The sequence below is a fragment of the Rhipicephalus sanguineus genome, chromosome 5 (assembly GCF_013339695.2).
Source record: "Rhipicephalus sanguineus isolate Rsan-2018 chromosome 5, BIME_Rsan_1.4, whole genome shotgun sequence".
Taxonomy (NCBI): domain Eukaryota; kingdom Metazoa; phylum Arthropoda; class Arachnida; order Ixodida; family Ixodidae; genus Rhipicephalus; species Rhipicephalus sanguineus.
The window spans coordinates 69,053,948-69,198,126 of NC_051180.1; the positions used below are offsets into that span (position 1 = coordinate 69,053,948).

The 144,179-nt window shown below is 45.9% G+C and overlaps 1 protein-coding gene across 1 annotated transcript; it reads left to right on the forward strand.

Moving 5' to 3' along the window:
* The first annotated feature begins 58,646 nt into the window (after window positions 1–58,646).
* Window positions 58,647–120,288, forward strand: LOC119394703 (uncharacterized). The gene is made up of 5 exons (XM_037662015.2): window positions 58,647–58,655; window positions 60,017–60,170; window positions 108,847–109,052; window positions 113,640–113,775; window positions 119,661–120,288. The coding sequence occupies exons 1-5, from the start codon at window positions 58,647–58,649 to the stop codon at window positions 119,753–119,755; spliced, it is 600 nt and encodes a 199-aa protein (XP_037517943.1). The 3' UTR covers window positions 119,756–120,288.
* Window positions 120,289–144,179: the final 23,891 nt, after the last annotated feature.

Consider the following 144,179-nt stretch of genomic DNA (forward strand, 5'->3'; position numbering starts at 1 on the left):
TAACCTCCGTGCCTTTTTTTGCCTTTCTCTCTCTCTCTCTCGCTGTTCCATGCGCAATTAACAACATCATTCCTTCCTATCGTCAGGGTCTCTCGATACTTTTCTTCTGGTCATAAAACCCGCCGAAGTTTCATACGGGGACAAAAGCGGACGCCAGTGGTGCCGCCGTGAGCAGGGTTGCGAGGTTTGGCTACTTTGCGCCAATTTAACTACTTTTGGGGCTGGTGGCGGTAAGAAAAACGTCTTGGTTACACTGCTATTACTTAGCTCAAGCCATTATTCGTTAGCAATGGTTCGTCCAAGGCTGCCCATCAAGGTATGCAGTTTCGCTTGTGCTCATACCGACACTTAGGTTTCTTGAACCCGGTGTATTAGTTACACTCAAGCGTAACTTATCCAAATGACCTACAAATTAACATCGATTGCGCAAGAAGTTATGGGTAACCCAAGGAGGTTTAAAAAGAATTTCTGACCCCCTTGGATGGACCCTATCGCGCGTTGGCAGTCCGCAGTGCTCATTCTTCTGCTAATTCATCATTTATTCTTGAGCTGCCGATGAGAACTTCAGTGCAATACAAGCAAGTACAAGCAGCTGTTAACTGCGCGTGCTAGATCTAGGCAGTGTTTACGATTCCCGAGGGGCAGATCATGCATTTACGCATACAATATTATAACACTGAGGAGTCCCAGCTACGAATTTTTTTTGTTCATTCACATTGAGTGTCAAAGCGGCCATCCGCTCACGGTCGGCGTTCCGGAAGCATATCCGATATCAAGACGTCTGTCGCACGTTCGAGAGTACTTCGTTTTAAAGAGCGTGCGGGATTGATTCGCGGCCACTGCGGCCGCACTTTGATAGTGTCGAAATGCAAAGAACACCCATGGATTTAGATTTATACTCTGCCTCACAAGATGGTTGCTGCAGGGCGGAAGCTACGGGGTGTGTGCAAACCCCATGCTCTCGCAGCAACACCATGTTCTGTTTGTAATTGCATTAAAACTGGAGCAGACGATAACCACTGCGTTTGTTTCACACGTCCTACGCCGCAGCCATACTAGATGCGCTAATCACGATTCCCACGCACGTCATAAGCATTTCATTAGTGTGTCGATAACTGCCGGTAATCGCGATGCCAAACCAACTTGGCAGCGCACGTGCAGACGCGATCGCCCGCCTCGATCCGAACTGCGCTTGCTACTTGCCCACTGTCCTGACAGCAATAAATAAACGGTGGATTCTGCTATGGCTTTCTGTCATCTCACGCTTAGGACAAAGTGTGAGATACGTTTTGTGCTTATTATTGACATCAGCTGTTTGTCTAAAAAGACAGGGCGAGCAAACACAGACACAAGAAAGAAGTCAGGACACCACAAACGCCGACTAACATTTGAAGAGACGCACAACGGCGGAAAAGAAAGAAAGCGCGAAAACTTATCTGTGCATGTCCATGCAAGAGGCAAACCTATCAACCCGGGACGCGTGGGGATCTACGTGAAAGATCTTTCACGTACCACAGCTGGTGCGTGTTATTCGTTCTTCCACCCACCACCTAACTAGCCATTGGTAAGCATCACTCTGTGCTCTCGGATGGCTCTGGTCACAGTGATGGTGTTTGGGGCCCTAATATACACAGGCGTGCGCACGGAGGGAGGGGGGGCAGGAGACCCCGCCCCCCTATTCCTCTAAGAGAGGGGCGCAAAGTCCGCACCACACATTGATATAATAGGGAGGGTGGCGCTGCTAGAGCGCAATGTCAGCGCCATACATTGGCATAATTGGGATGGGGAACATTCCCCCCCCCCCCTCTGAAGGGGAACCCTGTGCATGCCTATGCTTATATATTAAAGCGAAAGCTGTTATGAGACCACATCAAGAGCCGATTTTGGCACCGTAGTTGACCGCACCGCCGCCGCCTGTGTCCGCAACCGCTGTCGCGCGAAATAAGAAAAATTGAAATAAGAAAGAAAAATTCTAGTAAAAGATGGGATTTGAAACCGGGCCCTATGCGTGGCAGTACAGTCGAGTATTCTACCACAGAGCCGCGCAGGTGCTTCAAACTCCTTCGCAAAAATATCCTATACAAGTGTCATGCCGGACACAGACTCGTGTTAACATATGTATTATAGCGTCGTAGAAGAGTAAAATAACAACTTGAAATACGTGGCGCAAGGTTATAACTGCGAAGAAACACGAAGAGACAGAAAGAACGCCACCAATGAACCTGGCACGGCAAGAAGCAAAAGCGATCAAGCTCCCGTAGTCGTGAGCCTGAGTAGAAGGTAAAACATACTGGAAAGTGCCCCTTGTAGAAGAAATGAAGCTTAACAGTACGTTATGTTGGGCTAGTTGGTGCATCGTTACTTGAAATACGTGGCGCAAGGTTGTAACTGCGAAGAAACAAGAAGAGTGTTCTTTCTGTCTCTTCTTGTTTCTTCGCAGTTACAACCTCGCGCCACGTATTTCAAGTAACGATACACCAACTAGCCCAACGTAACGTACTGTTAAAATAACAGCTAGGCGCCAAACAATGTGAATTGTGCAATGAGTGGGTCGTTCAATGTTTCCAACCCATTACAAAAGACTCAGCTATGATTCTCATCCTCATCAGCCACAGCACAGAGTGCACATAACGCCTGACAGACATGTAGCGGGTACCACATTTCTCCGCAGAATGATGAATAATGCCACACTGGGTGCTTCCCTACTTCTCGAAAGTTGCTATGATTTATGGCGTAGTGGGTACCTTGCATGTGTACTTGTATAGTTGCTGCGAAAGAGGCTACAACGGGCTCTAGGAAAGCCGCTCTTCCAGCTTTCTTTGTGACTGTGCTGCGTGTTCCGCGAAGGCCTGGCGATTTTTAGATGCGAAGTACCTTATGGCGGAGTTCAATCCGGTTGTGGTGGTGGTGGTGGTGGTGTGCGGCGTGACCGCCCTTACTGCGCATGCGCATACCCTCTCCAATACCCTCTCCCCTCCCCCTCTCCACTTTCCCTCTCCCCTTCCCCCTTTCCACTCTTCCTCTGAAACGCGGGCTGGACATGCCGAAATTCTCTCCTGCGCAACGCCGCGATGAGCACCAGCGCATGCGCGTCCCCTCCCCCTCTCTCTCCTCTCCTACGCTGCCCCCCTCTCGCACGCCTGCCGACTGCGTTCCGCGCTCGCCCTGTGAGAATTAACGGCCAGGCTAAGGGAAGACAAAACGCGCGTAGTGTTTCTCTTCGCACTCCACGACGCGAGGTCGGTAGCATGCCCAAAGAACGCCAACGGAACGCGATCGCGCAAGTGCTCCGGCTTCGCATCGCCTCATGGTCCCCTTTAGCGGGAAATGGTGTAATTTTTTTTTCCGCGCTGTCATTGCTGCCCAACGCTAAGAGCGTTTTTTTCTATTGGGTGTTGGCTATAGTGTAGCAGAATACTGTTCGAATTAACTTTAGTGTTGGCTCTACTCGTCCAACGCGTGAGCGCCGACGCTTTGGGGACGCCGACCAGACGACGCGGCGCGGATGAATACATCATGAGGGGTGTTCGCTCTTCCTGTTGGCTAAGCAGCCCCGTAGCTTCCACTGTGTTGCAACCAGGTTGTGAGATGGACTAAAGGTGCATGTTAAAGAACCCAAGGTGGCCGCTTTCAATGAGCTCATTCAATTAATTTTCATTAAGTATCCTTACAATTAGTTGGCTCTTATCATAGATAAACTCATGCTATGATATCATGTGTATCCTATAGGCAAACTGCGCCTCTAACTGGATGGTTGAATGGATGCTATGAGTGTCCCCTTTATAACGGGGCGGTGACAAGTGTGCCACCACGCTGGACAAATAAAAAAAACTTTTTATTTTCTGTAATGGTGGCCTGATGCCTCTACTTCGATTAAATCTATCTTACTATACAGAAAAACAAAAACGTAAATTCTCAGCCCAGTTCTCTTCCCTTTACCGCAGAATGTCCTTATTTTTCCCAATATTTATTGTTGTTCTTTCTCTCTAACTTTCTGCCACCAATACTCTAACCGTCTCCTACTTATTTATGTCGCGGGTGTATGCAGCTTTCCATTGTTGTCCCTAAAACCCAAGGTTTCATGTAGGTTCGTGCCCAAACGTACACCTGGGTGGATATTTCCACATCCAATCCTTCTGGTTAACCTCCCTGTCTGTCCTTTCTCTCTCTTCTCTCTCTCTCAATCAGAACATGCTCCGCCGTTTGCTTGTCTTCCCCACAGCATGTGCATTGTTCTTCTTCTTTGCTGAAACTCGTTTTATAACTGCGCGTTGCAACCCGATCTCGCTTCAAGCAGTAAAGCGCTTCCCCTTGAATTATCGTAAAATGCCTCTCTCCTTATTTTGTTTTCGCCCTTTTGGTAGTTGCTCAGAACCGGTTTTTTCTCTATAGCTGCTGTCCAGTAAATGCTTTCCGCCTCTTTGACTTTTCGCTTAACGCTCTTGTTGCCATATCGCTTACACTACCAGCCGTATATTTACTAGTGAGCCTCCCAGTTATTTTTCTCCACTGTGTGCCCACGTTCTACCCATACAGATAACGGAACACCTTCTCTGCCCATCTACTTTCCTTCATATTACTTAGCCTCTCTTTGAACCTTGTTGTGCTCTAAGCCACACTCGCCTTAAAACTTGCCCATCCCATATCGCCCTTTATTGCCTCTTTATAGTTCATCCCGTGAGAGCGCAATGAGAGGCGTCCCATAGTCATTTGATTTACACCCATTACTGATTGCACCTCTGACCTCATGCACACCACTGAGTTCCCAAAGCAAGCCCCAGAACCGTTACACCTTTCCACAGACATCGAAGCACCTCGTATCTATTGTGTCCTCAGAATGCTCTGTGCTTGATTATTGCAGCATTGCTCTTTCCTTTTGCTGCCGAGGCTCTTTCCTGTACCTTCATGTACCTACACTCTCATTTACCCGTACTCCGAGGTATATGCTAACCCTCGGTATTTCTTGGCCTTGTATTGACACCGCCTGATCACAGGGATCATTGAATACCATCAATCCACATTTTGTTACACTAAATCCTAGTCCAAGCGCTTCACCTTCTCTTCCGCATATATCCGCCAGCCGTTGTATATCATCTCGACTGTCCGCAAATAAGACAATATCGTCCACATAAAAAAAAAGCTAGCGGTTGTTCCGTGTACGAATATAACCGATGAGCGAAGCTCCTTAGAAATGAGACGCAAAACGACTATGCGCCTCATCTCGCTGCTGGCTTTCATGAAGGCGGCAGGGTGGGGAGCGGGTGCGGAGAGCGTATGCTGCGTTCGGTGGCGGGAACGACTGTGCGAGTGAGTGTACGGCGCGCGCAGCGCAGGCAGAGGGAGACAGGTGGGAGAGGGGTGCGAGCGGTGATGCGGCGGAGAGATTCGACCGCAGCGACGGAACGCCGCGCGCGGCGTTCGGCGTTCCGTCGTTGTAAAATATAAAGACCAACAGATAGCAAAGAAAAAAAAATGAGAAGAAAAAGTTCCATCACCGGGAGTCGAACTTACGAGCCCTCGCTCTCCGCAACGCGCGGCGCGAAACGATTAGGCCACAGACGGCACGCTCTTCGCCACGCTAACAGCGATCTATTTATATACACCATTTGCCGGTGGCGGCATTCAGAGATCGGTGGTACATAAGCGTGTTTTCGTTATCACTAGAGAGATGGCGCGAAAGCCTCGAAGAGTGCGCTTTAAAGATCGACGCCCACGCATCGCGATGACTGCGCGCCTCTACAGGGCGTGGTCGCTCGTGCGCGCGCTTATCTAGTGATGGCGGTGATTTGTACGTCTTGTGCTCTCACCGCAAGTTTGCGTTGAGAGCACGATTGTCACTTCGCTCACTGCAGCCGCCGCGTTTGCGAAAGCGCGCTGCTCACACATAAATAAGTTACAACTGTGACAGTTCGCGCCCATCTTGTGTATGTTCGTTCCGTGGCCATTTCTGCTTGAGCAGTGCGTTGCAAGTTTCGAGCTGCCTGCCGTTCTTCGCGTGACATTACAATTGGTTGCTATAGCATTCATTCCTTCGCCGTTGGGGCGAAAGAATGCCTAACAAACGCTCAACTACGTCTGTGAAGACACGTTTCACATTCGTGTTATACCGATTCCTATGACAGAACGATCAGCCATGTTTTTTTTTTTTTTTTCACATGAGCTGAAAGTCGTTATCGGACCAGTCCTCGCTGCTGAACGAGTAGACACTGGTTTCGTCGCTGTCCGTAGCAGGAGCCCAGTGCGCTTCCTGGAGGCCGCCGGCGCTGTCGCCGCCATTCCCGGCCGGGCCCGGGGACGTGTATACTTGCATCGGCGCCAGAAACGAGGCGGAGATCCAGCGGCGAAGGCAGAAATATTAAGAAAGTAGCAGATCGTTTGAAGCCGCAAGGCGCGAGAGTCAACACACGAAAAAACGTTCTGGCTGCCGACGTTGCACATGAGACTGCACTGAGCCCATGAGCAAAATTACGGAACTCGATGGCAGAAAAGTTCGCCCGTACATCCCACTGGCCAGTGATACCACGACTGGTGTCATCTACGATTTGGACGTCTCTGTTTCTCGCACAGACTTGACCGTTCTTGTGTGAAGCAGTAGCAAGCGTCGACATAACACACATGTCGCGCATGTGCACATCTCGCTATATAAAACTAACATTCAAGGGTGAATCTCTGGCCTCGGATGTCAAGGTAGGCCCCTTTCGGCATCCTGTGCGACCGTTCATTCCAAGGCCACTCCAATGCCACAAATGTATGAGGTTTGGACACGTCAGCGCCGTGTGTCACAGCACAATAATTTGCTACCGCTGCGCCGAACCACACGCTGCAGACTCCTGCGATGCCACGGTCCTCAAGTGCCGCAATTGACTCGGGTCCCATGACGCTTCGTCAAATGAGTGCCCCAAGAAACAGAAGGAAAACGAGATCCTAAAGCAGATGGTGCGAGACCATTCGTCTCGTCGGGAAGCTGTTGCTGTCGTCAGAAAGCGACGCTCGCGACGCCGTAGAGGTTCAAGGAACTCTGTGAAGCGCAGTTCACAGGTGACACCTCCTGACAGGTTCACAGGTGACACCCCCAGAAATCAACTCGGGCATGTCTTCCTAGACCAGACACGCCCGAGTCGATTTCTGGGGACAAAACCGCACCAGAGCACATAGACACTGAAGCATGGCCGGCATTACCAAAGCTGCAGCCAAAGCTGTATGCCTCCGGGATCTAGCAATGCTTCAATGGAGCTTGCTGAATAATAGGAATACAAACGTGTTTATTAGACTGTTATAAAAGCGGAGCCAACACTGGAATTACAGACGTTAATCTGATATGACGCCTGTATCGTAGGAGTACACACTGTAGGAGCATCGTGTAGTGCTTATTGCTTTCTTGTAAAACTAGATAGCCAGCATCACAACCACAATTGACGTTGCACCAACATTACGCCTGCGTAGGCTGTTTTTCCAAACCAGTTTATAGACCTGACGTGGCTCAGTGGTAGAATACCTGATTGCCACGCAGAATGCTTGGGTTCGATTCCTGCTGGGATCCTATTTTCATTCTTTTCATTCGTTGAGTCAACGCTGCCGATGTTGGTTTTTCCTTAACGCTTTAGCATTTAAGTTACCAATGTCTGTTCTCGCCGTTCCTGGTAGATATAAACTGTCAATCACCGGTGGCGCATACCCGTACACCGCGGCCCGTGGTAAACGGGTATGTGCCACACGTGTTTAGTGGAAAGGGTTTGACGCCGTACGCGACAAGATTTTGACGTTATTCATGTCACGACCCGACAGTCATATTCGTCAATTCTCTTACCCTCCCATGCCAATTTTGGTCTACACCAAGTTAAGAGGCGATAATGAGAGCACCCAGACGTAGGCGGCTAGATAGATAGATAGATACGTAGATAGAAACGCTCAAAGTGCCAGAGGTTCGCTAAGAAATGCTTCGCATTTAATAAACATAGGTAAAGGCATCAAACTTTTAGCTGCATAGTGCTACGACTGTATTGTGCAGTTTTTAGAGACCTCCTGTGAGGTGAATGTTCACACACTTTCTCACGCACATTATTACCTTTCTGTCTCGTCCGATTTTTGTCAACGGCTAGCCAGCCGTTACAAGTGAGCGAGTGCCATAAATGTCCTGTTTGGTTATCACCTGCTGTATCGCCAAAATATTGCTATGAAGATTTAATATCACACAAGGGCGGCGCAGCAGATTTCGTGCGTGTTATGTGTATGTGCATTCTGGGACGTACTGTTACTCTGGAATAATAATGAGTAGTATTGACCGCCGACCCATTCGAACCGGTAGTGACGATTGCGACGGACTGACGAATGTACTATCGTGCGCCATATGCTCTGAACATCGAATCATGTTTATTTGATTACTTGCGATCCCACCTATATGGATTTTGAGCACCTAAATTGCCAGAGCTACTTTCCGCTTAAACTTAGTGCCATGAACATCTTGCTCTTGCCAACTGCGTTCAGCCGCTCTCAGCGTTCAGTTCACACTGCTCACGACTATGCATATTGACCACAATCATTCAATAGTTGTGCTTCGAGTGTCACTTTTTTCCTGCGCATGTTTAAAAGGCGAAGTTTCTTTTGTGCTTTGAAAACAAAGCTGGTGAGAGCAGAAGATGGTCGTCGACAACTCTGCCCAATATCTAGCGTAGGGAGTTGCAGATTTGGCGCTGCCTTTTTTGTCACTGTCTCTCTTAACGGGCTATGAAATGAGACGAGATGCTCAATCACGAAATGTTGCTACTTCAAGCCGCGTTGCTATAAAAGAATTGTCTTGTCGCGCTTTCTACATGCGGAGATGTTCACTTTGTGTTTATTTTTATACAATAAACACAGGGGTGTTTTATTAATGCCTCTGGCAGTATACCGACAAGCCAGAGGCCGTGCTCGAAAATTGTTAGATAACTCGGTTCTCCACAACTTACATGAATGATTTGCATCACTGACAACACAAATTTATGCATGCATTGAATACAAGTTTACAACGTGTTAAACAAATAATAAAAATAGCTACTATATGGACGGTCTGCTGAAATGAAGTATGTTGACTGACAGATCACTGCTTGTCACTACCGTCAAGCATGTTCGGTTTTCATCAGAAACACCCCCCCCCCCCCCCCCGCTGCCACAGCAAAAATGGACACTTGAGGGCGTGTCGGTGTCAGCGCGGCAGCCAGTCACCCCTTTTCTATCAACCAATCTTAAATAAACATACCTCATCGTACAGTCTTGGTGGAGGTGCGGTATACGATAACGCGCTCCCGACGAACGACGCGCCGACCGCAGAGGCGCAATACGTGAAGCTTCGTCGAAGTGGATTAATTGCTGTTCGCCACAAGCAATGGGTTCCGACAATGACAACGACACTCGGACACCTTCTTCCAGTCTCCCATAATAACCCTACATCGACCCACGAACCTTCGCAGGGGCTGGGGGATGTGGACGCATGGCTCAGATTCTACCGACGGGCAAGTCTTAATGGCTAGAATGCCACCGGCCAGCTTAGCAATGTCAGCCTTTTCTTTAGATGAACCGCGTCTTTTGTATGAAAACGAACACAGCTTGACAACGGTGCAGAAGTTCGTAGACGAAATCAGGACTGCTTCGGGACCCGGCAGCTAAAGAAGCGCGCCGAGCAAACTATCATGCAATGAGCTCAAGTTTCCCGGAGAAACCTGCACGACGTACATCGTCGAAATGCTCAAGTTCTGCAAGGCCCTGGACCCCATGATGGCAGAAGAGAACAAAGTTGGTTATCTTCTAAAAGGGCTCGACGAGGGCGTGTACCAGTTCCTAACCAAAAAAGGCAGTCTGTAGTCCGTAAGTGACGTCATTATGTACTGCCGTACACTTGAAGCCCTCAAAGGCAGGCGTATTACACCAAAGTTCGACCGCCTGGCCAACGTAACTATATGTCGCCAGTGTCGACGTGATTGCAGGCCCATCCGACCTCGCGTCGGTAATTCGGCAAGTGGTGCGCGAAGGGCTTGACCAACGTGAGGCCGCTTCTTCCGACTTTTAAGGTTCGAGAGCCCTTTCCTGCCTCCGACTTTGCTTTCCCTGCGACTCCCTGCGACTTTCCTCCCTGCGAGAGCCCTTTCCTCCCTGCCACGTTATTACATAAATTAACCCAGTGGACACGTATTTTTCTCTTCGCTGAAATGCTCTGAACTCGCGAAATTCGGTTCTGCAGTTTCGGGACCGCTTGTCCAAAAGTAATTTTAAGAATCTCCGCGGCATTCTCTCTGCTGTTTCTCTCTTTACCCCAAAGAAGCGAACTCAGGAAAGGCCATGGCGCTCTCGACTACACGAAAACTTTAAGGTTCATTTAAAACAGGCGCAGGTATGAGCCTTCAGAATTTCTCTACCGACCATTACTTTCATGCCATAAATGTCACTTGCGTTCTCCAGCTTCCCCCATAGACCTAGAAGTTCGAGCACAATGACTGTGCACAGCCAGTATACCTTACACTGCTTTCCCAGTCATGCTCCTTTGTTGCATAAGCACAAGCAAGCACGCCGCGATATATAGGATACTCACGTTATTAGTTTCGTAAAACTACCGCCGAGAATAACGCAACCGTGGCGTGCTCCTAGCAAGCGTATGGATATGATTGAAATAACGGAGGTAAGGACCCCGCCTAACGAAAAATAATTCATAGTTATTATGGCTTTATGAACCAAAAGCACAATATGATTATGCGAGACGCCGTAGTGGAGGGCTCCGCAAATTTCGACACCCTGGGATACTTTTACGTGCATCTAAATCTAAGCACACGAGCCTCCGCCTAAACATTCAAATTACGCTTGTAGCCATAGAGCACAAACCATTGCGCCCCAAGTTAGACCGATATATCAACCTCCGTGAGTATGGCCTATGCGGTCCTCAGTGATTGGGCCTCATTTAACCGGTGCCTGTTTTTTGCGATGCAAGCTAAACTTGTTGAATATCGTAGGTACAGCGCAACAACAGTAAGAAGAAAAACACAGGCAGGAAACAGCGCTGACTTTCAATGAATTTATTGAAGGTACTTCGGCCGTTTTTACACAAGGTGCAAGATCCGTGCGCATGCGCGACAATACATATGTATTATGCATGACATTGTTAAATGAGGAAAGAAGACTCTCTGTCAGATAGGTGAAGTGATGGGTGCTGATGCATCGATCCACTGAGCACCTTCAATAAGTCAGTTGAAAGTCAGTGCTATTTCCTGTCTCTGTTTTTCCTTCCCCACTGTTGTGGCGATGTACCTACCATATTCAGCATGAAACAACCTTGCCATAATCCAGCTCTTGTCACTGAAACTTCATTCTTGGATTTCTAAGAGAACCGTGGAGAACCACAGCGGCGAATATTAACCTTTTCTAAAGTCCTCTGAATGGAAGCTACATGCTCAAGTTTGGAAGCGAAATTGTGAAGATGAAAATGAGGTGGCTAATGTTTCTTTCTGTTGTTGACTCTGCGCTAATGAATGAAGCAGGGGACCTATCAAATAGTGCAACATAAAAAAAACAGGTGCCAAGGGATGCGTGCGCGTTATCGATCGCTTTTGGCAGCATTATGTGATGAACAGCGTGTAGTACGCGAAATCGCAGAGCGTTAACAATGTGGGGCTGTTTTTTTGTCTCCGCTTGTATCGATCACCACTTTTTTCTCCTTAGAATGCAGAAGAAAAATGGGCGAGGGAAATAATAAACAAAGAAAATATACTATTTCACAACCTATCAATCGTTTCTTTTCACACTATATGACAAGTAAACATTTTTTTTTTCAATGCACTATCTACTTAACATAACCATGGTTTGATGGATGGCCGGCCAGCTCAAGCTCACACAAGGTAGCCCAACTGACGCCGGCACGCGGAAAGCATCGCGTCGTGTTGTGCCTGCGAGTGATACAATTCACTACTCTTTACCTTGTTCTTGCTACGTGATGGATGATACAAGAATCATTGAATTCTTATTTTTGGGAGGTAGAATTGATTTGCGGGAAAGAGGAAGTAGGGCGGGCATTCGTATTCTTTTGCTGCGCTCTGTATTGACAATTATAAGCAAACACGTCGCGCCATATTGATTACAGTAAGCTGTGCTGTTGAAGTTGAACTCCGCCCGACTCGATGAAGATCCCGGGTCATTGACCTACGCACTCTTGCATGCACAAGGCCACAAAATTCCTATTGTGCTACCTAAAGTCAACTGCATGGACTTCACGAGAGCTTGTGGACTGTTAGCGCGTGTTCCGTGCGCCCATCACTAACTTCCCCTTTGATATTTTTCCTACTTTTCTTTCTTTTCTCTTCTACTTATTACTGCTTCCATTGTTCTTCCCCAAGAGTAGGGTAGACAGCTCGGAACGTGGCTTGTTTACCTGCCAAGCCTTCCTCATTGCTCTGTGTATGTGTGTGTATCTGAGGCGGGGGGCTGGGACCGCCACAGTGGCTACATGGTTGAGCGTCCGCTTCCAATGCCGGAGGTACCGGGTTCGATTCCCAGTGCCGACCAGGAACCCACCGGTTTTTCTTAATGGGTAGAGGTGTACACCGACCTGGCGCTCTGTTGTTTCTGGGTACTCATCTCGAGAAAGGGGGCCCCGTTCTGTAAAGGCCCCTGGGCGCACCTTAACCCACCACAGCCTTGGTGAAATAGTCGAGCATCCGCCGCTGCCGTGGGAGGCAGAGAATTGCTGCGGCCGGGTGCCTACCGGTAAAATAGGTACAAGCGCACTTCCGGCCTGGTGCTCGGCAGAACGAAGGTCATAGTCGCTTGGGAGGGCACCCACCCTGTAGGAAATTGGCGGCATGGGACCGCCAGACCTAAAAATAACGCCATCCTTTTTTTAAAAACCGCCGCGGTGGCTACATGGTTGAGCATCCGCTTCCAATGCGGGTGGTACCGGCTTCGATTCCCAATGACGACCGGCTACCCATCGGTCTTTCCTTAGAGGAGTACACCGACCTGGCGCTCGGTTGTTACTGGGTACTCATCTCGAAAGGTGGCCCCATAAGCTTCAGTAAACGACCCTGGGCGCGCCTTAACCCACCACAGCCTTGGTGAACATCCGCCGCTGCTGTGGGAGGCATAGAATTGCTGCCGCCGGGTACCTACCGGGAAAATAAGTGCAAGCGCACTTCCGGCCTGGTGCTCGGTAGAACGAAGTTCATAGTCGCTTGGGAGGGCACCCACCCTGGGAAAATTTGCAGCATGGGACCGCCAGAGTCCAGACCTAAAAATAAGGTCATGCTTTTTTTTTTCTCTTTTCTTTTCTACTTATTATGCGTCCATTTTCCCTTCCCAAGAGTAGGGCATCCACCTAGGAACGGAACTTGATTACCCGCCTCAGCCTTCCTCATTGCTCTGTGTATGTGTGTGTATGTAAGGGCGGGGACGGGGGACTAGGAGAGGGCAGAGTTCTGCAGGTACGATGTACCTACGCACATAAAAGACACCACCGCTAAGACATGTCAGCAAGTTGCACACTCATCGAAAGCAGTTTCAAAAGTTAAGGTGCGGCAGCAAATCTGATGCTTCGTAAGATATTTGAGAAAATCAAGCGTCCTTTATGGCTGCGCTCAGGTACACATCTTCAGTAAGAGGAACCCGCCGCGGTGATCTAGTGGCTATTGAGCTTGACTGATGGCCCGAAGGCCGCGGGATCGAGCCCCGGCCGCAGCGGCTGCACTTTGATGGAGGCGATATGCTGAAGTCCCGTGTGCTTAGACATAGGTACACATCGCTGAGGTTAGATTAGGTTCACTGACATCCACCACTTCTACCCTCCCAAAAAGGGGCACACCCCAGGCAGCTCTCCTATCGCCACTCTTACTCAATGTAGCCATGGCCCCATTGGCCAAAGAACGTGCAGATACACCTAAATTACAGCACGCATTTTATGCTGATGATATGACTTTGTGGGTGTGCGAAGGCTCCACTGGGGAGGCACAGGATGTCCTACAACCCGCTATCAACGTCATCTACTAGCATATTAGCACAATGGAACTCCACTGTTCACCAGAAAAGTCGGAGTTAATATAATTAAACCCCACACGTGCTAACCAAGCATTCACCTGTTCGTACACGTTCAACATGTGCCAAAAGTGCATAAAGTTAGGATCTTTCCACCTGTACCAAAGTGTCAACCTGTACCATAGTGCATAAAATTAGGACACATTCAGTCCAACTTAGACGCAAACTTCACCTTTGACCTTCTGGATAAGCGAATAAAGCACATTTCAGGACTGATTTGGCGGATTGCGTCGCGCACTCACGGTCTCTCTGAAAAAGAGACAATGCAATTGGTTGAAGCCTTGGTGGTAAGTAGCCTCGCTTATCACCTTCCATATCACCACCTCACTCAAAAGCAAATAGAACGATCTAATAGTCAAATCAGGCGGGCGGTTAAGACCGCACTGAGGTTGCTGATGCGCGCTAGCACTACCCGCCTCCTACAGACCGATCTGTATAATACAGTCCAGGAAATTATAGAGGCACAGATGGCACAGGTGAGCAATCAATTCATACGCCTCTCTCGGATGCCCACAGAGCGGAACCTGCTCAGAACCCTGGTGTTCGAGCCAAGCGGCATTATCTGTAACGAAGAGGCATGGTCCCGTATCCCAATAAGGGTCGCGGATCACATGCAACTCAAACCATTTCCGCGCAACAAGAATTCACAACGCCACCCAAGCCGACGCAAGGCACGCGCTGATTATTACATCTGTCGGTACAAAAATCGCGAAGACGTTCCTTATGTTGACGCCGCGGTAGGCCCACTCCAACTAACGTCCACGGTTGCTGCCATGGCGGAGTACGGACGCATTAGCGTCTCCGCGTCGAATAAAACGGCTCGCCCCGACGTGGCTGAGGGGATCGCGCTAGTCCTAGCAGTGGCGCATGCGGCCGTGGATACTACCATTACAATAATCTGCACCGATTCCCAAAGCGTATATCGATACGTCCGTCAAGGCATAGCACGAAGCACGGTTTCACACATTTTGCGAAACGTCCGGTGAATATCACGTGGGTGCCTGGGCATGAGTGTCCCCGGGAATGAGCGTGTTAATGCGCATGTCTGATGTCTTTTCAACCGGACCCTGGAGGACAGCTCACCCAAACCAATGGAAAAAAACCAGACGAGGGAATTGGCAGCTACCATCAGATTACGTCATATTACAGGAATGGGAGACGAGATTGGCCAGATTGGCCTGCCCCTCACTACTCCCTTACCCCTCACCAGAGCTCGGTCTGGCGCCAGCTCCAGACAAAAACATTTATTTCCCCCTATCTGGCACATATATTTTATCCCGCTCTCCAACAACCACATTGCACCACCTGCGGGGCGCCCCGGGCGGATCTTTTCCACTGTTTCTGGAGTTGCCCCAAGCCTCTCGCGGTAGACCATATCCCCAATCCTTCGCTTTTCCTCATGGGAGGTAGCTCATCGGGTCACTGGCTCGGATGACCAGTTGTGTCTGGTGGATCGCGCCTGCCTAGAGATGCCAACCAGGGGGCTCCCGGACGCCTATAGGGCCCAACCACATTTACTGAGATTGTTTTAAATAAAGTTGTATCCATCCATCCATCTTAAAGAAGCCCAGGTGTTCGAAATTTCCAGAGCCCTCCACTACAGGCTGTCTCATTATCATATCGCAGTTTTAATAGGTAAAATCCTAACAATTATATGATGCAGCAAGAGAAATTACTTGAGTACTTGATTTTACTATAAGGCAAAGCAGCCATATTCGCTTTTTCTCAAGGTAGTAAAGGACGTGTTTGCTTTATCATCATTTGCCTTGTCCTTAACGATTCTGTACCGGAAATGTAAGAGGAAATGCTTCGTCCCATGTACTCGATTTCGACTTCTCAAGTCTCCCCGCGCTTCATCTACACCAGTCGTCCTAACAAGCTAGTGTCTCCGAAACGCTCTTGCTAACACACGCCTGAGCTACCGAGCGCAAGCTGGCGACAGTCAAAGCCGCGTTTTTCTGGCATTGAAACAACGATCTTTCCTTTCCGGCCCTGGAGGCGGAGAGTGGTTCGCGAAACACGAGCTGGAGGAGGCCGTGATCCCCTCATTTCGTGGCGTGTGTTTGAAAGCCATTAAAGCGACGACAGCGTCAACAAAAGACAGATGAAAAATAAGACGATCTTTTCTTTATTTTCTCTCTTTCTCTCTCTCCTCTCTCTGCCTCCCTGTGTTTCTTTCGAAACCTCGCTACGTATTTTACCACTTGCTCTCGGCTCGCACTCCTAATGACTTTTTTCCGCGAGTTAGGGAGGGAGCTCTTTGCTCGTGCTACGTTTTATAGGGAAGGTAAAGAAAAGAGGAAAGGGAGAGTACGGAACTGCGCGAGTAGGTTTTAAAGGCTTCGCAGTGTGCTGCGGCTCTCTCATTCGCCTCTTTTCGACGCTGTTATCGCCACCGCTTGCAAGCGCCGTGTTCCCGGTGGGCCGTCTTTTTCAATGGCCCTCCGAGTTTGCGCTCAAATTGCATTTCTCTGAATTGATGAAGAATGAATGGTTTTCTTTTTTCTTGTGACACCCTTCACGTTTTGTGCTTTTCCTCCCGTTTTAATTCGTTTGACGCAGTCTTACCCGCTCAGCCGTACGGTGTTGTGTGTGCTTTTATACTCGCCGCCAGTACTTTGAAGGCAAAGAACGCTTTTGCAATGTCACTGCCGCCGTACAGCTACTTTCGTAAGCGCGCACTTATATATGCTTAGCGATAGTAGCACGATGGCGAAGACAGGAACATATAAAAAAAAAGAAAATGTGGAGCCAGTCAAGCCAGAGGATGGCGCGTCAAAGGTGGCTTAAAAAGCTTCCCTTTAGCCTATTGATTTACGGCTTCAAACGTCTCGGCACCGTTCAATCAGATTATGTGTCGCTTCGTTTCTTGAGCCTCCGACCTCACTTTTCCTACTTTGAGCGCTCTCTTTTTCTTCTTTTTTGCTTTCGTCAGGATATTTGCACGTGCGCGTGCTCGTTCTCTTTACAGTTTTTTTTTTCTTTCCCCGGTCGGCTTAGTGACGCCTTTTTTATCGGCGCCTGTTAACAGAATGAGAGCTTATTTTGTCGAGCGCATGTGCCCGGAGGAATAGAGGCTGCGCTCTTTTGACATCAAATTAGTAGAGGGCTTTTTCGCCATTTCACCCGAAACATAAGTGAAAATTTTTCATTCTCTCTGGCGTGTCGTAAATAATAAATGCGTCGAATTGTGGCGTCGCTTCTGTGTCGCGTCGATAGTTTAAGTAGAAGGAAATTTTATTTATTATTTTAGGGCCTGAGTTCTTTCTCATTTGTTATTCCCGCGGTTCGTTTACCAGTTCCTTGCGCGCTTTGTTTACTTGACGCTTTTGGTGCAATATCGTTATGTTTTGCGCCAACGTTATTAGTTCGACATTCCGAAAGCATCAAAAAACGAACTCGCAATATTGGGCTGTTTGGCGGCGATCAGCACGGCTTCCTGCAGGACGAGCTCTTCGTTACGCGGTGTACTTGATACAATCAAATCATTCTCGTATAGTGACCGCTACTGCCGGATGGTTTCGTGCGCTATTAGATGCGGAACTCTAGGGAATTATTTCTGATTTTATTGGAAACTTAGTGCTCAACGTGGGGGCTCACGTTAGCGAGGGCCTTCCTCGCAGTGTATTAGCCTACCAACGCGCAATCAAAATACTCTCCTCGGAAAGAAGCTGAGGGGAAACCGAAAGTCAAATTTTACAATGGTGCAGTGTAAGTAGAATCCGAGTTTGGGCCTGTATGTGGATGGTCGGCAAGCGTGCTCAACGTTTTCGCAGTCACTGGCTTCACAGTATACTTAATTATTAAGGAGAAACCCTTAGATGTCTCATCAAACGCGAAAATTGACCGACTGAGAAGCAAAATGATATGATGATGGCTTTCACCTTCGAGTCGTATTATGCGAATGCATAAGAGACCATGTGACTGTTTGTTGTAAGAGCTTGTCAGCATAATTTTTGGTCCCCAGGCACTTTCTTATTATACTTGTCTGCTCGATTCCGTACGTCCGCAACAGATGCGCTTTGGTTTGCTTCACTGCAGTACGGCCTTGTGTTGCGTTGAAAATACATAGCATATCAAACTGAAACTTTAACAGGCGTGCAGAAACCGGAGGAGGGCATCTGTGGTTATAATAATATGGAAGGTGCGGGGTCGTCGGGGAACTATGGGGGCAGTTGACCCTAGGAGAAACCTGGCACGTGGCAGAGGTCACGCTGAGACACCAACCAAAGGATTGATCCGAGTTCAACGTTTCTGTGTCCGTTTTTCTCTTGGTGTCTTGGAGTCTACGCCAAAGTCTACTAAATAGTTAAACGCTTTTTACACTCAGTTCTAGCGCCAATTCTTACGCGCCTTCAACAAAAGACATTATGTTGGTTGGTAACAACTTCATTGATAGTCCTGCCTAGCTTTCGCCGACCGGGCCTTAGGTCTCCCACATGGGGACGTCCAGGCCTTGCCTCACCGCCGCCTCGCGGGCCTGCTGGACAGCCCAAAGTTGGTCGCCGAGGCTGGGGCTGCGCAAGGCAGCGGCCCACCGTGGCGGAAGGGTTCCGGAGTTAGCACCTTCCGGGTTTCTGTAACAGTCCCAGAGCATGTGAGTTAATGTGGCGACCTCAGTGTGGCAGACCTTGCATATATTTGTCGGGTGTGTACTCGGGTAGAGTCTGTTACACTGTGCAGGGTATGCTTCAGCTTTTTCTTTGAAGCTGTAGTAGAATGCACATTGGGTCATTCATAATCATATTGTTGCTACCACTGCTCTTGCGCGTTGTAGGTAGAAGCAAGAAGAGCATTTGTTTATGTTGTAGGCGTCTGTATTGTTTATGCGCCTCGTATAATGCAACACGACGAATACACACGGCAGGCATACCCTTTACGAAACCGAATAATATTTGTCATTGCGAAAGAGCGTACGATGAGCAATTCCCGCAGCATTTATTATTGCCGCAAGTCTTGCGATGTGTTCCGTCAAATGAAGTCGATTTTGCTGGGTATTTTGAGCAAACAAGTGTTATATTACGCCTTGTTTTGAAGTTTGGTATTATCATCAAAGAACCAAAGTGGAAGAGACGATTGGAAAGCAGAGTTGTGCGGCTTACGAATCGAGAACGCAATCTTACTGAGACGCTAAGTCAGCAGCCCTCTCTATAGCATTAGAATGCTTATCCAGAAAGGTACACTCCATCATATTAAACGCCGCTGCACAGTAGACACTTTGCCCACCATAAGACCTTATATTTACTCTATACCCACCGTTCTAACTTAGATGCGACGGAGCACACACGACTGCATAGACTGGACCCGTGTCGTCGACTTCGGCCTCCGTCCGGACTCTCTCGACTCGAGGCAACGGTGCTTTGTCGACTGTGGCTTGGTGTTGCTTTCACCAAATCTTTTGCCTTCCGAATCGGCATGGCAGAGAGTGCTACTTGCAGCCAGTGTGACAGCGAAGAAACGATAGAACACGTTCTTTGTCGCTGCCCTCGCTACAGCTCGCACAGACTGTCGCTAGATGCTGTGTTGGCCCGCCTTGACGACAGACCCCTGTCGGAACAGTCAGTGCTGGAATGCCGACCTGAACTGTCTGCACAGCGAAAATCGTTTAAGGCCTTACTGAACTTTTTGCGTGCCAGTGGCCTATTGAATAGGCTTTAGTACTGCCGATCTACAGCTTCCTTTTGTTTATATCTTTTTTTTTTATCGCGCGCCTGCTCTTCTCTCCGCTGTCCTTTCCATCTTTCTTTCCCTTTCCCCCTCCCCTTAGTGTAGGGTAGCAAACCGGATGCTACAATTCTGGTTAACCTCCCTGCCTTTCTCTCGTTTTATTATCTCTCTCTCTCTCTCTCTAGATGCGACGGTGTTTCTCTGCTAAGCTCATGGACTCAGGTTCTATTCCCGGCCACGGTCACCGCATTTTGATGGGAACAAAATGCAAATACACATGCTTACTTAGACCTAGGTGGGCGTTAAGGAATCCCAGGTGGTACAAATTATTACGAAGTCCCTCCACTACAGCATTCCTCATAGCAATCTACTAGCTGAACCCTTCCTCTTCTTCTCTCGTGGCTCATACCATGACCCGGCTTATACTGTAGCAATATTGTGGTCTTGGCACGTAGAACACCCGAATTTTTTCACCTGTACCCAACCCCAAAATACTTCGACTCGCGAACCTGTAGTGACCACTGTATTTATGGTTCTTTCCAGGACGTAATGATGATGTTCAAGGCTTACAGAAGTCACGGACAAATACAGGCTATGACAAGGTTGTTCGAATCTTGCAACATGGCGACTTTTTCTTGCCTTTAGAAAAGACACTGCATACGTGATCACTGCTGTAGCTGCATTGTCCTTTATGTGCTCGCATTCACACCTCTCCAGATTTGTGGCATTGTGAACTCGCGCATGCGCGGCCATTTAAGCGTGTCGCACTGGAAACTCTTGCGCGTGGCCTCAGTTGGTGTCAACCAGTCACGGCCGCTTGCACACTGCCGAGAACCCACAACCAGAGCAAGAAAAGAGACGGTATTGTTATCTTCGCCGCAAGCATAGAACGTCTTTCTTGTTTTTTTGCTTTATTTCCCCGGGCTTTTTTCCTCTTTGTTCTTTTATTTATCGCGCTTCTTCTTTCGCCTTCGTCCTCGACGAGCCAAAATTAGAACGGCTGGTCTTCCCGCGGAATCCAGTTGCGACGCATGTGTCCGTCGCGGCGAAGCGAATCCTCGGATCTCCGCAGTCACATATTGCTGTCCGAGAAGCGACGAGCGCTCACACCGACGACACGTCGTTCGCGGGCGCAGTACTACAACGTTGAAAGCAGAGCAAGAGAGGGAAAAAAAAAAAGATTTCTCGGCTTAGGCGCAAAGAAGGAGAAGGACTAAGATTCTGCAAGGGCCGATAGATTGGAGCTAAACGCGTTGCGGAGGAAAGCAGAAAGAAAGAGAGCTCGAAGATGAGCATGGAGAAAAGGTAGGGCAGAGTGGGAGAGGGCGAGGAGAGGCAAAATCGGGCCGCGCCGCTGGTTGACGGTTGGAAAGGAGCCGTGGCTGGCCGTCGTCCTACATATACGGCGTGGCGTTCTCAATAAGCGTTTTTGCTGATCCTGCTTGCCGCCTCCGGCACGGGCCCGTCTGCCGCCAATCGGTTAGGGAGAAGGGGAACGAGGAGGGGATGCGCCGTTTGTTACCGGGACACCCGTGGGAAATCACGCTGAAAGCGCGGGATTACTGGGCGTCCAATTAACCCGAACCAGTGTTCACTCGGTCACCCCCCCTTCATTTCGCCCCTTGCTTCATCGCGCCTCCTTCTTAGTCCATCCCATATCTCTTCTCCTTCCAATATGAATTCTCTACCCGATGTATAACATTGCGTTCCAAGAAGAAAATAGCGGGATCTAAGGACAAAGAGAGGGACAAATAGAGATGTGACTGGGAGGCAAGACGGTGTTTTGAACTTGGGGCAGAGATTTTTTTTTAATATTCCACCTTGCGCGAGACAAATAATTCAACGGGAAAAAAATTGCTACTTGTTTTCATACCTCCCTCCCTCGTTGCGCTTGCCAATGTTCATCAACCAGGCTCATAAACCAGGCTTCATCCGCCTCCCGTAATGCTTTCAATTACGGCTTGTGTCACAGCGATGCGAAAAACCAAATCCAGTACGGCGTCTCCCATAGCCCGAATCGCTCTGGGACACTAAGTACCATAAACCGACCAACCAACCAATCGAGCAAGACTTTGATTTGGGCGAGTTGGTACATGCTTAGCTGGGGAAAAACAGCGCAATAAAGGACGACCAACCAATGCTCTCCGGTTACTCGCGATCATCCCGGCAGCAATTACACCGAGAAAGTATAGAAAGATAGCTAAAGTTAGTAACCTATTAAGCGAAAACAAAAAGAAAGCAATTGAAGTGTCTTACTCGAACTGTACTCTCATAAGTCGAGCTCACGAAGTAATATTCAAATAAAATAGCGAAATTGTACGTTTATGCGAACAAGCGCACTTCAGTTCAGTGGTACCGTTTTGGCTGCTCGGTTCTACTTAAAAAAGAGTAATTCGTTGCTTGCAGGTAATGACACTGTTGTGGGACTTACGCCTTATATCTGCTGCTTTGTGTTCTATGCCGCAAAGAAACGACGCCCTGTTTCTTTTACAGCTAAAGGCCGTGGGGTCCAAAACAGCGTTGAAGGCACGCCCTTTGCTGCATATCACCATAGTAGCCTCCCCCCTTCATAGAAGTGGCCGCCAAGTGCGGACATTCTATCACGCACCCTGTAGCTATGTGTTGTATGTAGGTATATCCTGTACGTAGCTGCATCCTGTAGTAGAGGCAACCTATTACCACATTTCACAGATATCGGCTCATTAATTTTGTCTAGTCGACAGTGCACGCCTGGGCGTTGCTCGCAGGAAGCCCCCTGGCGTTTCGCATGCCTACGACGCGCTCTCTCGCAAATAGACAGACCGCGAATCTCGCTCGCGTACACGTTGATTCACTCAAGTAGAACACGCACGGGGGCGCGCGCACGTGTGCGCATGCCGCTTTGTTTGTCCCGTTTCTTCTCTCGAGCGGGCACGAGCTCAATCACCACCACTGCAAAGGCAGCGTTGGTTGCCGCGGAAGATGCCCCGTATTCGACGACAGCGAGCGGTAACACGCGCCGGTTGCCGGAAATACCGCGTTTTACTCGCTTCTAACTTCTTCCGCTCACGAAAAGAGGCTTTTCCCCCCTTTGTTAGCGAACGTCAGTGTGGAAAGCTCCTTCGGAGCTTCCCGCACTGATGATGTCGCGCACGCACCCTTCAGAGAGAGAACAGGAGACTCATTGCCTAAACAGTTTTCTGCCTCCTAAAAACCTGCTGCACAGGGGGCTTTTTTTTTATTTCGCGGCGTATAGAGTTGATTTAGCCCGGAATCTAGCGGCCCGCGTAGCGTCTATCAGGGACTCGAAGCAAAATCTCACCGACACGAACGCCGCGTTTCGCGCGCTCCAGTACGAAGCCGCGCTATCCCGCGCCAAACAGACCGTGAGCGGAAAGGCGCTGCGAGGTTTTCTGAGCACGTAAGCGGTGCGATTAGTGGGGAGTCGCGTAGTTAACGCGTGTCGGGCGAGATACTAACGCGTGTGCCTCGCGAGCGTTGCATGCTTGGATGAGTGAGCGAGGACCTGTTTTCATCCGAAAGGGGGGGGGAGGGTACAAATCGGAGAACGAGTGAGGCCAATTTGTCATCCAGATTGCGTAAGTATATCGAATAAATGGCCCATGCTGACTTTGAAAGATGCTCTGAGCTGGTTAAAGCACTAACTAGTATATTATCGCAGATCATTTTCTTGTTCTTCTTTTCGTCTTGAGGAGCGCAATATTATTGCAAAGCTCCATTTTCTAAAGCTTTATGTCACACGGCCCTATCACGCACAGAAATTTCTATCTGCTTGCCTTTCAATACGTTACATATAAATGTTTCTAATACATCATACATTATGCCGGAAGTATATGCTCTTCAACGAGAATCTTACTTGGTGCAATGAGAAAAATCGCTATTTCACGGTATCTATACTGCAAACACGCCTTAACATTTTTATGTGCCGAACATTGATTTTTTATGGGCTTAAACGTAAATAATTATGATGTAAACAAGCAAACATTAGGCTTATACAGGCAGAAAAAGTAGTCCAGCAATTGTCGCCTAAGAGAGGCAAAATGGCCAACCGCTTGAAGAGGAAGAAACACCACGATGCCTTCATATCACACAGCTTAAGAGCACTGTGGTCGGGAGGGAAGTCTCATATAGACAATAATTGCAGCTTTGTGAGCTTCGTACGGAGCTCATGCTCGAACAACCCTTCGAAAATAGGAATTCAGTGAGAAAGATATTGTCTCCGAAACTTGTTAAGCAGTATGAAGCGACAAGTTTTTTAACTTCCGTACTCCAAATGCATGTGCTCACGCTCTTCGCTGTTATGTCGACAAACGGGGAACCAGAAGCTCGGTACATGATCCTGCCGGCGAATGTGAAATGCTGCATTTAAGCGCGGGGCTTGTGAGGCGTGCTCATGTCGTTCCAGTGGTTATATTAAGGAGTGGTTCATTGGTGGCCAGTGTTCGATTTGCTACAACCATGCAGACGAAAAAAAAAAGCTTGGCTTGAGCTTTGCTTTCAAGAGTAGAACGCGATAGCGTAATCGGGCCCCGTGTGTCTCGCCTTCTCAACTGCTAGCCTATAGCTTCGGTTCTCAGTGCATGCGTCAACCGTTTGCGTCAACGAACGTCTTCGCACGCAACATTGGCCGTTTCAAGCTATCTGAGAATGCTACTGCAAGTACAGTCGGGAAGTGCCCACTGCGCCATAATTCTTCATTTCAGTGGCTGCCAAGTCACTGCGGCCTGATAGGCGATGAACACGCCGACAATGCTGCTCGATCAGCTCTTCAAGGTGACAGGCTCGAGACAATACCCCTGTCAAGGACCGATGCTGCTAGCCAACTTCGACTGGCCACACAAGAAATGACTTCCTCACAAGTAATACAGCAAGCAGACTACACAACCACCACCGCCACTGCCCGACCACTTTACGTCTTCAGACACCTACGGGACGACGCCGAAATGATGCCACTCTGCTTTGCCGTTTATGGCTAAGAGTGGCTTTCACAAAGACATTCTCCTTTCGAATTGAAATGGCTGACAACCCCTTTTTGTAACAACTGTGGTAGCGAGGAGACACTACAGCACATCTTCTTCGACTGTCCTGGCTACAATTCACAGAGGAAATCACTCGCAGTCGTTCTTGCTCGCATGGATACCAGACCGATGACGGCAGAAACCATTCTGGAATGTCGTCCTGAGAGGTCATCGCGGGTGAAGGCGACGAAGGCAGTGCTCAACTTCTTCAAGGCATCAGACTTGCACCGGCGGTTATAGATTACGACGTTAGCGTGACTGTGAGATGTGCGTGACTTTTTGTGCGTGCGTGCTCTCCTTCTCTCTCTCCCTATCTTTATATCTCCCCCATCCCTTCCCCTAGCGTAGGGTAACATACCGGTCCTTCTAGACTGGTTAACATCCCTGCCTTTCCTTTCTTTCCTGTTCCTTCCTTTCTTCCTTCATTTTGCGAATCAGCGAAGGGCCCACAACGCGTCCGTAAGGCAACACATGAACCTGCGCAGCTGCTCACTTTGTTGATGCTTTTGATGATGATGATGACTAAATAGGTCGGAGCGCTTTGTAATGTGTAGGCCTTTAAAACACCCACTCGTTGCGCAATTCACAATGTTTTGACAGATGGTGCAATTCTACGCTTCTGTCGCGCAATATTACATGCGTTAGGGTGGCTAGAATGGGGAGGTGTGATGACCGGTCTCCGGAGGCTGGCCCAAAAGCGCGTTCCTGCCGCGCGGTGGCGCTGCCGGCGGGGGCGCTGTGCTCTTCTCGCGTCGTCTGCTTGCCTCTGGGCGGGCAAATGATTCGACCGCGCTCAGTTTTACCGCTGTAGTGTTTTCAATGATGTTGAGGTCGAGAAACTTTATGAAATGGTTCAGCGCTATCATTTCACGTGTAATCTACAATCGCCGACCACGTAGCCGATACAGAGTGCGGGTTTGGCGGCCACTTCTTGCGAGGTCGGTGCGCTTGCCACGCGAATAGTAGTTTAGAGGAATCCCTCCCGCAGACCAGCAGGTGGTAACAACCCTGCGTGTGTCGCTCGCAGATTTGTTATACATTTTCTATTGTAAGAGTACTTTAAAGAGCGGAAGTCAATGCAATTTTTATGCAGTGCGGTAGAAGAATGCAATAAAGTACAAAACTACAAGACTGATGGCTCGATACAAGTTTACTGGAAACAGTACATTAAAACATTACATAACACAGGGCGCCTCACTTTTCTGCTCTTCAAACATCGCTGAGGCATATGGGCCGGCATACCTGGGAGAAACACCAAAATGGGCGACATGTGAAGTATATGAAATAATCTTGCATAGGTGTGATACCCAAGAGGTATGTCCCAAAACACAACATACCTCGTGACACAGATCCATCACACACAACGGAGAACAGGCCATTTGCTGACAATGTTGTGCAGTCAGACACATCTAATCGCTTAAACTCGCTGGTCTTTCCAACTCCACAAAACACAGAGAGTTTATCTGCATATATCAGAAACTCTTGGGCCTCTTCCTCAGAAGTAAAGTGGCAAATTGGGTTAGTTGGAACGTACTCGCACTGTGTCGTGCACTTCCTTGTGTTTCGTGTTCCTTTTTTTTTTTGCGCTGAACATGGCGACTCTTCCTCAGACTTAACGGTGCGCTGACAGTGAAGGTGGCCAGCCAGGAAAATTGTTGGTTTGGAAAGTCTGATGTGACCAATACCCCGATGGTAGTCGAAGACCAAAAATGAAGTGTTTCCGAGGTACTTGATCGTTGACTATGTCCAGTTCGTCATGGGGAGTGAGCTGAACCGATTCGCGTGCTGAATCGTCGATGTCATCGCGGCTCTTTGCAGGCAGTGAAGAGCACTGCCCGTTCTCCTCTTCCTCTCTTTTGGCAGTGTTCTCGTCATGTACTTTGGAAGGTTCGCGAAAATCTGGCATAGCACTCTCCCTAAGGGCAAGCACATCGCGTGGTATGTGGACCTCCTTTCCATTCACAATGTGCACGTAGTGTCTCTTGATAAACCTGCAAAAACATAATAAAAAGTGAGCGCAGCCTCTGTAATGAAGACATTTCGGATTTCCAAGCAACGAAACAATATGTGCAAGTGCTGCAACGTTAGGTGACACACATCGAGCCGCGGGTCGATGGAGGCGGAACGCAAAATGAGCCCACGCGGAGCAAGATGCCAATGTGAGATCAAGAACAACCGATCATCTGAATTAGTCTGGCTCTTTCCACTGCAGTTCTGCTGCTCATGACCCGTGTGTCACACCGGGCCGTTAAACACGCCAATGTGTTAACTTGCAGAAACCTCAAGTTTTCTATATGCTTAAACATGTACGAATTCCATACGTACCTTGGGTCAAAATGCGTTTCGCAAGCTCCAGAATTCTCTTACAGTGGCTTGTCGGCCCTTGGTATGGCACGTGCCCACTTCTCAAATTCATCCTTACGGGCAGGTGCACGAAAGAGAGAAAGTCTTTCACCGCAGGACTTGTAGCCGCCGTCGCAACCTGGCACAAAACACCACCTCTGCGTCTTTTTTTTTTTTCCCCCGTCGACGCCATTAATCAGAGCGGTTCAAAAATCGACGACATCCGCTGACACAATCTCCTTCAAGAAATCGGGAAGCGATAGAAAAACAGGCCGTACTTCACGAAGAGCGACAGCTAACTTAATGTGCTGCCAGTGCTGCTCCGTTACCTACGAGACACGAGCAACACATGTCACAGTCGGCACATGCCAACGGCGCCCTAAACGGCGCCCCAGACTGACGCGCCAAATTTCCCCCAGCGGCGAGAACGCGCAGTGGGGCCTCGCTAGGCAAGAGGCCGCCGCCGCGGTCATCACACCTCCCCATTCTAGCCACCCTACATGCGTTAAAGTGACTCCTTCCACTACATAACATTCAGATAGTGTTTTTGTTTTTCGAACCTGTGTCAAGTAATGCCGTGACTAGCAGGTAGAACACCTGCTTGCCACGCAGAAGGCCTGGGTTTGATTCTCACTCGAGCCGAAGATTTTGATTATTTATTTTATTTGCATCTTTCTCCATTTCTCGGTCACGGACAATGCTGATTTTTCGCTCACAGCCAACGAAGCCGACATCGACGCCGACACCAACACCGACACTGATTCCGGAATTTCTACGAAACAAGCTCTTTAAAGCCATCGCGTTAAAATTACTTGTACAGCAATTACGTACAGCATTCACGCGAAATGCTCTCCTTGAATAGTTGACATGAAAAGTGAAAACAGTGCACATAAACGTAGTGTTTCGCATACCAGCAGCTGCTATTGATTCTCAGAGAGGACGTGTTTTCCTTCAAAACGAAATTTCTTGGAGATACCACTATGTCTGGCTATTGGCGACGCTTATCAATCCTTTCTCCCAGTCACCAATCGCTTGATGCAGGGAGATTAGACTTTGTCAAGGGAAAACATCCCACATTTATCCCTCTCTGTACTTGTTGCTACCCCTTAGCAGCATCAGCGATAAAATTGTTTCCAAGCCTCATTTACCACAGCTGTACTAAAACCACACTAGTTAAATTGATACGCACTGGTGGAACAATTGTTGGTACGCCTTCGAAGGGCTTGGTGTACCTTTAGTTAGCCAAACCTTCTCATCGCCTTCACATTTATTTGTATGAACGTTAATGCCAATATGACAGTTCTACGTCGCTCTTTATAAGCATTTTGGAGTTGAAGAATCTGCCTAAGACAAAGCCGTTAAAGAGGTGGGTGGTTGCTGAAATGGCTACAACAGCAGTTGCCTTGCTTCCTGAAATACGAATTCGTGACAGTATCTACTTAACTTTCGTTTTCTTCCCTCGGACGAAATTTCATGGGCATTTTCACAAATTCACGGAAGAGAACTCCAAGCCTGTATACTCCGAGCCTCCAAATACTTGTCTGATGCGTCCATAGCAATTAAAAAAAAAAAAAACGAACTACCACCTTACCTGGCATGTACTTTTCTATCTTTATCTTTCGCTACAGTTAATTTCGTGGACTGCGCGTACTGGGTGCAATTTTCTCATCTCCGTCTGATAGGCCTCGGAGGCGAATCGAACAACCCGTCACGAAGCTCGTAAAATCGCTCCGTGAAGCCCGCCGTCGACGTGTTTCGCTACTTTTCGAATCGTCGACTATGGCTCCTTTATTTTACATTTACGCAAAGCTCCTTTACGTCTCGTGATTTGAACACAGCATCAGGAGAGTGTGCGTCAGTTTATGCGCCTCCGTGACGCTTCCAAAGTCAGTGCTGCGTCGCGTTCGGAGCGATTCAAGTGAGCCGTTCTCTTTCCCTCTTTTTATGCCGGAGGGGACAGCGGGGCGAAAGATAGAAATGTAAATAAAAAAATTAAGCGAGAGAAGCGCGGCTTAAACGACGTAACAAAATGTACATTCCTGTCCATCTGCAACGCAGCCACCAATGAATTAAAAAAGAACAGACGTGACTTTCGGCAAAATAAATTTAATTCGCTTCTTCCCATTCCGTGCTATTTGACTGTATCGAACTGAGAAGAATCTGCGATGGGAAATAAAGGACCGGAACAACGCGGGAAATGGTAATATACGAGCTCATAACTCTTCTACGCATTCTCCTATGGCCGTCTACGCGGAGCTCATTTTATCTCGTCGTTGACAAGACGTTTAAAAAAAAGCTAGCGAGAAAATTACAGCGGGAACGTTGAAGCTCACATGGTACATCGCCGAAATTGGGTTATAAAACCGAGCTTTCGATTAAGCGAAGTAGACTCGCAGCACAGTCGATGTATGACGCCCACCCACCAAGCTATTTTTAGACCCCGTATACGGTACAAAAGGAACGTTGAAAACAGATAACGAAGCCATCTGCACGTGTCTTTTGATTCGCATCTGATAACACGCGCGCTTGCCGAATTAGCATATTGCAGAGGCTTGAGTGCAGCGACGGAAGTATCTGCTGCGCGATAAAATGGCTTGCTTGATCTCTTTTTCTTTCCTTTTGATTATTTTTGTTTCTGAACACAGTGCGGGTTTCAAATTTGCGAATTTTACGGAGTTGATTAGCCAGTCTAATAAAGTAGGCAGTCATACATACATGCATACGTACGTACGTACGTACGTACGTACTACATCCTACATACATACATACATACATACATACATACATACATACATACATACTACATACATACATACATACATACCATACATACATACATACATACATACAACGTACGTACGTACGTACGTACGTACGTACGTACGTACATACATACATACATACATACATACATACATACTCAACATACATACATACACATACATACTACATACATACATACATACCTACATACATACATACATACATACATACATACATACATACATCACATCATACATAACATACATACATACATACATACCTACATACTAACATACATACATACAACATACATACCATCCATCATACATACATACATACGTACATACATACATACATACATACATACATACATCTTTTGTAACAATACAACAGGGCAACAGTTTTAGTTACGATAAAAAGGACTACACATTTGAGGCAACGAAAAAAGGCTCACGACTATGTAAAAGAAAGGTGATATTTAGTTATATTGACGCTAGTTGTGAAGCAAGCAATTCGTTATCAATTATGATAGCAAACTTGTTTTATGATGATTCGTTAGTCATAGTGGATCGTTAGTTGTAGTGGGCTTCATATAGGTTCCGGATTTCATTACTAGAGGCAAAAATTATGCGAACGTTTCACTTGGTAAACTCGGAATACGTGCAAATGTATAGGTGCTGTTCCCTCTTTGTGTAGAGCGCGTGAAATGTCTTAGGCCCGTATTCACAAACGAAACTTATCCTTAACTTATGACTTAAGTAACCGATCGGCAATTAACGCGTTTCACAGACCAATCTTGTACTTAAGTGAAACTTAAATCGCCACTTAAGTACCGGAAAGTAGAGTACAGCTACTTGCTACCTTAAAAAGTTATCCTCAACTTATGACTTAAGTAACCAATCGGCACTTAACGCGTTTCACAGACCAATCTTGTACTTAAGGTAAACTTAAATCAGCACTTAAGTACCGGAAAGTAAAGTACAGCTACTGGCTACCTTAAGTGCTACTTTAGCTGTTTTTTCGTCAAAACAACATGGCCGACCACTACGGCTGTGTCGCCTACATCACCGATTATGCTGGCCGTGTGGAAGAAATTACGCAGGATGAAGCATATCGTTACGCGCCGCCGTTACGCCAAGTTCTCAGGGATCGGCACAATCCCATCGAGGTGTCTAACGACGCGGGATTCATGTCGCAATCGCTTTTCCAGGCTGGTGGTGCTACACCTGTTACAAATGCTACCGCTGGGCATAAAGGACAACGAACGCGGTCAATCGGTTCCGCCACTGCATGCTGATGACATACGTGAAATATATTTGAGAGCTGAGGTTGTTTCGCTTGCTTCATCAAACAGTTTTAGCCAGGCGTCCGCAGCAGCTTGGCAGACGCGGGCTTTGATGGCGGCTCGCGTCCGTAGAGCTGCTGCGGTCGCCCAACCACATACATTGGCAGCTTGCGTCTGCAGAACAGCTGTGGACGCCCGAATAAACTGTGTAACGGAGCAAGTGAAAGACCTCACCTGTTATTTTTTTAATTATTGGTTCCTGTCACATGAAAACACTCCCGTTATTAAGAAAGAAGGGAACGCTCGCGGGCGCTCTGAAAATAAAAGAAGTTAGAGAAGAACGCCAAACGCCGAAAAGCAGAAAAAGAATCCAAGGAGCGAAACGCACGTATGGTCACAAAAGAACCCCTCGTATTGCATGCGATATCTCAGCACAGTAAACAAACTTGTAGACGACAAAATAAGCGCGAGTTGTGATGACCACTTTATAGCGAAGGCCGCTGAGTGGCGGCTGCTTGTTGTGTCTAGCCGAAGGCTTAAAACCGACAAAACCGACAAAAGCGAGAAATAATTTATTCCGCCTGTTACGAAAAGTACCTTTATAAAGACTAGAACATTTACGGGCAGTGTTCCGCGAAAGTTACAGTAATTTATTGGTGCTTTATTTAATGAAACAAGTGTGAAAACTTCTGTAGCCTCGTTCCCAGGAGCCATACTTACCCAGAACAGTGGTACTTTCATAAGTGCTCTTCCTTAAGTGTGGTTTTTTAAAACTTTCCCCGCACTTAACTCAAACTATATCTTTCCTCATACTTTCATAAGTGTAACTTATCGCGCAATTTTCGCTGGTTTTCTGATCAAACAAAATGGCTGACTATTCTAACAGTCTCGCCGACTTCGTGGATTTTGCTGGCCGGTTGGAGGAAACTATACACAATGAAGCGTATCGCTACGCGCCGCCGTTATGGCCAGTTCTCAGGGATCGGCGAATCCTATAGAGGCATACAACGACGCGGAATTCCTGTCACGTTACCGCTTTTCCAAGCGAGCAGTGATACGCCTGCTGGAAATGCTGCCGCTGCACCCAAAGGACAACGAACGTGGTCACCCCGTGCCGCCACTGTTCCAGCTGCTCATCACGCTGCGATTCTACGGCGCCGGAACCTTTCAAGTTGTTACCGGAGACCTTGTTAATGTCTCAGGCAAGCGTGTCACGCATCAACGCACGCATATCAAGAATGATAGCCGACGCATTGTTCCCGCAGCTTGTGAGGTTGCCCAATGCCAGTGAAGCAGCCGTGGTAATGGAGGAATTTTATGCCATGGCACGTTTCCCTGGTGTGAGCAGCTGCATAGACTGCACTCATGTGCCCATGAAAAATCCCTGTGGAGAAGACGCGGAGGTCTTTCGGAATCGCAAGGGCTACTTCTCAATCAATGTCCAGGTATGTTTATGGCCCGTCCCACCTCCACCACAAAGCCAGGTCATTCATGACAGCAGTTCACCGGCTACCATCTCATCTGCTCCGCCACCACCAGCAGCCATGCCACTTGTGCCAGACACAGCAGGAGGATTCAGGATGAGGGAGCGCATAGTCGCGCAGTATTTCACTTAAACGAAATGAAACAACATAACAGGGCTGTGACTTTATTCATACTGTTTTTTAATAATGTCTAGCTGAAGCTTTAGCATTTGTGCCTTGGCCTTCTGATTCGCTATCTTTGACCGAAAAAGCTTCATTGTCTCACTGTGTTGCGCTCTTTTTTGTTTGTGTTTGATCCGCATGAACTTCAACCTCAATAAATGCTCTCGTTTCTTTTGCTCGCGGTCCTCTTTGATGGCATCCAGGCGGGCACCCAGTTCGATTGAGACAGCCGTTTGCCTCTGGCTGCCGCTGGTTGAAGTGCGTTTCGTGCCAGCTGGCACAGCGGCGCTGGCAGTTGCAGCTGAAGCGGCTCCGGAAGTTGTTGTGGCTGCTCCATCTGCAGCCTCTGATAAGCTTGCACCACCGCCATAGCACGGTTTGCTCATTGCAGCATCCTGTACTTGGCCATGGGGACGTGAATGAATTGGTGATGACTCTTCCAGCGGACTGCTAGACTCTTCCCATGAATAGGAGTCTGTTGCCCCGTCGTACATGTCTTGACAACCTGCAGAAACAGTTCATATGGTCACACTGCTTGCCGATTCCTGCATAGCTACACCAAAGGTGTCGCATTGTTCTGAACACCATGCTGTGTATGTACACTCTACAGCCATGTAGTACCTAAAGTGCCCATTGTAACCATTTTATTTTTAAAAATGTCACGTGGTGCAATCTACCTATATCTTCAAGGTTTGATGTTGCTTTGTTCATTCGTCACATTGAGATGCTCAATTACATGAGCCAGTAGAGGGTGGCAGCACCGAAGCCTGACGAACACAACGTTCAGAAAACGGCTAAAATACTGGACTCTGAAAATGCGTACGTGACAGTTTCAGTGTAATAAACGAAACACATTTGTGTTACAAAAAAGTGAACTTAACAGACCTAAAACATGGGCAATGAAAAAAATACGAAGGAGCCATACCACCGGACTCTTCGAGAGGCGTGTCTTGGGTCTGCGACAGAAGTGCAGCGACAGAAGGTGTGCACAACTGGTTCGAGGGCTGCGATCCCCCAGGCATAGCATCATGCCGGCTGCGGTCGCTGTCGCAGGGGTTGGGCAGACGAACAGCCATGTGTGAAGCGATGTCTCCTACGCGCTGCAGCTCGTCGGTCATTTCGCTTGACGGTGGTGTTCCGCCACCTGAAATGCAAAATATCAAAGAATCGAATTGAGTGAGACTTCAAAAGAAAGTTTTTTTTAAATGCGAAGCATTTCTTAGCGAACTTCGGCGACTTTGAGCGTATCTATCTATCTATCTATCTATCTATCTATCTATCTATCTATCTATCTATCTATCTATCTATCTATCTATCTATCTATCTATCTATCTATCTATCTATCTATCTGGCCGCCTACGACTTTGCGCTCTCCTGGCCGTATCTTTAATGGGATTTATACCAAAATTGTTATGGCATAACATGACTGTATGAAAAACCTGAATGACTGGTCATATCATGAAAATCATGACTAACTTGTTATGAAAACCATGATTTACACGCCATGGCCATAGTGCTCCTAAGGCCGTTTTCTTAACTTGATATATTCAAAAATTGCTACGATGAGACATTTCTCTATGACCAACACAAATGACAGGTGGTAATATTTAAATCATAACCTGTATGTCATGTAGAACATGTCATGTAGAACATGTGAATGATGACATGCATATTATATACAGCATTATTTGCTTCTTGCTGACTGCTTCGCATTACATCGATTCCCACAGTGCGTGGGAGCTGCCGGTTTTTTTCAAGCACAGCATAATGAGCAAACGTTAAACGAACGCACAAGACGCACGAAAGGAATGTGCAAACGCAGCGATGCATATAGTGCTCTGCGGATTTACTACCGCAACTTGCACTCTTCCATGTACCTAGCACAAGTGTAAGAAAACGCAACCATGATTGCAGACGCTGTGACAAAAGTAAGGAGCGCGAGCGCTGCCTATTTTCGCGAGTTCAGCCGAGACCGGACTTCAGAGACGCGCTGGCGTTCCTTCTTATTACCTAAAGACAAGGAATGCTACCTAAAGAGAAGGAGTGCGTCTCTAAAGTCAAGCTGCGCTTCAAGTCATCGCGGTAAATTTCCGAACGCTGCACAATGCCCTAATGCAGGATATGTTACTAGTAATATCGTAATATCAATCAGACCAATGCTTACCTGTCGCAAACCGTTCCCGCATGTCTTCAGCGTTCGTCCTTCGCCACTTGTCTTTCATGTTTTCCCAACATTTCTTGAGTTGGGTCCATTTGCGTGGCGTGACGTTGTGGCGGCTGTTAAACTCATCTTCAATCTTTTTCCAGCAGTCACGCTTCCGACTCGCGGACGCCGCGTCGGTCCTCTTGTTTTCCACGACGCTGCGGTGGCGTGAGAGCAGGTCCAACAACACAGCGCGTTCTTCCTCGGAGAAGTTGATTTTTTTCTTCTCCATCGTCAAGACAAAGAAAAAATATTGCACACACACACCGTGAAGAAATGCTTAACGTCCCCGAAGCACAGCGAAACTGTAAGCCACCGTACGCAGCGAACACAACATAACTGTTGCGACGGGAAGAGGTATCTGACTGGGGTATCACTGGGCTATAACTGGGGGTCACTATAGGCCATTGTGGCCAGATAAGTCCGAAAAAAAGCGCAAAAATATAAATACCTGTTTTCTTTACTCACCACTGCGTGCATGTTATCACTGAATCTTTTCTTTCCACATTACTTCGATGCAAAAGGTAATAATTTGCAAATAAATAGATCGTACACGTCAATAATTGACGTAGCCTCAACACCATGCGACATACTTGTCCCGAAAAGTGCTACTTCGGAAAGTAATACTTAAGTGTCGTTCAAGAAACACTTTTCTGAAACTTTCCTTATACTTGCACTTTTCTTACACTTACTGTACCTCCACTTAAGTATCGTTTGTGAATACGGCCCTTAGAAATGCCTTCATTGCGTGGAAGTGGAGCGGTTCTTTGGCCTACAACGTTCTTCGGGAATATCCCGCCAAGCCCACGACCTTTGCCGATTGTGTTTAGCTCTATCTCAGCGACGACTTCGGTGTCGGTCGACTCGCACTTGACCAGCCGCTACTTGCACTGCTGCTCTGTCATTCTCACATGACACTCGGCCTCTCGATCTCCACATGGAACCAGTACTACATCCAAGTCGCACACAACGTCCATAGCAACTGCCAGACGAGCACAACCCGGCGTGCCTCCGCCATGGCCGGACTAGAGGGGAAATGCGACGCGTGCACTTTCACATACACGGCATCAATCCTACAATATAATATTTGTTGGGGTTTTACGTCCCAAAACCACGGTACGATTATGAGGGACGTCATAGTGAACAGCTCCGTAAATTTTCACCATAAGAAGCTCTTTAATGAGCACCAAATCTAAGTACACGGGCCTCTAGCACTTCACCTCCATCGAAATGTGGCTGCCGCGGCTGGGATTCGATCCCGTGACCTTCGGGTCCGCATTCGGGCATAGGGTTACCAACCGTCCCGGATTTTGTGGGACTGTCCCGACTTTTCGTACAACGTGCCGAGTTCCAAGCCGTCCCTGTCGGGACAGCTATATGTCCCGGATTTGTTCCGAGCTGTCCAGTTAGAAACTTTTATGTGGTCTATGCACGTTTAACTTGCCCAGGCAGAGCTGCTGGTAAAGCTGAACATCCGCGTGAAGTGCGACAACGTTTACGAGTACATTCTCCAGCGAGAGGAATTGTTGAGGGCTGCACATAGCCAGCTGAAGTACCACTGCGAGAGGCCGCAATAATAAATAAACAATGAATTTGTCTGGAAGATACCGGAATAAAGAAGACTGATTTCGCTGGATTACTATGTAAGTAAACCCCCACCGTCTCGACTTTCTTCAGTGAAGAGTTGGTACCCTGGTCGGGCACCGTAATCACAATACCTCACTGGCGAGGCACGGAATCAATCGTTGAGCGTAAGAGGGTCAAAGTGCCTGTTTGGTTACTTTACAGCGATTGCGAAAACAAAACGTCGGGGTGAAAGTAGTGCTTTTAATCAAAAGCTACGCAAGGTGCACCCCGACAGACAGGAAAACAATTGCCCTTGGTGTGAAAACGCAGTAACACTCCAGTACATCACATACGAACGCCAGGGGCGTCCAGCAAATGCCGTCTCGCCGCTAGTCACGAACTCACTCGCAAACTGCACGCCCTGTCTTTTTAGAATGAATACTTACCAACTAGCTCAGCTCTCTGTTATTTTGGTCGTGGGAGGCGCGACTGACCGAACTGGACTTGGGAAGCCAGCTGGCAACCCTCGACCAGGCCCAGTGAGCCGCTGAAACCAGTGGGGCCGTGGAATAGGGGTTCCATGTCCATGCGCCAGTCACCATGTATGCATCAATAATGTTGTTCTTCAATTATTCGAGCAACGACGCAGTTAATTCGGCTGCATTCCTACTAATGGGCAAAATCGAAAGCGTTGGCCAAAGCGCGATCCTCCTTCCCGGTTACTCTATTACAAACTGCGGTTTCATCTCCTGTGCATTTCTATTCAGTTTCTTCCCCAGTGACATTATACGGCCGTGAAAGAGAACGCCCAATGATATTGTGGATCCTCTCCAACGCCATTTCTCTAAACACCGCGAAGGCAAGGTGACACTGATGGATCTAACCCACCCCGCTGCCAAATATGAGGGAGTATGGCGGGTCCCCGGCACCCAGCTCACCACCTAATAGGTTTGGGCTGGGCCCTAGTAATGGTCGACACCCCAAGGCCCGCGATTCCTACACTGGACTGCATCTTCCCAACAAAAAGCCAGACCTGTGTGATTGGCTCCCGTCTCTTAGCCAATTCGAGTGAGAAAATGGGTGCCTTCTGAGAGATAAGCTGTGAGGCGGACTATTCTAAGCGTCACTTACGGTTCTTTTTTTTTCTCTGTTCGTTGCCTAGGATGAACCAGATGGATTCGCTCTGCCTTTTTGTCAAACGCGACCGAGTCCAGTCGGTACCAAGCTGACTTCTTTTCGATGTGACTAATGTACTCCCTCCCCCCTCCTTTTATTCCGTGTATGTACCGGCCCTAAAGCGTCTGGATATTTTCTGGTCATTTCTAAACGAACGACATGGTGCTGCTCCTAAATATGGAAAGAAGGTGTAGAAAAAAACAAAACAATGATATTAAGGACATGAAGAGAGGAAAGGCAGGGATGATAACCAGAAGCAAGTCTTCGGCTTGCTGCCCTGCAAGTGTATTAATTGGGGCCAGAAAGAAGGAAGGAAGGAAGTAAAATTTAGGTAGAAAGTAGGAGGCACTACAGGAGTTTGGCTGGACTCTAGTGGATTGCGAAGAGAACAACATTGCGTTAAGAGGTGTTCTTACGAAGCACAGAGGTATGCCTATATTGGTGCACTGTCTTCTGACAATGTATACTATAGATTATGGGTGAAGCTACATAATTATCAAATAGTATACTCTATACAATTAGGTATTCCCGTAGGAAAAATCAGTGTTTTTTTTTCAATTAATTTTTGTTTTTATATTTGGAATCCAGAGTTTCTTGCTCCTTCAAGTTGAATTAGTCGTTTAACTTCTGCTGAGGAAAATGTACGAGAAACGCTGGCGCAGAGATAGATAATCGTGCTTGCTATAAACTGAGTGTTTATTGACACGCGAGGCTACGTATATACTACAACGTATACGTATACTGAAAAACGCGGCCAAATTACATCTTTCACGTCCTTTTTTACTGTGTTTTTTTATTCTATGGTGTTTTGCGCATTGTTTCTTATTCCCATCAGAAGGCAGCAACTGCTCCTGTCATACAATGCCATGGTTTCATACGCAGCCGAAGTTACTGCCCCACCACGGAATATAACACATTTGTTTATTAAAAGCAAATTAGTAAAGCGGCCTCCCGCCTTTTCAGCTTGTTAGAGGAAACGAAGCGGTGCTCTCTGTAGATAGGCGCTATTGTACATGCTTGTATACAGTGTACCGAGGGCCCGAGGCTTCGCTCGTTTAGCAATCTTGTAGAAGCAGGCTATTAAGTAACTAGACAAACTCAACTAGACAGAGTATTTGATTGTGCACAATCTAAACCCGGTTCAGGACTCAGGCATTCTACGCACTTTACACAAGAACAATAACTATGTCTTCTTATGTGTGTGTGTGCGCGCGCTCTCTCTCTCCTTCTATATTCTTCCTTTAAACTCCCCCATCCCTTTCCCCTGTGCGCAGTGGCGTAGCCAGGAGGGAGGGGCTAACCGGGCCCATGCTCCCCCCCCCCCCCCGAAATTTTTTTTGCCATGGCATGCAGAGCACAACATGACAGCACTCAATCATATCTGCCTGCCCGACCCCCACTTCAGATAAAGGAGGTGCCCCCCCTCCCCCGAAAAAAACTCGTGGCTACACCCCTGCCTGTGCGGGGTAGAATACCAGTTATTCTAACCTGTTTAAGAACCCTGCATTTGCTCTATTTCCTGTTTTCTTTTATTTGCCGCTGAGTACCCCTTGCATCAAATACTACGTATTTCTTTACTCTCCATGGGTTACATATCATACGTGTGACTATACTGCGTTTCATACATCAGGTGCAACGCTGTGGAGGCTAGCGATACTTCTTACAGTAGATACGTTCTCACCACAAGATAGTCTAATGCCTTTACCACCCGTGATATGATTTCTTTTCATCTACTCGTTTAAGATCGAGATGGCCGGCAATGCCGAGTGCAACGACTCTTCCGTAGATGAAACTATTGAGCAGCTTTTGTGTTACTGCCCGACATACGCTAAGTAGAGGCTTCACCTCTACACTGCGCTAAATCAACTGGACGGAAGCGCTTTCACTGTCCAGAAGGTAATGGGACCATGGGGCTGCCCATCACAGTTCTGAAAGGCAACGTAAGCGCTGTTGCGATTTCTCAACGATACCGGACTGATCCGCCGTTTGTGATGTCAAACGCGGAACAGTTACGTAGGCTGAAACAGTGACTTTTTCTCTCCTCCTCTACAATTTTCCTCTCCCTCTCCCCTTCCCCAGTGCAGGGTAGCCTACAGGGCTCAGCCGTGGTTAACCTTTCTTCTATTCTTATTCTCTCTCTCTCTTTAGGCTGAGTAAAACTCACAGAGTCCCTCATGCATTCACATAAGATGACTCGGAGGCGAAAGCCATGTTCTAATTTTTCTTCTTATTCGGTGTATTGATCCTCTCTCGCCCCCCTCGCTTTCTTCACCTCACGTGGTTTTGCATTGCCTCCACGATCGGCTCACCTTTGACCAAGCGGCGATGTCACGCGATGGTGGCGCCCTATGTGACGTCGTGACGACGTCACAAAATTCTGCGATCTGTGACGTCATTATTACGTGATATGGTGAAGTCATCAATGTGATTATGTCTTGCATCACCCGTGTTGACGCCGCCGACGCCGACGGTCAATTTTCGCGTTTTATGAGGCATCTAAAGCTTTCGCCTTAAAAGTGAAGATGCTTTGTGCCTCAGATATAAACAAAACCCGTTATACAGTTGTCGGTAACTTGCTCTGGATCGCTTACCGTCTCTTTGTTTTTGATTTTCTGTGCTTCGTTTGCAGCCCGCCACGATGCCGTACGCGCGCTCGGCTCGCACGAGCGTTTACAAGTGCGAAAGCCAAGCGCGAGACGGGCGGACTTGCACATTTTGCTGACCGAACTTCTTGCATAGCTTCCACAACGCTGCACCTGTTGTATGAAACGGGGTATAGTCTCAGAGACAGTCTCTACGTTTGAAACTAACGCATGCGCGCTATTGAAGGTTGGCTTCCCCACAAAATGCTACACTACGAAAAGAAGCCGTCTTCTCTGTAACTTCTGTGAAGCTTGCTAAGCGCTGTACGCTCGAAATAACTATGCATTCGTGCAAGTGAGAACCTCACTACGGCAACGGCCATTCATACTTTGAGCGTCTTTGGTGAAGAGCATTCAGAATACATACACGAATGTAAAACTGCAGCTTTTCCTCGCTCAGCAGGTGTGGTCAATCAAAACTGATGACACATTACGTTGCGGTGCACGGTAAGATGTTGTAATGCTTGACGATGTGACTTGCTATTCACACGTCACATGTGTAGCTTGTTTTTAATATACCCAAAATTCAGAAATTAAAGCCAGGCTCAGTTTTTTTTTCCTTTCTATGTGGTGTGTACAACATCGAATCGCAGCAATCGTAGCGGCCGGAACATTATCAGCGAATGTGCGAACAGTGCAGCGTAAGAAACAAACATTCTGTTCGAATAAAGGACGAGCAAGATACATAACCAGTTCCAATAAATGCGCGTCTAACTCTTAGCAATACGTTTTGTTGGGCTAGTTGGTTCATGACTTCTGAAGGAAAAAAGTTGTAGCGCAAAGCAACACACGGACAGACAGAGAGGACGGGACTGGCGCTAACTTCCAACTGTGTTTATTCAAGAAACGTACGTACATATATAAGGAACACAAGAACACATGCGTGCAACCGCCAGTCATGGAGCTTTCTTGTTATCCAATGTTCGCCAAAAAAGTGGTTTCCTGCTGACAATGCCTATAGATATGATCCCCCCTTAGATTTGTGCCTGATTATTGCGAGTTTCATGCCCTTGCTGTTCTTGTGTTCCTTATATATGTACGTACGTTTCTTGAATAAACACAGTTGGAAGTTAGCGCCAGTCCCGTCCTCTCTGTCTGTCCGTGTGTTGCTTTGCGCTACAACTTTTTTCCTTCAGGCGTCTAACTCAGTGAGCCAGAAAAACTTCCTATGAGATGTTACGTGTGCGAATTAATCATACGCCGGGCAGGCTGGTCTGCCGCTCAAATGCTGCTGTCCGGTTCGATAACTTTTTTTGTTGTTTTTCATGCATTGGTGCGATGTAGGAAGATAGCCGCACAATGGTAGGCGAACAGTCACGTCCACAGATCCTGGAAGCAAACTACAAGCGACGTAGTGAATGGGTTGCAATGATATGTTCGGCGCAGCACAGCCGAAAAACGTTTTGGGGTGTAGTAGTCGAGTCTCGAATGTTTGTGAAGACTTTTGAAGATGCGGCTTGTGATTCTTCAACAAGTGCACAAGCTCTTTTTATTTATTTATTTTTTGCGCGATCACTTCTTTCGGGCAAAAATATTGATTTAGCTGTCCACGTTGCGACCTCTTGGTTCAAGATTACCACGCATTGTATGTCTTGTAGATAGAGCGTCTGCAAAAGCTTCCTGTGCCCTCAGTTTGCCAAGATCGCTTATTTGACTCTGATCAATCCACATGTCATAGGATTGTCCCAAAAAACCCGTCGAAGTAAGCGCCCTTAATAAGGAGCAGTGGGAGGTATACTGCTCGCCTGCTCGGACCCAGGGGAGCAGCTGGCCCTCACTCGACTGGCACTGTGATCTCCGACTGCATCGACTCCAACTTTTTAAAATAAAAGTATATGAGGAGACTTTGGTGCCAGTGTTTGGTGCCGGCTACTCCTCTTGCGTAACAGTTGCAGTCGCAAAGTAGTGGGAAAGCACAAAAGTGTACAAATAGGCCTACGTACGGATACTGACGCACTTAGTCGCAGTTCTTCAATGCAAACAATTGTCCATCAGAAATAATTTCGCTTCTTTTGAAATGAATGAATGAATGAATGAATGAATGAATGAATGAATGAATGAATGAATGAATGAATGAATGAATGAATGAATGAATGAATGAACGAACGAACGACTACACCCCTTTTAAAGACACAAAATTGTCCTTCTAAATATTCGGCACAGGCAGTAGTCATACTGCGAGAAGCATTGATGTTAAAATCGTATTACACAGAACGTGTTTTTATGAATCTAATTTGTATTCTTCGCGAACTTCACGAGTCTTTATTGTGTTCGCCCATGCCCAACCACCTTCACTCCAACTTACTTCATATTATCTGCTGAGCAGAGCATCGGCCTTCTATGCTCAGAAAACCATTTTCGAAACAACCTGTCCGAAAAGCTTGGGAAAATGTGTATGGATGATAGTATGTGACATACATCAGTGACAAATAACCACTCTAGATGTTCTTTGGGACTCGGCGGAATCTAACCCGCATGATACAGTCGGAAAACCAAGACAACTTCAACTGGTTACGGCGAATCAGTTCTGTGGAAGGCCGCAAGGTTCAGTAGAATGTCTCATTCCGGAAAGGTGCTGTTCCCGGATTTGAATCGCGAAGCAGGGTGAAGTTTTCGGAAACTGAGGAGCTTCTTTTTCTCTGAGAAATATGTATGAATTTCTTTTGTTTTGTTTTTATTGTTTTTGTTTTTGTTTGTGCTTAGTGCTACAAAGGAGTTAGGCTATGATGATGAACAAACTGTACTTGATTGGCAGGTGGATCCCCCCTCGCCCTTTCAGAGGAGGGGAAGGGGAACCCAACCTAGACGTTGGCCATGATCCCATGGGCCCTGGCGGCGTCGTCGGCCTGTCATATTAAGCCTGCTTGTACTTGAGGGTCGGAGCTGAGGAGCGCGGCCTTCCACCCACGCCCATCGCTTGTCCGAATAAAGTTGCGGTGCGCAGTGGTTCATCGTTATCGGACTAGGTAACGCCTGTGTCTGAATTAGGCGCCACGCCACCGCCTGTCTTTTAGTCCGGTGACGCGTGTGCTGGAGGATAAATTATCCTGCTTCGCGTGTAATGCTGCGTGATCTCTCTGTAAGTGGCCATCCTTTCAAATCTCTCATCTTCCTCCCAGCTCGACCAGGGCAATCCAGAGGCTCGGTCTATGAGTTCTCGACATTTTTTTTTTCTTTTTCTACCAGAAACGTTGTCTGAATGTGTATGATGGCTCTCGGAGTACAGCAAGCCTACGGCTTTTCGTACTGGCTCCTCTTGTCAAAAGTTGATTGATTGACTGATTGAATAGTTGATCTATCGGGCAATCGATTAAATATTTAGCTAGTTAATTAGGTATTGATTGATTGATTGATTGATTGATTGATTGATTGATTGATTGATTGATTGATTGATTGATTGATTGATTGACTGATTGATTGATTGATTGATTGATTGATCGATCGATCAGGTTCATACCACGCGCGAACTTCTTGGTTGCTCCGCTGCATAGAACGATACATAAATCAAAGGTCAAGTGCGAGTGAGGAGCCCGGCGACAGTACCCGCTTCCCATGGGGCATTTGACACAGTAATGTCTCACTATATTTTAATCGAAATAAAGTAGATACTTATCCTCAGATTTTTTATGGCAGAATTGTATCCTAAAAGGTGGCAGAACAGTTCTTATTTTTCATTTTCTTTCTATATTGCTGATTAAGTTACTGCTTTCCTTATGCACAGAATCACTTTCAGGCAGCCGGCTTTTCAGAGGCGCATCTCTTTATAATGTAGCAGTTATTCTTCAGCAAGTAATATTCTCTACGTGTCGCCATCAATCGATGCAATAGATTACTGCATATAACTGAACTGCGCCGTGCTTCACCATAAACGTTCTTCAGAAACGAAATAATAGGTGGTTTCTAATATGTGGAACTTAGTTGAGCTTACGTCCAGACAAAGCATTAATCGGAGCTATACAGCCCTACTCACCAGCAATAACTGCTTTTTTGAAGGAATTGAGCGCGCTGCCTCAATGGCAATCGCTGCTATATTAAGACAGCAGTGATCCATGAAGGCTACGAGGCACTGCTGGGCAGTATCGAAGATACATGTATCTTAGATACTATCTTAGATACTCTATGGGTATCTTGTATCTGTATCGCGATACTCCTCGAAAGACGAGTATCTGTATCTGTATTTTCGACACATTCGATAATGTATCGTGTATCTTAAGATACAAGATACTTCTATCGCAACACAACCGTGCGAAACAATAATCGCTGGCCAAGCTCCGCTTCTCAAGCTGGTACTGGTGCCACTAAGCCATCTGAATAAGTCTTAGGGCAGTGACGCAATTTTATTTTTCCGCCAGAGTACCCCAGTGAGGGCAGAAGATGAGGAAGACAAGCGCGCGGACGTGTACACCCAGCCCACGTACCTTTTGTTTGTTCGATTTCTTTTCTTTTCAGTTGCGCCAATACCGCGACACTTGCTCTTAGCCACTGTCCTGCGCCGCGTCTATCGCGCAAATTCTGATGCTGCTGCTACAGTGCCGTTATTCAAGATCCTCTTGCGTCTTGTGTCTTGCTCCGTAACGAAATGTGATGCGTGCAAGAATGGGGTTTCTTTGCGTCGCGTGGATTTTACATATCAGCGATTTAAAGGATCTTGTGGATGTAAGTTTGACTTGCATGCCATGAATTAACTTATATGCAAATAAGAATCTAACAACGTTATCACCACTGGTACTGATGCTAGATCTAAAAGAGCAAGCGTTTACCTAACAGAAAATATCTTGGCGTACCGTATCTTTCACTTCTTGCTACATTTATTCAAACAATTTATGAAATCATAATTTGATTATTAGCACAAGTGCTTTCTTAGCTGTCATTTTTCATCCCTTACATTACGTAAGTCTCTGCACTGTTTTTCCGGTCTGGTCACTGCAGTATGTCTTTGTAACAGCGCTCCCAAAATAAGATCTCTGCTTTATTCTTCTGTCTACTTTATTTCCACTACTGTGTACACATTTACACGTTGCCAAGGCGATTTTGAACACAAATATATAAATATGCGGGCGTACCTTGAGTAAACAGTACAAAACATTCTGCTTACCGCTTAGGAAAATAGCGAAATTGAGTTTGCGTTATAATAATAGAAATCATTAGGAGCCATCTTAAAGATGTTAGGAAGGGGATTCGAGAAACTGTTTCACTGAATGCTCTGTTTTGCTCATCAGCGTCCCAACGAGCCGTTTCAGGCAATTTTCCATAGGCACTGAATTTTCTATTGTCTCAACAAATAAGTTGACAATACTTCATGCTCATAGCTTTTAAGGGCACCGTCTGTATTGTGTTTCTGTACTCATTCAACGTGACTGTTTGATACACAACCACCTCTCTATTTTACTTATATTTGTTTTCCTGTTTCAGGCTTTCTTATATTTTTCGGATTACTAATCGCCACGTAATGGGAGCTATAAGTGGCAATAGCGCGAATAGCGGCGGTGTCCTGCGAAGCTTTATGGAACTATACAATACGTCTGAGACGTTTCTGTGTTCCACATGTTCTCTCGTTGAAGAATAATTCCAAAAAAGGTTGCACGTTAGTTAGTATATCAACAAAGAATCCTTTACGCCAGAATATAAGTAGAATTTACGTCATCTACGTATACATCAGGGGTCTCAAACGGAGCTTATAGCCAGCGGGGCGCAGTCGCGAATTTTAGTTGCAAGGGCCGGGACAGAGTGAAGGTGGTGGGAGAGAGTTTGAACACAATGACGTTTGAAATGAAGTCTTTCCCATATCTCATATATAGGTCATTTCTGAAGGCGATTTGGAGTCAGGATTCGAGAAACATCGATAACGATGTACAGAGTGACTGATATCTGGACGCGGATTTTGAAATATAGAGTTTTTGTTCCACGGTTATGTTTTAGCACATGGTGACCACATGTTCCTCACGAAAGGAATGCTTGAGACCACTCATGTCTCTGCAGCTCACGAACATCTTATTTAGAAAATAAAAACAAACGAGACGAGGACGGTCATGTGTGCGGGCCGGGCCGCTAGCGAAATGGCTCAAACCCATAGTATACACAATGCGTCCCCCCCCCCCCACCAAAAAAAAACTAAGAATAAAAATGTCGCTACCAGCGTTGTTGCTGCTATACGCCTGTCCGGGTATACGGTATTGTGCAAGCTCTCTTTTACGGACAAGGTAAAAGTCCACACCGGTATTTGCGCCGTCGTAAGAAGGCTTCTTATTAAAGTTATTGTGATTATATGGCAACCTACTAGATGGTCGGCAAGCTGTACAAAGCAAGTGCCGCTGTCAGTGAAATGTACATAGAGTTGTCTTGTGAAGAAACTAAAACAAACCCCAATAAGTTATTTTGGAAGGAAACTAATGTACTTTGAGCAAGAAGGGCGAAACTTTTGAGATGCTAACAGACATTTCATTCAAGTGAAACAAAATAGGTCACAGTTAGGAAATTTTGAAGAAGACAGTTTCGTGCATAGGCGCTTGCTGCTACATTATATGGATCTATAATAACAAACTTGAGAATGTATCGAAGTATCTTAAGATACAATTGGCAAGTATCGTATCGGACACAATTTTTGCGGCAGTATCTTGTATGTGTATCTCCAATACTTCTTGCCTGAGTATCTTGTATCGTATCGCGATACAATTTCAAAGTATCTTTGCCCAGCCCTGCTACGAGGAATTGAGTATTGGCTTCGTACATGCATGCTCAACGCTGGGTCGTTCGAGCATTCATTTTTTCATTAGGAAATCTGCTAAGCCTGAGACCACGTGAGATTTTCCTGATACTATCGTTTCATCAAATCATCGATAATAACTCTAAGGTAATTCACACTATGCGTAATAATCATGAGTCTTAATGATCCTTGGAAACATCGGCATCCGTATTAACAGTAAAAATAATTACTGGTACGATTTATATATCTTTCAAAGAATATGGTTAGCTAGTGGGTGCCCTACAGGGTCCAGATAACGCCTGTGGCGCGCTGTAATTGTTATTGCTGCTTCACGTTTCATCAATTGTGCAGCGCACATTATTTTGGGCAGCTTTTACATCGCATACGCTTGATTTTTGTTTGCTATTTTCTGAAAAAGCATTTGCTTGTTTTGTCTTTGTTGTCCTAGCGCTAATAGCTAAGTAGTTTTTTTTTTACATTTACTTATTTATTTATGTATTTATTAGGTTTTTGGTTAGATAGTTAATTAGTTTGTCATTTAGTTTATTGTCACGGGCAAACGCATTGTCCATAAATTTATATTCATGAGCTGTACAGTCGAACCCGCATATATCCAACTCGCAAAAAACGGCAATTAGTTCGATACATTATATAATTCCACATGAAGGTTTTAAAGAATTCCGTATTTTCGGCGCGAATTTTGGTGCGCAAGTTGGCTTCGAGGCTATGCTACAACATAACGCAAGAAGGCATCGATTTTTTCCTTTTTCTTTTTTTCACTTTCTGCGCTTTGTAATTGGGGGTGCGGATTATAGTGAGAAGCGGGTTATACGCGAGAAATTACGGTAACGATGTAAAGAGCGCCTCAGCATCTTTTAGGCAGCTGTGCGTACTCGCAGGGCGCCAAGAGCCTCTAGTCACCCTTCGCCATGATGTTGGTCTTGTTTTTCGGTATCATACTCAGCGTGATTCCTGGCATGCTCTACGCAGCGGCGCTGTCAGACTTCTCTCTGCGTTGGACTGCGTTGACTATTACCAGCCTTGCGCAGAGCAGCCAGGTTCCTCCGTTTTACGGCAGCCACTGCGTTAACAAAGGCAGAGGAGAAGCGAACGGTGACCCCGCAGGAAAGCCCTACGGGCGCGACGGCCAGCAATCATGGGAGATAGCTCGCGATGGCAAGAGGTAGTCTGTATTCGCTCTGCGCGGCGCCTTCCTAAGCACACCACTCACTCTCCCAAATACATGCGGGAAATTCCTGTTCTGCGAGGAAGAGCCAACTTCTTGAGTCATTTCGTTCTGCACGATGTTCGATATGTGAATGTGTCAAGTGTTCCGGCTATTTTTGTTCGATGTAGCCGTAAACTTTCCTATGCATTGACGTTAAAGCACTGTCGTGTTTGAAAATAGTTCTGAATAAAGGATAACTCTATTTAAACGTGTTTGATATAGTCGGGATAGACTGTACTTGCTTTTCAAAATAGTTAACAAGTACAAGGAGAAGAAATAAAGATGGCAGCAATTGCCCACCCTCTTTATGAACGTTTCTTTTTTTTTGTACGCCATAAAAGCACCTTGAGCAGCTAATTTGTGACAGTGCTGGGCAGTATCGAAGATTCATGTATATTAGATACTATCATACATACTCTATGGGTATCGTGTATCTGTATCCCGATATGTCTCGCAAGACGTGTATCAGTATCTGTATTTCCGATACATTGAAGAATGTATCGTGTATCTTAAGATATGAGATACTGAGATCGCAGCAGCACCACTGTGCGAAACAAAAACGGGGAAACTATACCCTTATCAAGCTGACACTGCTGCCACTAAGTCACCAAAATAAAACCAATGGCAGTGACTATATCTTATCTTTCTGCCAGATTTTTCCCGCGAGGATAGGTGGAGAGCTCTGAGCGCCCCTATTGGTGGAGCAGAGTCACGTGGTCATGATCGCGTCGTCTCGACAGAGAAGCGTGCGAACGTCTACGCTCAGCCGACCTTTTATTTTCTCGTTTTTTTTTTCTTTTTAGTTGTGTCAGTGCCATGACACTTGGCATTTAATCACTGTCCTGTGCCACGTACTCCAATGCATGCGGCATCTTTGCACAATTTCTGATGCCGCTGTAGGGGCGTTATCGAAGTTTCTCTTGCGTGGTGCTTCGTTACGAAGTCTGAAGAATACAAGAATGGGAGGTTGCTTTGCGTCTCGTGGTTTTCACACAACGGCGATTTGGGGGATCTCGTGGATGCATGTTTGACTTACATGCAATGAGGTTGACTTATATGCAAATAAGATTCTAACAGCTATAGCACCAAGGTACCGATGCTGGATCTAACAGAACAAGCATTCACCTAACAGACTCTGTCTTGGCGTATGTCTCTTTTTTTTTTCTTTTATCCAAAGAGTTTTTAAGGTCATAATTTGATTGTTAGCACAAGTTCTTTCTTAGCTGTTTTTTCTCACGAGCTTCCCAACGAGTCGTTTCATGCTATTTTCCATAGACACTGAATTTAACTGTCATGTCTATTAGGGGTCTACCGGTCGCGGTCGTCTAGTTGTTAACGTGCTTGACTGCTGACCCGAAGGTCGCGGCGGCCGCACTTCGATGGTGAGAAAATGTTGGAGGCCCGTGTGCTTATATTTAGGCTTTAGAACCCCAGGTGGTCGAAATTTCCGGAGCCCTCGATTGCAACGTCTCTTAGAATCATATTATGGTTTTGGGACGTAAAACGCAACAATTACTCATAGCTTTTAAACGTGCCGCCTGTATCGTATTTTTATATTTATTCGCTGTATTTTATACAGAACGGTTTTTCTATGTTACTTATATATAGCTATTTTCCTTGTTTAGGCTTCCCTAAATTCTTTTACTGTTACTAATCACCAGGTAATCGGAGCTATAAGTGGGAATAGTGTAAATAGCGGCGGTGTCCTGCGGCACCTTGTGCAACTGTGCAATACATCTAGGAACGTCTCTGGGCTGCACATGTCCTTGGTGACGTAGACATCTCCGATGATCCGTTGTTGCGAAAACCGTAATACGCTTACGGGCAAGTTAGAACTCCAGAGCGGCATTTGCATCATCGTGCGGAGACTTATTATTGAAGTTCTTGTGATTAGATGGCAACCTGCTAGCTGGTCGGCAAGCAGAGTAACGACTCCCCTCACTTACAAAAGTGACAAGCAAAAACCGTTATCATCGATGTGTATAAAGAGCTGTCATGTTAAGCAGATGAAGCAACGCCATGAAGTTGTTTCGGAATGAAACTAAAATACCTTGAGCAAGAAATGCAAAGCTTTTGACACTAACTTACATTTCATTCAAATGAAGCAAAATTGGTCCCGTTAATACATTTTCAAATCAACACTTTTGTGCGTAGGCGTTTAGTGCTACATTATTTATTTATATAATATCAAATTTGAAAATGTATCGAAGTATCTTAAGATACAATTCGAATTTATCGTATTGGATACAATCAATGTTGTAGTATCTTGTAACTGTATCTCAAATACTTCTTACCTGAGTATCTTGAATCGTATCGCGATGCAGTTTCAAGGTATCTTTGCCCAGCCCTGACTTGTGAAAACATTGGTTCTCTTTAGAGCGTTTCGTGCCTATTAGACCAAATTTTCGCCAGTATACCGGATTTCGCAAATGGTCGTCAATTTATCATATTTAATGCGAAAACCTGCTCACCTTCGACTACAAGTGTCGACGCCCTGTCTCTTTGGGCGGAAACAAGAAACTGTTCATCACTTCGAAGCAAACACAGAAAGAATAAGAAACAGAAAAAAAAGGAGAAAAGTTTATGCAAGGTGTCGTCGTTTCGAGCCCGTGCGCACGGTGCTTGAGATGATGAATTCTTGAAACGAGGGCTGTCTGCGTGTAAGTAGTACTAGAAAAAAAAAATAATAGAGAGAGTGCTTAGACGGGAATGATGGTGGTGGAGGGGTTAGGGGCAACGCGGGGGTCCCGAAAATGTGTCTCGTTCCGCAAGGTTTACCCCGAGCCGTCGTCAGAAGGAACGGTGCATTTTGTTCTGGGGCGATTGTCCGTGCTTCGTTCGACCTTGGCTTCGTCGTCTCTCTCTCCCACTAGAGTGCCGCTCAGTGTCTAGGATCGGCCTGAGCTCCCTACGGGACGACTCGTGTGGACGGGGCAAGATAACCCGCCGCAGCCGCCGCCGTGCAATGCTGTACGCAGCCCACCCCCGAACACGGGGTTCTTTTCACAGCGGGCTCGCTACACACCACTCCTACCCGCTGCCGCTGGTTCTTCTCCAGTCTCACTCCGGTGCGCTGTTCTCTATAGTCTGTCTTCTGTGCCTTGTAGGAAGAGTGCGGGTGTAGCTTTTATTCGGCGCTGGAGTGACTAGCGGTGGAAACGCGTTGCTCGTCTATTCATCGGACGAGCGCCTTTCTTCATGCCACCGCTTGCCTCCTGGGACGATGAACTGTTGGGGTGTTCTGTTTCACCGTCTCCCTGTCGCCGGCTTCCGAGGAGCGAATGCGGAATAGTGAAGCCGTGACGGCTACGGTGCACTGTTTTAGCCGTGGCGTATGCCGGGGAAGGCAATTCTGTGTATCCGTTGCGACATGACTGCGGCTTCGGCCAAGCGTGGTAGTACTTAGCATTTTGGTACGGCATGTACAACCTGCGGGTTTCGAAGAACCAGGATCTAATGACTCTTTAGGGCGTTTTAAACTGCTGTGATGATGGCAAAATGTGGCCCAATATGACATTGTTGTATTGTAGTGTAGCATTGTACATCTTCGCTGAAATGACTTACGGAAGTCGAAAAGAAGTAGACGCCCTCCCGTCCTGCACTAGCGTATTCCTTGCAATTCCAACAATGTGGTACTGACATTGAAACTTAGAACAAAAAGCTGGATTGGATTTAATTTCTGATGCCTGATGCACTTACAGCGCTTCAAAACTGAAAACAAAATGTGAAAGAGAAAAAAACAAACAAAGAAGACAGCAGGATTGTCAGATGACCTTTTTTTTTTACCTTTGTGCGTGCGTGCGTGCGTGCGTGCGTGCGTGCGTGCGTGCGTGCGTGCGTGTGCGTGTTGTGTGGGTACGTGAGTTGGCGATCTGCGATACACGAAGCTTAGAATACACGTCCTTTAAGTTTGCAGAACGCCTTGCCTGTATTATGGTATTATGTCATTCCAAAAGACGTCCAAGGTGGCGCCGTCTAAAGCCCCTCCATGCGTTTTCCGCCGGCTGTAGACGCGATGGAGCCGGCTGAAAACGCCGCCAGGGGCCTAGGGCTACTGGCCGCCGTTTAGGCGGGGACCTGGTTCCCAAATCGCCGGACTTTAGATGCCGCATTGGTTTGATGATAGGAAGGCGCTTATTTTTACACGGTGCAAGGTCGTTGGGCGGAGGTGGAAGGGAATAAAGAGGTCACTTTCTCGAGATGTTAGTAACTGCGCTAGAGGGCGCGAAGCCACCATGCTCTCTGCCCACTAGAAAAACCGGTGAGTGCCCGGCGGCACTGGGGATCGAACACAGTGCCTCCAGCATTAGAGGTGTACTTTCAACCACCGCTGCGTCAGTATATACACTGCACCATGCCTGCTAATATTATTAACGCATGCCCAAACTCTTCCCCTCTTTCTCTCTCTCTCTCTCTCTATAGCGCACGCTCGTTTTAGCGATTGAATGCGACGTCTCGTGTTAAAGAATTGTGACCCTGTCGCAGAAAGTAAGATTTATATTCTTTAAGTGTAGGTACAGCGCAACGAATACCGTCCCCAGCACTTGCAGATGACGTCTCTTTGCGCCGCCTTTAAACAGACCAAATAGCGTGCTGATTGTAGCGTGGTTACTGGCCCTTTAGCGACACGGGCCAACGACTGACACTGCCAAATAGCGACGTTTATGCAACGCTAGGCAGAACATTGCTCCTTTCATTCAAACTTTACAGCAGTCGGTATGCCGCCGTACTTTACGTTTCCGCTCAGGTCACGCGACTCTCGTTCATGTGACGGCGACCGGAAGTTCCACTATTGCGCTCTCTGGAATTCGGAGACACTCTGAACATGCAGCGCGATATTCAAGCGAAAATAAGAACTTAAGCAAACAGTCTCGTCTCGATGCAGCCGGCAGATGGCCCACTCGCTTATCACGCACGGAACCGGCACTAATCTTTAAAACAATAATTTATAGCTTTTTACGGGTAAAAACCACGATTTTATACATGGCTTGCACCTACGTCACTTGACGTCACTGCTCGGAGCTAGTCGGCCATATTCGCGAACAGCCAGTGCTGGGCAGTATCGAAGATACATGTATTTTCGATACTATCTTAGATACTCTTTGGGTATCTTGTATCTGTATCGCGATACGTCTTGAAAAATGAGTATCTGTATCTGTATTTCCGATACATTTAATAATGTATCGTGTATCTTAAGATACAAGATACTGCTATAGAAACACCGCCGTGCGAAACAGTAAACGTCGACCGGAATTCCGGTTCTCAAGCTGATATTGCTGCCATAGAGTTTCATATAGATACACTAGAGGGAACTCTGGCGCTAGTGTCTATGGGAGCTGCAACGCATGGCGCTTCAGCCAGCATGGGAATCAGGGGCGTAGCCAAGGGGGGGGGGGGTTGGGGGGGTTCGACCCCCCCCCCCCCCGAAATTTTTCAGTTTTGCTTGCGTATATATACACGCACACATACAAACGCACGCACGAACATACATGAAGTATGGTTGAACCCCCCCCCCCCCGAAAAAAATTTCTGGCTACGCCCCTGATGGGAATGGTGGGTAGTACACGGATTTATCTAGACTTCCTTCTTTCGGCTCCGTTTGGCTCCGCGCCGCCTGCATCCGCTTTGTCGCAAAACGAAGTTCAGCAAAATTCAGCTGTTCCGCTTCACCACTTTAACTTTTTTAGGCTCACCAATTCAAATCTGGTCACGAAGTTCACAACGATCCATTCTTTCATCCGAAAGAAAACCAAAACACAGCAGTGATGCTTCGTTGCAATGTCCCAAGAATACAAGAATGGGGCTGCTTTGCGTGTCGCGCCTTTCACACATTAACGATTTGAAAGATCTTGTCGATGCAAACTTGACTTATACAGTACGATCAGATCGACTTACATGCAAAGGGGATTCTAACAACCGTCCCACTATCGGTGCTGACGTTAGATGCAATAGAACCGGCATTTACGTAACAGGAAATATTTTGACGTACTGTATCTTTATTCTTCCAGCTAATTTATTCGAGAAATTCTTTTAATGATCATTTGATTGTTAGCACAAGCGCTTTCTTTGCCGTCTTCCGTTTGCATCCCATTACCCAGTCCTCTGCGTAGTTTTTCGCCCGTCTGTTTATTGTAATATGTCTTTTGTAACCTGCTGCTAAAATACGTTCTGTGCTTTATTCTTATTTTTTAACTGTCTGCGAACGTGGTTTTATTTCATATTTCACGGGCTTTCCCTAAAAGCCCGAAAATATTCACCACGCAGCATGTACGCTGCCAAAAAAAAAAAAAATTAGGTCGGCCGTTTTTAAATTCGCTCTAAGACGTGTCGAAGCGCAGTTGGCCCTAAAGTGAATATTAAAAAGGTCGCAACGTCGCATAATTGACCTTATTTAATTAACCAGTTAAGCTTAGTACAAAACATACCATAACGAGTGCCACATGACGGCAAACCAAATACCTTTGGATTTATTCAGCGGCGGTTAACCACTTGTTTTTTTTTTTAATATTGGGTTCTACTTACGTGAAACACCCTGTATTCTTATTCACTTTGATTGTTTAATACGGAACCACCTTGCTATTTGACTTAAATATATACGTTTTCCTTTTTTTAGGTCACCTTAAGGTATTCCTATTGTTACAAATCCGCATGTAAGCAGAGCTAGAAGTGGCAATAGTGTGAATAGCAGTGATAACCTGCGGCGTTTTGTGCAGCTAGAATACGTCTGAGACGTTTAATGGCGGCTCAGGTTCTCTCGGAGAACAAGTGGCAAAAGATTGCACGTTAGTGAATATGTTGCTAACGAACGCTTTAGGCCAGCAGATAAGTAAAATATGAAAAATCACTGCAGTTTTATGTCCTCAATTAATTGTGAGCGCCGACTATGTAGTTCATCGTCTTTACACGACGCGTCACAAACAATATCGCTACCAACGTTGTTGGTGCTGTACACCTGTCGGTGGAGGCGGTATTACGAAAACAATGCGCTTGCGGACAAGGTATGACTGCACAGTGGTATTTGCGCCATCATGTGGAGGCACTTGCAAGTAGATGGTAACCAGCTAGGTGGTCGCCAAGTAGGGCAGCGACACCAATAAACTACAGAAGTGTCAAGCAAGAACGACTAACAGCGCAGCAGTTAAAGAGCTCTCATGTCAAGCAGCCAAACAAATCCCAATAAGTCGTTTAGAAATGAAACTAATACGCCTTGAGCAAGAAAGTTTGTATCTTGTGATACAAACAGGTATTTTGTTAAAATTAAACAAAGCTGGTCGCAGTTAAGAAATTTTCAAGTAAACACATTTCTACATAGGCCTCTGCTGCTTCATTATATATATCTATAACAGCAAATTTGCAAATGTATCGAAGTATCTTAAGATACAATTGGGAAGTATCGTATCGGATACAATTATTCCGCGAGTATCTTGTATCTGTATCTCAAATACTTCTTGCCCGAGTTATCTTGTATCGTATCGCGATACAATTTCAAAGTATCTTTGCCCAGCCCTGCGAACAGCGCTTAGACCTTGTTCAGCGCTGCCTCGCCGCACCGGTGAGTTTCTCCCTCGACTATGGTTATATGCACAGTTGTGGGCTTCTATAATCGTAGCGACAGCTGCGGAAGAAAGAATCAGCCCACTAGAATGAGCTTCTTTCGAATATCAAAGGTTATTGAAGGCCAGTGCGAGCGTACGAAAATGCTCAGCGCCAACCATCGGAGGACCTGGCTGGCGCAAATAAGGCGTGCAAATTTCGACGAAGAAAACCCGTTCGTGTGTGTGTTGAGAGCACTTTGTAGATAGGCGAGCGAAAAAGAGAGGCGATATGAAGACACTAATTAACGCGGGTGCTCTTGTGTTCGTAGGAAAGCCGTCCGCGTCGTTCGACGAGGCATACCCAGGCTGGGCGCAGTCTCTACGACTCGGCTACAGCTTCAAGCATACAGGCGCTGCGCGACATGAGCGCGTGGAAAACAGCGTCACGAAAAGTGGCACGTGGAGGCGAAACGGCGCCGAGCACAGGCCGATGCATGTTGACGAAGCCGAATGCGGCTCGCTCTCGGTGACGGTTCGCATGCAGTGACAAAACCATCAGCACTACGTTCACAGACACGTACAGTACGGTCCACTGTTTCATTTTGCTGGCCCTCTAGCAGCAAGTGGACAGGGAAACGTTGTTTTTGCACTGCACGAGTCTGTCAAAAAGAGGCTGAACTGTCAACAACCAGTATTCTTAGTGAAGATCTAAGGCACTATGTTTTTGCAAGAGAGCGAAATCCATGCATGTCCTGCACGCAAGTGTTCCTTTTAACAGTGGACCCGTCCGTACACACATTCCTCTATGTTTATGACAAAACGGACAACAAATGGGACGCACGATCGAAAATCGCGCTGCCTGCGTGAGCACCTCGCTGCGCTCGCATGAGAGCTAAGCGCAAACATCAGCATTTGTTGATTAGCAGCGTTCGTGCATCGCTATTTCGTAACTCGGAGCTGGCGAATGGGTCAATTTGATGAGCCATTCAACTTACCTCTGCAAGCACGATCAAATTTACGGTCGCAAAGCTCCTTTGCAGACAGGCTCTTTACCCAGCCGCTGGTAACGTAGTTGTGCGATTCCATTGACTTTTACGCCTTTATTTCGCCCAGAGTAACAAGGTTAGTGCCGAAAACCAAATAGTTTACGATATCGCCATGCGACACTTCTCGGAAGGCGGAGATGTTCGAAGTCGTGTCCGTTCGGGGCCGAAGCGTGTAGGGGTCCACTCCGTCGCACAACCGCACCTTTTCCTCATAGCGAGAACACGCTTGTCTTATCAGTTCTGAACAGTATGCCGCATTTACCGGCTGCCTTGTGCCAAGGCGGCATGATGCTCAATAACGGCTCGCGAAAAAGAAAGTGACCGTGGCAACGCGGCTCCGTCAGCTCCATCGTACTGAACACTGTAGTCGTGAAGTTGGTACGTACGGCTCGTGTGTGCGGCTGTTCATCCAATATGGCCGCCGCAGTAGGACCGTAGCAATGGTGGCGTCACGTGCAAGCCAGTCTATACATGTTCAGATATGCACAGCGCCGAAGCGACGCTGTGCATTTCTGGTCAAGAAGTATCGTTTCGTCTTGCGGACTCACCCCATTTCTGGTGTACACCAGCAACCCGACTACGTGATTTTGAGGTGAACGATCAAGGCGTATGTGGCCTTCGGTTGTGGACGAAAGTAAAAGAAAGCGCAGGAGCGCAGGCATTGTGAAGTCATCGTCATCGTGCCGTCGTCTTAGCGCAGTCATGATTCCTTTGTTGTCTTATCATATTGATCGTGCTGGTGTTGTGACATCGCCGGCATCGAATTTCTCGTTATTATTAACGTCTTCATTTCCTCATTGCGATCACCGCCATAATGATGCACATACCGTCGGCCAAAGCTTATCGATTACATCAATACCGTTATCGATTTATTTTGTAAGGACGCTATTCGGAACACTTCCGAATAGCTCGCGAGTCATCGCGACTGTGTCCCATTTGTGATCTTTGGAGAACCTAGGCTATGCGCATAACTTGAGAACCACTTTCTAATATTTATGCAACAATTAGTTCGATGCAACGCACAGTGTGCACATAGAGCATACAGCTCGTGCACAGCGCGGTCTGCTGCCTCAGGAAATGCCGGGACTGCGCGATGCTCTTTACAAAGCATGTGTTTCAAGGTTACGGCGTGACGCGCTCTGGCACCAGCGCAGTACAGACATCTCGTAGCACATGCGTGGTTTGAGGTATATCAAGAACTTCACGCACGACTCGAAGTGTTGAAAAAATTCTCCTTCACGGGGTGTCACCGGAGGCAACGTTTCGACAAGTGGTCTTGTCTTCTTCAAGGCTGCAACTTGTCGAAACGTCGCCTCCGGCGACACGCGGTGATAGAGAAGTTTTCATCTCTTCAAGCCTCCGTCTTCCACCGAACTTCTCTCTTATTTGCACGTACGACGTGAACTGTAAAAATTACAGAACGGCTAATAAAGCTGTAACGCTCGCATTTCACTTACTATACTGTTCTACGTAAAGCCAGTGATGTGTGGACGCAATCTAAGCAACAGTAAGATCTTACAAAGATATCCTGGGGCTTTAGACGAAACCCTTACCAGTATTGCTCGGACTCGATAGAGCCATAAATAGCGAAGCGTTTTCCTTTAAATCTTGGTTAAAGACGAGCATACTATATGGTACTTATGTAGTTATGATCACTGTGTCGAATAGAAAAAATGACTATTTTTTGCCCAAAGCAGCTTGGGCTTGTTGGTACGAAACGTGTTTGGGATTGCGCACACTTAGACAGGGGCGGAGTAAGCAGAGAAATATTTATCTACAGAAATGGATGAGGTGAGTGGGCACTGTCGCATAAACCATTTTAGATAGTTTACGGTCATGCATGTGGGACCTAGTGCACTCACCTCACTGAGTTCTGGGCATAAGTCTGTCTCGGCTGTTTCAAATAAACATTTGGGGGTTGATAACGCTTGTATCGTGTTGCTTACTCCGTCCCTGTCTAAGTGTGCGCTGTCCCACTCATATTTTATGCCACTTCAAGGGAACAGGTGCTATAAAATTGGAAGAACACCAACTCCCTAACTATATATTACTGGTCCCTCGTTACTATGTAACTTGTGTTTTAATAGGAAGCATTCTGCAGCGTATGACCTCCCGCTGGTCTCGCGAAGGGACCGACGGGAAACAGTGACCGCTGCTAGTGAGGGAAGTCAGTTTCTCGCGATTACAAAGTGCAGCCCCAGCGAATCATTTCTCAAGAACGCTACATCTGAATGCAATATGTAACCATCCCTGTCACTGTCATTTCTTCGAGACGCATTGCGTGATTAAAAAAAGGGTATCGTTTCTTTGTCTAAAGCAATGCAAGAGCCGACGTATAATCCCAAAATCAGCCCACACATGCGAATTACTGCTGTCATTACGTTGTCTGGGCTTCTTCCGTGAACAGCTTCTCTCTCGCTAGTCGCGTCGCTGCTGTGACTCAGCTATATCACCCATCACGGGACGAACAGTGCTCCTTTCCTTGCACGAGAGAAAGAAACACCAAAAATAAAGCGAGTCTGCAAATGATTTTGCGCCAGTTATTTCGAATAGATTACTGCGCTCTACACTCTAAAAAAGAGGGCGAGGAAAGAGGGTGTCTTTTTCTCCCACAGGAATAATTGTCATCTATCATGCATGCCTTTTCTTGCCTTATCGCCGCGCGCCCGGCACTACCAGGTCACGAGCCACATGCGCGTTATCAGCGTGGCATAGCATCCTTGATAGGAAAGGGGTGAGCGCAGAGTTTTCGAGAAACGCAATCAGGACAGGCGACGATTATTGTTGCGGGGCAAAAACACGCCCGTTTTACTAGATCTACCGGCGGTTGAAGTTAAACGGAGCGAGTCCCGAAGCTAGCAGCGGGACGAAACCGCCCCGTCACTCCGAAGGCTGTCTGTCCGAATGACGAGGCATCTTGCGGGGTGCCTCAATGTGAAGACGCCTCTTGTTCGAATAGCGTCCGTTCCGTACAAAGTATCGATCTGGGTGGATATAAAAAGTCTAGAGACCCTACCACCAGGTGCGCTGTCAGATACCGAGTGCGGCGAGCGCTCTCCTCCTCCCCTCTTAGACGCTGGGCGAGAGGGGCGAGGAACAAGTGAAGGGGAGGAGGAGAGGGGGGCGCGACGGAAGCGAAGTTGCCCCGTCAGTTCCGCCGCTCCAATCTGCTCACCACGCGAGGTTCGCGCGCGCCGCGCCACTTTCGGAGCTCCAGGATACGGACACTTGTTCATCGCGCGCGCCCGAAAGCTTCATGTTGCCAGGTCGCGTTGTTCTATGTTGTCTGGGCTGTGCTCGAGTCGGGTGAGTGGGCTTTTCCTTCCTCAAGATTTTGACGACTCTCTTCTACGCGCCTGACCGCAAAACTTTTCGTAGCACGGGGTTCAGGAAACAAAACCATTTAGTCGCGACTTCTCTGCGCTACTTGATATTTGGGCGAACATTTGTTGTAAGAGGATTCACTGCACCCATGGAAGCGAGAGCGGATGCGTTCGCTGCGAAAGATGCCTCTTACTTCAGGGTCCCGTGTCGGTAAAACTTTTGCGGTTAGATTATATTCACTGGTGAAGCCGTAATGTGGTCAACTACTGACTGCCGTCATCGCAATCTTGAATGTAAGGCAAGAAATCTTATGTAAAATGTTTCCTCAGTGGTCTGAAAGCGATGGTGAAGAACTTATCCTAGAGTTTAATTGTGTCGTTTGTCTATGTGACGACAACTGCGGAGTCCTTGTGCTAGCGTGGTAGAGGATTTCGCGCGACTTTATCCTTTTGTGGTCTATAAATAAGTTTCGACTATTATCGTTCATCGGCAATTTCGCACGTTCATTTTGAGGCTGTTCTTTTAAACATAAAACACTATTTATTGCCCTTTTGATTTTGTCACATACAATGGTTCCACTAGTTTCATCACTCGTACTTAATTTGGAACCTTAATCGGGTGCCTTTGGAAACTCTAAAGAGTAATTTTTTTTTCAAGTACGCTCTTAAAACTTACCGCAGCTTTCGTGTGTGTTATTGGAAGATTGAACTTCACCATTAGCTCAACGGCTTCAGTTATTGCTTTAAAGGCATTGACCTCCTAAAAATTATTTAATCTACACATCTGACCTACCAGCACACCACAAAACATTTTCACGCTATCAAGCCCACTAATTAGATTGCCGACATGTTTTGAATAAATGAGCTGCAATTATGTGCTATGGCAGTTGACGTCCATCGATCTTGTTTAACAAGTCAATGAGTTAGAGGACCTGGTCAGGTGAATGCATTGAATGGAAGTTTAAAAACACAAAAACAGTGATATGTGGTGATGTTGTCTTTGCCATGGTGTTCGCTTGCTTATTTAATGGTACTCGTAATAGCATGACTTTCGCGCAATAATTGTTTATTTGGTTAATTAAGACTTATTGTTTTAAAAAACCATGCGGCGCCATTTTGTTATTCTTACCAAGATAACTTTCCGAGGTAGTATTAGCAAATCGTTCGCAAGTGCTCAAATCTTGGCGCGTCTGTAAGTATGCACCGCACCGGATTAAGTCATCTGTAATGACGGGCTATAGTCACAAACGAAAAAACTAAGATAGCTTAGTGAAGCAATTTATGTGATTTTTTTTTTGTTCTTCTGGAGTCTTTCAAGGTCACAGCATGTCTCGGACGGTGATTTGTCGTCCATCAACGCAGAGATGTTACGTTTATTTATTGGTTATTCACGCGAGCGTTCCTTTAAAGCTTTGACTATTTCCTTTCTTTTTTTTTTGTGACGGGAAATAGTTGAGTACTCCTTGCCTAAGCCCATAACCATAATGAAATTTCCAGAGCATGAGGCATATTACTATCCCCATCACCAGTGATTTGTAGCCGCAAACGATAAGCGTTCGAGCGTATAAAATTTTCCGAAACTTCTTGAAATTTATTCTAGCTCACTTAGGCAACGTCAAACCAGCCGAATATTGTGTCCGTAGCACTTATGAATTAAAATTATGAGTAACTGCAGCTCATGCTGTTCCACGACTACAAAAGCGACAGTGTTGCTACACCAATGCACTTTCGCCAATCACCAAGTGGAAGGATGGTGTCAGTTACCCTGACTGATTACCGTGGTTAACAGGGCGACTGTTCTGCCGTGGCGTTTTGCGACGTCGTGCTTTATTCCCAGGACATTTGTTTTCGTTGTGTTTTGCATACGCGGGTTTGCATTTCTTTTTCTCTTTCCTTCGATGCTGCAACGCTACGTTCCGACGAATTTTAATTAAAGCCTCAGTGAAAGGAAGGGGTAAAGGTACACGAAGCACGCTTCCACGCCATATATGCGAGCAACGCAACCAGAGGCACACCGCGTCTTCGAATATGTTACAATACACGTCTTTGAGAAGCGCTCGCGCTCTATAATTCGGAATACGAGCTTTTAAGGCGGCTGTAGAAGACGAGCTGCTCAAAGTTACCGGAGTGTACTTCATTGGCGCACGTATACATACGTACACGCACAATGTTGGCGCTTGCAGCACATTCCGCCTCTGTGATGTCCGAATTGAAATGCACTGTATACTGAAAACGAAAAGTTTAGGCGTTGCATAAGCAGCGAGCTTGGGGCCCATTATAACGAGGATGCTCGAACTTTTTTGTTTCTGCATGTTGAGTATCCCACTAGAATTGCGTGAAGCGGAGTAGGAAAGCAGCGCTACCGCCATAACAGTCTACTCCTGCGCTGGAAATGCAATACTGCGTCGCGGGGCACGATATCGCCTTCACGAAGAAACAACCTACATCTAGACTTTAAAGCGCCCGAATGCAGAAGCTCGAGCCACCGGGAATGCGGAGAAATTTAAATTGGGCTCGAAGGCCAATCTAACCGGCACAGCTTTCTGCGGCGTTGTAGGCTTCCCCAAACGCCGTTGTGATCGGCAGCAAGTGTTACGACAGGCGACTGCTCTTCAATTGGTACCCTTTAGTTACGCGAGAAAGAAAGTAAAAGGACAGTAAAGCGCCCCAATTCCCTATTTAAAGTCAGCGGTATACCGTTCACTCGCTCTCCCCACACTCGCGGAATAGACTACACGAAATAGACATGCCATATAGAAAGCACTTCTCCCAGCCAAAGAGCAAATAAGGCATCCTCTCAAACATCTGGAGCCGTTGCTGGTTCCCGCGTGTTGCGAAGCGTTCTAAAGAAAAGCGGACACGACGGAAACGGAATAGCCCTAGCAAGAAAGTGAGCCGGAAATGCTTTCCTAAGATGGCCACGTTTGTTTCTTGGGCCTCTGGCCCGTATTTGTCCCAGCGGAGCGCGGCGGGCTGTTTTCAAATTCTAATCATTTGCCGGGAACCCCCTCCCTCTTTCCGCCCCCCCTCCCCTCTGTGCTTCCCTCCTTCTCAAGAGTAGCAGAGGGAGCACGTCTCTGTGGGACCTAACAAGATTGGGATAAAATATTCACTCGAGGCGACCTCCCTCAGAGGCCATCCCCTGTGACCTTACTGCTTTGGCCGATTGTATTGCTCCCGCGTAAACCACACTCTCTCTTGCTCTTTATCCGCGATTTCCTTTCGTCCCTTCACTCTCCTTTTTTTTTGCCTTAGCCTTCTCGTTTCTCTTCCCCGCTTCGTATATGCGTGCGTGCGGTATACGCGGATATGGTGGCCGCCCGTACCACATTCCTCCTTCGACCGTTGCTTGCCGGAGTCGCCCGCCGCGGCCGCCGCATCGTTGCCTTGTTTTTCTTTGCCTACAGTTTTCTTATCGAATTAGACTCATCGAGTGGCCGGCCGCATCTCACATTGCTGCCTGCGGGAAAAGCGCGGCGCTGAGCAGGAAGCTCGTTGGGGTATCACCGCCGGTCTTTTACCGGACCTTGAGAGCGTTTACCGTGTAGTACACCGAGGCACGCAACGAGTGGCGTAAGCGCTGAAGCGTGAACAGAGTCCGAGAATCGCTTCGAGCTTCTCTTTTTTCGTGTGTGTGTGTGTGTGTGTCGGCAAGCCTCATTGCAAGGTTTCAGGGAGGTGCAAGCAAGGGCAAGAAGCGTAGCTCCTCGGCTTCTTTTACGGGACCACATCTGCGCCTGCCGTCAAAAGAACAAAGTGTTGCTAACATCGCGAGAGATGATCTTCGAAGGGCATGATGGCACGAACTGGTAAAAAATTACGTGCGAGTTTTTCTCTGATGAGCAAATTTTAGTGATGGGCGCATAATTGTCGCACAGCCACATATCTCGCGATGTTAACTGAGCTTGTTTTTGTTGTTTGTTTTTTTCAAGCAAAGCTTGTTATAACTCGCATATTTCGGTGGCGGCGTCGTACGCGAAATACCGGGCGCCGGCAATCGTACAGAAACGCAGCCCTTGAAGGTACGCCGGTCACTTGCGCATTTATACGATTCGTTTTCCAATAACTGATGCTCTCTCGATCGTGGGCTTGTCAGTGATTAGCCGTTTCTGACATGGCAATCTGATCTTTTATCGAAGAGGCTTGTCATTTCACGTTGCCGCATTTCATTGTTGCCCGGATATAAGAGCATGAACGTCGTTGTTGCCTGTAGCAACTGAAGGAAAGAAGATGGCTTTTAAGGACTCGTTTTTTGTTTGTTAGACACAATAATAATGAGAACTAATAGACAATAATGCCAAGGAAAGTATACGCGATGTTATTTGTAATAATTGGGATATAAATGTGAAGCAAGTAAAGTGGACGAAAAGATAACTTGCTGCCGGCAGGGACCGAACCTGCGACCTTCGAATAACGCGTCAGATGCTCTACCACTGAGCTACGGCGGCGGTCATGCCCCAGTCCACTTTATAGAGTATATATGTGCATTTAAACTATGTGTGCATCTAAACCGTGACGCCAAAAGGCAGAAAAAAGAGTGTTCCACACTCGCCGCCATGGCTGCGATCGGCGCTGACTAACGCTCCTAGGTCTAAATGCACATATATACCCCATAAAGTGGACGAGAGGATGACCGCCGAAGTAGCTCAGTGGTAGAGCATCGTACGCGTTATTCGAAGGTCGCAGGTTCGGTCCCTGCCGGCGGCAAGTTATATTTTCGTCCACTTTACTTTATTCACATTTGTATCCCAATTATTACAAATAACATCTCCCATACTTTCCTTGGCATTATTGTCTGTTAGTTCTCATTAATACTGTAGCAACTGAAGTGTTCAGCTGCTAAGCACGTGTATCAAGGTCGAATACCCGGCATGGGGGAAGGAAACAGTTATGAGAGAGCATTGCGCAATTCGATAAAAAGAAAGAAAGAAAGAAAGTGAGGCATGCAGGAGCCAAGCTTCGCTTGCCCCCATTTTTCCGATAGGGCAAAGGCTGCTGAATTGTTGTGTTTCTTTTCTTTTAACGTGGTCAAGAAATTGAAGATATCTCCGCGAGTGGCACTGTGTCCTGTCATGTTCAAATATAATGCTCATGCGGCACGCACGGCGTTTCCAAGGTGATAGAAGTGGAGAGCACTTGCGTCATTTCCCGGAGGATTTGGCAACTCCTTGTAGGACCCTCTACTGACTGCATAAATATTTGCTTTTACACGCATACAGTAACGTTTTTTTTTTTTACTTAAATAAAGAATAAATGAAGGAGCTGTTGTCGCCATTGCTACCCATTTCAAGTGGTTGTTAGAATAGAAGAAAAATTAAGAAAGAGTAATAATACATACATACAGTACTACATTTGGTAAGCTCAAAAGTTCTCGTTTGAACAGAGCCCACACACAGCCGCGGTGCACACTTTCAATGTAGTCAGCTCAATACTCATCACTAGTGTTAGTGTCATAAAAAAACGTTGGAGCACTTTCATTGCTTTTCGATTTATCCGAGATGGCCATGGGCCTTGTATTTTCGCCAACGAGAACGTTCGCTCCGAGTCCAGCGAGTGGAGTTCCTGTTCAAGTCGCTGTCTATGTGTCATGTGCTTGGGACAGTCGAGCAACAATGGACGCCCTCGTCGTCTAGGCCGCGCGAACGTGTTGACGATGGCGCGCGCTAAATGCGGAATAAAAAAGTCCTTTGTGTAAGCAGTTCCGAGTCTTAGGCGATTAATGAGTGTCCATACATCGTGGGAGGTCTAATTTGCACTCATGCTTAGGGTCAACAGCGTACAAGATTGATTCATGCTGCCTGAGAACCAGGTGGACAAACATAGTTCAACGTTTTACCCTTCGTAATGTGCGGTGTATGTCACATTGTGACATATGAATGAGGCGGGTTTGTGTATAATGATGAGCGGTTTTTGCCAACTCATCTGCCAAGTGATATTGTTATCTTCTTATTTATTTATGACACAAGAATACACGAACGACGTATCTGTCGTCTTTCTTGGTCGCCATGTTTTCAGCGCTATGGCTTCATTGAATGTACCGAACCCACTAGCCCAAAAACGTGTGCACTTTTACGACCGTCCTTTCATTCACAGTAAAACATTTCAATAGCGATACTATGAATGCAACGGTTATTAACGCCATAAACGTTGAAACATGGTATTCACGGCGCATCCACTGTGCCACCGCGTCATTACGAGGTGTTTCGTCATTCGTTTCTTCTTTTTTCCCCCAGAGAGTACCCACTTGCTAGACCTTAAGCCTTACATAACTTTTTCGTATTACGGCCCTAACACCTAATGGACTGTTGCATTAACCCAGCCTCAAAAAGCGCTCAACTTTCATTAAAATAACCTGGTCGAATGGCATTGCACAGGTTTCCCATGCGTGAAGAATAGGTCGCCTGACGTCGTATTAGAGATATTGGCGTAAATTTAGAACCTTGGAAATAACGTGGTCCCCGCCATATTGAGAGCGGATCCTCGTTCGCAAAGATATATATATATATATATATAGGAAGGAAAGCAGTGTCAATTTCAAGGGCTCGTTTTCTTTGTTATACACAATATTAATGAGAACTAACAGACAATAATGCCAAGGAAAGTATAGGGGATGTTTTTAGTAATAAATGTAAGGTAATTGTGAAGAAAGAAAAGTGGACGAAAAGATAGCTTGCCGTGGGCAGGGACCGAACCTGCGACCTTCGAATAACGCGTCCGATGCTCTACCAACTGAACTACCGCGGCGGCCATCCCCCCGTGCACTTTATTGGGTATATGTGTGCATTTAAACGTGGGAGCGTCAGTCAGCGCCGCCAGTAGCCATATATATATATATATATATATATATATATATATATATATATATATATATATATATATATATATATATATATATATATATATATATATATATATAGTTGAACAATATCGCTGTGTGCGCCATGCTCTTTTGTTCATTAAGGTGTGTACGAGCGAGTCTTCTCTCTCTCTCTTTATGTTTCTTTTATTTTTGATCCGGAAGCGCCAACAAATGAAAGAGTAAAGTGCCTCAGCTGAATGAAAAGACAGCGTGTGCAGTAAGATTACGCTGGCTTGCTTTAGAAACCATTTCTTTATTTTTCTTTTCTGTCCATTTCCATTTAGTGATTCTTCTTTTTTTCTTTTTCTTTTTTGTCGACTTCATATGAAACGCGAGGGATGTGGGGTGCAGGATTAAAGGTTTTACTCTAATCCTCTTTGGGCAGATTGATGAAAACTATAGGCACCTCGGCAAGGGTAGTCGGAGGGATGGACTACCTATATCCAGATGCCAAATCTTGTGCGCCAGTCAGGGGCACATTTACTTTAGCGAGGGCGGCTGACGCGCACGGGAAGACACGAAGAGTGAAGTGTCAATAGGCTTCTTCTTCACTTCATTCGTAATCGTTTCTTGTTTCTTTCTTCTCTTTACGTGGTACTTTTTTCATTTTTTTCTCTTAAATTTTTACGAAGTCTTTCTTCGTCCTGTTGCCCGTGCGTCGTCTGATAACAGGATCAATGTTGAACAACGGCTTACAATGTTCGTCAAAGCTTAGCAGAAGCGGGAGAAGAGAAGGGCTAGCGTTTATAAGCTAGAAGCGTCAGCTGTGCAAGCCAACGGTCTGAGATTGCAATGGAATAGCGCTCGGCACGGCAAGTGCATTTCGTTACAGTACTAAATAGGTAAAGCGACATATATTATGGCGTACAAATGAACGCTTATTTTTTTTAACTCCGATGCATGCAGATTAACCCCAAATAGAGGCATTATAAAACACGTGCAATATCCGGTTGGCCAAGGGGACACAATGTTCGAAGATTGAAATTATAGTGCTTGTAAACCCGTTCATTACGTTTGCTACTTTATAAGATTTCTTAGGCCGGTCACCCATGGGCGCTATTCTTTGCAGCGTATCTTTCCCACACATGGCTCTGTACTAATCAATTGAAATGCTCTGCGCAATGTCGTAGGTGCTGTCGCCTTAGATGTCGTGACATGTGATGTCCTGAATGGCAGTGTTATTTACCTTGTCGGCATAGCCGCACAACCACTAGAATCAGCCGCTGTAGTCGAGCTATCGGTGTAGATGTTGACGTGGCTGTTGTAGTTCTCGTACAAGAGAAGTATGACCAGTTGCTTTTGGGAAGGTCGTGGTATATATCTCACGTTTTCCTGAAGTCCTGTAATCGTTAGTTGCACTTGAGGACGGCTCAAACACCGCGGAGAAAACAGTTGCCCAGCTGCAGCTGCGTACCCAGTTGTAAACGAGGAGCGTTGCGCACACGCAGAGCATTTCTGAGGGTTTCAAAAGCGAGTGCTTAAGCAATGCTCAGCGATGATTAAAACAGAGATGACACAGCAAGTCCTCACTATAGTGCTTATACATGGAGTATACTTGTATGCAATGTCAATTACGAAAGGTAAAGCCGCGCGCTTTTCTATTGTCGTATGGAGTCAGTTTACGAGGCATTTTGTCATTACAGTTTAAGAAATGTGACTTTCTGTGGCGAACTTTCTGTCCAGAGAAATGACTACCTTTTGCCTCCACGGTTGCAGTTCCTTGTTTTGCAACCATACATACTTATTTACTCGTTCACGTATAAAATGTTATTGCCTGTGGTCCGAAGACGTTGTATATGTAAGAACGGAGAAACATTCAGAAATATGATTAAGTGAATGACAAATATCTATCATTTCAGTTCTCTCTCTCTCTCTCTCGCCCTTTCTCTCTCTCATTACTTTTTTTCTGCGTGCATGGCGATAACGTTTATAGTCGTGCAGCTCTGTCTCGGTATAGCAGTTCAAAGACTCGGAGTCTGCTTCTATAACGTCTCAGACGAATGTTTTTCTTTTTTTCAACCTCTCACAGAACAAACTTTTAATGGTTTCCGCCAGGTGAGACTGCCACTGTGTAGAGGCGGGACACCGCACGTTACCCTCATTAGCCATCTCTCTCTCTCTCCCTTCTCGGCACATCTGTCGAAACGGAGCGCCTTGTTTTCATTCTCTTTGTTCCTTGCCTTTCAAGAAACGCTTAATCGACGCAAATTAAACTTAGCTTTCGGGTTGTCCCCTTGTTGCTTCTAATGAAACAAAATGCGCGGCTGCTTGGTTGGTAGCTTTCTTTTTTTATTTTTTCGCGTTGTTCTATTCTTCCAGGTATGCTCGCAGGAACCACGCTTTTCGAAACACCTCGAAGTAGAAGCTTGCAAATCCTGTTTGAATAACGGCCTTGTCACTCTGAGGGCCTGTAACCTTGTCCTCCAGCAGACGCTTCTAATTAAAAAGAAAAGACGCTGTGTTTGTTCGCTAGAGATAACAGCCAGTGTTTTCTTTATTTCTGTCTTCATGCGACATGTATTGCAGCCGAAACCGTGTTTTTCAGTTTACGAATAAGAAAGAATACCTAAGAGTATTTACTGTATTTCGTTTAATGATAATAAAGTTCAAAGTTCAAAGTTCAAAGAGTGTTGCCCCAGCCGTGTAAAGTCGTTGCATCATAGCGTGGGAGTTACGTGAACAGCTGTTTTGCCCCACACTTTGCACTCGTTCAAATGCATCAAATGAAAACCAAAATTGAGTGCTGAGCTTGTGACACACTACCAACGCGCGCGTGTGTGTGTGTGTGTGTGTGTGTGTGTGTGTGTGTGTGTGTGTGTGTGTGTGTGTGTGTGTGTGTGTGTGTGTGTGTGTGTGTGTGTGTGTGTGTGTGTGTGTTGCGTGCGTGTGCGTGCGTGCCGGTGTGCGTTCAAGCGATTACCTTACACAGATTAACCACTGCTTCATGCATAGAAAAATTTAGCATCTCTACTGACTTCGAGAACAAGAGATAAGCAGCTCCACAGCATATGTAATACAACAATGTAAAAGAGAAAGACAGCAGGCTCCAATGAGAGTCACTTTGTCTTGCCTATATTTTTAAGTAGATCTTGAAAATACGACCATTCGCTTCCAAGGATTTCAATTACCAGTTAAGTTTAAAATGTGTGTTATTTAGTTGATGCTAAATATCTATTTCTTGCGCACGCAGACGTCCATATATTTGAGTAATTGAATTAAATAACCAGATTAATACCATTTGCCACTGGCAGTGTATTTAAAAATTGTGTGCTCTAAAACGATATACGCGCTTTATGTGTACAAAACGAAACGTGATAGAAGCAGAGAATGGACAGAAAACCAAATAAATTTACCGCAAATCTACAAATTCCGTCGAAGTACAGCGTGTATTTTTATGGCTAACATTTTAATTACATGTGGCATATAGCTAAAATCTACTCAAAGATCAAAATTATTCGAAGAGGCATCCCTCACTTGCTCAAGTAATAAGTAACTGACTATAATTCAAAATACAGTAATGAACATTGTGCTTAATTTCATGAATATAATGCAATCCGCTAATTGAAGCCAGTGATATAACAATGACCATCCAGTTAGAAATAATCTTGAAATGAGCTTCGCTATTGAGACATGCGCTGTCAAGCCTGCGCTGAAAGTGCGCTGGTGTATCGCCAGGTCTGGGCAAAGATAGTTCGAAATTGTATCACGGTACGATACAGGATACTCAGTCAAGAAGTATTTGAGATACATATACAATATACTGCAGCACTGATTGTATCCGATACGGTACATTCGGAAATTTGTTGTTATATATCTATACAGTGTAACACTAAACGTCTATGCTCTAGAATGTTCGCTTGAATATTTAATAACTGCGACCAGTTTCGTTTCATTCGAATGAAATGTTCGTTAGCATCCCAAAAGTTTTGTACTTCTGGCTCAAGGTAATTAGTTTCATTTCGGAACAACCTATTGGCGTCGCTTTAGCTGCTTAACATGACAGCTCATTCTCTACACGCTTCGCTGACAGCGGTTATTGCTTGTCGCTTTAGTAAGTGATAGGAGTTGCTGCTCTGCTTACCGGCCAGATAGAAGGTTGTCATCTAGTCACAAAAACGTCAGTAAGAAGTCTCCGCATGATGGTGCAAATACCACTGTGGAGTTCTACCTTGCCCGTACACGTATTGCGGTTTTCGCAATAACGGATCACCGGCCATGTGTATACGTCACCTAGAACATGTGCAGCCTATAAGCGTTTCGGTCGTATTCTACAGTTGCACAAAGCGCCGCAGGACACCACCACTATTCACACTATTGCCACTTATAGCTCCAATTACCTGATGATTAGTAATAGTAAAAGAATTTAGGGAGGCCTAAACAAGGACAACAAATATATCTAAGTAAAATAGAAAAGCACTTCCGTATCAAACACAGCTAAGAAGTATAACAACACGATACAGGTGGCACCCCCAAGAGCTAATAAGAATTGTTGCGTTTGACGTCCCAAAATCACGATATGATTATCTAGAGACGCTGTAATGGAGGGCTCCGGAAATTTCGAGCACCTAGGTTTCTAAAGCTTAAATATAAGCACACGGGCCTCTGGCATTTTCCCACCACCGAAATGCGGCCGCCGCGACCTTCGGGTCAGCAGTCAAGCCCCGTATCCACTAGACCACCGTAGCGGTAACCCCTGATAGCTATGACAGTTGAATTCAGTGACAATGAAATATAGCGTAATATTAGGCAACCAAATTTTTTTTTTTTTCCTTTTGTCGAGTCTGGTGGCGCTCGTCACCACCCCATTATAAAGAGCACACTAATAGCATCCATTCATCCATATATCCACCTGCAAACACACTGCAGGTTACAGCTGTAAAATGAAGTATATGCCATAAAATGTGAAGTAATTAGCCTATAAAAAAGCCTTCAGGGACAAGAAGAGAGCAGAGTGGGCCAGGGAACAAACAGGTGTTAAGGACATTTTAGTCCAAGTCAGGAAGAAGAAATGGACATGGGCAGGACATGTAGCACTAGGCAAGATCACCGCCGGTCATTAAGAGTAACTGACTGGATTCCCATGTTCCGCCAATCAACCCGGTCCTGTGCTTTCTGTTGCCACGTTATACCTGCAAACTTCTTAATCTCATCTACCCACCTAATTTTCTGTCTTCCCCTCACGCGTTTGCCCTCTCTTGGAATCCAGAGGCCTTTGCCCTGCAGTGGGCGTAGACAGGCTGATGATGATGATGATGATGATGATGATGATGATGACTGGATTCCTAGCGAAGACAAACGCGTGAGGGGGAGACAGAAAGTTAGGTGGGCAGATGGGATTGAGAAGTTTTCGGGTGTAACGGGGCCGCAGCAAGCGCAGGACTAGGTTGATTGGTCAAACATGAGAGAGGCATCTGCAGTGGGCGCAGTCAGGATGATGATGATTATGATGATGATGAGGAGGAGGAGGAAGAGGAGGATGAAGTTAGCAAGTCTTTGCTAATATAGCTAGTGTGCATATTGAGTTCGCATGCACATAATGTCCACTATTTTATAGCGCTGCATATTGCTCGGGTCAATGTTTTTTTTTCTTTAGTATCCTGTTTTGATAGGCAAAAAGCTCAGATGTTTATCCTTAGATACCTCCATATTTCCTTACACTGGGCATCACAGTAACGAATCTGTTGTTTTGCTGCACACACTGAGCGTTCGGGTTTCACAACCACGAGAAATATCTGTTTAACTCATTCTCTACACATGCAGGTTGATCGCATCTTATCTAGCTAACGGGCTTTAGGCCACGAGGAATCGGATTCGTTTTTCCTCAAGTCGACACAAGTATACAGGGATGTCAAAACATGCGTACGTCACGTAACAAAGAAAACCTTCATTCGTTTGCTCAGCAGCAACTTATCGGAGGCTCCCATAGCGTGGAATACCAGCGGTACAAGTGAGTCTCTATTTGGGCGCTATCGATTTTTCCCAGCTGAATGAGCTCTGCTCCCTGTAACTTATTACCTGTTGGCACAGCGAGCATTCGTTTTCGGCGCTGCCTTTTCAGTGTAAAGCTAAGGGAATGTGAATGGAAAAGAAAGAGAATCAAAACGGTTGCTTTCTGCGAATGTCGAACACGCCATCCGAGCTTTTAATCTTTCCAGTGGCCGCACAACAGCATTGACCGAGTGGTACTCTTATCGGAGCCATCTTGCAACTCTTTCTGTGCTTTGAAGCTTCTAACCGTACATTTCGAATCCATGATGTATAAAAAGGTGTTTGAGGTACAGAAACACTTTGAAAAGATGTTTGCTCCAGCGGTGTTCAAGATGGTCCCTTTATCAATAGCATATTACTGCGCTAGAGCCACCAAGCGCTCGAGGAAGGACGCGATACTATATTTCAATGGTTGCCGAGCCAATTCGGAATTGTCGGAAATGACCGCGCCGACAAAGTTGCCCGATCGGCTCATATGAACAAGACCAGCGGAGGCTCATACCACTCTCGAGAACGGACGCTGCGCGGCAACAGCAATCACGTGCTCGCCGCGTCACACTTTTACAATGGAATACACAGGGTTTCTCCAATTCGCGCTTCTATTCTACTGACCCTAATTTGCGACTTCGTTTGCCATACGAACTCTCCCGACGCGATGCAACTTTGCTTCGTCGCATGTGGTTAGGTGTGGCATTTACGAATGCCCATTGTTATCTCGTTCGAATGGCCAAAAGTGCGGCATGAAACTTCTGCGGCTCTGAGGAGACGACTGAGCACATTCTAAGCCACTGCCCATCCTACCAGACTCAAATATGTGTTCTAGGAAACAAACACCATCGTTTTGATGCAGGACCACCGTCAGAAAAGAAGATCCTGGGACCTTGGCCCACGTTTTCGTGCATGCGCCAGGCCACGAAAGCCCTATTCAGATACTTGACGACGACTGAACTTCACGAGCGTCTGTGAACTACCAGTGCGAGTTCTTGTGTCTGTTTTCTCACTGGCTGTTCATTTCCTTTTTTCTTCTCACTCTTGTTCTTTCTCCTGTATCTTATCTATCATTCCCCCTTTCCACCACGCCACGTGTAGGGTAGCCATCTGAGCCTAAACTTGGTTAACCTGCCTATACTTCCTCTTCGTTTCTCTCTCTCTGTCTTTACCGTAGTCTATTTTGCTGTTTGTGAGCGGGACTTTTGTATCTTTGGGCTCTTCACACAAAATACGAAACGTTTTTAAGTGCACCATGATGAACTGCATTACGACAAAAATGAGTTCAGTTCAACTGCAGTGTTGATGCACCCATGACTATCACGACTCGTTGAACGGATATTTATCATACCCTGGTAGTGCAAAGACGAAATTTGTTTGACCCCTTGCGCATACACTATTGATCCCACAAGTGCGGCACATCAAACTTTTACTTCACAGTCCTAACTAGTTTCCTAAGGTTTATCTTTAAATAGTCGAACAGTACTCTGTTTTTTTTCTACTGCGAAGCATTACTTGGTTCACTCTAGGTACGTTGCGTTGCATAAGTAGGTAGGATACTGTCGAGTTTGATCGTGGGCCTCTTCTCAAAGCAAATGATCGCCTCCTTAACTTGGTGTAGACCAAAATTGGTCTGGGAGGTTAAGAGGGTTTTACGAATATGACTGTCTGGTCATGACATGAATAACGTGAGAATCCTGTCGCGTACGTCGTCAAACCCTTTCCTCCAGACACGGGTGGCACATACCCGTATACCACGTGCCGCGGTATACGGGTATGCGCCACAGGTGATTGACAGTTTATATCTACCCGGGAACGGCGAGAACAGACTGGTAATTTAATTGCGAGAGTTAAAAAAAACGATATGTGCAGCGTTGACCCGACGAATGCAAATAATAAGAATTAGGATCCCAGTAGGAATCACACCCAAGCATTCAGCGTGGTAGTCAGGTATTCTACCACAGAGCCGCGCCGGGTGTGGAAACTGCTTTGGAAAAAGACCCTATGCAGGTGTAATGTCGGTTCAATGTCAATTGTGGCTGCTATGCTTGCTATCTAATTTTATAACAAAGCCATAAACACTACATATGTACTGTTATGATACAGTCCTCAACATGTATTGTGGTTGCAGTGTTGGCTCCGCTTTTATAGTAGTCTAATAAACATTACATTTGTATTCCTATGATTCAACAAACTATATTGAAGCGTTGCCCGACCCCGGAGGAATGCGCTAACGAAAGTTAGGTATGATATTCACATGACTGCACCGTAAGGTGCACTTCGCGTCGATAATACTGGTGTTTGTGCTTTAACGTGAGTGCTGACGTTACTTCAGATCATGTAACCCTCAAAACGCCAGTTTCGTTGACGTGCCTGGTATGCGCACGATGTGCAAACAACTACTCCATTGACAAAAACACGTCGGTCCACCTGGTAACGCTTGGCTCAAAGTAAAAAAAAAATGCAGCACACAACCACTCTCTGACAGCTTCGCATAAAGCCTATTCCCACACGACGGGGGATCTGACGAATTTTTCTTGTGCTCGGATGCTGAACCGAAGTTCTCAGGTTCGATCCCGGTGGTCGCGTTTTGACGTTGGCACGTGTACTATGCGATGCCGGTGCACGTTAAAGAACACCAGATAGACGAAAATTCCGGAGCCGCCTATTACGGCGTGCCTCATAACCACATCGCAGTTTTGGCACATAAATACAGCAGATAACCGAGGCGCCTTGACCCAACTAGCTCTATGCTTGACATAGTAGCGTCGTAGAGTTTCCTACAATATTTGCTAGGGAGAACTGTGGCGCTTCGATCTTTCAGCCACCATGGGAATGATGGATAGTACACGGATTTTCCTAGACCTCGGGTCGTTGGCTTCGAACGCACTTGTATCTTTGTTTATTCCATTGTTTTGGCTTCTGTTTCGGATAGAAGAATGTCTACCTCCGAACCTCGTAAGCTGTTTTGAGTTGGCGAGCCTAAAAGGGTCAAGGTGGTGGATTGGGACGGCTGAACTTACGCTGAACTTCGTCTTGCGACAAAGCGGCTGCAGGCCACACGGAGCCAGAGGGAACCGAATGAACGAGGCTTAGACACATGTATGCACTATCCATCATTCCCATGATGGCTGAAGCGTCATCCGTAGCAGCTCCCATAGACACAAGCAGTGGCGTAGGCAGAAGTTGGTTCGTGTGTGTGTGGGGGGGGGGGGGTCAGGTGTGCCACCCCTGGCTACGACCCTGGACGCGGAGGACAGATGTACTCTAGTGTACTATTACGAAGCTCTATGGTAGCAGCAGTGAGCATCCAGAAAGAGGGGAGAACAGTCAAACAAAGGTTCAGTTTAAAAAAAAAACGTTTTGTTTCCAATGGCGCGATCAACCTTTGATCACTCAGCACAACTCCACCTGCTGTAATCTGTATCAGAATTTTTTTCATTTATTCTATGTTCGAGTATTTGCTATACACACGTAGCAAGTTAGAAAATCTACGCTGTCGACGCTGTAAGTCAACTCAGTGTCTTATATTTCGGGCAAGCCAGGTTTTCGGTATCGCAAAAACAGAAGTACCATTATAAAACAAGATATTTTTGTAGTGTTCGGTGCACTCCACGTAGTAAATAAACGCGCTCTTTGCTAACATTTTCACACGAAAGTGTTTTATGCTCGGGTTCACTAAGACTTCAGTAACGTATTACGCTTACACGGGTATTGTTATATGCTTTGTTTTTGTAAATATTCTTTTTGTACCGTGTGTTATATATCTTGTACATTTGGTGCAAATATTTTCACCTGTCACTTGTTGCCATGTAATTGGTCTTCTGGGCCCTAGTCAAGCTGTTTCATTACAGCTTTTAGCCCAGGAGACCATCCAGAATGTAATGTTTTTGTTTTATTCTGGAAAATAAAGGGAATGAATGAATGAATGAATGAATGAATGAATGAATGAATGAATAAATGAATGAATGAATGTGACGTTGATAAATTAGACGCTAACAGATGAGAAAGAAAAAACTATAAGAAAAAAGGGGACCATGAGGCGATGCGAAGCTGGAGCACTTGCACGATCGCGTTCCGTTGGCATTCGTTGGGCATGCTACCGACCTCGCGTAGTGGAACGCGAAGAGAAACGCTACGCGCGTCTTGTCTTCCCTCTAGCCTGGCCGTCAATTCTCACAGTGCGAGCGGGGAACGCGGTCGACAGGCACCAACGCCACCTAGACGAACTTGTCTAGGTGGCGTTGCAGGCACGCGAGAGGGCGGCAGCGTAGGAGAGGAGAGAGAGGGGGAGGGGACGCGCATGCGCAGGTGCTCATCGCGGCGTTGCACAGGAGAGAATTTCGGCATGTCTAGCCCGCGTTTGAGAGGAAGTGTGGAAAGGGGGAAGGGAGAAGGGAAGTGGAGAGGGGTATGGGAGAGGGGGGAAGGGGAGAGGGGAGGGGATTGGAGTAATGGTGAGGGGGAGTGGAGAGGGTATGCGCATGCGCAGTAAAGGTGGTCACGCCGCACACCACCACCACCACCGGATTGAACTCCGCCATAAGATACTTCGCATCTAAAAGTTCCGCCACCGGGAATTGAATCTACAACCTGTCAGTCCGCGACGATAAGCGCACCGCGCTCTACCGACTAAGCTACTGAGGCAGATGTACGACCCTCCCCAAACGCGCCTTATATCTCCCGCGCATTCTCTCTCGCACGGTGCTCTCTGATGGCGGGGATGGGTGGGGCGGTGCCGCCGCCTGTGAGCGGCAAGGTAAAGTAATGCGGCGTGACACTTACTCGCTCCTATAGGAAACGATTCGGCAACGGCGCAGTTAAAGGGATACTAAAGAGAAACAATGAATTGGTTTAGACTGGTAAATTGTACTTTGAGAACTATAATGTCGTTAATTTCACCATCATAGGTGTATTAATAAAACTGAAAATGAAGTACAAAGTTTCATTTTTAAATTTCGCGCTAAAGTCTCCACGCATGACGTCACGCATTGCAAAGTGTATTTATCGTATTTTGGCGCCATTGGTTGAACAAAATTTCCTCAAACTTGGTATGTTAACTCTATGGCCCTCTCAGAGGACAGTGTACTTCCTTTTTACCGTTAAGGAACTACGTAGGCCCTAGTAGGCGCCGTCAAAATATGTGACGTCATGGCGAATGGTGCGGAAAATTCAAGGTGGCGTCGCCACCCACATTTTCTTTTTGCGCGATTTCTCGCTTACTAAGCGTCTTCCCGCAACAAGCGTGGTGTTTCTGGTATCGTGAAATAGTAGTTTATTAATACTAGAAACATCGTTTTGCTCTTTAGTGTCCCTTTAAAGCATGGCCTCCGAGATTGCGCGCCGGCAGGCTTCCCGTCATACGCTAACACGAAACGAAAAGCACAGGGTGGTGGTAAAAACATTTATTAGAAAAAAAAGAAAACAAGGGAGGTATGCCAGGCACTACCCTTTAAGGGGACGGCGCCTACAAACAGTTGGTGGGGCTCCCTAGTACGGGACCCCATTGGCGTCGGCTGCTGCCTGGGCTCGTCGGACCAAGGCCTTTTGGGCCTGAAGGTCAGAACAGCCAAGCAGGGTCGCCTCCGACTCCTCCCGGGTTGGGCTGGGGATAGGGGGTATACCAGGATTGGAGGGGCAGGCCCAAACCATGTGATAGATGTCCGAAGACCTCCCCACAGTGCGAGCAACTGCCGGAAAAGGCGGGGTCGAAGTGTTTTAGTGCTGCCGGGCACAGCATAGTGTTTGTGTACAGACGGAGTAAAAGCCGCTCCTCCGCTTTACTTAAGCCTTTACACGGGCTTGGATAAAGGCTGTGGTAAGATTGGTAATGCTGCACAATTTCGCGGAAAGAATAGACAGGATTAAATTCGAGGTCTTCCTGATCGCGGGAGGCGAGTGGGAATGCCCGGTAAGAGAGCGCGTGGGCGGCGGCGTCGGCTGCCTCATTCCCTTCTAATCCCATGTGAGCAGGAGCCCAGACTATACGGCGGGGTGCGGGGATTCCCTGATAGTCACAACGTTTCAATAGTCGATAGGCTAGGTCCGGGACACAGCCGTTTTCGATGTTCCGACAGGCCCCTCGCGAGTCGGAGATGATGGTTTGCGATGCGGGGTGACAAGCTGCCAATGCAATGGCGACTTCCTCCGCGTGTATTATGTCCCGGGCTCGGAAAGTGAGCCCGTTAACTGTTCGGTTCTCGTGGACGACAGCGGCCGTATACCATCCCCCATGGTGCGGGCCGGAGGCGTCCACGTAGAACACGCCGGGTTTCGATCCATAATGGCGGGCCAGGGCTTCCGCCCGCGCCAGGCGCCAGCCATTGTGGTCTTCTTTTGTCATGTTGCTTGGAAGAGGGCGTACGTGGAGGGCGCATCTCCACTCGAATGGGAGTTGAACGCGATCTTCCGTGATGTTGGTGTGTTGGATCAGCGCCTTGGCGCTGGTTGGATATGTAAGCGGGCTAACAGGCGGCGACCCGCTACCGTCTTTGAGAGTCGAGTGTACTGATTTGTGAGGTGAGCCTCTCGAAGCTCCCGAAACGTGTTCGCCATGCCCAGGCCTAGAAGGCGCTGGTTCGAGGTATTCACGGGGAGGTCGAGGGCCCGCTTAACTATTTTGCGAAGGATGACTTCAAGTGCATCCTCGTCTTGCTTCCGCAGGTGGAGGTATGGGGTAGAACATAAAATTCTACTGGTTACAAATGCATGTGCCAGCCGCAAGGCATCTCTGCACCGTAGCCCCCCGCGTTTGTTAGAGACCCGGCGGACCCTGCGGCCCACCTGGTCTCCCACCTTACGGAGTTTGGCCAATCTGCTGTCTGACCGTCTGTTTTGATTAATAAAGAGCCCCAGTACCCGGACTTCTTTTTGTTCAGAGATTGGACCTGTCTCCAGCGAGAGTTCAATTTTGGCCGTGCACTTTGGCGAGGGGCGTATGTGCACGGATTCTGATTTGGAGGGTGAGCATTGAAGGCCGCACTGGCGGGCATAGCGGTCGACTATGCTCGCGGCTTGTTGCAGGTTCGCCTCAATGTCTCCGAGTGAGCCCTGAGTGGCCCAGATGGTGATGTCATCAGCATACAACGCATGTTGTATACCAGGGACATCAGCCAGCTGAGCCGGCAGGTGCATCATGGCCAGATTGAATACGAAAAGCAAAGAGCGTAACCGCGTCTAGGGCGACCTCCGATGCTACCGGGGCCAGTGTTTTTCTCTGGTATCGAGACTCTTTAACCATGGCCTCCAAGAATGCGCTGAGCCCTTGCAGCAGGAAACCAGCCGGCACCTCGGCTGGTTTTCCACTGCCTCCGTGATCGGCCCACCTTTGACCAAAGAAGAATGTCATGTGATGACGTCACCATATGACGTCACTATGACCTCATATGATGACACCATCACGCCATGATTTTTTGCACCGCTCTTGTTGACGCCGCAGACGGGGGACGCCGACGAGGGACGCCGGTCAGTTGTCGCGTTTGATGGGGCATCTAAGTCTTTCGCCTTAAAAAGAACGAGAAGGAATGAGAAAGAGAGGAGCCACGAGTGACAGGAAGGTTAACCAGGTGCATCTGCGGTTCGCTACCCTGCCCTGGAAGAAAAAGATAAAGGGACGAAGAGAGAAACGGAAGGGAAGAGATAGAGCACTAGCGTCACGCGCAGTTGGATGAGACCACCAACGGCGGGAAGAACCGAAAAGAAGCTATCCCTATAATAGCTCGCACGGAAAGGGCAGCTTGAACTCTGTGCATGGGACGTGCAAGCAGGCTTAACTGATATGTCCCCATTTTGCGCGTGAATTCACTGTCTTCGAGTCACATCACAACAAAGTGGTCAACCTGTTTAGCCTTTCGATCACACACGCAGGGCCTTAGATTTCAAAGAGCTGTCCAACCCACGCGCCCATTTTACACACAAGGAACAAGAATAGTGTGTGAGAGCGTTTAGTGTTAACGTTTAATGATAATAACTGCTTCAGTCAAGGCACTTATATTTTTTTAGCATTTGTTTTTCTTCAAATTGCCGAAGGAGAAAACAACACTGAGCGCAGTTTACGAGCCGAAGAAACGCCGCAGCCGGCGCCAATACGGCGTATTTTATGAGCATATGGGAAACAATTTCGCACGAACCTCGGGCAACAACCGTTCGGAGTTTGTTTCTGTTTTGTTAGAGAAGATGAAGGTGAGGGCATCTGAGGGCTGTGTACGCCGTATATCTATTGCCATCTCCTCGTTCTTTTTTTTATTTCTTCTCTTTCTCGCTGATCAAAAAGAAAGCCACTTCCGGACACATAGTTAGCGAATGAAAATTGCATTATGGGTCAGTTCCTGCTCCCTGGCGCCGCAAAATGAACAAGAAAATTGGGGCCGTATAAATCTCTACCGAAGGGGAAAGCCGGAATCTTGCTGCGTAGTCTCAGGGTTTGATCTCTTTCGGTTCTGCGCGTGCGCTGTGTGGGCTGCTTAACGAAGGCATTTGTTTACACAAATAGCATCTAGACTCGTTTCGCAAATGGCCCAGTATTTCTTTTGCGGTGCCTTAGCTCCTGACAGTCGATTATTGCTGCGCACCGCCTCGGGGAGCGCTCATTCTCGTAGCGGCGGTCAGGTGTAGGAAAGTGAAGCGCGCAAGTAAAATAGAGCCGCCCTCAGTTAAGGAATTGTGTGTGCCCAAAAAATAAAGAAGTAAGCAAAATAAATCTAAGTCGCGCTCACCACCAGCCGATGAAGAAAGGCCGCTCTCGCACTTTCTCAAATTTGCAAGGTGCGCTAGCTTTCCTTAAACAAGCTTTCTTAAATCAGGTTAGATGGTTGGAGTGCTTCCTATAAGTTCAGTTTTGGTTACTGCCGAAGGAAAAAAAGGGGGATTGATTATTAGAAAAACGGTGAGTATCATAGATCACAACTTCAGCACCACTTGTTCAATGGAGTGGAGTAATTTAGCCAGCCAGTAGAGCAGACGCAAAATAAAATACGAGCAGTCGCCTCTATTCCGTACCCTTATCATATATAAATTTTATGTTCAGTGCCCAGCTTAACGAAATGTATGGCATCAGTATCTCTAAGACAACATCTTAGGTATTTTTTCTGTCGTAACGGGCCACGTGGGTCTAACAATACTGACGGAACACTACCACGTTCGCGCGTAGTGGTTTTGGTGAGCACACTGAAATAAGGCGTTCCAAGTGGTGAGAAGTGAACCGGGAACCTTATGCTGCAGTGTCTCAGGGGGTGATTTCCACCACTGGAAAAAACTGGCGCTGCCGTCTGCGTGACGTCTCATGAGGGGTCACGTGAGCACAGCGGGCACGTCACCTTCTTCAACACTGCAGGGAAGCAGGCTGAGATCGAAAGCTTAAGCAACACCCGGCAAGCCTTGCATGGTTCGCAGCTCACCTCTGATAGATGACGAGACACCGGAGAAAGAATTAGGTAAAACAAAGAAACAAACATATAAAAAGATTGAATGCTTACAAAGGGAAGAGAGAGAACGGTGAAGGAAATCGAGGAGGTTAACCAGATATCTACAGTTGGCTATTCTGTACGTTGGAAGGGAAAATGGGTATGAAAATGTGAAAGAGCCGAAGTGTCAATGACGACACCACGACATCAGAATCGCATAGCGAAGGAATCTTCAAGCAGCTGCGTATGAATTCGCACAATGACATTTGTTTTCGTTCTCTCAGATCCTCATATGCTGATGCATGTAAAGCCTATTCTGACGAGGAAATCGGTGTCTTTGGTACAAGTATTCCACGTTCGTGAAAAAAAGAAAAGTCATAGTTGTGCTGCATGGGCGAAACAGTCAACGCGATAGCAACAAATTGGAAGGTTACACGAAGTAAGGCTAGCAGCTTGCTCCTGTAACATCCAGTCTGGCGTTACTCAAGAAAACGCCGGCGTAAGAAGACGTGGCGGCTACAGCGAGCGAAACGACCTTTGTGCTGTCTATCGCTTCATCGCCAACCGAGCGTTGGGACCAGAGTGTAGAAAAGTATAAGCCGCCTGCTGATCCCCGTAAATCGTGTAACAGAGCGCGCGACCTCGCCAGACGAGCAAAGTGCGGAGTTCCTGCCGGAGCTATACAGCCCGCTAGATGAGTGTTAGATCATTCCCAGGATTTGGAGACACTAAAGTCCCTGAAACTTCGTAAAGTAGCGACATACGTGCATAAAAGCGCGCCTCCTCTCTTTTCTCCCTCCTCTGTCCTCTCCGAGGCAGACGACGCGCCGGCATTGGCCAACTGCCGTCACGTGGGACAGCGCGCAGCGTTCGTTTGTTCACAGTCGCTCGCGACTGCCATCTTTGCTCTCAAAGTGCGGGCTCGCTGGTTCTCAGCGCATGTGTTCTATGGATACGCACTTTCCATTTCGCGTGCGTTGTGCTCTGATATACCTCGCACAAAATACCGTCGTTAGGGTTGGTTGCCATGGGCTTCTGCTGCGCTTTCGGATGCCGAAACAAATCAAGCGAAGGCAAAAACCGTCCGGGAAGCGCAACGAGTTGCGAAGGAAGGCTTGGTTACACCGTATCGGAAGATAGAACTTTCGGCCGACGCTTTCGACGCGACCATGCGATGTAAGTTGCTATCCTCTCACTATAAGCACTCGTCGAGGTTCACGTAAATCGCTGCGTGCTATAACGCCGTAGACACATCTCAGTTAATTGTGCAGTACGTCGCTATTCCTCACACGTTTTATTGCTGCTTCTGCGGGGTCTGTACTCAGTGTCATTTATTTTTCAAGAATATATGGTTAGGTTAGTTAGGTTTTCTTCTTGACGTGATGCGCCTACTGGTTTGAGTTCTCGGTATTGGTTTGTGCGCCTAGCGTGGCACAGCGGCTACGGAGGCACGCCGACTGACGATCGAACATGTGATTGCGAAATTTCAGAGATTCGGCGCAGTTCTTTTGAAGAAACAAAGCTGCAGTGTGAAAGCTCACGTTAGGAGTGGTACTCTCTGTTTGTTTTTGTTGCTTGCTCGGTTTTTGTTTTTGTTGCTTTTTTTTTTTCTTGGAGCAAATAGCTTTCTCTGGCTCATTTACGTCGACGTATCCGCCGGTGGACTTGCGATAGAAGGTAGGTAGGCAAAGCGTGCGTGCCGAACTGAGTCGCTGGGTGCGTTCATCGTTTAGGAACCTCACGTACACGTGTTATTTAACGCGAAGGTTTACGTGCCATTTCGTGTGGAGGTTTACATCCGCGAGTGGCTTTTCGCCGCGGTGGAGCAGAGGTTATGGTGCTCGGCTGCTGACCCGAAGGTCGCGACCGACCGCGGCGGTCACATTTCGATGGAGGCGAATAGCTTGAGACCCGTGTGCCGTCTGATGTCAATGCTCGTTAAAGAGCATCAGATAGTCAAAATTTCCCGAGCCCTCCACTACGGCGTCTCTCATAATCATATCGTGGTATTGGGACGTAAAACCCCAGATGATATTATTATCCGCGAGTGGAGCTCTCGCGAAGGAAACGTTTACGGTGGCAGGCTAGTTTATTCGTTCGCTTGCTCGTTCATTGAGCAGCGAGTATATTTCATATGTCAAGTACGTCTACGAGGCGCACTTGCGCACTATGGTTGGTGCGTCTAATCTCTTAACTAATCAACCAACGCTGTCTAAATGTATCGACTGGAAATGATGTACGCCTTCTGGCGCATTCTTCTTTCAATGAAGCTCCGAGCTGCTGCTTGCACTGACAGTCATTTTCTAAATAAATAATAGTCGCCACTCTTTAACTAGCATAATACCGCCAACACCCATTGCCCACGTGTTTCTTGCACTCTAAAAACTGTCCGCCCCCTTTGTGGAGTCTTCTTGCCCCTCACTAATAACCGCCCTCTGGCTAGTTTGCGCTTCCTTTCTTGAAATCTCGGCGCTCGCCACTTTCACATCAAGGAGCTTTTATTGCGATAGCAATTATATGGACAGTCTCGGCTGGATTTTGCTGTCGCCGTCGCCGCCGTCATGCACCGTATATGTATAACTATGTATATATATCTAAAAGACCCAAAGAAAAAAAAAATCACAGCATATCCACGGGGTGAATGATGATGAGTGGGGCGAAGCTACGGAGGGAATCATCTGTAAACCGTGAAACTCTTCCGTGAAATGCGCCCAGTACATAATATAAAGAGTGTGAAACATCGTGTATATATTAAACATCAAACTTTTATTGTACTGTTGGTTTACGTGGTCCCTTCATTATCACTTGTGATCGGTGAAATGCAAGGAAGAAGTCCGCTCCCGAGCGAAAGAGCGCCAAGAGCGACCGCATTCCCCGCTCGCCCTGTGCGAATTAAAGGCAAGGCTAGAGGGAAGACAGGACGCGCGTTCCACGACGCGAGGTCGGTAGCATGCCCAACGAAAGCCAACGGAACGCGATCGTGCAAGTGCTCCGGCTTCGCATCGCCTCATGGTTCCATTTAGCGTCCCAAAACCAAACATATTGCTCAAGGTGTGCCTTGCGTTTCTCGTAGAAATAATTTCTTTATCATGTACATTAAGACGAAAAGTTGAAAGCTCACTAGAGTGTATCGCCCGCAAAGTATGTCTTTTAGTGTGTTTTAACTCTCGTACGGCAGGGTCTTCGCGCCGTTGCCGGTCCACCTCGCCCGTTGACGATCGGGCGAGGTGGCTACATATAACTACTACTACCACACTTTAAGAAAAACATCTGGCGTTCTTTCGTTCTGCTTTTACAAAACATCTGGCGTCTTTCGTTGGTTTATTTCATCAATCAACGGCGTTTTGAACAAAATTTTTATTGTTTAATCACGCACAGGAGAAATCTCACCAGGCACTACCTTGGAGGTAAACAATGGCTGCTAATGGCAATGAGAGACAGAAGAAGTCGGCTTTTAGCTAACACTTACACTAACGTTTCCTACTGGAACATGCCAATGGCTGCTAATGGGGAATGAGAGACAGAAGAATTCGGCTTTTAGTTAACGCGCACGCTGCGAATTTTTTATTGTTCAACAATGCACAGGAGAAATCTCCCACCGGCACTACCTTGGAGGTCAAAGCGTAAGACTTGTTACTCACTACTACGACCACGACGACTACGAGGGACGAACGGGTGCCGCCTTAAGGAGCTTCGCCCTTAATAATCCAGAAAAATGCTTCCGAAGCGCGGTTCGAACCAGAGACCTCTTGTGCCGCAGCGAGTGGCGCTACCCACTACGCCACGAAACGCCGATCCTTCACGTAGCTAACGGCGAGCGTTATATACGCACCCGTTACCGCTGGACGGACTCAGAGACGGCTGCACTTATAAGCGTTTCTTCATTACCGGCGAGATGGCGTTAGGAGCGCGGCGGGCGCATTTAAAAGTCGTCGGCGAGCTCGCTCGCTTCTTCTTATACTTGCGCAGGGAGAACCTTGCCCTTCCGCTGTCTGCTCGCGCGGTTTTCTCGTGCTGAGGGGAAGAGGGTTGTTTCACGCTTTCACCGTGATGTCCGCGCTCATGTTACGGAGCGTACGACAGCCACTCGCGCTCAAGGGACGCCGCTAAACGAACAAACAGAAGATGAGCGCGAACTATCAAGTGTCACAGCTCGACACTTGAAGCACGCTAGTTTCCTTTGCTGCTCGGGCCGCCTTTGCAACACGAGCGCTGTTCAAACAGAGTATCCATTGGCAAGCCTCACTTCGTATAGCATTAATTTTTAATAACACGCACGCCATTCATGATCTCGAAGTACGGCGCGCCCGGCGATAATGCAAGGATAGGCACGCGAGATTGATGGTTATTGTTTCGGGACAGGAATACGCCTCATAGCACGCCCTTTTTGTGAGGTTGCTAAACAGTTAACAGGAAATAGCGAGCACAGAGATTTGGTGAAAAAAAAAAAAAAACAAGCGCGCCAGATGCTAGATATCGTTTTGTGGGAAAGAGATGCCTCAAATACGCCCTTTTGTATTGCAGTGTACAGTGCTACATAATACAGGAACGTATAGCGGCGTTAACTATATTTACCCAACCGATACTTCGGAACGGCTACCTCTAGTGCGTACTGGCAGCCTCAGTGCGTCATTGGTATGCACGGCGAATTCGCCTCGCCAGGACGACGTGTACAATGTATAAGCTTCAGAAGGCTTCATGTAGAGCGGGACATCAACGTTCAACATCACACATGTCCTTTACAAACGTGTCCTAACGTTTCCTAACATCTCCTTAACATCATATAATTAAAAAAAGGGATACCAAGAGCTAGACGGCTAGTGCGAATGCTTAAAGCGCGTCGCCTGGCAAGCGCGCGCTTTCTTTGCGAAGCGTCGTCTGCTACGCCGGAGCAAGGTAGGTGGCGCCATGCTCGAAAAGAGAGTGCGAAGGAGAGGAGAACGAGGAGGAACGCGAGCGGAGGAGGAAAGCGTCGCTACTTTACGAAGTTTCAGGGGTTTTAGGGGCCCACTCCTGGTCTTCGGGGGCCTCGCTGAGAAGGGCGGTTCGCTATCGCTCAGCAAGGCGCTCCGCTTCAGAGGGTCTTTCAGTTGTCCTCGTCCTTCCTCGTACTCTATCTTCATTTATTTCGCATTCCCAAAGTACATGGGCCATATCGGTCCATTCTGTGCTCGCACCACGGGCAGCCAGGCGACGGGTGCAGCGCGGGCCACAGGTGGTGCAGAGGGTAGGGGCGGGTGAAAGTACCCGCCTGCAGCCTCCTCAGGTCCAACGCCTGCGACATGTCCACACGCACGTGGGGTTCCGGATATATCTTTCCGTCTTTCCTATAGTGCCCAAGCACCTCGTGGTACGTGGCCGGGAATTCTTCGTCATAGCAGTCGGCGTACATCAGGTTCCTTGCTCCTCGTGATATCCAGGAATTCCCGTCCCTGTATTATTGAAGCCAACAACAAATTTTCTCTCTCTCTAGCAATTTTCTCTTAATTTCACCCTTGGGAATCGCCTTTCTCGTCCGTGTGTCAAGAGGAAATTAAAATTTATATGTCGTGATAATATGATAAATAGCTTTTTGATTACTCAACATCGTTATCGATTATGCCGCTAGTCTTAGACTTTTTGTATTTTATTATATCAACAGCTTATTTTTTTTGCAACGCTGCCGCTATGGCACAGTGGTTACGGTGCTCGGCTGCTTACCTGAGAGACGCAGCTTCGATCCCGGCCCCGGCGTTCGCGTTTCGATGTCGGCGATATGCTAGACGCCCATATAAAGTGCGGTGTCAGTGCGCGTTAAAGGACACCACGTGGTCTGTGTCGCATTGGAATGTTAAACGCAGTAAGTGAATCTGTTTGTTGCAACGTTTTGTTCGTAAACAAAGAGCTGCATACGTCGCCTTGTTTGTCCTTGAGCCAAATGAAATCATTCATGCCATGGAATCTAGTCCACCATATATCACATGTTTGCCATGCACGCATGCATGCACAATCTATAGTGTACACCATGCCAATGAAACGCATATTCTGGTATATAAATGCATGACCTGTCGTTTATGTTCATCACGCACTCGTGTCATGCCACACCAATTTTGGTATATATCACGTTAAGAAAACGGCCGGAAGCGCACCATGACAGTGGCATGTAAATCATACCGTACATGACATGCATAACATGATTCGCATGTTAAGACCTCCCATTTATGTTCGTCATACAGTCACATCGCGCAATACCAATATTGGTGTATATCAAAGGAGCGAAATGGCCGCGAATGCACCATGAGCGTGGCATGTAAGTCATGACGTACATGGCATGCATGCCATATTTTTCATGTTACCACTTGGTATTAATGTTCTTCATACAGTCACATCGCGCAATACCAATTTTGGTGCATATCAATCTAGCGAAACGGCCACGACTGCGCCATGAGCATGGCATGTAAGTCATCTCGTACATTTCATGCATGTCATGATTTATTTATTTATTTATTTACGCAATACTCACAGCGCCATCAGAGGCATTACAGTGAGGGGGTGCACACATTATAAGCGGTTTCATACAACATCACATGTAAACACTAGAAAACAAACACTAGCCACAATAATAAATAAATTACATACACAGCAAGTATGTAGAGAAAGGCAAAATGGGAACTAATAAAAAACACTAAGTCAACAAGGAACAAAACGTATCATTTGATATTTCATTAACTACAGCAGCAGGTAATCTATTCCACTCCCATATTGTTTTTGGGAAAAACGACATTCTGAAGGATTCAGTATGGCAAAACATTTCACGCACTTTATGGGGATGATCGCTCCGTGTAGATACATAATGAGGTTCTAGTATATATTGTTGCCGATCAATGCCGATTTTTGAGTGAAAAATCTTATGAAAAAGCTTTAGACGAAGTTTTTTTCTGCGATTTTCTAGCAACTCCCATTTAAGACCCACCTTCGCTTGGGTAGCGCTAAAGGTAAATGTATAATTTCCAGTCACAAACCTTGCAGCTAAATTTTGCACTTTTTCTATACGTTCCCTGTCACCTACCATCGGTGGGTCCCACACCTCACATGCATATTCTAAAATCGATCTGACAAACGTCTTGAAAAGCAGTTCTTTAGTAGCCATACTAAAACATTTTGCATTACGCCGTAGAAACCCTAATGACTTGCCAGCACTTGCGACTACATGATCAACATGACGATGCCATTTTAAGTCAGGGGTAAAGTAAACACCAAGATATTTATATTCATGCACTTGTGACAATAGAATATTATCTAAAGTATACTGAAATGAAGGTGAGTTCTTTTTCTTGGTAAATGACATGAGAACAGTCTTATCTAGATTTAAAGTCATATTCCACTTGCGACACCACTGACCAATGAGGTTTAAATCACACTGCAAAGCACGACAGTCATCTTCACTAGTAATAGGCCTATATAACACACAGTCATCAGCATACAATCTCATACGTGACAGAACACCTTCACCAATGTCATTTATAAATAAAAGAAACAAAAGCGGACCCAGAACGGAGCCCTGAGGGACACCAGAAGTGACGTCTCTTCTTGACGACTCAAAACCATTAACAACTACGTATTGTTTACGCATTCTTAGGTATTCGACAATCCAGGTGATAACTTGCGTATGGATTTTGTAGGTATGCAATTTTTCAATTAACAGAGAATGAGACACAGTGTCGAACGCCTTCCTAAAATCCAAAAAGATACAGTCTATAGATAGTCGCTTGTCAAGAGTACTGCTGATATCATGTGTGAATTCAATTAACTGTGTTATACAAGAAAAATTCTTTCTAAAACCATGTTGGCCTGGATTAAATAAGGAATGCTCATTCATATGTGCTACAATACTTGAATATAAAATGTGCTCTAACACTTTGCATGCTACACACGTTAAAGAAATTGGACGGTAGTTACCCACGTAACTTCGCGGACCAGCTTTATGAATGGGAACAACTGCACCAATCTTCCAATCACTGGGCAGGGAAGATTCCGCCAGAGATTTTTCAAAAAGTATTTTTAAAAAACGAGCTAAAGGTCATGCGCAAATTTTAAAAAAGTAAGTTGACAAGCCGTCAGGTCCTCCGCCTTTACCAGCATTTAGTTTCAGAAGCAACAATTCTATGCCACGTGTACTGATAACTACGTCATCCATGTCACCTATCGTCGCTATCTGATCTCGCGGGGTAGTCCTGCCGTAATCACTATTTGGCATGTCAGTCGAAAAGACAGAAGCAAAATACTGATTAAAATATTCCGCCTTAGCTTTGTCTTCGGAAACGACACTATCTTTCGTTGTGATTGAGGGAATGGCTGTTATCTCTTTGCCATTTCTTTTCACATGTTTCCAGAATTGCTTGGGATCATCCTTAATTCTCAGCTGTATAGATTCACTAAAAGCATTCTTGGCTACGCGAATTTCCTTTTTCATTTCAATCGTAACTTCCTTTAGTTTTTTGGAATTATCACTTGATGGAACACGAAGAAAGTTGTGGTAAAGTCTTTGCCTTTTTTGTGTAAGCCTACGCAATGCTCTCGAAAACCAAGGCTTACTTCTATTTTGTCTTTCATTAAGTAATCTTGATGGTATAAAACGTTGACGTAAGTCTAGCAGTTTGTTTTTCAAGCAATCCCATAATTCATTTGTATTTTTATACTCTGCTTCTGTTGCAAAAACGTCATAATACCTATTCAAGCACTCATTTAGGCCATCTAGCTGAGCCTTCGAATAGTCATACACACGTCTCGGTACACTACTAGCACATTTTACATGCTTAATTTGCATTACAGATATTACAACACTGTGGTCACTAATGCCAGGAGCCACTACGGTGGAACTCACTAAATGAGGTTGGTTTGTGAACAGCAGATCTAGTACATGATCTCCTCTTGTTGGTTCAGACACCATTTGAGACAACGCAAATAAATTGACCATATTCTTCATTTCCTGGCACAAGTGACCGTCATATGAAATTAACGATCCCTGATCATTCCATACGGCAGTTGGGAGGTTAAAGTCACCGCCTATCACCAGATTATCTGCTTTTATCATTTCAACTGCAGATCTGAACTGACGTAATATATTAACCGGTGAGTCAGGTGGCCTATAAAAACTAGATACAGTCAGAGTACATTTGTTAGAAAGCGTTATTTGACAGAAGATAGCCTCGCATTCCCCGATTTGAACAGACAACTGGACAGACGAGATGCTCTTTTCTACTAGTATGAAAACTCCACCACCTCGAGAATTTCGATCTTTTCTGTAACACGTGTATCGCCTGGAAATACCTCATTATCTGCTATATCATCACTTAACCATGATTCGGTTCCTAATATTACTGTTGGCTTAATCAAGTCAATATGTGCGCTAAATTCGTCAGCTTTATTCTTTATACTTCGGCAGTTTATCACGAGAAACGAAACATTGCCATTGTTACACTGATGACGTCACTTCAGGGAAACAATCTGTTTTATCTCTTCATTATAAACATACTTTGTGCCATTGAACAGCAAAGTGTCATAGCGAAGGCTGACTTTGTCGCCATCCTTCCTGTGAGATTTCGCAAAGTCCCACAGCTGCTTTCTTTTGGAACGTACAACGTCTGAAAAGTCTTCAGATATTGCAACCTGGCTGTTCTTCAACTTTTTAGCGTTAGCTAACACCAACTGTTTTTCCTTGTACGAGGAAAAGCTCGCTATCAAGGGACGATTTTTTCCAGGTTGAAACCTGCCAAGGCGATGCGCACGTTCAATTGACAAGTTGCGTAGACCCAACATAGAATCACATAGTTCATGTATTTTACGCTCGGAGTCTGCGCTCTTTTCAGCGATATCAGTTTCTGTGATGCCATAGAACACCAGATTGCAGCGACGGCTTCGATTTTCAAGATCATCTACTTTTGCCATCAATGACGTGATGAGGCTACGCTGGTCGTCACATGCATTTTTACACTCTTTCACTGTTACAGAAAGCTGATCAAAGTTAGATAACATGGCTTCCATTGATGTAATGCGTCTACCTAGGTCATCTATGGCGTTCTTATTTTCTGTTTGTGTTTCCTCAATGGCTGCAAGCTTTAACTTAATATCTGCTTGTCCGTCAAGAAGCAGTTGCAACTTTTCCTGGCCAGAGGGACCCGGGTTCATTTCTACGTCTCCGCACAAGAAAAGCAAAAGAAAGTAGAAAGCGTAGCATCGTAAAAGACGGAAACGACATTTAGGCCGGCGTCTGAGTCTGCAATACCTTTTCTCATAAAAATTCGTGTGGGGTGGAACCGGCAGAACACAGACTACTGTTAAATGCAATGGTTTTGGTTCACTAACCTGAAAGAACAGCAGAAATAGCGTGAGCGGCATCGTCGCTGCCGTGCCGGTTCCACGCCCCAACGATGCAGTGCAGGCGCCTTCCTTATATAGCTCAGCGATAAGCTCGCAGCAGTTCCAATGTTCGTAGACCGGTGGCACAGCGCACCAACCAAGTTCATCGGAACTGCACCCAGTCACAGTGTCCGAGGTTTGATCCGTTTCGTTCCAAGCCCCGTCGGTTCCAACAGCTCCTGAAGACCAAGTAATGTTCCAGCGATGATCGGCAAAGGCTTCACACCGGTGAAGGGGACACCACTGGTGAAGAAAACCGCTGGCCTGAAAGAACAGCAGAAATAGCGTCAGCGGCATCGTCGCTGCCGTGCCAGTTCCACGCCCATATTGTCATATTATCACCTTTCATTTACGTTCGTCATACAGTGGCGTCGCGCAATACCAATTTTGGTGTATACCAAGCTAGCGAAACGGCCGGGAATGCACAATGAGCGCGGCATGTAAATCATGACATACATAACCTGCATGTCATGATTTCCATGTTACCACCTCTCATTTACGTTCGTCATGCAGCCGCGTCGCGCAATACCAATTTTGGTGTATGTCAAGCAAGCGAAACGGCACGAGTGCGTCATGAGCATGACATGTAAATCATGTCGTGCATGTCATGCATGCCATGATTTTCATGTTACCACGTCTCATTTACCTTCGTCATAAAGTCGCTTCGCGCAATACCAATTTTGGTGTACATCGAGCTAGCGAAGCGGCCGCGAATGCATCATGAGCGTGGCAATTAAATCATGACATACATGACATGCATGTCATGGTTTTCATCTTACCAACTGGCATTCATGTTCTTCATACAGTCACATCGCGCAATACCAATTTTGGTGTATATCAATCTACTGAAACTGCCGCTAGCGCATCATGAGCGTGGCATGTAAAATCAGGTCGTACATGGCTTGCATCTCATGATTTTCATGCTACCACGTCGCACTTACGTTCGTCATACTGTCGTGTCGCGTAACACCAATTTTGGTGTATATCACGCAAGCGAAACGGACGCGAATGCACCATGAGCGTGGCATGTAAATCATGACATACATGTCATGGATGTCATGGTTTTCACGCTACCACCTGTTATTCATGTTCTTCATAAAGGCACATCGCACAATACCAATTTTGGTGTATATCAATCTGTAAATCATGTCATACATGACATGCATATCATGATTTTCATGTTACCACGTGTCAGTTATGTTCGTCATACAGAAATGTCTCGTCATACCAGTTTTCTTATGTATCTCTTCATTTAAACGGCCGCGAACGCCCCGAGACCATGTCATGTAAATCATGCTGCACATGACATGCGCGTCATGATTTGCATGTTAGGACCTGTCATTATGTTCGTCATGAACTCTTGTCACGCCGAACCAATTTTGGTATATATGAAATTAACGGAACGGCCGCAAGAGCCCAAAGGCCGTTGAATGTAAATCATGCTGTTCATGACATGCGTGCCATGATTTTCATGATAGGACCTGTCATTTATGTTCGTGATAAGACCATGTTACGACACACCAATTTTGGTACACATCCGATTAACGGAACGGCCAGGGAGCCCGAAGGCCGTGGAATGTAAATCATGCTGTTCATGACATGCGTGTCATGATTTTCATGATATGACTTGTCATTTATGTTCGTAATAAGGCCATGTTATGACACACCAGTCTTGGTATACATCCGATTAACGAAACGGCCAGGAGAGCACAAAGTCGTAGGCTGCTAGATAGATAGATAGATAGATAGATAGATAGATAGATAGATAGATAGATAGATAGATAGATAGATAGATAGATAGATAGATAGATAGATAGATAGATAGATAGATAGATAGATAGATAGATAGATAGATAGATAGATAGATAGATAGATAGATAGATAGATAGATAGATAGATAGATAGATAGATAGATAGATAGATAGATAGATAGATAGATAGATAGATAGATAGATAGATAGATAGATAGATACGCTCAAAGTCGCAGAAGTTCGCTAAGAAATGCTTCGCATTTAATAATGCCGTTTTCTCAGCGTGCGCCCACGGTGCGAAGGGGAGCGCCATAACCACTAGGTAACTGGTGAAGCAAGGGCAGGATGACAAGGGAAAAGCGCGCACGCACGCACGCACGCACGCACCCCACCCCCCCCCCCCCCCCCCCCTACATCCCCCCCCCCCCACACACAAGCACACACACACACGCTCCGCACCAGGACCCGACGCTTTCACACATACTAAAAGATCCGCATTTGAAATAAACACACACGCTCGCACACACGCACACCAAACACTGAACCATAGTCCTTCAATAGCTTTGAAGGACTATGACTGAACTTAGCCAGGGAAATACAACACCGATGCATTTTGACGTGATCCTTCCAAAAATGAGAACTTAATCGGCCTATTGCTTGAAATGGCGGAGCACACTCATCAGTATTTTTTCTTGACGTTTTTTTTTTCTAAACAACTTGTTTTTTTTTATTGGTCATAACTTTGGGGATATTTTCCTTATTTAGTTTTATTAATTGCTTTGAGCCCGTCGTACCTCCTGGTGGTGCGGACTACGCCCATTGTCATTTTAGTTATTTTTATACATAGGGGGACAAAAAGCACACACACAAACTCACACACTCACTCACTCACGCACACACACGCATACGCGTATACATACGCACGAATGCACGCACACACGCTCACTCACAAGCTCGAGCGCGCGCGCGTGTGTGTGTGTGCCTTTTCTTTGTCCGTGTTTTTCCTGAGCTTTTACCTTTCTTTAAAATTTAAGATGGAACACCAGCATGCCCCGACTGCAGGTGACAGGATGACAATAAGTTTGGGTTAAGATCGCGTAAATTCATCGCGGGATAAATGCGCAACGCGTAGTGAAGTGTAAGAAATCAGTCTTAAACACCCGATGTCCCGTAGCCTATTTCTAAATCTAGCTGTGCTGTCTTTCATTATTTTTTTACGTTTGATTTCTTAAATACAGCTGTCACGGCTACAATCTGAACCCTCGACGCACTACCTACAGTAAAACGCCGTATTCTTGGAACTATACCGTGGCGGCTGGTGCGAACATGACCGTTATACCGATGCGCCGGTCTCTTTCTTCCTGCAGCGTAGGGCACTTCGTATTTCCGAGCATCGTTCGCGACTTCGCTCTCTCCGCTCTAAATGGGACGCAATAACGGCGTTGCTCGGTCCATAAGGTCCGATTTAGCGCTTATTCTCCCACCGCCAAATCTATATAGCCGCTTAGGCTTTGACTTGTACCACGGAATTTGCTATTTCGTTATACAGCCAGAAGGTACGCTGACAGTGAGGAAGAGATCATTTGTGGCGGAGGAGCTTGTGTGTGTGTGTAAGGGGGAGGGTGGAGGGCGGGGGAGGTGTAATGCGTTTTGCCTTGCGAAAGCGGAGGTGGTGGGTTGGAAGCTGGAAAGGAGAGTTGGGCTTTCGGTAAGCTTCACTCAGATACATCTCAGCACGATTTCAGCTGCTGTTTCGGCTTTGCTATCGATCTACGTTTTTGCTTTTCTGTTTCATGCCCGTCCTGTCGCTTGATTATCTTCTGCGTCTTGTGACATTTGGAAAGAAGAAGAAGCGATTAGGCGGGGTCCGTGAACGATACAGATCGTCAAACGTTAGCGGACGAAGTGTTGCGGAGGTGTCTCGTGTGTGAAATAATACTGGCGGCCCCGTCCGTATAGCGACTACTGAACTGTTATTCAATAAAGGAAGACAAAGAACGACAAAAATAATACCACCTTCAAGATGGCGTTTCCTGGCAACGGGAGAGTAAGCCCGCGAGCGCTTTTTGTCACGCGAACGAGTTCACATCATTTTCGTCGGGGTCTTATCCTCCGACAGCGCGAATCGCGCCACGCCTTGTGCTGAGCGATGTCCGGTGACTTTTTTTTTTTGTGCCGATAAGAAATGACGCCGCGCGAAGAAAGCTTTCGTAAGCGAGCAAAGTTCATTACACCCTTACTTGTTTAGGGACATTCAATTTGAAGGGCACGCAGTGGTGGCTCACTGACAGTGGCGTTTTGCTGCTGTCAGTGAGCCACCACTGCGTGCCCGGGTTCGAGAAAGATGCCCACGTTCGAGAAAGGTCACGGGTTCGAGAAAGAAGAAAGCCAGTGATAGGAAGCAATAAAAAAAAACGCCAGGCCTGCGCGGAAAGCGCAGCACAGTCACAGCGAAAGCTGGAAGAGCGGAATTTCTAGAGCCCGTTGTAAACTCTCTTGGGGCTACTAATGCAAGTACACTAGTGGGTACCCGAGTGGGTACCCGAAGTACGTAGTGCGTACCCGAAGTAGTTACCCGTAGTGGGTACCCGAAAGCGTACCGACTACGCCATATATCATCATTTTTGTGAAGTTGGGAAGCACCCACTACGCCATTATTCATCATTCTGCGGAAAAGCGCGGTACCAGCTAAACATCTGTGAGTCATAATGTGCACTTTGTTAATGCGACGGCTGATGACGATGAAGAATTACGGCTGAGCCCTTTGTAATGGGTTGGAAGCATAGGTCGGCCAACTCATGAGTCTACTCACTCAGGCTCACTCAGACTCATATCGAACCGTGAGTCTGAGTGAGTACGGGTGAGTAATTTTTGTTGAGTTTGAATCAGAGCGAGTACGGTTCAGAAAAGTGTTACTGAGTCTGAGTCCGATTGCGTTCAGTTGAAGTTTGAAATTTGAAGTTTATTTCATTATTTTTGTGGTACATGTATTTACACTTTTAGGGACCCAACAAAATTGTTAAAGGGTCCCTAACGGCATTATGACATCAAAACTCTAAATGACAACAGCATGAGAAGGGAATATTTAGTCATCAAAAACACAAGAAAACTTATCAAGACAGAATGTGGTTTCATGGGCAATGGTCACCGTTACTAAACAATAAAAACATGACTGGCACGATAATGCGATGTAATTAAAGCAACAGGAATTCATTCTGCAATATGTATATTTCTGGAAACAAATAGCGCGATAAAACGTGGGCCTAGTAGAAGAAAGCAACAGGACAAGCGCATTAACAGCAGGAATGCGCTTGTCCTGTTGCTTTCTTCTACTAGTCCCACGTTTTTTCGCGCTATTTGTTTCTAGAATGAATTACCAACTCGCCCAACAGTCTATCATTCTGAATATGTATAAGTTGTATGTATATGTACGAAAAACTTGGTGTGTCTGAGTCCGAGTGAGCCCTAAGCGCAGAACATATTTCATGAGTGAGTCTGAGTGAGTTACACTATTTTTTTTTTGCCGCCCTATGGTGATTACTGCTCAACTTCAGCATTATGATAAACCTTATGTCGGCTTCCGTTTATGCTCACATCTACTCACATCATACTTCAACGCATACTTTAACTAGAGTTCATACACCAGCTCAATATTTATTGATCAGAAGGTCGAATTACGGGTGGGAGGAGGTGATGCTTTGAGCGCACCACCCGCCGCAAACTCTTTCGTGGGAAGTTCTTAATAAAATATCTCGTGTGAGTCATATCTTTCAATAAAAATGTTCTTACTGAATTGCAACCGCTGATAACTCGTATTTCACGGTACGAAATCAAAATACGTATCGTAGAGCACCTACTGCGAGATATTGGCATTAAAATGCATTGACACCTTGGTAGAAAAAGCAAACTATACGCTAACGGACTCATGAGTCGACTCACTCAGACTCACTCATGCACAGATCGAGCCGTGATTCTGAGTGAGTGAGTTCGAGTGAGTAATATTTTAGTGAGTTGAGTCTCAGCGAGTCCGGTTGAGAAAAATCACAGCATATCCACGGAGTGAATGATGATGAGTGGGCGAAGCTGCGGAGGTTCATCGGTAAACCGTGAATCTTCCGTGAATTCTGCCCAGTACATCATCACCGACGTGAGATCGGGCGCGTTTATACTAAAGGTTCGATGAGTTATGACGACTTGCAGCTCACTTTAATTTTACATGTACGCTGTGAATTTTCATTGTTTAGAAAACCATTGCTTTAGAAAACATCGCGTCGTTCGTTAAGCAGCTGGCGTCTTTTCGTTTTGCTTTAGAAACATCTGGCGTTCTTTCGTGTTGCTTTTACAAAACATCTGGCGTCTTTCGTTGGTTTATTTCATCAATCAACGGCGTTTTGAACAAAATTTTTATTGTTTAATCACGGACAGGAGAAATCTCACCAGGCACTACCTTGAGATTGACGTTTTGCTGGGCGAGTTGGTAATATTCCATTATTAAACTTATTATTAAACTCGCCCAGCAAAACGTCCTTCTGTATGTTACCACTTCACTTTGTCCGTGTTATTTTGCGCTAAGTTTAATAATGGCACTACCTTGGAGGTAAACAATGGCTGCTAATGGGAATGAGAGACAGAAGAAGTCTGCTTTTAGCTAACACTTACACTTCTACTTCTACTAACGTTTCCTACTGGAACATGCCAATGGCTGCTAATGGGGAATGAGAGACAGAAGAATTCGGCTTTTAGTTAACGCTCACGCTGCGAATTTTTATTGTTCAACAACGCACAGGAAAAATCTCCCACCGGCACCACCTTGGAGGTCAAAGCGTAAGACTTGTTACGCACTACGACTACTACTACGAGGGACGAACGGGTGCCGCCTTAAGGAGCTTCGCCCCTAAAATTTTAGTCAGTCTGAGTCCGTGTGAGTCCGGTTGAGGAATATTTTGGTGAATCTGAGTCCAAGTGAGCTCTAGGGGTAAAATGTATTTCATGAGTGATTCTGAGTGAGCTCCACACTTTTTGCCGACCTATGGTTGGAAGCCTTAAACGACGAACTAGTTACGTAATTCGCATTGTGTGACTCCGGCTCGTTATTTCACTCTCCCACCGCGCAATATAACATACATTAACGTGAGAAAGAGAGAGAGAGGGGGGGGGGGGAAGAACTTTATTCAGACCTTGAGGAAATGATCATGGGGGCCTTATGGGCTTCCTTGGTAACCAATACAAGCGCCTAATGGAGAACCCTGCGCACGCCTATGGTTAAGGATATGGGTCGGAACAAAAGATCGTGCACGAAATTTTGCACTCTGTCACGACGACTGCCTTCCAGAGAGGTCTGAATGCAAGATTACTCGTGGGCTGTTCTTTGGCGCACGTTGAGTGACACTACGTCTTACTACGGCAAAGAAGAGCAAAAAGAAATCAATCGCTTGCTGTTTTCCCGTACTCACGTCGTGTCCAATCTGTTTCGTTCGCGCTGCAGTTTTGTAAAGTCCTGAAACATCATCCATGTGGATGCAACAAATAATAGTCTGATTATTCTCACTTTCCTTTTTTCATGCTGGTGTTCCCCTTTCCAAGTAACGGGTAACACACCAGGTGCGGCCTCGCTAACCTTCCTGTCATTCCTTGTCTTTTTCTGTCTTTTTTAACTCAATCCTGAACGTATATAAAGTACATTTGGCAAGAGCTTGTGGGCGGTAATTTCCTGAGCTGATAACTGAATCGCAGCGCTGATCGAGTGGTTAGAGCGTTCGTCTCGAAAGAGGGAAATACTGGGTTGGATTCCCAGTGCCGTCGGGCACTCACCGGTTTTTCTAATGGGACGACAGGTACCGCGGCCTGGCGCTCGGTGTTGTGCGCATAGAGTTTTCTACAATGTTTACTAGAGCAAACTGTGGCGCTGTGATTGTTTAGCCACCACAAATGTGCCTATTCGTGCTAGCGGCTTCGAATGCATTTGTGGCTTTGCTTATCGATGTGCTTTGGCTTTTGTTTTCGTTTCGTTTCGGACAAAGGAGTGGCTCGTTGTGGGCCTCGTGAGCCGATTTGAGTTGGTGAGCGTAAAAGGGTCAAGGTGGTGAAGTGGGACGGCTGAACCCTCTTATTAATTACCGGTCGTAAAAGCCAACAAGTTGCATGGAGGCAAAAGAGCGAAGCTTAGGCAAGTTCATGGACTGAAGGGCCATGCGTTGCATTCTGACTGAAGGGCCTTGCGTTGCAGTTCCCATACACTAGCGCCACATTTCCCTCTATAGTCGGCGACAACTCTTACTGGCAGTACTGTGGAAGCTACAGAACCGCTTGCCTGCGCGTGCGCCATGAAATAATACCTATTTTTACTTTCCAATCTTCAGAGCTACCTAATATGAATAAATAAAGCTTTCTTTCTTGTAAATATAAAACAAGTACGGGACGCCGCTGGCAGGAAAGAATTATTGTACACTTTAAATTTTTTTTTGTTTCTTCATTTCTTGGACAGTACCACGTTTTCCGCACGCCTGTCTCGCCGTAAACATGGCGTCCCCCATGTCGCCTGGACCATGTGTTGCCGCCAACTCGCCGTTCAGTTCTCCGATAAAGATATACTCGAAATGTGACAGAAAGGGGCTCTCAAAACAGACCAAGCAAGTTATCCGCAACGTCTATGCTGGAATAAGGTGCAGTCAGCCTGAATTGTCGACGAATGCCTGTCCTCCCTCCTCCCGAAAGAGTAGGCAGGCGTTGTGCCCCTCTAGGTGGCAGATTCCAGCTTGCTCACTCCCTCTTTTCTGTGTCCTTGTGTATCTATGTATTCGAATCAAATAAATAGATGAATAAATGGGAGCAAGCAGAACCGAAACTGGAACTGAAATCGCCTGCAAGATGCCGGACTGCTGGCGTAGTAATACAAATGTGCGGATGCCCTGCCTCCGTATTATTCGCTCCACTGACAAGATAAGATGTCGCCGAGCATAGCGTAATATTATAAAGATCTATGGCTGTGGGTGCTTACTTATCGAACAGGTGACCCCTCCTTTGCATTCTCTACTTTCAGCTCCTTTTCGCTGTGCCTTGCTCATTTACGAGTTGTAGAAATAAGCGTATTTCCTCAACTCAAAGCACTAATACTACTGACAAGTGACGTGGGAGATAATCCTTTGAAACTACATGAATCAAAAACTGCACTTTAGCAAGAACCACCGCAGTAGAATGATAATCATATCTTTCCGCTAGTTACCACAAGCCTAATTATAGTTAGCACTCGGGCATTGATATTTCCCTTAAATAATCGTCCGCTATATGTACCAGATAATACGGTTCTTACTTCGCTCACACTCCCCTTAGTGTAAGCGCGAAAATAACATCGATACGGGTGTCAGACACTGTGCTGATCCTACCTGGAGCGAACGAACGCCCTTCTCCGTGCCCCTTCATTATCAATTATGCCAAAGCTCCCCTCCCGCTACAAGCGGTTCATTCGTTATTCTTTTCTATTCTTATTCTACCTGAAGCGCCGGGAGGCGATCGAAGCGCCATTGACGCTCGGCAGCCGCCCACCCCTTTGACCGAGCTTTCTTTTTTTCTTCGGTGCTCCATGGCGACCAAAAATATATGCGGGTGGTGGGATCCGCGTTATTATTGTAAACGTATGCTAGAATACATCGCGACATAATACATGAGTCACATTCACATCCAATATTGATTTATAGATTGTCCGTCATACTGGGCGCGACTGTTCCATTTGCTACTATTGCACAAGCTTCAAGAGCTGTAGGAATTCGCCCGCTTTTCGATGCACTCGAGAGGCGCGATTAAATATTGCCCAATAAAAACACAGCGTCTGACGGTTCTTTAAGATTTCTCTCCTGCACGTCCCATTGTGCGTCTTTCTGACTAGAATTTCAACACGATAGGAGGACGATTCAGCAGCAGAAATACATTAAGGCACCAAGCGCAATCCAACAATGAGGGACGATGTTCCGTCTTACGAAGGCTTTTGCATCTTCTTTTTAATTGAACATCGTAGCGATGTTTACACCGAAGAATGTTGAATACCATGAAAGATTTTATGAACGCATGAGAAAAGGAACCACGTGCCGTGAGATAATGAACGTTGAATTAATCACGGTGTAAGGAGGGCACCTTGTGGAAGTTTAACCGCCGTATATTCGATTGCTGTTTTTCTCTTCTTTTTTTTCGTATTCGGCTTAACCAGGAGATATCTTGACCGTAAATGAATGCGTGTTACAAAGTTTGAAAAAGTGTTAATACAACCGAAAATAGATAACTTTATTGTACACCGAGGGAGGAGAGCCGGGTTTTACCCCGACGCCCCTGCGGGCCGCTCCCACGTTGGAACAGGCAGGGAGTACCTGCCTGCGGCATCGTGGGCCCCTTGGATTGCCCGAAGCTGACGGTGACGATCCGTACTTTTGATGGCGGAATAAAACCCTTGTCTTGGGATGATTTGCGCCTTGAGTTCCTTGGGTATGTGGGGGCAGTCCCACATCATGTGCTCAGATGTACACACACACCCACAGTCCGGGCAGTCAGGAGATATATCCATGTAAATAGATACATTAGCTGGGCAAGGGTAAACCCCTGTCTGAACCAAAAAATCAACATTAAATAATTCTGCTAATGGCGCACGCGTTATTTTAGCGCTCCTCTGCCAAACTTTCGCACTTTATTCTAATTTCACATAAGGCTTGAATTGTTGAAATGGTATTCGACGGAGGGCAACTCCTTTATGCAGCGATAGATACTGAAGTCTCTAGTATAAGGGCTTTATTCGCGCTGACTGATGTCAAAATTTCTTCTCACAAGTTTTGGGAAGTGGGAATGAAGCAATACCTGCATTGCACAACATTTAACCCCATTAAACGCTATTGCGGACTACTGCTGCTTTTCTTACGCGTGTGCAGAGGAAGTTAGTAGGTTAGTAGGTAGTTAGTAGGTTAGTAGTTAGTGCTTTTAAAGCGAATTCAAAGGAACTCGTAAGCTAGGTTGCACGAAAGATTAAGCTTCTGTATTAACAAATTCGTCGTCCGTCGTGAGAACAGAGGTTTTGTGAGCAAGAATATGAAGAATGTGGGAAATGGAAGCGGTGCCACCGATGTTGAACAATTGAACTTCACACATAACGGCAGCATTGTCAGATTTTCAGGGAAGGGTTGGCAGCGACAAGGGGAAAGGCCACGTGGAACTCGTCCGCTTTAGCGCTTGTAATTCAAGTTGAGGAACATCAGTTTAGATAGATATTCTATGGCAATTTTAATGCATTGAAATCGTATAATGGCACAAAAACGAATAATAAAAGTGAAAAAAAAAAAAACAGTATAATAGCCTAACTGAGTTTAAAATTTTCTTTTCCGTGTTTTGTTTGGGTGATTTCCGTGGTTTTGTTACATCTTTAGCTGTGAAATATATGGCAATTCCTAATAAAGAAGGTCAACGCCCGAATGACTGCAGAACAGCCTGAGTAATACCATTTCATAAAAGCGATTCCAAACAGCGCATAAAGAACTACCGACCGATATCTTTAACCTCTAACAGCTGCAAATTATTAGAGAACATAATACATAAATATACCGTGGATTTTTTTAGGTACACACAACATATTAAAAGAATGTCAGCATGGATTTCGGAAAGGATACTCAACTTGTACACAGCTAGTTGCTACCATCCATCATTTTGCCGTATCAGTAAATAACGTTAAACACATTGATGCAATTGTTATGCACTTTTCGAAGGCTTTCAACAAATTATCACATAGTCAATTATTATTTAAATTACATAGTCTGCTTAGAAAGTCTCAACTCGTTAATTCGACTTCAGCGTACTTGAACAATCGCCACCAGTTTCTTGCATTTAAAGGCCATAAACTACCAGTACAATCAGGTGTCCCGCAGTGTTCGGTCCTAGGGCCCCTCCTTTTTCTTATTTATATAAACGACATAGAAAAAGACATCTCTGTCAAAAAAAAAAAACTGCACGCAGGCGATTGTGTTCTCTATACGGAGGTGAATGATCATTCGGAGCAGGAATTGTTAAACAATGATTTTCAGTGTGTTGCTTCATGGTGTAAGCGGTGGCAGATGTGTATAAACTTTGACAAGACTGTTTTTTATGCGGATAATTGGAAGGAAAAGGCCCTTTGTGTTTACGTGTAATTTTAACAACGTGCAATGACTGAGGTGTCCGAATGCAAATATCTTGGGCTATGAATATAAAACAATCTCTGATGGAATAAACATATTAGTTACGTTACAGCTAATGTTTATATGAAATTATTCTTTTTAAGGAGAACGCTAACTCTGGCTAACCCTACTGCAAGAATATTAGCTTACAAATCCATTGTACTCCCAGTCTTAGATTACGCTGCTATAATATGGGACCGCTGCACAAAAGGTAATATTCTGAAACTAGAGAATGTCGGCAAAAGAGCCATACACATCATTTATAACGATTTTCGACGGAGCTCAGTGACTGAACTACAATCTCGCGCTAACCTAACCCCGTTATCCGAAAAAAAATACCGCTCATCACGTCTAAAATTAGTTAGGGAACACTATAACGTCGACGTTAGCGAATGGATTTAATTTTCTTCCTGTTATTCAACGCGCCAAAAGCATGAACTAACAATAACACCTTTTCTTTCTCAGAATGACTCTTCCAAGTATTTTTTTTTTCAACGATCAGTCAGAGACTAACCTTAGCAGCTACATCGTTCAAGCAGATTCTTTATAAGCATTTTCATCCCTTCTTGATGGCTGAAACATAATTGGTTATTTTCATAGTGACTGTCTGTATGATATCTGCGTTGCCTGTTCCTCTGTTTTATTTGCTCAACTGATTATTGCTTTGTTTAATAACTGTACCTAAATTTGTTGTTTCTCTATAGCATTTTTTTTACTGTAACCTCTGCATGCACATATATTTCGGGTACCATAATATTGTATTTTCTTTCAGGTATTGTATCCCACCCTGCTAAAACCTCGGTAGGAATTGCAGTACCAATAAATAAATAATAAAATAAATAAATAAAAAGGGCGTCAACGTCAACAGGTGTAAAGAACCTCCCCAGTCATTGGCCAATAGGTGCTCATCATAAATGAGCTCTGGCTGCTCTTTGAAAAGTGTAAAGAGATTATTCGTTAAGAAGTGAATGTACATTCTTGCCTGGTGAAAATAGCGTTTTATGTACCTTCAGTGAAAGCTGCCTAGGTGCGGTAATATACATTGCTCTCTTGTAACATTCATTGTATATGCACTGTATCTCTAGTGTTTGTGTAATTTTAATCTGCAGTTCTCTATGATGAAATCTTGTTTCGAGGACTTGTTCAGGTCGTCCACTTATGGCGTGTTTTTTTTTTCTTCAATGTAATTGTGTGCAGTATATTGTTATGCTACTCATGTGAAGAGAATGAGAAGACTCCATCAACTGATACCGACATCTCGGCATATCTCCATGTTAGCTTTAATAATTAGTAGGCAACTCACTCATTGAATTAAGATCGAAGACAGTGTTGCAGTTATAACAGCGGATAGCCAACACCAGCAAACATTTGCCAAAGCCAACATTATGCAGTGCTAGCAGTATAGGCGTAAACATGGTAGTGGGCTAGTGGCATTCGGTCAGAAGTTGTCGACAACCTAGGCGACGTACCCTGTTACATAATATGCATGGGAGATTCAAAAGGGCACTTTTGCCCGCAGGCCCAAGCAGAGACAGTCAGGGCAAGGCTCAGCGTTGCGCTCGAGTTCTTCGGATTGCGTTCTACCCGGAGTTCATCGATTATGTCACATGAGAAACTCAATGCGAAACCCGGACATGGATGGATGGGTTAAAACTGCATTGTGGTTCTTTAGGTGCTACAGACGTCTCAACATAGGCCAATGTAGCGTTTTTACCACGTTCAGCATTTTATTTTAGAGCCTATATGCGCCGCACACATGCAAGACAAAAATTTTAGGAGATGGAAAGTTTAATGAAGTGCTCTATAAAAGTAATTTATGTATTTGATCTATAATTGTCATTTCTTAAAGGGACAATAAAGAGCAAAATGATTTTCCTCATATTATTGCCGGTGACGACAAATCCGTTTTTTCTGGACGCCAGGTACTGTAATGTAACTAACTGTAACTGTAACTGTAATGTAATGTAATATAATGTAACTGTAACTGTAACTGTAATGTAATGTAATGTAATGTAACTGTAATGTAATGTAATGTAATGTAATGTAACTTAAGCAGCTCACTTTACTTCTCTTGTACGAAAAGTACCAAGACTCCATCCACATCTACACTGACGGATCCGTGCTGCCGAACAGCTCAACCGGAGCAGTCGTGATATCAAGGTTGGTTACGACAATTAAATTCAAGACATCTCACGCAACAACATCGACGGCAGCAGAACTGGCAGCCCTTAATAAAGCGTTACAATTCGTCAATGACCAACCGATGCACAAGTGGACTATTTTCTGCGACTCGAAGGCGGCACTACAGTCTCTACTGTCAGCTTTACGCCGCGGGCCGCACGAACAGCTGGTGCTAGAGATAGCAGAGATTATCCACCGCCTAACTGAGAAAGGACATCAAATCACTTTTCAGTGGTTACCAAGTCACTGCGGAATCATCCGCAATGAACGGGCCGATCAAGCTGCCCGCTCAGCCCACGCAGAAGACCATGAACTACTACTACCGCTTTCTAGGACCGACGCTGCACGGAAGCTTCGTTTGCATGCTCGCCAACGCACGACGTCACAATGGAATGAGCCACACTTCAAACATGATTGACTGCACTCATTTGACCATACATTAAGTCTTCAAGTCCCATCAAGGCTTCGCCGAGCAGACGCGACCCTTTTGCGTAGGCTGTGTTTGGGTGTTGCGTTTACCAACGCCTATGCTTTCCGCATTGGGATGGCCGACACCGCAGCCTGTGACCACTGTGGAAACGCAGAAACAATTAGACATATTTTTGCGACTGCCCACTGTACAGTGCACAGCGACTATCTCTTTGCAACGCGCTGAACAAGTTGGACGACCGACCTTTGTCGGAGGAAAGAATTCTATGCCATCGACAAGACGCAACGTCACAGAAGAAGGCCATGCAAGCGCTACTGCGCTTCTTGCGATCGACCGGCCTTTTTGAACGATTGTAAGAAGAACTTCGCCCCTGTGTGTGTTGTTTTTTTATCTTGTGTGTGTACGTGCGTTTTTTTCCTCCTCTTTTTTCCCCCTCTCTCTCTAGACCCCCTTTCTTGCCCCTATTTCCCCTTCCCAGTGCTGGGTAGCAAACCAGATGCTAATATCTGGTTAACCTCCCGGCCTTCCTTTTTTGATTCTCTCTCTCTTTCTCATATTAGTGAAGCACTCTTTCACGATACTAAAAACACCACACTTGCGGCGAGAAGACGCTTAGTAAGCGAGAAAACGCGCAAAAACAAAATGTGGGTGGCGACGCCGCCTTGAAGTTTCCGCACCATTCGCCGTGACGTCACATGTTTTGACGGCGCCTACTATGGACTACGTAGTTCCTAATCGGTAAAAATGAAGTACATTGTCCTCCGACGGGGCCGTAGACTTAACATACCAAGTTTGGGGTAATTTTGTTGAGCCAATGGCGCTAAAATATCATAAATACACTTTGAAATCCGTGACGTCAAGCGGGGACATTTCAGTGCGAAATTTAAAAATGAAACTTTGAACTTGAATTTCTCTTGTATAAATAAACCTATGATTGCGAAATTAACGACATTAGAGTTCTCAGAGCAGAGTTTATCGGTCTAAATCGATTCATTGTTCCTCTTTAGTGTCCCTTTAAAAAAAAATTCCCGAAAACGCTACAATTTACTCAACATTACATACGCGCTAAGGAGTAAAAAATATATAGCTACTACGAGGCACTGTCCAATAAAATTACGATGCTCGAAAAAGACAAAAAAAAAAAGCAAGTGTTAGAAGAATGCTTGGAACGGCCGATTTATAGCGATTTTCTTTCGTACCTGGTTTTCCAACATTTTGTGAAGTTCAAATGGCGCTCACGTACCCAAAAGATTTTTGCCGCTCAAATTATTGCGCGAAAATACTGCGGAAGTAATGTCTATATGTGTGTAATTTTCACAGATGTTTTTAGAAAAACTGATTTTTGTCGAGCGCCACGATTTGTACAGTTGGCGTGGAATGACCCTTAATTATGTGCCTTAGTTACGGCGCGAGCCTCGGAATTTGTGTACGTAGATGTGTTATTTGGAGACATGTTGTGTTCGTTTTCGTTTTTGGCAGGAGTGCGGTGTATCCGGATCCTATCGCTGGAGGTGCCCCAGACGGTGGTTGTGGGCACGGAGGCCCGGCTGAGGTGCGCCTACGACCTCGAAGGAGACGTCCTTTACTCGGTCAAGTGGTACCGCGACGACGTCGAGTTCTTCCGATTCGTGCCTTCCGATCGGCCGCCCGGGCAGTTCTTTCCTGTAGACGGCATCAGGGTCGACGTGAGTATATTCAGATTCTAATGGACTCCCAAAAACTATGTAAAAGTCTCCACAGCACACACGGCGTGGGAGTCACTTTTACTAATAGCTGTTAATGATATATGACACTGCCGGTGCCCTATACAGGTATTAAAGATGTGTCGAAAGTGTTCAAGCTGCGTGTGGCCGCTGCGTGAATCACGGGATGTTTATAAGAGGTCTTATGCGTAATCTCAAATCATCCAGTGCTCTGCAGTATAAAAAATTCGGCAGATCCCACGCGTTGTGGGAATCGGTTTCATGCGAAGTAGTCAGCGAGTACCTCTATGCTATATTTTATGGCTTTGAGCCAAGCGTTACGAGGCGGATAGACGTGTCTTTGTAAGTGTAGTAGCTGTTTGCACATCGTAGGCTTACCAGGCACATCGACAACACTGGCGTTTATAGGGTAACTCATGGTGCGACGTAACGTCAGCCCTCATGTTAGAGCACATACGTCAGTATATCGAAACTAAGTGCACTTTATGGTGCACTCAAGTGAATATTATACATAACTTGCGTTAATGTATTCGTCCGAGGTCGAGCAATGTTTCAATATAGCTTTGATGAATCATGGGGATACAAATGTAATGTTTATTGCACTGCTATAAAAGTGGAGCCCACACTGACACCACAGACGTTAATCTGATATGACGCCTGTATCGTAGGAGTACATATGTAGCGTTTATTCTTTCTGGTAAAATTAGATAACCAGCACCACAACCACAATTGACGTTGCACCGACATTACGCCTCCATAGGCTGTTTTTCCAAAACAGTTTAGAGACCTGGCGTGGCTATGCGGTAGAGTACCTGATTTTCATGCAAAATGCTTGGGTTCGATTCTTGCTGGGATCTTAATCTTTATTCTTTCCATTCGTCTGGTGCACGTTGCCGGTGTCGTTTTTTGTTAACGCACTAGCATTTAAATTACCAATGTCTGTTCTCGCCGTTCCTGTAGATATAAACTGTCAATCACATGTGGCGCATACCCGTACACCGCGGCCCGTGGTAAACGGGTATATGCAACACGTGTCTGGAGGAAATCGTTTGACGACTTACGCGATAGGATTTTCGCATTATTCATGTCATGACCCGACAGTAATATTCGTGAAATTCTCTTACCCTCCCATGCCGATTTTGGTCGACAACAAGTTAAGGATGCGATCATGAGAGCACCCGGACGTAGGCGGCTAGATAGATAGATAGATAGATAGATAGATAGATAGATAGATAGATAGATAGATAGATAGATAGATAGATAGATAGATAGATAGATAGATAGATAGATAGATAGATAGATAGATAGATAGATAGATAGATAGATAGATAGATAGATAGATAGATAGATAGATAGATAGATAGATAGATAGATAGATAGATAGATAGATAGATAGATAGATAGATAGATAGATAGATAGATAGATAGATAGATAGATAGATAGATAGATAGATAGATAGATAGATAGATAGATAGATAGAACGCTCTAAATGCCAGAGGATCCACATTACAATTTATTGCTATCGCATTAATCGCTTCGCCCTTGCGGTGAAACTGTGACTTCTTTTTTCTTAGAGCCTTTTTTTTGTCTGTTATTCATTCTGACATAAATTGATATTCGATGAAGCATTATATTTTTCTTTTCTGCTTTAGGCAGATATTTTAGGTGGTGCATGCTTCGAATCAATGACTACAGTATTACAAAAAAAGTACACAAACCTTCTGACATTTCACTTCATTGTGGTGTCCCGCCGGTATTTGGGACAGATGGCCGCAGACGTACTTTTCTTTGGCAAAGGCGCATATTGTGGGATGAAATATGCACAACCCAAGTAGAATATTCTTGCTGTTTCGAAACGGAACACCGTTTGTCTTACGAGCTCTCTGTCTGGTAGGAGCAAGTAGACCTTATTTTATTTTTATCATTATTTGGCCTGCAAGCAACCGCACTTTAAACATTCGAAATGTGCGTGTTCGCGTATTGCCAGTATCTGACTAAAGCACACTCATAAGTTAATCAAAATCTTAACCAGCTCACAGATGCAGCTCATAACTCGACACTCGGCAGTAATAAAGAATCTCGGAAAAGTCTAACGCACGTTGGTAAGCAAACATGCAAGCACACAATCACTCACACTCGTCATATTAGCACACCGAGACACGCACGGTTTGCGAAGCGAGCTTCTGAATGCCGAACAGACTCACAATCACGCGCCCGGCATCCACCCACTCGCGCACCGAATTCGGACAGCGAGCACTTGACGTGAAGTGCTTTTTTATGCAGGCGCTGGCAGCTCGCGCACCCTCATACAGCGTGCATCAGGGAGTTCCACACTCAACACGACAGAAGCAAATAGAAGCAGCGAACGGCGCAAGGAGTCGGAACAGATTGAGGGAGGAGGTGCTGGGAGTGGGAGGGACACGGATTGCTGGTTCCTCTGCTTCCGTTACTTGCACCGAGGCAACAGCTATAGGGCACCATGCATGCATGGCGGCATCAGTAAGAGGTGTTTCGCGGGAGGAGGGGAGGGGGGGGGGGTTTGGGGCATTAAATCTATGTTATTAATACCGGGGAGCAAGCTCCGGGGGGGGGGGGGAGGCGGGCTTCAGCGTATTACGTGGACAGACCGCGCTCGGCTTACAATATTTACACGACGTGCTCAGCTCACTCTCCCGTATTTTCCTTTCTTTTTTTCGTTCCGCTCCACTCGTTATTATGGTAATGAGCAGCGCCTATAACTTTGTTCCCGCGTCTCTACGCCGCTGCTGGGATGGGCGAGGGGAAAGGGGAGAGGAGGCGTGATGGGCGAGGAGGCGCCAGTGTTTGAATCGAGCACGTAATGCAATGCAGTTTGCGCTCGTTATTCTGCCATTTTCATACGTGGTGGCGCGCATGCAACAGCCCTAGCAATCGTAATGGGAATGCAAATGCACTCCTCTCTTCTCTATATACCGCCGAGCGGTTGCGACTCCCCCCCTCCCCCGGCCTCCCTACCATCGTTTGTCTTGATTCCTCGAACGATCGTCCGCAGCCTTCGGAGAGCTCGTACAGGTGCGCGGGCTGAGCCCGCTGCGCGGATTTGTGCTTGCGCGTACACTGCGAAGCACAGAAGACGATGCCGCAGTTTCGCTGAAAATCTGAGTGTGGTCGTCGTCGTTCTTTGAGAATGCCTCTCACAGTTTTAAATGCGTTCTTTTTTCTCTTTTCCTTCGTTTTCTTCCCCAAGACGGGAAGCACGCATGCGAGAATCGAGCAACGACCCGCGAGCGAGAGCGCTATACCTGCCCGAATGCTGAGGCGCGCGACACGAGCGCAGCAAAAGTATCGTGCCCGGAGGCGGTGTCGTACAGCGAGTGTGAAGTGGCGCACACGTCTTTCCGAAGACGAAATTCTGATTTTCTTCTCACCTCACTCCAAGGCGTACAGACACCGAGAAAGAAATGCGAATTTCTCCTCTCGTCAAGCTATATGCAGAGGGCGTAGAGACGAGCAAAGTAATACATTGCATAGAGGCAAGAGCTATGTTAATCGTCGGTCTCTTTCCTCCCTCAGCGCCTTGGGCTGTGTTCTTGTTTTTGTCTAAGAAGGAAGAGTTGGATTGTGGGAAGAAAAAAAAAGGACGTTTTTCAATGCAGCCTGTTAGGTTGCGAAAAAAGAAGTTTCGGGGAATCGGCTAGATTAGAGTGCTGTGTGCTTGGGGCGCAAATGTTTGCGGCCCCGCACTGTGGTTTGCCCGCCACCATGTTGTGAGTGAGTGAGCGAGCGAGCGAGTGAGTGAGTGAGTGAGTGAGTGAGTGAGTGAGTGAGTGAGTGAGTGAGTGAGTGAGTGAGTGAGTGAGTGAGTGAGTGAGTGAGTGAGTGAGTGAGTGAGTGAGTGAGTGAGTGAGTGAGTGAGTGAGTGAGTGAGTGAGTGAGTGAGTGAGTGAGTGAGTGAGTGAGTGAGTGAGTGAGTGAGTGAGTGAGTGGGAAAGGAACTCAGAAATGTCAAGTAATGTAGACTAGAGATAAATGAATGGAAAAGAGAGGGATAGTGAGCACCACGCGCTCATACAGAGACGCACAGCAGGACAACAGTTGATCACTGTGGTTGGTGTTCCTCAAAAACTACTCTAGTGCACGAATAGCTTTTCGTATCATCGATGGAACGGGTCCCACTCGAGGCATTTTAGTCTCAGTAAATGGTCGGCCGAGTCCAGCCGGCTTAGTATAAAGGGATTGTCGAGCACTTGTCCTCCATATGACATCCAGCACAAGCTGCAGCCGACAGGTTCTGCAGAACCACTTACATGTCGCACTTACTATACTCGATTGTAAGTGTCATGTCATGCCATAGGAAGTCAGAAGAGTAGAGCTGTACCTCTGCTGGAGAGGCCAGTTGGCGCATGCAGGCGTGCGAGCCGCACAATATATGTCGTGTGCCGAACTTTCCGACGGTTTCGCGCCGGCTCGACGCTATAGACAGCAAATTATTCTTTGTGTATCTGCGTGCGCTTAGACAGTGAGGAAGCAGACACTATAGGGGCTGTAGTACTGACTCATTGCTACCCACTCTATCTTCAATCCTCCAGTTGCAGCGTTCAAACAACGGCACCGTGTTCATCCGCAATGTGGACCACCTCACGGGCGGCAACTACAAGTGCGAAGTGTCGGCGGATGCCCCTTCTTTCAAGACAATGTTCGTGGAAAAGCTCATCCGGATAGACTGTGAGTGCCGAAAAAGAAAAAAAAATGCTATTTTTCTGCTCGCCATTTTCGTGTATGTGTTGCTGCTGTAAGGCGTGTACCAGGTGCCTTGCGATTCAAGAGCACACCGGATCGCCGTAATGTTCGATCTTCAAATTTTCCAGCTGAATGCGATTGTTGTGTCACGGCCGCTACGTGGTTGTGTGATCGCTACTGAACAGCTTCCGCGCTACTAGAGGCTGCAACACTTGTGTTCAATTTGGGTGCACGCAAAGCGTTCTGGGCAGCTGAATTAAACCGAAAGTACACTATAATTTAGGCCGTTCTTTGTTAAGGGTTGTACCACTCGTATCTGAAACCCCAATGCTGGGCATATTCAGCTGCTTTGAAGTCACGATGTAGTATGGTATACATTACTTCCAAAATCTAGGTTTCACTAACGTTAAAATAGCACAGTAACTTTTGAGGGCAAAACATAAGCAAAAATAAAAAAAAACGAACGTCAAAGCATGTTTTTGCTATTAAATTTTGATCATTAATACTAACGTACAACACGAAAAATGCAGCCCTGGTCATTTTAGTCACTTTTACTCATTTTTTTCATTTCTCTTGTTAACCCTAATAATCGTTGTCAGTCCCTGATGCAAAAATAATTGCAAATAGACACGTATTCTTAATGCACTTATGTCTCGATATCGCTTACAAAATTTCACCGTGTTTTAAAACTACGCAGAAATAATCACGGCGAACAACCACGAGGAATTACGGAACCTCGATCAGAGGAGCAGTATCTACAGTGGTATCTGACTGTTGATAGGAAAAACAATTCAATTCATCGCTGCTTAAAATTCTATCGCCCATCAACGCCAGTTCATGAAACTCGGACTTTTTCCTACCTCGTTATGATAATTAACACTGCTATTCAGGGTCGGCCACTTTCGTGGGACTTAAATGCTAATGTGCATTGATGGGCCGAGCAAACAAAACCGGTTGACGAAAACTTAAGGACGCACATTCAATCGATGTTATTTCAACCTCGAATAGTGTTGCAGCCCACTTGACCTCCGTGGATACACAGTGGACATTACGTTGCAAATTAAAAAAAGAAAATGATCGTAGAAATGCGGTCGGGCTGTTTTAGTTACTAAGGCGTTGTTATTCTATATACAACATGGTTACTGCGTAAGCACCACCTCTTCAAAAGCACTATGCAACGTCGCACTGCCGTGAGGTCACTGCTGTGTCAACACACACAAGTTCTCAATCGGGAATACGGCCCCCATAAGTTCTGGACCCATTTGCAGAGTTGCCAGTTCCGCTTATAATGAGCGGATTTGGGCTTCTTTTTACCAAGTCGCTTGAAGAATTTTCCAGACGCTTGTCGTGTTTTTTGGGGAGCTTATTCACTTTTTTCCTACAAATATTGTTATTTTGCGGCTCCTCATGTTCACTAATAGAGCGTTTGTCGACGAGTTTGTCTAGCTGAGTGTCGAAATCAAACGTACGCTGGAGTACTCGACAAATATTATTCATGCATTGGCAAACGTGCCTTGAGAAGAGTGGAGACTGCTCTGTCACTATCTTAAAAGGTGAATATGCGCTTTCGCTCATAGTTGCGCATATGTTCGCTGTACCGCATAATTAAAGTTATTTTTTTACCTTCTCTTCATATTTGAGTGGCTTTTTACTATAATTAAAGAGTACTTTCAAGAATGAGGAAATAAATTAAACTTCCGCTTCTCTAGGGCTCCTTCGTAAAAGTCGCGCCTCTTTTAGGGACTTCTTTTGGGAGGATTATTTGAGTGTTAGTTCGGCAGCATCTGGCAACTCTGCGCGTTTGTATAGGTGTAATAAATTTATTATCGCACGTTTTGAGCTGTAATTTCGGCTATTATGTTAACCGAAAGAAGTTCTCGTAAACTTTAGAACTAACTTACACGTTACGAAAGGAGGGACTTGATCTATATCTGAAATCTCCTTAGCAGCATATTACTGTTCGTGTGAAACGCGACATTGCCGATGTAATAACGTTTATATAATTATACGCGTCACTGTTACTCAGAAAAGATGGTCGCTGTTGCTCAACAGAGTCATTAAAGAGCTTTCCTGCCTCATGCAATGGCCGGAGTGGTCTTTATTAGTTTTTTTTTTTTTAATCTACAGGGTGTTCAAAATTAAGCTTTATGGTTTTCTTAAAATTCAGCACTGGGAGGTATGTGAAAACCGTCTTTGCAGATACGTTTTTTATCCAGGGTACACAAAGTCAGGCAATAATTGTCGCTGTCAGCCACCCAGTTAGCTAAGCTTGAATAATGAACTTTTAGATGCGAAGTATCTTAAGGCGGAGCTCAATCCGGTGGTGGTGGTGGTGGTGGTGGTGGTGGTGGTGGTGTGCGGCGGGACCTCCCTTACTGCGCATGCGCATACACTCTCCACACACCTCCTCTCCACTCACCCTCTCCCCTACCCCTCTCCACTTTCCCTCTCCACTTTCCCTATCCCCTCCCTCTCTCCCATACCGCTCTCCCCTCCCTCCTCTCTCCCATACCGCTCTCCCCTCCCTCCCCTCTCCACATTCCCCCTCCCCTTCCCCTCTCCACTTTCCCTCTCTCATACCCCTTCCCCTTTCCACTCTTCCTCTGAAACGCGGGCTAGACATGCCGAAATTCTCTCCTGCGCAACGCCGCGATGAGCTCGAGCGCATGCGCGTCCCCTCCCCTTCTCCCTCCTCTCCTACGCTGCCCCCCTCTCGCCCGCCTGTCGACCGCGTTCCCCGCTCGCCCTGTGAGAATTAACGGCCAGGCTAGATGGAAGATACGACGCGCGTAGCGTCGCTCTTCGCGTTCCACGACGCGAGGTCGGTAGCATGCCCAACGAACGCCACCGGAACGCGATCGTGCAAGTGCTCCGGCTTCGCATCGCCTCATGGTCCCCTTTAGCGGGAGATGGTGTAATTTTTTTTATTGAGTGCAACAAGCAGGCATGTTTCTATTGAAAAGTTCGAGGCAGTCGCGTTTCTACACAGTTACACTTAGAAGAATTCTTCTAGCATGTCTGTGCCCCGAGGTATCCCGCTGCAAAGTTTAATTGCGGTTTCTATGATTATGCATGCAAAACAGTGAGCACTCGCGCAAAGCTCCTCCCCGGCGTGCCACGGCAGTTGTGTGCAGCGTTTAATCTGACAACGGGTCAAAGGCATAGCAAAGATGATAACGGTTACCCTTTTGCTACCGGCTGGCGATAGCAAGCAGTGACTGCTCGTCACATCAGGGAGGAACATTGCGCCAATCCTCACTCTCTTGCATCCATAATCATGCAAACCGCAATTAAACTTTGCAGCGGGATATTTCCGGGGCACAGACATGCTAGAAGAATTCTTCCGAATGGAACTGTGTAGAAACGCGACTGCCTTCAACTTTTCAATACAAACATGCCCACTTGCTGCACTCATTAAAAAGATCATTATTCAATCTTAGTTGATTCGGCCGCTGACAGCGTTAATTATTGTCTCACTTTGTGTCCCCCTGAATACATAACTTATTTACGAAAGGTGGTTATCACGTTCTTCCCAGTGCTGAATTTTAACAAAACCATAAAGCTTAACTTTGAACACCCGGTAGATTATGCTTTCTCTGCCCTCCCCCCCCCCCCCCCCTCCTTTCTTGAATGCTATCGTTAGCAAGCTGTGTGTGCTTGAAAAGCTTGTTGCCATACTGTCTCAGCACGTTGAAAAACACATGGGACCATCACGCACCTCTCTACGTATCATGAATAAATGCGATTCTCTCGGCGATCGAAATGGCTGCCAAGATATCGTGTGCAGGCTACGCGGGTGCTAAGGAATGTGTCCATAGGCCTTCATCTCCATGATTCGTATGTTGTATGAAAGACAGATGCTTTCAGGAGTCAATATGGCAGCGTAAGGGAAATATTCTGCGTTCTGGACGCTTTTTTCCTTTTTGAATTCGTATCTTGCTTCCTTATATCTAGGGTAAAGCATTAAAATCACACAATTTAATAGAGTGATGACATTTGCCAACGGATCACTGATTTTGTAAAACTATTACTAAAATTTGTTATTAAGTATACCTCCGCTTTATGTTTGATTGTATACGATGCAATAATTATTGCATCTGAGTTTTTGAAAGACATTTTTTGTAAATCTCCTGAATTTGTGATCACCTAAATAATGTCAATTGTCGGTAAATTCTTGTAAATGGAAGTGCAATTTTTGTAAATGCTGAGAAGCGTGGAAAACGAGAGTTTGTAAAGAAACGCGCGATATATATCGGCAACCCCGATTTTCATTGTATTTGTGTTTACTTGTTATCTTGTTGGCACACTTGTTATGTATTTTTCTAGTGCAATAAAACAAAATGTTCACGATAGCTTTTACGCAAGTAACATGGTTGTTTTAGGAGGTTCAGTAAATTAGCCTTTCGAAACGTACAATGAAATAGATTTTACTCAAGTACTTACCTTTACAAATGGTGTTTCTTTTTGTCGGAGAGAAATATTCATGTGGAGATGCATCAAATATTACGTCCGCCAGCGTTTCCTGCTAGAGCAGCAAGCATTTTAAACACTGCTCTTCTTGCGCTGCCTTCTCAGGATGAAACATTTATTTTCTGGAAACGTAGTACGGCTGGATGTCTGAAATTAAACCGGCCTTTTGTATACCTTGTCCATGAAATAAAACACCCGCATCTTTTTGCATTTCGGTTGCCTTTTGTCTTATGCCTGCTACTCCGTCGTTGCTTGTTTGCGTTATTGTCAAATGATTTCTTGCAATGCTCTGCACTCCATCACGCGATTGTGGGCCTGTGCAATCTATCTAACAACTTCTCTTAGCATTTGCAGTATAAGCAGGGACTTGAGCACTCGTCTATAGTAAGAACAGTTGAGTGTAGCCCTACATAATACTGCAAAATAGTCGGTTAGTGGTTTTGTCTCTATACCACTTGCTGCCGAATTCACGTGTAGCATTTTTTTTTCTCTTGAATAGTATAATTTTCTACGTCACTTAACGAGCTAAATACAGTCGCTCCACGTCATTACAGATCCGTTAATAGTCAATACTCTAATTCTGGACTGCTTTCTCCTGGCACAAACTTTTCTTATGCGTGCGTCAGTACTTAGAGTAGAAACTCGCCTAGAACTAAGCAATATTTATAAAGATACTTGTAATGGCCATAATAGTTTTATTTTTCGTCGTCAGAGAGAGTTTCGATATTAAGCAAGCTCCTACTGTCTGTGGCACATATCAGACAGTATCGAACACAAATCAGTGATTAACGAGAAGTCCTAAGGAAATTCTTGGGTGCTAAGCTGAGCTGAGCACTCAAGAGCGTCTTTGAGAGTCTGAACTTGGCGCTCTACGTGGCAGGGTGTAAGGGAACAGCACAAGAAGCCTTATGAAGCGTATGCTAATTTTATAATATGCAGTTATTGCAATGGCAACGCGCGTGGCATCCAGTCTGGCTCAAGCAGAAGTAATACGCTCATGAATCTGGTTTCTCTCTTCCTAGGTATCTTGAGAGGCTCTCGATTTTCATTGGTTCATTACTGAAGGCGGCTTGCTCAAGTACAGTTTTCATCGTAAAGTAAACTATGGAGCCGTACTAACCATGATCGACTGTATTGGTCCACCAATTCTTCATACCTCACGTAGTAGTGCAAGGAAACACACAGACGGCGAAAGGTCAAGACGGGAAACACTGCAGTAGCGCTATGTCCCGCCTTGCCTTTTCACAGTTCCTTGCGCTACTGCTTGAATTATGTGCGACCGACTAGCCCATGACTCTGTGCTTTTGAATCTCCTCACCTTTCAAAGCTTTTACTAAAACAACCCCGTTTCCTTTTCCTTTCTTCTCTCTCTTTCCTTCTCCTGTGCCGTCAACTTCTAGCCTCTTCGACCTGCATTCAAGTTCCATCTGCAATGGCGCTTCTGCTCCTGGCCCTCGCTTCTCGCGCTATCTCTCGTCTCGTGTCCAATCGCTGATCGCACGAAGACCCACGTGACCCAAGCGGTGATTACCCCCAATTGCTCAGAGAAGCAGGACTGTGGTGTTCGAGAGAGAGAGAGAGAACGAAACGCACCTGCTGTGTGAAGCGGCCATGACCGGACTGTTCCCGGAAAACGGCGTCGAAAAACAATAACCGCAACGCCTGGGGTACGTGAACCTACGAGATGGCGTGCGGTCTCAGGGTCAATCTGTGTATCCATTTTTTTCTTTATTTTCTTGCAGCGTTGTGTCGCGCCAAGATGGACGTATAAGCTGGCGTTAAATAAAACGCCAGAACTCTGCCGCGCGATGCCCGTAAATTGACCATCACGTTAATTACAGTGGCCGTAGTTATTAAGCTAGCCGTAATTTATGTTCGACGCCCCATTTCGTAGCACCCCTCCTCAGCACAGGAAACGTCGCTGTGACTAAACTGCTTCTGTCATGACTGTCAGCATGCTCACGGTTGTTTCGTTAAGACATGCATTCAACAGAAACTACTTCAACTCATCCTGTATCTGAAAACGCATGGGTGAGCAGACCACATGTCGGGCTGTGTTTCAGCACTAGTCGGGCTGAAATGACATTGTCTACTTGCTGGCAAGGATGCCCTAATCATTCAGAGCAGCGACGATTATAGCAGCAGAACAAAAAATTCAATTGGCATCGGCCTGCCCATCCGGCACGGTATGTTCGCAGCCAAACTTTCTTCGAAACAGCCTTTAACGGTAGCGGAATGCCAAACGAAACGATCTAGACAAGCACGCCTTGGGTGCTATATGCGACGGAAATACGCGTGATTTTAGTCAAATTCTCATGCGTCAACTATCGTGTTCGTAGCGGCGAGCAAGGGATTTCATCTTATGACCACGTGCTAATGTTAGTCTTGAGGAGAAAAGGTGTTAAAACAGCGCAGCATCAGTGAAAAACCAGCGATACCACCTACTGAACACCTGTAGAATGGAAATAAATTCATTAAGTGACGAAAACTATCAATTTTAGAGCACAGTCGGACAGGGTGTGTGTGCCGGGGTTAGCGTACAGCCTGGCATGGTACTTATGTATTTAAGAAGTTCGCGCTTTGTCGCACATAGCAAGAATACATTTGAACAGATTTTTCTGTGGTGTGTGATGCTGAAGATTACTGCGGTTGTCTTTTCCTATGTTCCTAATTTTCTGGCTAGACACACGCCAAGGAGGCCCAAGCCACGATAAGTTCGCGAACTAAAATTTGTGCATCTTGGTTCCTTCTGAGATCGCGACAGAGCATTACGCCATTTTCTGTGTTAACATTATTTTTCTTTTGTTGACCACAATAACGCTGTTTTGAAGGTTCGACTACATATTAAATCTTGAATGTTTACTATCGTCATATTTAGTGAAAAGTGTTTAAACGATATTGCGAATATTTTTGTCGATCTATTGCGGATACTCAACGAAAACTCTTACGGATCTTTTCGTTGATTAGCCTAAAGGATGAACAAAAATAATATAATTGAGTTAGCGGTTCAGTGAAGCGCCGTTTTAATAAATGAGTGGTTTAGTGCTGGAAAGGTACTCGTTACTGTGCGAGGGAGGTGGTTAAGCATCAAAGGTGCTCTAGGAGGCAAGCCAACCGCGTAGTGCAACGTGTGATATTGCAGTCAAGCGGGACTCATCCCTGTGTAGTATAAGATAATGACCTCTTCAAAAAGGTGTCTACGTCTAATTTGTTGGAGCGTCGGTACAAAGACACGGACGCAGAAATTGCATAAGACAACATGCAGCAACGTGTGTTCTCTTACGTGTTTTGTGTGCGCTTGTTTTTGCCTCCGCTACAACGAAATGGCGCATGACCTACCAGAGGGTCTACCGTCACTCTGACCTGATGTTTATTACAAATAATTTTTTAATATTTTGACATCTACTGATGTCGCGTCATGGATTAGTGTACTTATCCTATTTCTGGAGGCTTGTGTTCAAATTTGACACTTCAATTCAAATGTAATGCAGTAAACTAACAAAGTGATTTGCTATAAAAGACATGTATAAGTACAAGCTCGCTCTTTATTGTAACACTCGATGTATTTAGTTGGCGATCTACTGAGGAAAATATCTATGAAATGCGCCAGTGTTTTGGACTTTCGACTGTTTAGTGAAAAGTGTTGCATGGAAAACGTCTATCGTTAAACGAAAGTTCAGTAGCAACTGTAAATGTTACACACTTAACGTTTGTTTGCCTGAAAGTGCTGCTAAAATTAATAGGTACAAATGATAACCCCCATGATGTTTGTCGCTGAGATATCTGCCTGTGTTTTGCCTGTCGCTGTAGGTTTGCCCAGAAAACCTGACAGCTATTCAACGGATTCGGCTTGGAACAAGACGTTTCTTGTAGCAACTTTAGCATTGTCCGGTATAGGCGACTTGTATTATTGAGTTGCACGACTACGCAAAGTGACTAGCGCGTCGTTTAGTTTCCCCTGTTTTGTAAACAATAACGCATCACGTCATTACTGTACATACTGTCATCGCTGTTACATTACGGAGTTTCAATTAAACTGTAGTTGTTGCACCACTCGCCGTTTGCAGGCCTGAAATATTAACATGTTTAATTCTATAGATAGCAGTGTGCAATAAAGTTAATTTCGGCTGTTCGATGTACGTCAGAGAACAGCTTCTCTGACAGTGTGTCAGTGCCGCACCTGCAGTGTTTACACGCCACTGAAGCTTGGATCAGTGGTTCAGCGCGTCAATCTTCATGATGTAATGACACTAAAGCGAAAGCCTTAGATGCGTCGTCAAACGAGAAAATCAACGTCGGCGTCGTCAACAAGAGTAATCCAAAAATGGTGATAACGTGATGACGTCACAGATTGTCATAATTTGTGACATCGTTATGACGTCATCAAATGGTATTGTCGCTTAGTCAAAGGTGGGCCGATCACGGAGGCAGAGAAAAACAAGGTGAGTGAGTTCTGAAGCAATGCCTCCAATCCAGGAGACAGTTCAAAACCACGTTAGGCGCAGAAAGCTTTCGCAGGGGGGCAGGGGAGGATTAATACATTGACTGAGAAGGAAAACAAGGTGGCCTTCGCCTTCGAGTCGTCTTAGCCGAATGCATAGGGGACCCTGTGAGTTTTATTGTCTGTGTTCACTTTAATAATGCTTTTTACGTTGACAGTAACGAATTATGCAGTGAAACTGAGTGAAAGGAAGAGAGAGATTAAATTTGATTTAGGAAAGAGCGTAAAGGTGTTGTTTTTGTGTGTTTGTGTGTCATTTATATACACCGTGGTAAACCTATAATAACCATGCCAACAAGAAGTTCTCCAGTAACAACGAGTTTGGACTAAACGAAAGGCCGCCTGGCCTGCTGCTCTACCCGCACAAAAAATACATTTACTAGTTCCCTTGAAACTTCTACAGGAACTAGCCTCTACTCCATCTATACAAAAGATGCTACCACTAGGGGTGACCTTACAGCACTAGCGAGAGAGCTTTCTTGAATGTCTTATTGCTCATAGGTGTCGTCCATTTTCCTTCGTTTCCGCAGAAACGTCCTGGCGCCTAGATTCCATTCCCCAAACTTCGTGAGACGGAAATCTTCCGAGTTCCTGTTTAGCTATGACTCGTGAGTGGAACACTTTCTTTTTTCTGCGAGGCAATCCCTCAGCGCGAGCCGAGCCTCGTAGGGCAGTTTTTGTTTTCTCTCCTTACAAATCTATCACACCTAGACTATGCCACCCCTCCCCCCCTTTCACCTCAGTTCTCTCTCCTGCTATTTGAGTGAGGTGGCTTCGGGAGAAATTGACCAAAAGTAGGGTTCCTTCTATTCGACAATGCACTTTTCCAACTATAGCCCGCCGGTCTGCGATGCGGAATCCGTTTTCCTTGGCCACCTTCGAACGCACTTCGAATAACGCCTTTTTCTTCGCCGCCGTTGCAAAAGCCAAGGGCAACTGTCCCAATTCTGTTACAGCCTTTTCCGGGCACCGCTCCCTGTTTACATTTTTTTACCTCCCTCGTAAAACCCCTCCCCGCATTCTTCTTTACCGCGAGCGCGTGGTTAGAGACGTTCGGCAAAGGAGAGGAGGAGAGGGGGTGGGAGAAGGGAGCTTGTGGAGAGTTCATCCCTAGAGCCCGACCAAGCGCCCTTAGCGCTTCGCACGCCTCAGTGAGCAGCCCACGTATTGTATCGCCTTTATTTTATTTCTCCTGTTTCGATTGCCCCCCCCCCTTTTTTTTTGCACACCTTCACCATTCCTTAGCACCTTTCTTTGAACGGCCCCGCACTCGGCCCGCCCTTTACCACTACCGGCTCCCTCCCCACAGAACAGCGGACAGACAGACATTTCTAGCCGCTGACTAGACGCCCGATGGATTCCTTGCTCTTTCAATCACCGTGCCCCCCCCCCCCCTCTTTTCCCCATCTGCTTACTTCCGCGCATCACTGGATCTACGCGCACGTTTGATTTTGTTCAGTCGCCTCCTCTTCCTCTTTCTGCTTTGTCTCGCGCATCCTCCAACACTTCTGATCTCCCGACTCCCATTACGTACATACGTTGCTATCGGTTGCTTGCTTCGCATTTGAACCTTTCTTTTTTTCAGTGCGGATATATCTCCTGCCACGTGTTAGCTGAGCAGGCCTGTTCTTGCTCTGTTTCATTACTTTGTTTTCTTTTCCTTAAAGGTGTGGCATGGAAATTTCTGTCGAGTCATTTGGGGGTGTGACTCCCCGCCACCTTGGCGCGCCAGCGTTCCTACCTTGCTAGCATTCCTTGTGTGTATACCCTGCGCGCTTATGATCCTAAAAATTCGTCTTCGCTTATTTTTACGTGTTTATTTTCAACTTATTGATTTTTACATTGGCAAGACTTTTGATTCGGATGCAGGGGATAAACTCGGTGCTGTGCCCGCGTGTGGTGAAGTCCGCACACCGCTCCTTCGAGTTGATGGAGTAAAGAGGAAATAACAAAATAATAGTAAATAGTATCGCTAAGACCTATTTGTTTGGTGCGGGAGTACTGATCCGCCCCCCTCTTTCTCCGTGGTGGTGCCGACCCTCGCTGCTACTCTCAACTCTGTTTGGTTGTTTGTGCTCTCGAAAGAGCCGGGTTACTTGAGTGATTTTGAGACGTCGCCTCTTCCGTCTCGTCTCCTTGGCTGAGGTGCCGATGGAAAATGGATTGAAGGCGCGTTTGGCGCAGCCTTGGGTTTCCCGTGTTCACTGTTTTTCCTATTTGTTCAAACAGCGAAGAAGAATGGAGAGAAAAGGGGTGTAAGGGAGAGATAATAAAGTGCAGAGCTTGCTTGACGTGCACTCGGTTTCCATTATGGGAGCCAGTGAATCAGCGCCTCCAGTCCGTCATGAAAGGCAGCCTCGACGGAGCTCGGCCATACTGCACGAAGAAGAGCTTACCAGTTTATTGGAAGCGAAAATCTTCACTCGGAAAGCCAGGAACGGGAATTAAATTTCCGTTGAAATTCTAAAGAAGTACCGATGCTAAAGAGCAAGTGAGCATCTTCTTTTCTTTTTTTAAGCGTTAATGTTTTCAGAATTGTAATAGGATTTCATTGTTATAAGATTTGTGCTTTAGTACGGAAATTGCAGGAGGAGCTCTGAGGTCTGGATACTAATTTGAGATATTCGCGTCATTTTAGTCCAACCGCCTAAATTTATTGAAGAATAGCAACAGCAAAAGGACACATGCTCTTGGTGTTATGTAAATCTGAGCTTTAGGGCATATGCTTTAGGGCTCTTGCTGCTCCCATGCCCATTTGTTTTATATGCCACTGTTTGTGATTGCCTTGACGTAGCACTGTTGTTATTACAATGCGGTGATGTTGAGGAAAACCCGGGGCCTAAGGGGCGGAAATCGCCAGCGGACGTACCTTCCTCGAACAGTGTCCAAGAAACACAAGCTGATCAGATGAGCACTGTCCTACTAATGCTTAAAGACATACAGAAGACGCCTGCCGAACTAGCGAAAGGTCACACTGAGCTGAAATCAGATATGAGAGCTGTGAAAACCAGCCAGAACGCAATCGAAACAAAGCTAGCTGACATTTTTGGCCGTCTTGAGTCGCTTGAAAGTAAATCTGCGGCACTAGACTCTGTTTGCAAAGATGTTGCCACAATTCAAGAGAGGACTGAGCGGTTGCCATAGCAGCAGGACAACATAGTCTCGCGCTTGGATGACTTGGAGGACAGATCAAGGCGGAATAACTTGATTTTGTATGGCATACCTGATTCCCGTGAGTCGTGGCTCCAAACTGAACAGAAAACTCTGGAAGCGCTATCGTCTGCGATGAGAAATGCGTTGCCGCCAAATTCAGTTGAACGGGAGCATCGAATCGGGCGTTTTTCGAAGGCAAAATGCCGCCCTGTCATTATGAAGCTATCAAACTTTAAAGTTAAGAAAATTATACTTTCGTCGCGCAGTATGCTGAAAAGTAACAACATTTCAGTATCCGAGGATTACTCGCCGGCTACAAGGCTTGCTAGGAAGAAACTTCTAGAATTCGGTAAAAACCAGCCTGATTCCTCATCACTTAGACTACGTTTTACCAAACTCTTCATTGATAAGCAATGTTTTATATATGACCCAATAAGTGACAACGTTGAGCGGGTTGAAAGTTATGTTCCGGATCGTGCAAGCGGACCTGTCAATTCGCGCAATCGCGCTCCTACGTAGGAACGCGCGAGGGGCAGTGGCGCACCTTTAACAGCACAAGCCTCAGTGCTTGTTGCTAACGCTAGAAGTGTGATAAACAAGCCCGAAGAGCTTACTTCGCTCGTCGATAACTGTAATGCCAGTATCATTGCACTAACCGAAACGTGGCTACATTCCCATGTGCAAGATTGTGAAATCTTTGACTTGTCATGTTTTCGTATGTTTCGTTGCGATCGCACTGCTCGTCAGGGCGGAGGCGTACTACTCACTACTTCTAAATCTTTACAGTGCCATCACGTCAACATTCAGAGTGACCTTGAAGTTGTGTGCGCTTGCGTCGATGTTTGCCACCGTAAAATCACGATAGTTGTTTGCTACCGTCCTCCCTCTTACCCACCCACGTTCGTTGCTGAGCTTCATGATGTGCTAAACACACTTACTTTGCGGCACCCTTCTAACCCCATTATACTAATGGGGGACTTCAACTTTCCCAACATATGCTGGGATACTGATCCTCCACGCTGTAATCCTTTCTCTTCACAATGTAAGGAATTCCTTGATCTCTGCTCCTTATTTTCACTAACACAATTAGTAGTAGAACCAACAAGGATCTCAAACAACGCCGCAAACATCCTCGACCTAATCTTTTGTTCTCATCCTGACATAGTTGCCAATGTTGCATGCATACCAGGCTTAAGTGATCACCTTGGTCTCTCGTTCAACTTATCACTTCCCGCGTTAAAACCAACTGTCGAAAAAAAAGTTAATTTATCGCTATGATAAGGCGAACTTTGACGACATTAATGCTGAGCTAGCCAGCTTCCTTGATCCCTTTTTCAACCATTTTGATGATCGCACGGTAGACGAGAATTGGATTATGTTTAAAAATAAAATACTTGAGTTGACCCACAAATCTGTCCCCTCGAGTGAAATATCCTGTAATGTTAAGAAGCCCCGGTTCAACGCCCAGTTAAAAAGGCTTTCTAACAAAAAAAAAGCGTATGTATCGAATAGCCAAAAAATGTGGTTTGGCTTCGAAATGGGATGCTTACAAGGAGGCAAACAGCGCCTATTTAGCGGCAATAAAGCTCGCCAAAAAGGCATTCCACGTGCACACACTGCCGACAATGCTTGCAAACGACCCCAAAAAATTTTGGCGAGTTATAAACCCTTCCAGTGACAATTCCGTGGCATTGATCGATTCCACCGGTTCACCGGTACCTGATGACGTATGCCCCCAGCTTCTTAATTCTGCTTTCTGTAACAACTTTGTCGTACTTTCTAAACCCGAATTTCCGCATCTTGAGTGTCGCAATTACCCTGTTATGGATTTTATTATCATTGAGCCTCTTGGGATTGAAAATGTAATTAAGGGTCTTAAGTTGTCATCAAGGCCTGGTGCAGATTTAATCAATGCAAAATTTCTGAAAAGTACTGTTGTTTATTCATCTGTTCTACTTTCAAGAATCAGCAATCCTTACACACCCATCAGCTACCTGCTGATTGGAAGGTCGGGAACGTGGTCCCGATTCACAAGTCCGGCAGCAGAAATTCACCCCTCAACTACCGCCCCATCTCACTCACCAGCATTTTCCTGCAAGGTTCTCGAACATATTCTGTGTTCACACTTAGCAAAGCACCTAGACAGTAATTCATTTTTCACGAAAGCACAATATGGTTTCCGTAAAAACTTGTCTTGCGAAACACAACTTCTTTCTTTTACTCACAGCCTCCATCTTATTCTAGACAAAGGTTCTTTCGCTGACTGTGTCTTTTTCGACTTTGCCAAGGCTTTCGACAAAGTATGTCATCGACTTCTTCTCTTTAAACTTAGTAAGCTTAGTCTTGACCCTAACCTGTTTAGATGGCTTGAGAATTTCCTCTTAAATCGGTCGCAGTACGTTGCATCAAACGGTCATACATCTTCATTTAACCATGTGGACTCAGGTGTGCCGCAGGGATCAGTTTTAGGCCCTCTTCTTTTCCTCATCTACATTAATGACTTACCAAACGCTGTTTCCTCTAACATTTATCTTTTCGCAGATGACTGCGTTATCCTCCGCGAAATCTCGGATAAACGATAACAGGTCTGTACAAGATGATATTAACGCTATCTCTAACTGGTGTGATGAATGGTTAATGCAACTTAGCGTGACTAAATGTAAAACAATGCGTGTAACTCGTAACAATATTCCTCCGCCAAACTATTATCTTAATAACATTCCCCTAGAAGCCGTAACATTCTACAAGTACCTTGGCGTCTACATAACCTCGACACTTTCCTGGTCCTTACACATTGATAAGATAATTAGTAATACTAACCGCATGTTAGGATATATCCGGCGAAATTTCTGTTCTGCTCCTTCCTCATTAAAATTAATCTTATATAAAACACTCATTAGGAGTAAAATGGACTACGCATCATCCATCTGGGACCGTCACTCCGCTACCCATATTCAATCGCTTGAACTAATCCAAAATAATGCCGCGCCTTTCATTTATAGCAATTACAGCCGAACACCAAGCGTAACTTCCATGAAAAACTCCTTACTTCTTCCTCCCCTCTCATCCCGACGTGTTTTCGCCTTGCTTTATTCAAAAACTTATATTTCTCCAATTCCTACCTGCGTGATAACCTTATATCATCTCCTCCTTACATTTCCTCTCGCATTGATCACGTCCATATGGTTGGGATAATGCACTGCCATACCAGAATCTGTCACGAATCATTTATTCCTAGGACGTCTCAAGAATGGAACCACCTTCCCGGCACAATTGTTTCTATCAAGGACCACTCAAAGTTTCGCTCGGCCATTTCGGACATCATCACTCCCGGACTTAACTGACCAATTATTCCTTGTCTTAACTAGCCACTTTTGCTGCTTTGTTTTGTTTTACTTTTGTATATATTGTTAACCACTCCCCTCTGTAATACTTCAGGTCTTGAGGGTAAATAAAATGAAAAATGAAAATGAAAGCGTAACCTGTAAAATAGCGAATGAACTTTGGACTCAAAGTGACAATGAATGCTGACGTCTCTTTTTCGTAAAGTATCGTGAAAGATTTATTCTCGCTTCAAAAGGTGGTGCGAAATCGTATCGATTTTTATTGTGGTAGCACGAATGTTCTCAATATTCACAATTGGCATGTTTGATAAGATTGCTTTGTAAGCCCTTTTTTTTAACTGCCTTTAAGGAGAGGTTGGTGCCTACACATGGCTCCGGCTACTCCTATTCCCTTACTTATTAATTTTACGAAATCCTATTCCTTTCGAATTGGAATGGCCGACAACGCTCTCTGCGATGCCTGTCGTTGCGAGGAGACGCTACGCCACGTCCTGTGCGACTGTCCGGTATATAATGCTCAGAGACAGTCATTGGCGTCCGTTCTAGCGCGCCTTGATAGTAGACCAATGTCTGTTCAAACAATACTTGCATGTTGTCAACAGAAGACATCACAACTGAAGGCGACGAAGGCACTGCTGAGGTTTTTGAGAGCGACGAACTTTGGCATTGTGTGACGCTCAATTGGCATTGTGTGACGCCTGGTTGTTATTTTACTCTTCTACCACGCTGTATTACATTTGTTAACGCGATTTCTTGCCCAACATGAAGCCTGTATAGAGTCTTTTTCCGAAGGAGTTTCAAGCACCGGTGTGTCTCTCCTGGGGCAACTAATACAAGCTCATATGCAAGTTACCCACTACGCCATAAATCATCAAATTTTTATGAAGTACAGAAGCACCCACTATGTCATTATTCGTCATTCTGCGGAGAAACGTGGTACCCGTTACGCATCTCTAAGGCATTATGTGCACTTTCTGCTGTGGCTGGTGACGGTGAAGAACTATGGCTGAGCCCTTTCTAATGGGTTGGAAGCATTCAATAACCCACTCGCTGAGCAATTCGTATTAGGTGACGCCTGGTTGTTGTTTTACTTTTCTCCCACGTTAGATAAAGCCAAGTTCAACCTCGTTGCAGCCAGGTTCTGTCTAGATAAAGCCAAGTTCAACCTCGTTGCAGCCAAGTGCTGTCTAGATAAAGCCAAGTTCAACGTCGTTACAGCCAAGTGCTGTCTAGATAAAGCCAAGTTCAACCTCGTTACAGCCAAGTGCTGTCTAGATAAAGTCCAACCTCGTTACAGCCAAGTTCTGTCTATATAAAGCCAAGTTCAACCTCGTTGCAGCCAAGTGCTGTTTAGATAAAGCCAAGTTCAACCTCGTTACAGCCAAGTGCTGTCTAGATAGAGCCAAGTTCAACCTCGTTACAGCCAAGTGCTGTCTAGATAAAGCCCATTCCAACCTCGTTACAGCCTAGTGCTGTCTAGATAAAGCCAAGTTCAACCTCGTTACAGCCAAGTGCTCTCTAGATAAAGCCAAGTTCAACCTCGTTACAGCCAAGTTCTGTCTAGATAAAGCCAAGTCCAACCTCGTTACAGCCAAGTTCTGTCTAGGTAAAGCCAAGTTCAACCTCGTTGCAGCCAAGTGCCGTCTTGATAAAGCCAAGTTCGACCTCGTTACAGTCAAGTTCTGTCTAGATAAAGCCAAGTTCAACCTTGTTACAGCCATGTTCTGTCTAGATAAAGCCAATTCTAACCTCGTTACGGCCAAGTTCTGCCTAGATAAAGCCAAGTTCAACCTCGCTGCAGCCAAGTGCTGTCTAGATAAAGCCAAGTTCAACCTCGTTACAGCCCAGTTCTCTCTAGATAAAGCCAAGTTCAACCTCGTTACAGCCAAGTGCTGTCTAGATAAAGCCAAGTTCTGTCTAGATAAAGCCAAGTCCAACCTCGTTACAGCCAAGTTCTGTCTAGATAAAGCCAAGTTCAACCTCGTTGCAGCCAAGCGCTGTCTAGATAAAGCCAAGTTCAACCTCGTTACACCAAGTTCTGTCTAGATAAAGCCAAGCCCAACCTCGTTACAGCCAAGTTCTGTCTAGATAAAGCCAAGTTCAACCTCGTTGCAGCCAAGTGCTGTCTAGATAAAGCCAAGTTCAACGTCGTTACAGCCAAGTTCTGTCCAGATAAAGCCATGTTCAACCTCGTTACAGCCATGTGCTGTCGAGATAAAGCCAAGTTCTACCTCGTTGCAGCCAAGTGCTGTCTAGATAAAGCCAAGTTCAACGTCGTTACAGCCAAGTGCTGTTTAGATAAAGCCAAGTTCAACCTCGTTACAGCCAATGCTTGTCTAGATAAAGTAAAGTCCAACCTCGTAACAGCCAAGTGCTGTCTAGATAAAGCCAAGTTCAACCCCGTTACAGCCAAGTTCTGTCTAGATAAAGCCAACTTCAACCTCGTTACAGCCAAGTTCTGTCTAGATAAAGCCAAGTTCAACCTCGTTGCAGCCAAGTGCTGTCTAGATAAAGCCAAGTTCCACCTCGTTGCAGCCAAGTGCTGTCTAGATAAAGCCAATTCCAACCTCGTTACAGCCAAGTGCTGTCTAGATAGAGCCAAGTTCAACCTCGTTGCAGCCAAGTGCTGTCTAGATAAAGCCAAGTTCAACCTCGTTACAGCCAAGTTCTGTCTAGATAAAGCCAATTCCAACCTCGCTACAGCCAAGTTCTGCAGAGATAAAGCCAAGTTCAACCTCGTTGCAGCCAAGTTCTGTCTAGATAAAGCCAAGTCCAACCTCGTTACAGCCAAGTTCTGTCTAGATAAAGCCAAGTTCAACCGCGTTACAGCCAAGTGCTGTCTAGATAAAGCCAAGTTCAACCTCGTTATAGCCAAGTTCTGTCTAGATAAAGCCAAGTTCAACCTCGTTGCAGCCAAGTGCTGTCTAGATAAAGCCAAGCTCAACCTCGTTACAGCCAAGTGCTCTCTAGATGAAGCCAAGTTCAATCTCGTTACAGCCAAGTTCTGTTTAGATAAAGCCAAGTTCAACCTTGTTACAGCCAAGTTCTCTCTAGATAAAGCCAAGCCCAACTTCTTTACAGCCAAGTTCTGTCCAGATAAAGCCAAGTTCTACCTCGTTGCAGCCAAGTGCTGTCTAGATAAAGCCAAGTTCAACGTCGTTACAGCCAAGTGCTGTTTAGATAAAGCCAAGTTCAACCTCGTTACAGCCAATGCTTGTCTAGATAAAGTAAAGTCCAACCTCGTAACAGCCAAGTGCTGTCTAGATAAAGCCAAGTTCAACCCCGTTACAGCCAAGTTCTGTCTAGATAAAGCCAAGTTCAACCTCGTTACAGCCAAGTTCTGTCTAGATAAAGCCAAGTTCAACCTCGTTGCAGCCAAGTGCTGTCTAGATAAAGCCAAGTTCCACCTCGTTGCAGCCAAGTGCTGTCTAGATAAAGCCAATTCCAACCTCGTTACAGCCAAGTGCTGTCTAGATAGAGCCAAGTTCAACCTCGTTGCAGCCAAGTGCTGTCTAGATAAAGCCAAGTTCAACCTCGTTACAGCCAAGTTCTGTCTAGATAAAGCCAATTCCAACCTCGCTACAGCCAAGTTCTGCAGAGATAAAGCCAAGTTCAACCTCGTTGCAGCCAAGTTCTGTCTAGATAAAGCCAAGTCCAACCTCGTTACAGCCAAGTTCTGTCTAGATAAAGCCAAGTTCAACCTTGTTACAGCCAAGTTCTCTCTAGATAAAGCCAAGTCCAACCTCGTTACAGCCAAGTTCTGTCTAGATAAAGCCAAGTTCAACCTCGTTGCAGCCAAGTGCTGTCTAGATAAAGCCAAGTTCAACCTCGTTACAGCCAAGTGCTCTCTAGATGAAGCCAAGTTCAACCTCGTTACAGCCAAGTTCTGTTTAGATAAAGCCAAGTTCAACCTTGTTACAGCCAAGTTCTCTCTAGATAAAGCCAAGCCCAACTTCTTTGCAGCCAAGTTCTGTCCAGATAAAGCCAAGTTCAACCTCGTTACAGCCAAGTGCTGTCGAGATAAAGCCAAGTTCAGCCTCGTTACAGCCAAGTTCTGTCTAGATAAAGCCAAGTTCAACCTCGTTGCAGCCAAGTGCTGTCTAGATAAAGCCAAGTTCAACGTCGTTACAGCCAAGTGCTGTCTAGATAAAGCCAAGTTCAACCTCGTTACAGCCAAGTGCTGTCTAGATAAAGTCCAACCTCGTTACAGCCAAGTTCTGTCTAGATAAAGCCAAGTTCAACCTCGTTACAGCCAAGTTCTGTCTAGATAAAGCCAAGTTCAACCTCGTTGCAGCCAAGTGCTGTCTAGATAAAGCCAATTCCAACCTCGTTACAGCCAAGTGCTGTCTAGATAAAGCCAAGTTCAACCTCGTTACAGCCAAGTTCTGTCTAGATAAAGCCAAGTCCAACCTCGTTACAGCCAAGTTCTGTCTAGATAAAGCCAAGTTCAACCTCGTTGCAGCCAAGTGCTGTCTAGATAAAGCCAAGTTCAACCTCGTTACACCAAGTTCTGTCTAAATAAAGCCAAGTTCAACCTTGTTACAGCCAAGTTCTCTCTAGATAAAGCCAAGTCCAACCTCGTTACAGCCAAGTTCTGTCTAGATAAAGCCAAGTTCAACCTCGTTACAGCCATGTTCTGTCTAGAAAAAGCCAATTCCAACCTCGTTACAGCCAAGTTCTGTCTAGATAAAGCCAAGTACAACCTCGTTGCAGCCGAATGCTGTCTAGATAAAGCCAAGTTCAACCTCGTTACAGCCAAGTGCTCTCTAGATAAAGCCAAGTTCAACCTCGTTACAGCCAAGTTCTGTCTAGATAAAACCAAGTTCAACCTCGTTACAGCCAAGTTCTGTCTAGATAAAGCCAAGTTCAACCTCGTTACAGCCAAGTGCTGTCTAGATAAAGCCAAGTTCAACCTCGTTACAGCCAAGTTCTGTCTAGATAAAGCCAAGTTCAACCTCGTTAGAGCCCTGCGCTGCCTAGATAAAGCCAAGTTCAACCTCGTTACAACAATCAATAAGCATGACACCGATCAGCTTCGCTGTGTATGAGCTTTCCGCGGCTTAGTGCATGCTCGCGATCAACTTCTTTTCTTATTTCATTTTTTTCTTATTTCGCGCCGAAATCGGCTAGTTCACGATACTCGTTACCTGCTGCTTAATTTCATCGCTGTTTCCGCGGTCTATCGTAACAAGAAGAATCGAGTACGTACGAGGCATAGCAGTGTAGCGAACGACTTAAGCGCGGGACGCTGCCTGTGATTCACGTATCGTACATATCCTTAAGCTTTACCGGAAAAGAATGACACTGGAGAGGCGCTGGACAGCGCATGTCCAATGTCGTTGTTCGTGTCGTGTTGCCGTCTGCTTGCACTGCTTTTACCATGAAGATAAACCAACTAGCCCAGCTTTGCACGATGTTGCAGTCTGTGCTTATGTATGCCATATTTAAAATGTTATAGTTATTGCTGCAAGTTGTGCGTTTCATTGAACAGCAGATCCTACTGAACCAACATGAAAGTTTTATTTCTGCCATTAATAGAGTGCTCTCACGAGGACCTAGCCTCCCGCTTTATTGTTTGCCTCTGAAGGACTACGCATAGGGAAACCGAACTGTATACATTGGCCATATTGTTGAAACATTCCTGTGTCTCGGAGGCTGCCCCTGCACTGTATTACTCCGGCACGTATACCTTTAAATTTTCTGGGGCTGCGGGGAACGAGGAGAAAAAAACTCCGACTTAGCCGTTTTACCGTCGACCGCAGTTCTATAACCGGTGTAGTGGTCTCTGGGGGTCGTAGAAGCACTGCATAAGAGCAAAAGAAAAAAAAAGAATGTAGAAGTCCAGGTGACAATGTGATCATGCGCTGCCATCGCGTCGAAAGAGCGCGCCCGTGCGACAGCTGAGACGTCGGGACGGTCTTCGAGTGCGTGAGGTGTTTGTACGTTTGTGTGAGGCACGCACGATTCTGCGGCATCGTTGTCCGTGCCCGGAATAAAAGGTGTCAATCTCGAATACATTGGGGGAAAGGGGAGCGCAGCGAATCTCGAAGCAATGAAGAAAAAACACGACGCCGGAGCGTCGCACCCAGCCATCCGTTAGGTATAAATGGAACCTTGATGCCCACTCACCCTGCATGGCCATAGCTTCTCTCCTCTTTCTCTCTTTCTTTTATTCTTCACGTACTTTCACTCTCGCTTTTTTTTCGTTCCTCCCTTGTTCTCGCTTCGCAACACATTACTGTAACTTCGTGCGATGTTCGCTTGCGTCTATTCAGTTGTTCCTTTGCAATCTGTCGCTGTAAACTTGTTTTCTGTTGCTGTTATCATCGAGAGGAACCTTTCCGTTTCGTGGCGTTACTTTTTTTTTTTTTTCCCACGTGTCGCATATTGGCTTCCCTTTCCTGACTCACCTTTCTTTTGTTACACCGGTGTGAGCAAAACACAAGACGCGGGCCGCCGGCACACAAGTGGGGCCCTGTTCCCAATGGAATACTGATGAGTGCCGCTAAGCTCATTGTTGGTCGTCGATTCAGTATTTAACCCTTGTATTGGTGGTGTCCCTGTTTCCTGTCAGATAGAGAGCGCAGGGACACGAAGTGGTTTCTGCGTGGCTTGAAAGGAAGCGCAGAGAAGGTTTGGAGAGAGGGCCGCCGTATTTGTGGATGTCGTTCCCGTTACGGGTCTGGTTGTGCAAGCTTTGTTGACTCGGCACGGCGCGGAATGTGAACAATGGCTCGCAGATAACAAGGCGCTCTGGGGAGGCCAACCTTGAAATATATTTATGGAACTACGTGGCAGGCTTACATAAGACGACGCTCTGTCTGAGGTGGCGTTTTGACTAATGGCCGAAGGAGAGTGGACGCCTGTAACCGAACGGGCCGTCACATTCCGCTGGAGGACCGGCGGGCGCTGTTTTGGTGACAAATGCACTTCATGCATCCCTAGACTTCTTGAGAAGGTATAGAAGAACGCGTGGGGTCGGCTTTCCGAAAATATCATTGCTTCGTGACTCAGCGCTACTGTGGCATGCGCAATTATTTGTTTGCGGCCTTGTTCAAAATTTAATGGTGTCCTTGCTACCCTGAATGCAATGTGTTTTAAATTTGTTAAAATAACTCCAGTTCAGAATTTTACAGTGTTGTTGAAGTGATGACAAGGCTTTATGGGCATTGCGCCAACTATTGTAGCATCAGACTACGTGCGTTTAAGGGTGGGTTAATTAATAAATGTTAATTTGATAGATAGATAGATAGATAGATAGATAGATAGATAGATAGATAGATAGATAGATAGATAGATAGATAGATAGATAGATAGATAGATAGATAGATAGATAGATAGATAGATAGATAGATAGATAGATAGATAGATAGATAGATAGATAGATGGGTGGATGGATGGATGGATGGATGGATGGATGGATGGATGGATGGATGGATGGATGGATGGATTGGATTGGATTGGATTGGATTGGATATGGATTGGATTGGATTGGATTGGATGGATGGATGGATGGATGGATGGATGGATGGATGGATGGATGGATGGATTGGATTGGATTGGATAGGAATGGATTGGATTGAATTGAATTGGATTGAATTGGATTGGATTGGATTGGATGGATGGATGGATGGATGGATGGATGGATGGATGGATGGATGGATGGATGGATGGACGGACGGACGGACGGACGGACGGACGGACGGATTCATTCATTCATTCATTCATTCATTTCCTTTTGGGCACCCGTGTTTCGCAAATGAAGAGAGGGAGAGAAATAATAAAATGAGAAAAAAAATGGTGGGCACCCGATAACCGTCCATCGAAGAAACGGGCTTGCGTAACAGTTTCGTAAATGGGTTATTTTCTCTCCCCCCTCCCCCTTTTCATCCAGAGCGCCACCTTCGTATTGAATTTTCAAGCATTGAACTCCATACGAACTCAATAGCGTTTTCAGGGCCGTCTCGCAGAGGTATTGCATGGCAATCAACCAACGCGGCTTCTGCGACTCCTCTGAAACGTTGCGATACCAAAGGGGCTCGGCGTGTCCGGCATCACGTTAACATTGAAAACTACGTACGTGCTCCCTTACTCAATCCGAGCTCGCTTCTATTAGCCTGATGTTGAAATCCTACGCTGACCTTGAGACGAACACAAGAGAGGTGGCTTGAGAGGACGAATGCGCCTATGTTCAGGTTGCCCCAGTGGTGCTTCTCTATTGCCTTCCATTGGACACGGCCGTCGGATTTCGCAAGGTTCTTCTTCAGGCCAACATCAAGCGAGGAGAGACATCATTTTATGCAAGTGAATTTCTGCGATTGAAGTCTGCGTTGTTAAGGAGCAGTTATTTCAGTTATCTCCTTATGTGTTGCTTACGAGCGCACAGGTAGGGCTGCAACGTGTGCGTCGGTTTGAGCGATTGATGTTGACCTTGAATACTGTATAAATCGACTTCAGGTGCAGTGTCCGCATGTGTGCACGGAACCTGTTTTTGCCACTTCTTTCGACTACTGCCCAAGAAAGAGCAAGGATACACTGAGCTTTGGATGAATTGAACCTGCCGGCCGCGTAGTCAATGCGCCTTCACTTCAATGTAGCTGCGTGCGGCTGTATCAGGTTGCATTGGTGAAGTCACTACAGTGTTCGACGGGTCGTCTGACACGTCGCGTTATGGGAGCAATGTGAAAAGTATTATTTTTTTGTTAGCTCAATATGAATACAACCAAGAACAAATTGCGCATTCATTTCTCTATACACAAAAATAAAGATGAATGACTTAAGAATAAGAATAAATAGATGTTTAACTACACTATATTACGATAAATGAATGTTGCACAAAACAACCGATTACACCTCTTTCTCTCTTGAAATATAATATCGAATGCCTTGGAATAACGTTGTGTAAGTTTGACGAATACAGTGACATCTCATGTTGCCACACATGCTCATAGCATTCTTTTTTTTTTAATATGAAGGTCGGTTATTTAAGGCATAGCTTACGTTTTTTTAAAGTTTAAAAAAACGTATATAAATCTCTGCAACGTCTGATCTGGCAGGAGATCCAGTAATGGTCTGTAATAGGAGCAATCTTGAATTCACGCAGCAAATTTAATGTGAGCCTATACCAGTCCCACTCACTGTGGAAGCCAGAGTGTCAGAGCAGGGGCTCTCGAACGCGTTGCGTGCCTGCAGGAGAATCGACAGGAGGCGGTGCACATAGATGTCTTCGGCAAATAATATCTGTAGTAGGTTACGAGAAGGAACCTTTTCTTTCTTTTTCTCGTAAGACCACGAGGGAAATCTATGCGGATTTCTCAGAAAGGCAGCTTAGCGTTCGGAGCAAGGTTAATCCAGTGAAGCAAATGATAAGCGGTATTCTCTTTTCTGGCATACTTTGGATCTAAAAGATTGCGGCAGAAATTTATTGGCGTTAATTATCATTGTCGATGTGGCTAGCATAACGACGTCAGGGATTTGTGTGCTATCGCGTTTAGTGACGTCGTGCGGTGACTTACCTGCAAAGCATGCGCCGTTATTGCGTCTTTCCGGCTATTTAAAGAAAGTACTCTTGGAATGAACCCTTCTTTAATACTGATGTCCGGCGTCAGTGCTACAATTCCAGAACGTGCCAAACATCTCAACGCGCTGGCTTGCACAAAGAAAATTCTTCAGGAAACCATCAGCGTTGAGAAAAACGCGCAGAGTCTCTTAACGTGCCTGCTTGCACACGGGACATTCTTAATTAAAGATGTTCTATATTTGGCCTTATATCGCATCTTCTTCATGAGGCGAAACTTTATTCTATGTCCTTGTTGGGGTCAAGGGAGGCGGGGGCCGGGAGACCAGCCCTTCCGGAGACCCTCTTCCTCAGCCCAGAGTTGGCCCCCAGGGCACGCGCTGCGCAGCATATGCCGCATAACGTCTACAACATTGTGCGTCGGTACTAAAGGCATACAGCTCAAGTGCCGCCGTCAGAACATTTTAGGAAATTCTATTTATGCTTATTCATGTTTATCCGGCTTGCATACACGCTGCTCTGACGTCTCCTTCTCGCGCGCGCGTCCCTTTTCTTTTTCTGCGTGCGTGCGGAGGTTGGTGACATCACGGGCCAAGTGCATCGCCTATCCGATACCCGACGTGCTAGCCCGCTAAATCCTGTCGCAATTTTAAAAATGCGTATAAGTCATGGCGATTATTACCGAACGCTGTTTAGCAGCAGTGTCTGCAGAGTACACATATCGAAAGATTCTCATCCATCGTGACTTTCGTGGCTCGGCACAGTCCTAACGGCTCGATCCTTCGTACAGCACGACATTGGGTCGCGAGTTCGCGGACCAGCGGTGGCTCTCCAGCCCCGTGAGTGCGTGTGTCGCGCGGGATCGGCCGGGGTCGCTAAGCGCCGTCGGGCCCCGAGGTGCCATCAACTGGCGCCGGAGAAGCTCTTCGAGCACGCGAGCCGTCGTCATCATTGGCCTTTTGGTGCGACCACTCGCCACACCCTGCCGTCCGCTTCAAATTATAATACTTCACGCAAGCACGGATACAATATACGTGCGTCGCATGGCTCCTTCCTCGCCTTCTGAGCAGCCATTGGCGTTTGACGATGGCCGGGTGCGTCTCGCTGTGTCGTGTATCGAAGGGAGGAGGAATCCATTTAATCTTTCGTTTCATTTTTGCATTCTTTATTTGCTTAAGCTCTCCTTCGCCCTATTGCCTACGGCTGTTCCCCGGTGGGGCTTCATATCTCTAACGCCTTTATACCTGTTCCCCCCGCGCCTTTATCATTTTCAGCGAACCCACATCGGTCGACCTCCCTGACCCGTCCTACCCAGCCGCTAACAAGCTCTGGATGGGATATAGAGTAGTGGCCGGTACGTAGTAGAGGGATCGTGCGTGTAAATAAGACAAAGCGACGCTTTTGCTTGAAACATCGTGCGCAGGAGAGACTAGCGGGTTTTAGATCGCATTCGCGCTGTGAACCAAATGATCCGCGCGCTCCCTTCGGCCCCAGGGCTAGGATTAACCTCAACAAAAAATCGTGCGCGGTCATGTGTGCTCTCGAGTTCGTCGACACTACACTCCGAAGAGGCACGAATGTCTAACGTTTAATCCCTTGAAATTTAAGTCTATGCAGCGTAGACAGGGGAAAGCGGTCGCTTTATCGCTCGAATTCGGCCCAGTGTTCGGGCGTTACGAAAGATGGCTTCTCTCGTTTCGGGACCTGGAATGATATATTGATGCAGGATGGTACGAACGGATTACGGAACTCAACAGCTTTTGAAAGACATACCTGTAGCGCAGCCATCAAAGAGCCTCAGTAGTGTACCTAAGCAAGCTCTTCCTTTGAAGTCGGGCCGACAGACATTGTATGCGGCGTAAGCACAGGACAGTTACCCAGAAAGGCTCTTTTTGTATGATCACCCTAATGCGTTTCTAAGGTTTGCGATATTATAGTCTTCAAGATTAGGCTTTTTTTTTTCTTCTGTGTGCACCTGAAGTACCGTTCACTCGCACTTAGGCGGAGAGACGCACCTCTCTTTGCCGCTCGGAAACTGAGTGCTTGAGAATCGACCTGACAAGACGACGCGTTGCGCTGGAGAACTTTTCATGTAAATGCCTGCAACGGCCACCATTTTGGACACTCTCTTAGCTGCACATGCGGCATCGCTGTAGCTGGATGTGTCGGCTCGAAAAAAAAAATAAAATCCCTGGTGCCCTTCTACCTTCAGTGTACACGTAATCGCTAAAGCTTTATGCGAGTCCATCGTAATGATGTGGTAAATGGACACGGCCTGCATTTGCCTAAATGCTCAGATTTAAAGAGATCGACTTACTTCACTTTCTTTTAAAGCAATTACTTAGATCCTGCTAGACGTGTTTCCAACTTGCTAGCGACTGCCTTTTTTTTTCATTTCTCATCCTTCTGAAGGAAGGTTGAAAGCTGTCTCATTTAGCGAGCCATTTTGTCCGGTACGCTACGTTAAGTTAGCGTAAATACTTAGAATGATGGGTGCTTGGTTGTTACACTAAACTACGATAACTATCGTGCTTATAAGACATATTATAAAGTCCCGATTCTAAAGTTGAGGCAAACAGAATGTAGAGTATGATAGCGCGATTTTTTGCCGTATATCATTTCTCACAACTCTCTGAAACAACGCTACAGTAGTTTGCTGCTTGAAAGGCTTAGCTACTCATGTGTGCCCTTTTGAAGATACAAGAAACGTTTGAGACTTTTGTATACGTGTCACGTATACAGAGGCCTAAAATGTAGTAGCTTCGCTGTTGAACGTTGAAGCTTCAAATGTCGAAGTTTAGGAGTTTAGGAGGGAAACTTCAACGCATTATAGAAGCACAGCAAGAAACGTAACTTATTTTAAATCACTACCTCATCTTAAAAGCGGTTGAAGATAGAGGGTATTCTTAACTGCTAGTTTTTGCGAAAATTAACGGTGGTAGAATAAATTTCCGCTCTTGCTTATTGGCTGATTAGCCTACTTAATTTGAACTTGGAGGCTATTCACTTTTGAAAAAGAAAACAACCTTAATGTAGGGAGGTTGACATTTTGGCGAGTTGTTGCGGCTTCGTGATGAAATAAAGGTAGCGCAATATAATAAGGATGAAAAAAAAAAAAAGAATTGACACCGCACATGCGCCTGTAATGTCCGTTCTCATGCTCTGTGCTTGCTGCGTTCCGGTGGCGTCGCTGTTGCACAACAATGGCTGGTCTAACCTGTCTTTCAGACACTGGTATCAATGATATACTTCGTGTGTATATTGTTCGATGACCTAGTGTGGTTATTGCATGTTGTGTATCTTTGACGTGAACTATGCGTATAGTTGTTTCATCGAGGCCGTCCTGTGGTGCATGCTGGCAATATCGCCAAGCACACCTAGGTTTCGTTAAAAAGTTATGCTTCTCTATCTAGACATCCCAGTGGCGCAATTACTCTTTAAGCGCCTCTAGCGTTCCAAATGTTCGGGAAGTGTCGCAGTTGTATTCTGGTGTGCATTCTGGCATGCGTTATGGCCGCCATGACGCACACTGAGTTAAGTGTTCCTATGGCAAACGCTTGAAAGTAAGGAAAAGAAACCCGAGTCAGCGAAACGTTTTATTTGTGCACTCGTTTGCTATTCTCCTGCTCAACTATGTGCAATGTGATAGTTGGCTAGTATTTAAGTATCTACTTAAGGGAAGTTGTAGCAGGAAAGCTTTTATTCAGTACTTTCCAGAATTTTCTAATATCTCCTGCATCAGCAGTGCCAGCCGGGACTACCAGGTATGGCTACTTTGCGCCAGCTCGGCTACTTTTTTCTTTTCAGGCCGGTGGCGGCAGACAAAGAACCTTGGTTACTTGGCTAGTTTTTGTATACTATCTCGTAAACTCGATTACAGTCAAATTATGAATATTTTGTGACGCCACAGCCGCTGGCGTTCGTGTATGCGGTGTCAAAACATGGCGGCTAAGGCGTGTTTTCAGCCTACAAAATTCAACTCAAATAAAATCAAATCTAATCTAATCGTTTTATCGCAAATCGCTTGCGTAACATAAAAGACTTTCGGATAATGGCTGAGACTCGGCGGGGGGCGGGGGGACTGTTGTATGGGGACTCATTTTGCAGGCCAGAATATTGCTGAACATGACTTCAAACTGCAATTGGAAAGCAACAAGAAAATCGAAAGCGCTCCACATCCCCTGACGATACGCAGCAATCGACATCAGAAATCGGATATCCGACGAAGTGTCGGGGTTATTTTTTTTTTAGAATTTGGTGCCGACTTCGACTCGCAAATATGTTTGCTTGTTCTCTCACCAACATGGCGCATACTCACTAGGGAGATTTGCCTCAGCTCGGTCATCGGTACACGTAAATAATAATTTGAATAGTGCGTGACGATCTAAAAAAACAAATTAATTAAACATAATATGCAAAAGATGTACATCAATTATTGTGCGATTGGGCACGCATACCAGAGAGCTGCATTAACGTGACGAAACCAGTTTGGAATATCTATACTACTAGATTTCAATAGATCTTCTTTGTTACTTTACGAATACATTTTTAAAAACAGTCGTCCTTTAAAAACATCCCTGTGGCAATATCCCAGAGCCGAAGCAGTGGAATTGAGTATGATTTCTCAAGTCAAGTTTAACCCTGTTTGGGAAAGCGGAATAGCGAGAAGTCGTTTTCTTATAGAAATGAATATCGACGACATGTTGAAAAAAAAAACGATGCTCAAAAAATGACATAGGGGCGATATCGCCAGACAAGCTTTGTGTAAACATCGGTTTAATGGGGTTGTTTGCTCGGGTTTCGTCACCGCGCGAGAGGTGATTGCGAAGTGACTGCAATTTACACTTCAATCCCAGCAACTCTGATTTTGATCACACTCATGCAGTACACATTTTTATTGTTTCCTCAAGGCTGGTAGTTCTAGCCCTTTTAAGAAGAGTCATGCAAGACGCGTGAAGAGCGTGTCATTTCTGCACCAGCGCAAGCAACTTCGTCATTCTGCACGAAATGATTCCTAAAGCCAACGATTCAAGCTCTTTATCTGAGGAATTAGGATTTTGAAGAGTTCTTTCTCTATTTACTTACATTTCCACGAAAAGGCTATTGCATTTGGCCATTTAAATAGAAATGTCGCAGTTGTTTTCACGCACCTGTGGCTACATTAGGCTACTTTTACTGCCCTTGGCTCAAGTTGGCTACTGTCTGGCTAGTTTTTGCAATTTCTTGGCTATTTTCGTCCTTTCGACCTGGCAAACCTGATGCCAGCCGACCGCTGAACCTTTTTAGTAAACGCGGAATATGGAAGTAGTACTATTAAAAGGAATACTATGACCTTAGAAACACTAGAAGTAATAAATTGTTAGGCCAGCGCACGCCCTAGAAATAGCAACCGGGTGATCTACCT

Coding starts and splice junctions, on each gene's coding strand:
- LOC119394703 (XM_037662015.2), top strand. Junction 60,171..108,846: donor CTGGGCTGTGCTCGAGTCGG/GTGAGTGGGCTT, acceptor CGTTTTTGGCAG/GAGTGCGGTGTATCCGGATC. Junction 109,053..113,639: donor TAGACGGCATCAGGGTCGAC/GTGAGTATATTC, acceptor TCAATCCTCCAG/TTGCAGCGTTCAAACAACGG.